We start from the raw sequence: 123,569 nt of genomic DNA on the forward strand, positions 1-123,569 counted from the left end.
TAGCTAAAAGGTCTAAGAAGTTTCTAGACGAAATGCCAGAAGCGTCCTTAAAATCTATCCAGCCGAACTGAACTAGAGCCCTCTTGATACATTCGAGCAAGGCAGTGCGGGGCAACGAGTAGTAGAGGTCTTTGATATCAATAATAACGAAGGGCTGTGTGCCATATCTATTGATATCAAAGACCTCTACTACTCGTTGCCCCGCACTGCCTTGCTCGAATGTATCAAGAGGGCTCTAGTTCAGTTCGGCTGGATAGATTTTAAGGACGCTTCTGGCATTTCGTCTAGAAACTTCTTAGACCTTTTAGCTACTTACCTGGATTCCACTTACATCCTTTGGGACGGAAAGCCTTTTATCCAGAAGCAAGGCATCTGTATAGGGTCCTGTATCGCGCCCATATTAAGCGACTTGTTTTTAGGTAGCCTCAACAGAACCCTCCAGACGCATCTCACTGGGACTAGTGTTTTTAAATGTTTTAGATACGTTGACGACTACCTGTTTTTAATGAATTGTGACAAAGGTTCATTTGAATCGGAAGTTTCTAACCTACTCACACTTGTCCGTGACTGCCTAGAGCCATTGCAGCTTACTCACGAAGTCCCGGGAGAGAACGGTTCCCTTAAGTTTTTAGATGTTCGATTGTATTTTCACGACACACACACGTGCTGGTTGTATGATCCAAGGGGAAACAAACCTTTGCTGCCGTTTTCGTCATCCCACTCGAAATTAGTCAAGAGGAGCGTCGTCAGGCACTGCCTTGACAACGCTATAAACAAATCATGCCGCCATTTAATGACAACCAGCCTTGATCGCCAAAAGGCTCGCCTCGCACAAGCAGGCTACCCTGACCACCTTCTGGTGTCAGTGGCAGAATCCCTGCTCAAAAAGCCTTCAAGTCACCAACAGAACGCCGCCGCAGGTGAGAATTCCCGCAAGAGGTTCGCTGTCATGCCATACCTTCACAAGATTTCCCACAACTTAAAAAAAGTGGGCGCTCGAGCAAACATTGGCGTCGCTTTTACGGCTCCAAACAAGCTGGGAAAGCTGTGCAGGCTCAGCAACCCAACTGCTCACAAAGCGCGCGGCTGCGTAAAAAATCACAGAGTTCGCCACGTGGAATGCAAAGAAGGGGTCGTGTACAAGCTCCCCCTTTCGTGTGGGAAATTCTACGTGGGGCAGACAGGGCGCTGCCTTAACGACAGGCTTAGAGAACACAAAAACAATGTAAAGAAGGGTGGCGATGGTTTGTTAACCGCGCATTGCAGCACGTGTGGGTGTTCGCCTGCTTTTCATGAGTGCTCTGTCGTACGCACGCACAAAGATGAGACCACGCGGTTGATAGTTGAATCAGCCACCATACACGAGTTAGGCCAAGATTGTGTCAGCGCACCTTCATTATCATTGTCCAGAAAAGAATTGTCATTTCTAGATCCTTCACATTTGCGCATGCCTGATGTCCGCAATTTTCATGTATTTATGCAGTGATCCGGCTCACAATAAACCATTGTTGAAAGTTAGCGCTTGTGTGTGTGTCACTCCCTGTCCCGTCCTCGTCGATTCAGTATTGCGCTTAACGTTATGATATTTATATATTGAAAATTTTTTTAGTGTCTTAAAAAGATGGACTGGTGGTCAGACCTTTAGAATTGGTGGTCAGACCTTTACAAAAGGGCTTTGTAAGCCATTTTATAACAAAACAGAATATCTTGAACACAGTATATTACCTTTTGCTGTCTTCCTGCAACACTTAACATTTTTGACATCTCCTCATATACACACAACCATGCCCACAAAAACATAGTATACCAGAATGTATGCCATCCCAACCAACAAAAACTAGAACAAAACATGCAGCACTTTCTCTTACTTATTTAGTGCTAATGGTGAAAGAGGAAGGAGTGCCTATTTTGAAGGACAGAAAATACATCCAAATGAAGACAAACAATAAAAAGACAATTTTATAAATACCCAGTGGAATCAAAACACCATCTTTCAGGGATTTTGTTTCTGTTGACAAGTTGTATCAAGAATAAGTAATGCTTGCCCTACATAAATTTTAAAGAGCTGCAACCCCACTGTATTGAATCACCCAAAACAACAACGTAATAGTAAAAATGGCACCCAGAGAGATAAAATACAAGTGCATAACCGAAAAAGATGAAATAATATATGTACAAAACAAATCACTTAGAGGTTCAGTTGCAAAGATGCAAGATAATTACAAGACACAGCCAACAACAAAACAGTAATGTCACATATTCAAAAAAAGGTAGACAACAGGGATTCCTGATATAATGTTCATTCGAAGCTGGCCTCAAATGCCTCTGACGTTTGGTGACTTGCCCCTAGGGTGAGAAAGAAGGGAACAATATATTACCACCAGTGTACAGAATCACACGCAATATCATCAGGCCTACATATTATTGATACATCTAGAGTTCTGAACTGTATTTGGATATTGAGCTAGCTATGTTGCCACACAACAGTTGTGTTTGGATGGTGGCCATTTCTTTTCAGAGGATTTTTTGTATTTGTTCAAACATTGTACCTCTGGCATAAGCATTTTCCAAAGCCAGATCCTCATGCTACGCTAAACATCTATGCTGAACACCTAAAACACACAGCTAGGCTCTCTGGTCACATGCTGCTGTGGAACCGTTCATTAGCATTTTCACAGTTTCAACTATGTCATTGTGAGACATTCTGCTTTGCTAAGCAAAAAATATAATATAATAATATGTGGGGTTTTACATCCCAAAACCATGATATGATTATGAGAGACGGCGTAGTGGAGGGCTCCGGAATTTCGACCATCTGGTGTTCTTTAATGTGTACTGACATCGCACAGCACACAAGCCTCTAGTATTTCGCCTCCATTGAAATGCAACTGCTGCAGCCGGGATCGAACACACGAGCTTCGGGTCAGCAGCTGAGCACCATAACTGCTATGCCACCGTGGCGGACCTAAGCACAAATGATCTTGACAATAACTTTTACAAGTACACTGATATACTAGGAGTGCAGTTGCTGCAAACTTTGACAATACCAAGTGCCGCATCACTGTTCTCCTTGTACTGCACAACAACAACGAGTAAACGTTGCCATCAAGCAGCAATGTTTTTCTTTTCGTTGTTGCACCAGATTCCACTCACCAGAACAGCCACTTGAGAACGATGATAGCTGATCCCATTGCGGCAATGCAAGGGAGACAGCGTTGTCAAGTTGGGCATTGTCAAAGGTTCAGGCAACTGCACTTTTTGAGAATGCTGTTTCAGTTTAATGGTTGAAATTAGCCTGACTTTAACCATCTGTAGAAATGAGCAGGTTTGCCCTATTGCGAATCTCAAAAGAAATAAATTCTTTGAATAAAGAACTTCCATTCTTTCATCAGTTCAATTACTCCTCTGTACTGGTTCGCAGTTTGCTTAGCCTGTTTTTGTTAATTACTGTTCGAATTCTCACCTTGACTCATTTTGAAGTGTATGCTGCTGTGACCAAAGCAATTCTGAAAAAGGTGCGCAAATATGTTTTCTGTTTATTATCAGACTTTCAAACACGACTTTAAAACAACATATAACATATAACAACGGTATAACATAAAATGAAGAAAAACAAGATGGCTCAGCTTGGTACAATTAACGTCACTGTATGTGCTCCAAAATTACGCAGAATTGCACCTAACTTTCTTGCATTACGTGCAGCACTATTCGCGGAGCGTTATCAAAAGTAACAAAAATGGACTGATGCCAACTTCACTGCTTCAGTGCCTTTTATATTGCAACCACTGAGAGTTCTAGTGATCATCACCCTGGAATGTACAATGAAAAGATACATGTATAATGGAGCAGGCATATTCCTGCAGCAATCAGATCTAAACTTGCTTTGGACAAGTGGCTCAAAATGAAAAAGACATACTGCAAAAAAAGATAGCTTTTAAAGGACCTTGACTTTATACAAATATAGTGCCCTGAATACTTTAGACAATGTAAGTAACATTGTACCATATATACTACTTTGCACAAAGACAGACTGTGTAACCATTATCTTGTTTAAGAATTTTGCTCACTCCGAGCACATAAAAATGTTCTCCCATGTCCATACTGCTCCGTCCCAGTGATGGGGGCAGATGCTTACCATGTAATACAAATGTATACAGGCTTACAATCGGAATGCTCCCATCTCCCGCTGAAAGCCGGCCTCCACTACAGTGTTGCGATTGACTATGACCGCTGGACACATGATAACGAACGATTTAATTCATACGCAGCATAGAACTTACTACAGTACACAGATAATAGAAATATGCACACAAAGAATTATGCCTGAAGGGCAAGTCTTTATCCCAATAACAATAAAAAAAGAGTACTGCAGGCTAACACTTCGAGAACCCTACCGTGAACTGAAGGACAGGAATGGAACATTCTACTATATCTCATTAAAGGGAAGCTGACGTGGTTTTAGAATTTAGTAAAACTTTGTTGTTAACAAGGACCAACATTATTGTCGACGATGGCGTAATTTTTTCCGCTGTTGTGAGAACAGGAGCTTTAAAATACGCGAAAGAAAGGTTCGTCTTGCTCCGCCCACACGAACCCGCCGAATGTGTGGGCGTGGAAACGAACTAACTGGAACTGCGTCATAGTCGGGGAGCCGCAAAGCACTGTCGTATCTCCAACCGTGACCTCCGTGATTAGTTCCGGCTGTGTGCGTTGGTGAAACTGATCGCGAAGGCCATGCTTTGATTGAATATACGAACAGCGCAACTGACAAGGACAAAGGAAGGTAACAACACACAGCGCTGTGTGTTGTTACCTTCCTTTGTCCTTGTCAGTTGCGCTGTTCGTATATTCAATTATGACCTACCAACTTGCCCAAGTTTCCACGCTCCATGCTTTGATATTGCCGATGACGCGCACATCGAAGATGACGTCACCGTGTTCGCTCAGAATCTCAAGAAGCTCTGTGTCTGAAGCCGCTGTTTTTTGCCAAGAAATGCTATTTGCGTTCACTTCTGTGAACTCTAACGTTGGTTTTCGAATTCAGCAGGGATCAAACTATGATATACTCCAAAGTCATTTTTTTTAAAAAGTGCTTCAGCTTCCCTTCAACATCTTGAACAATGAAAACAGCCTTGCATGCACCGTTCGAAATGTGAGCTTTTACACACGTGTAAAAGTACACTCGGCAAAAGTACACTCGTCACAACACACAAAACTGTGACGGAACCAATACAGGAATGAAATAAGCCAAGACAGCTGATTATCGTGTGACAACTCGATGCATTGAACATGCTCAAAAAATATTATGGCTGTTACAAAGAGGTTTGCACAAGAGCTTGCTATCCTAGAACTTGTCAAATGACAACACATGTGACTTGGCCCAGCTTTACAGCGTGAATAACAATAAGAAGGGGTTTAGTATATTTCCATGCGATTTTGCAGCAATGTGCTGAGCTTCTGGGCACACATTCACCCTTAAACCTTTCCTCAATTCGTTCCACTATAGCATGCAGGGTCTGCAAGAAAAAGGTATTGCTGCTTCCCAAGCCAAAAAACGATCATCATGTGAAACAATGGAGGCTTGTAGTTTGCAGAGAGGATACCACCCTGCAGTCCCCATGCATCATGTCTGCAAAAGAAATCTCAAGTTAGAATGTGCGCCCAAGGATCAACACCGCGATACACTGACATGCAGGCCAGGCTATTCCCTTAAAGCCTCTTGTGTCAACAATTTCATCTAAATGCTCTTTGGCTGCATAGTTCTCCAGAACCCCACAGAGAACTAATTCGCCAAAATTCATGTTGTGCTGCACCTCTCTTGATTTCTGGTTTGTGCACATGATGTGGAAGCATGGCAATGCATTTGAGTTTTGTATGTGCCACCCACATCCTCGTTTTCATTCACAATGTGGTTCAACCCTCTGCAGATGAAGCCACTGCACGGACCTCTGTTGGATTGGTACCTTTTATCACTCCCCTGCCAATGTCAACGAGGGAGCTTGCAACTGTTAGGCCTAACCTGCGGGCTGGCATGCTGTTGTGGAAGCTTGCTGTAAGCATGCGGATTGGGTGTCCAAGAGATCCCACTCATACAATGAAGCAAGAGCAGTACGCGTGCTACTAAATGTTTGCATCCGCAGCCTGGAGATTGAGCTGAAGCAATTATTCTGAAAAGCATACCAAGCTCGTAAGTTCACCTACTGTGGACAAAGGCGAAAGCTTAGGTCATTAAGCCGTGAAGCTTTCAAATTTGAGCAATACTGCGTATACTAATGGTGGAGTTGAAGTCGCACACCCAATATTGGCATTTTATGACGATGCAACTATTTATTTTGCTGAGAGCAAACTGAAGACCCAAACAGTGAATAACGCTCACTTGATGCAGGTAGAGACGCGCATTCCCGTGCGAAGCGAGTGCAGGCAACAAACGACTGGAGCCAAACCATTTCAAAGGCTGCTCCGTTGCCTTAGCAACTGCCTCACTTCCTCACTCTGCGCGATCATAACGACCTGATGCATTTTAGAATGCAGCTGCATCTATTCCTGCAATCAGTGTTGGCGTGCCTCATCCCTTGTTGTTACCTCATCATAACTGAGCATATGAGCACAGCAAAAGATGAAGGTAGTTAAAGGGTGAGCCCAGGTAAGAACAAACATGTGGTCCTGGTCACCACTCCCAATATATACGAAAAATACGTTACACACTGGTTTCAGACCCAGAGCAACGACTCTTAACTTAGCTTGTGAAAAAAGTTCTCATGCAGCTAAAAAAAAATACGATTTTCAGTCAGTAAAAACACTTGTTCGCTAATGTTGCAATTTTAAACATTGAGTGCATTTAGGAAAAAAAATGGCACACTTCTTGATCACATTTTTTTTTGCAACGCAGAATGAATTTAGTGCTACCTTAAGAATTTTTACATCACTTTGCTGTGAAAAGAATTTTGAGAAATAAAATCACTAACATAGTAAATGGCCTGAAGTACCTGTAATTCAAGAATTTATCGCCGTAGACAAGTTAAACTGAGGATAATAAAACTTGCTGGATATCGACTATGGTATTTGTGCTTCATTTTGTGGTAATTTTCGTGGCCTTGCCACACACCATTGTACTTTCAAATTGCACTGAAACTTGTGTGGTTTATTAAAGATGTCATAATTTGAGGAATAGTTTAAAAAAAAAGGCCATCTTTAATCTGTTTGAAAGTCCTCCTCATTGAAGTCAAGGACATTTTTTTACTATTATGTACGAAAAAGGCTGCATTACTTAAGTTGCTAACAAGTTATAATGAGTCAAATGCGAACATGGCCAAGTCAAATGTTAGTAGCAGTGTCACTGCTGCGACCACTGCTATTTTTCTACAAATTGGATGCAGTTTGTTCAAAATAACTGTACCCAACATAGTCACAAAGAAGCTATCAAACAAAAACAAATGCGCAGCCAGGTCGCATGGTGCAATGTCTTGTGATCCACTGCTCAGCATACTTGAGTTGACAATCTATAGCTCTGTCCACTCACATTGCATTGGTGCTGCTTCGATTGGGGGGCGAGCGCCGCTTGTATGTGAAAACGAGGTTCAAAGGGTTAGTGAGATAAGGAATGTATCTTAGTGAAAAGTGAACGCTATAAATCACCAACAAGGTTCATATGCAACCAACACTGCTGATTGCTTTTGCAGTCAGCAACTCTACAACAGAACGCAAGTGTAATAATAATACCTGTGGTTTTACATGTCAAAACCCCGACATGACGTTAGAGACACACCATAGTGAAGTGCTGCGGAAATTTTGATCATTTGGTGTTCTTTAACTCTTTCCCACCAGTTGACTAGTATAGTCGTCATCAGATTTTGTAACAAAATGACCGACGGCGACTACACCCGTCATCAACAAGAATTGGTCCCACACGAAACCAATGACGAGTATAGTCATCGTACTTGTGTTTCTTGACACTAGATGGCCACACTTGTCCATGTTGTGCCATTTGTGTCTTGACTTTTATTGTATTGCTATGCGGTGAAGCCATGTTCAAACTATCTTTTCCACGCAATTAGTGAAATGAAGGAACCCCAGTGAATTGAAATAATGGTACCATTTCATTCAGAAAACAAAAACCACTACAAATTGAGCAAAAAAAAATTTCAGGTAAATTTGGTACAATTTTCTCCTTCTTTCACAGCAGGGAAAGAGTTAATTCTTCCAGGCCCAGTGATTCTAACTGGAATCATCAATCATGTAGGTCAGTCAGGAACCATCTGGCAAAGAAAAAATGTTATTTCTCAAGCACTCCTACTTAGCATCTGCTCTACATATGCTGCAAATATGGTACACACAATAAAGTGAGGTCACGTGTGAAGGCAGAAATTACAGAACCGGTTAAGCTGTTCCCGCATTTGGCTGAGAAAGCTTCTTTCACCAGGCAGAGATAGGGCACTTGGTTTAGTTCTGTGCAAAAAATTTGAATTTTGGCTATTGGGCATTATGCTATCACATCAAAATAATTTTTAAGCAATAGATTATATAAACATGCTTGGTAATATTCATAAATAATAATTTACTAAGCTATTTTTGTCATTAATCACTCTTCACTAAAAAGTGTGAGCACAAATTTAAAAAATTTTTTTGGACTACCATGATCATGGGCATCTCAAAATGTAAAAACCAGTTGCTTACATTGAATGTAATTAATTTGGGCCAGAAAGTGTTAACGTGCACTGACATTGCACAATACATGGGCCTCTAGCATTTCGCCTACATTTAAATGCGACCGCCGCAGCAAGGATCGAACCCGCGAGTTTCGGTTCAGCAGCTAAGCATCGTAACCACTGTACCACTGCGATGACCAGCACATGCATGTTTCTTGCATGCAGTGAAATTGCTCGACGAGAAGGCATACTACTGGTGCTAATGTGTGTACACCATTCACTGCTCACTATCTCTGCATAGTGCTTAAAAAGGATAAAGCAACACTAAACAATCACACGTCAATTATAAACATAGTATTCAGTAATTTTAAGAGCACGTTAATTGTCGGGAAAAGCACACAATTCATGCCATCGGGATATATGTTGTCTGGCAAAGTGGAAAACGCAGCGCGGTACCACCACAGCAGTGGGCTTCGCAGCTCCTTGCACTGCTGTGATGGCCTAGCGAAACACTTGCACAGACCTCTTCTTTAAAAACCAGGCATTGGTGAAGCACGTCAAACTTACATCCACCCACTGACGGACCACAAGGCTTCCTTCATGACCACCAAGTACTTGGGATGGGGTGTTTCTTGAAGAAAGGGCATGTATGGAAAATAAAGAGTTGTCTGTAACTGTAAGCACGTATAGGTCTCTCTCAAATTCTTTGCCTCAATATATCGCGAGATGAAAGCATGCATAGAGCAGACCTCAAATTTTGCAATAGGGAGTATCGTAGGAACGGGTGCTTTGAATGCTTTGAATATTGGGCGCTTCGAGTGCTTTGAATATTCAAACGAATATTACAGTATTCGAATTCGCTTCGACGCGAATTTAAATTCGAAATGAATGAATACACCTTTTTTTTTTTTGAAGTTTTACATGTAACCCCCTGCAAAGGTGGTTTCACTGCAGCCAGGGGCTGCTAAGCGGTGAAACCACCTTTCCAAAAAAAATCTACACTGCCGCGAAGTGCACACTTCAAGGTTAAGCGTGCATACTACCTGCATCTCGATTATTATTTTTTTCAAGTTCAAAAGCTTGATGTATGTGCTTATATGCGCTAAGACTAGCAAATTTTAAGATGCAACATATTTTACCGCTTATAACTTGCACCCTACTGCTATTCAAATCTTGCTACTATTCAAAATTGCTTCCTCTTTGCTTCAAAACAGAAAAGTGACATTCACAAACGCCTAGTTCCATTTTTTTAAAATATTGTGCAAGCAAGTTGGGTCATGACCAAACTGCTGATTTGAACAATTCGATTCAAAATTATTCGACCAAATCACTATTCACTTCAAGTTTGCTTCAAACCTCAAGTGTACTTTTGCCCATCCCTCAGTATCGTAATCACCAGTAATTTATTTTCTTTTTCTCCCTCTGCTCCTAGTTCATTCGCTCCATGTCTCCTCCTGCTTGGTAATGCTCTCTCCCTTACCGGAGCACTTCTGCTGAGAAGCATGCTCAATAATATGCAGAATTTTTCACCAGCCACATTATAACCAATCCTTCATATCAGAGGCTGCACGGTAAGCTAAATAATCGCGGAATTTCGCATGACCTGAAGAAGACAGTTGAACGAAAGGATGTGTGTGCGGCACCACGAAAAACGACGACTCTTTAGAGTCAGTAGTGATGTCATCAAAAGACTATGTGGCTGTCAGATTAAGCATCGAAGGAGTTATGTAGAGAGTAATGACTACACTGTTTACAGAATTCCACTATCCTCTGGTAAGTGCTACGTAAACCAGGGCAGTCGATGCCTGAATGATTGCTTACACAAACATGATAGTAATGTGAAAGGGTGGCATACAGGAAACTTGGCAGTCCATTGTAAGCACAGTAGACGTGTACCGATGTTCAAAAGGTGCACGGTTTAGGGCAGAAGTGCGAACTACGCTACACGACAAGTCATCGAAGCTGAAGTGATCTTGCGATCTTGTGGCTACTCTGTCAGTGTAGCATCTGTCTCACACATCTAAAGGGTGACTGCTTAGTTCAACAAAGCATGCGTCAGTGTCCTGGAACAACGGCGGACAGTAGTAAGACGGAGAGGCGGGCTAGTTGCTTTGAATTCATTCCTGATCTAAATGTTCACACTAAACAATGACAAAACGAAGAATACGCAAGGACTAATGCAGACTACAACTGAACTTTATTCACAACACAACACATATAAATATAAACTGCGTTGGTCCATGTGTCTTCTTCGTTTTGTCACCGTTTAGTGTGTGCATTTAGATCAATTTAGATCAAGAACTAACGGTGGACATATTAAGGGTATTTGTGTTTTTCTTTCATGTTGTCCCGTAGCAATAAAATTTCAGCAAAAGTCATCGCTGTGCCTTGAGCCTTACTCATTTAGTGCATGTTTTATTTGCACTGTGGTATTAATAGTGGTGAACCAGCTAGCCCGATCTTCAGCCTTAACATGTGCACAGTTTAATTTGCACAAGTTACCACATCTGCCTGTGCTAACATTTACATTCAGTTCAGTGGCATTCCCAGTAAAAGGTAGGCCACAGTGCAACAGTAAGGTGCTGATTTCCATCTCATGTTCGTGGTACCCTGTTGGGCAAACATAAATGTCATCTTTTCAGTGCCCTTGCATGCTGGCAAATCAGAGCTTTCAAGAAGCCGCGCTGACAGTGGACGCTAGTCATGCTGTTGGACTCCTCTAGGGCGATTTGTTTTCATTACCAATGGATGTATGCTGAGTGCTGCAGAAGCGACGTTTCTTGAACCTCCTTCAATGTGGGCGTCGCATCAGGTTCCAAATGAAACACAGACTACTGTGTCCTTCGTGCAAATAACTATATTTCCCTATAAACTATGTCTATAGGGACATATGTACTATGTCCCTATAGATGTCAGACTCTGCCCAGGTGGCGCTGCGAAAAACACCGCCATGGCCGACCTCATCGCAGTCCTGGCCCTAACTGGGTAGTGCAAAGAGAGCCATCCGCAAGCGAATGTGCATTGGTCATAATTGAACCCTCTCTTTTGTTTGTGTCGAGGTGTGGTTTCCTGAAAATCAAGGACCTGGAAAGCGTCTTTTGCCAGTCCACGCCTCAGAAAAATAGAAAGCTCATCAAAGCGAACTGCAGGTGGAGTGCAAAAGAAGTTTCAGTTATTTCGGCGAGCTGGAAGTCACAAGTGCAAGCGAGCATGGCACGACATCGAGTTCGAGGCAAGCCCTCTGACGTCCGCTCTGTAGTGCCTAAGTGCGCTAAATATTGGTATATACATAATGTCAAAGCGATTAAGTACATACACAATCAATTTATTAGCTATGTATGTTACAATCAGTGGTACAAAGCTCGCTTTATCGGGGACGAATGGCCTCGGCGATTTTCGCCTTTTCAGTTGCAATCTCCCTTAGCTCTCGCCTTCTGTGCGTTGGACTGTTTTATTACGCATCTTCGAATGTTCTCTGGACGGTTGTCTTCCGTTTGTATATTCTGAATATGGAAATACGTGCGTGGCCGCTTTCGCGGGGTACAACCGAAGGCAAAACAAACCCGAAGGTGGTGACGAGCAACAGTTTGCGATTTACGTGTATGACGCACGTGTTAGCGTTTCCTAGTTAAAACCGGAACACTGGGCCTTCAAAACGTACGTGCGCGATGCTGTGCGATGATTATGGGAGATGGCGGTGTGCGTGACGGTTTATCACGCGTCTGCAGTCTTCCTCTAGCTGTTCACTACGTGACGGCGCGAACCGCGGTCAGAGACTCTTCTGGGCTTCATAGTCGTGCTTTGCCACGGTTCTCCGTCAGGGCTACGCAGAACAGCAACAGCAGAGCCACATTATGATACTTTCTCACGCGACCGGCTGTGGAGAATGCGAGTAATTCGCTTACCCAACACGTTCAACGACCCGCATCCAGCGCTCTCGCCTTTCTGCTTCGCACGACAGCTATGGAAATCTGTAAAAGCGAACGTTGTAATTCAGTCCTTTACGCCAACAGTAGCGTCGGTTGCGGCGTTTCTTCGCAGCGCACGGAGCTGTCGCATCGGCTTCCGTTTTCGTTCAGGCGAGTGATCCAACAAACACTTCGTAGTGGTTCGGTGGCGCGTCCGATTAGCGGAGAGAAGTTCATAGATTTCCATCTGAGTGTTATACGCGCAAAACACGCAATATTAAGCTAAATCGTTGTTTCGCACTCGCTAGTTGCACCCGTCGCACCTGACGCTTTGGCTTCGACTAGAGCTTAACTCGGCTAGAAAAGTAGTTGTTGCCAGAACGGTAGTTCTAATCTGGCTGTTTGGTTTCTCACCTCGAATTTGAAATGGCTCAAAAAACAAAAAAAATATATCAATGTTATTGTTTACCCCATTCAGCCTGAGCATTCTGTGTAAACAAACTGCACATCTCTCTACGGACATTCTGCTGGTGAAACAGAACTTCAGGCGGCGCCACTGCAGAATACGCCGCCGACGCCGCTGACAACAAACCAACTAGGCGCACGTGAAAATGTTTTTTGTTGTCGTTCGGTGTTGATGGTGCTGTTAATTTGTCGTACTGTCGCCGATTCTTCGAGTGCTGATATAGACTGACGCAAAGCGTCATGGCTGCGACGGTGCTGTTTGAAATCAAGAAAAAGAGTCGCAGTCCCGCTACGAAGAAGTCCCCGTTCCCGCTGGTGTTTCACTTGGGAACTGACAAGTCGAGCATCGTCACGTGGCATATTTGCCGCGGCCTCCTCAAACCCGATGGTGTCGAAGTGACGTCGCAGGAAGACATGAAAATTCTATACCACATGGTACGTGAGCCGGGCGTCGGCTCACCCATAGCCGGTGGCAAGTCAGCGTGCGCGTGGCGCACATCATTGTTGACGGCTGCTGTACAGTAGAGCTGGTGTTTATGATTTAATGTTATTTGTAGATAATGCATCTGCCTTGGCCCTTTGCAGCTTTGCCCTCTTCACACGCGCACGCACGTACACAGGCACACACACAAACACACACACACACACACAGTTTTGCTCCCATACACATCAGTACGACCAGGGCAGTGCTGTTAGGCGTCTCGCAAGCGCGGTGATGCCTCGAGGCTTACTGTCTGTTTTTTGTCTCATTTTTTCCGCAATGTGACTAGGATAGATCAAATAAACGGTCCCAGTGCATCCCAAAATATAGGAGCACTCCCACACGATCTATGGAACCGTATACGAAAGAGTATCGCGGGTCCAATGACCGAAGCAGCTGCTTGCCCGCCTTTCCTCATTCAAACAGTTAGCGTGGTCTGAAAGCGATCTGATAGCGTACTGCACTAGCACGGAGAAGGAAAGAAGGAAGGCAGACTGGAAAGAATGCACACTTCCAACTGTTGATTTCAGGAGAGCAACAAGCCAATATATAACATACACATTGTCTGTGCCACTTGTATGTGCAAGAAAACCATGCGGCTGCACTTGCAGGCGGTGCAGGCGATCCGTCTATATATTGGCTTGTTCTCATGAAATAAACGATTGGAGGTTTGCGCTCTCTCCTGTCTGTCCCTCTTCTTTCTCTCGTGATTGCACACTATGCTACTAGTTTGCTATGAACCAACTAGCCTGCAAAAGGGTCTTATTGCAACTGAAAGCGACGTTATGGCGATATCTCCAACTCAGTACTCTGCACCAGGACGAATCAGGCACGTGCTACTAGCACGGTGGCCGCATTTCTTTCGGAAGCCTGTGTGCGTCCCAGAGACACCTCGGGTACGCTTCCAACAAAGCATCCATCCCGAACTTTTAACCGATGATATGCATGGTCTTGCACACACACACTTGTTTGTATAAGAAAGGAGGCACTATTTGTGCTGCTTCCTGTACCATATTGGCTATGCACACGACAGTGTATCGTTGTCGTATAAGAAATTCACGCGTGCACCATTGAAACGCAAGGGCCACCAGTTGCTTAGTATATTTATTGGCTATGGAAACTGAAGCACGTGTACCAACCACAAAGCCAAAACGAAGAATCGTTTTACTTCAGATCTTGCTGTAGACATCAGGGCAGGAAATCATTAAAGGAGTACTGACACGAATAATAAAAATTTTCGGATTGTTGCTCTAAGTAAAAATACTGGTGTCGAGAAACCTAAAACGAGTATTGTGGTGCCTGGGAATGCATCGTATATATTTTAATTACCGCTTCCTTAAAAACGCACTTTCGGTTTCGATATCAAGGGAGCGGCTTCTCAGTGACGTTTCATAGCAGTGTGACGTCACGGGGATACAGAAACTGGCGACGTACTAGTGGCAAATCCGTCATCTGCTCGTGGCGCACATAAACAACGATGAGTGAATCGCCGTCCAGTGACCCTGACAGTGATTTCTACGATTTAGGCAGCATGCAGGACGCAGAACTCGCAAACTCGGGGGAACTGTCTTGACTCGTCGGGATAATGTCCACTGCAGTGGGGCTGGCTTGCAGATGCTCAGTGACGAAAACTTCAAAGTCAAATGAAAAAATTTTATACGTGTGCTCCGACTCCAGTGTGCGGACAGCGTTGACACTGCATACCAAGGAAACGAAAAATGTCCCTTTTGCGATGTCTCAAAATCGTGTCAGTACTCCTTTAAATGAGCTCAAGGGAATGCATGGACAGACAGATGTAGTTCTGGTTGACTACCCTGCACAGGAAGAGGAGATGCAGGGATAAAAATATAGGCATAACACAAGGAAAGAAACCAAAAAAAACATGAGCCAATCTAATGGAGTTCACTGAGCAGCAGTAATAGGAGGTGCTGTTAAAGGGACACTAAAGAGGAACAATGAATCGGTTTAGATCGATAAATTGTGCTCTCAGAACTCAGATGTCATTAATTTTGCCATCATAAATTTATTAATAGAGGAGAAAATCAAGTTCGAAGTTTAATTTTTAAATTTCGCACCGAAATTCCCCTTGTGTCACGACACGAATCTCAAAGTGTATTTATCGTATTTGAGCGCCATTGGCTCAACAAGATTACCCCAAACTTGGTATGTTAAAGGGGTCATGAAGCACCCCTTGGGCTGATTGAAAAAACACATCCTGCGGAAAGCTGACACGGCTATGAACTGCTCTGCCAAATATTACAGTCGTGCGCGCCGTGTAATGGCCACAAGCGGAGCGCGAAGTTGCCGTTTCCCCAGGCACCCTCTTTTCAAACAGAGGCCGGTTCTCACTCTCGTCGGTGGGCGGGGCGTCGGTCCGCTGTACGTCGCAAGAGACATAGCATGCTTATTGGCCGATAGCCGACGTAAATCGAGAGCGGCGTTCGGATCAGATGCGCTTCTTGCCGCCAGGTGCCGCCACTTGCCGGCGCCGCACTCCTCAGTACATGGTAGCCGCACTCGCGCAAGCGAATCACAGCGGGAGAGCGATCGCGTTTCATGACGCGCGCTGGCGTAACTTCTTTCCCCCATGCCATCCCTCCCTGTCTAGCTTCCAGTGCGCTCGTCGGCACGAGAAAAGAGAGAAAGCGCTGGGAGCGTGCGCCAAACCCCCGTAACTCCGCTGATTCTTGACGGATTCGAGAAATTTTTGCGGCAATCGATTCGGGAGGCAGTACACTCCGATACTGAGGCCATTAGATCATTACTTGGAAAAGTGGTTCATGACCCCTTTAAGTCTATGGCCCCCTCAGAGGACAATGTACTTCATTTTTACCGATTAGGGACTACGTAACCCCTAGTAGGCCCTGTCAAAACATGTGGCGTCACGGCGAATGGTGCGGAAACTTCAAGGTGACGTCGCCACCCACATTTTGTTTTTGCACGTTTTCTCGCTTACTAAGCGTTCGCAGTAAGCATGGTGTTTTCGGTATCATGAAAGAGTAGTTTACTTATATGAAAAAATTATTTTGCTTTTTAGTGTCCCTTTAAAGAATCTCATTAAAGCCCACATACTTCACAAGCCTGAGTAGTGCAGATGAAGTCTTGTGAGCGTGGCATCATTGTCAGCACTATGCACATCACCCGGCCCTGTAGCGTGTGTGTACACAGATAATGCATGCTAATACCATACCGACTGAAAAGCTGCACCGTAAAGGCTTCTGCAAGAGCACGATGGTGTTAAAGCAAGCAGGCCGTATTATGTACTGATGATTTGTCGCAGACCCTATTTGCTATGCTCGTGTTGTGTGGAAGAGTCACTGCTGTTTGTGCAAGTCATGGGATTTTGTGACCACACATTATCACCGTATTTTGCTGCAGTTACGTCTAAGCTTTTTGTTTGCCTGCCTCAAAGGCGAGAAGGAGTTTAAAGTGCAACAGGAGATGTGCTCGTGCAGTCGCCATGTGGACTTAACGGTCACACTTTCTTCATGACTTCACGAGGTGCAGTTCTTATGTGGGACCAAATGTTTTTCTCTTGTAAGTTTTTCCATACTACGAGTGTGAAATCTGCCGTAATCTGCCATGCGGGTCCACCTCCGCAAAAGTGATGCTGCCCCTTTCAAACCTTTATTCTCTCACTTATGCGCGTCACGCAGTTTGCTATTCACGTTTGCTCTCAGTGCTGCTGCTGGTTATACTTGGTTCGTAAGCAGTTTTGTAGTCCTAGTCATAGGCGTGCGCAGGGCTCCCCATCAGGGGGGGGGTGAAGGTTCATCGCAGGGCAGAGTTTGCACCCCCCCCCCCTCTTAGGTGACTTGAACGGTCAATGTACGGGGCAGATTTTGTGCCCCCCCTGTGCGCCCGCCTATGGTCCTAGCCATCTTTGGTGCCACCTGAGGTGTTAGGATTTGCTGTTGCCTTGAAACTATTCACAGCCGCTTCCAACGACACCATAGACTGATGAACGAACAAGTGGAAGTGATCCCTCTGAATTCGCCAGTGCATGCACATGGTGTTCAACACATCAGCTTTTCCTCTGCTAACTTTTTGTTTGAAATTTTGGCTCGCTAAGATGGGGGTGCGGCCTTTAAGCAGGTCTGTTCAGTAATTGCTCCACTGTGAAAGTCAGTAAAAGAGTTGTAACTTTTAACAAACATGAAGATGTGAATGAATGTGAATCGATATCTTTATTCCCGTGCAGGCCTAGCCTTTTGCCAGAACGCTGCAGTCATGGTTAAAAAGAGGGTGTTGCCTTCTTGTTACAACTGCATGACAATGCGGAGTATAGATACACATTGCTTCAATGCCTAGGCAATACATTGAAAGTGATGAAACGTTGTATTTTTCAGTAACAAGTTTAGCACGTACTGTTGCCTTTCTCAGATAGAGAGAACATACGTAGTAGTAGATTACTTAGCTAAAGCGACCGCCATCGCCTTCGAATGTCTTTCGGATTTCATTCAGCTTGCAATGATTGAGGGGTGACTGACACACACAAGAATGCACGTTTCGTTGGCATTTCGGTGTAGGTAGTAAAATGTTTGCATAGGTGATGAACCAATGTAATTGGATAGCACCAACAATTTCTAACTCATTACACTTCATTTTTACTCCTCATGTGATTGCATCAGTATTATTCCGCTTCTACACGATTCGGGCGGCTTTCTTTTCGCTGAAATTTGTGGCATAGTGTTTATTGTCAAATGTTTCCTGCTCTGTTGTCTTGTGTGCACCAGACTTTTTTGTCATCAGTTACAAAGTAGCGAAGACAGCTGCCCCACTGTGAATACCATCAGTTTATTAGAAAAGAAATTCAGTGAACTTAAAACAGCTACAGTTCTTCAAAATGTCTTCAATGTTTCTCTTATGCCTATTAATGACTTCGTTTGCTGAACTAAAACTGCTGCTCAGATGTACATGCAATTAATAGCTTTAGATGATAAAAAAATAGTAATTTGTGGAGGCTACTTTGTTCTCTTAATGACTTTGGCAGTTACATTCTGTATTCACTGCAGCATACTTTTTGAGCGGGAGGGCCTATAAGTTGGTTGCGTGAAGAGTTAATGCGAGCCAAATTATTGTGTTGGAAAGTGCAATAATTTCAGCATAGCTGCACAACTACGTGTCGTAGCGCAACTTATTTGCGTGTTTTAACTGGCAGTTCTAGACGTAATAAATTTTTATGAAATCGATAAAAAGTTTAATTAAATTCTGGAGTCTTAGTCGCCGAAACCATGGTTATGAAGCATGGCGTAGTGCGGTACTCCGGATTCAATTTGACTACGTTGTGTCCTGCATGTACGTATATCTAACTTCATTAGTATGCTTGCATTTTGCCCCCATCTAAACATGGCCACTTGAGCCGAGAATCAAACCCATGTCCTTGGCTTTGTCCAGCTGAGCAGCATGTTAGGCACTGCCCTACGATGATGGGTCTATATGAATTGTAGCACCACACTTTCTGACTAGTGATTCCAATTCTGTACTACGTTCACCATTTTCTTGCTCATCCCCATCAAGCACTAATTCTGTCTATCGAATGTTTAGGTCCAACATATTTTTTAGAATATTCAGGATCACGAGAAGTGTGTCACTATGGAAAGGATTAAAATTTTTCTGTTATTCTGTGCATTTTGTCAAGTATTCAGAGTGTCGACTCAGCGCGAGAACTCTCTACACAGGAATTGCAGATATAAACGCATCAACTATTTCATGCATAGCACTCTAGGAAAGCAGTCATCTGGCCACATTGAATATATGCCGGTTGTAAAACGTTACAAATGCAACGAAAGCTGTTAACTTGCTACATGATGGCCATACTTACACTGAAAGCAAACACCATGTCCACCTTTCAACTTGTTTTACTAAAGGAGGGACCTGAATCTGGAGCAAAATATTTCTTGCTACTGCCAGTGGAGTAGTGAAACTTAAAGGTAGTACTATACACAACTAATGAAACTGACAGAAAATTAATCCAAGGAAAGCATAGGGGACGTTATTTGTGGTTTCGTAGCTGTATTGTAATGGTTCTCACTTAAATTGAAAGAAATTAAAGTAGACGAAAATTCCAACTTTTTTGTCGGCGGGAAACCGACAGAAAGGATGGTCCCACTGTCGGGAAGGGTGAATTTTCGTCTGCTTTAATTTCTTTCAATTTAAGTAAGAACCATTACAGTACAGTTACGAAACCACAAATAACGTCCCCTATGCTTTCCTTGGATTAATTGTCTGTCGGTTTCATTTGTTGTGTATAATAAAAAAAACGAGCCCCTCAGACAATTCCCCTAATTTTGTACCTAAAGGTAGTAGTATGCAATTTAATGCACTTGCTGCAAATGTTAAAATAGCTTTTCTCTAAATAATGTAGAAACTACATTACACAATTTCCTATTAAGTTTTTCGGATGACTGGCCTAAAATATTTTAGTTCAAGAAAGCTGAAAGTTATGTGAACATATTCCTGAAGACTTGAGACGTGCATTAAGCTTTGTTTCATCGTTTTACTTCAATTTTAACAAAGTTACAGAAAATTAAAATTTTAACTTACATATATTTCTTTTTATTATTTCCTCACAATTTATAATAATAGATATAAAGTTTTATATATTTAGTACACTCCTTTGATGTCTAGAAATGAGACAAAAAGTAAATACTAACTGGAATTAGATGGTTAGCAATGTAACTACACTTCTAAAAAAATTGCAAACTACCAAAAAATGCTTTTATAGAAGAATGTAATAAATTAGTGACTGTCTACCTTGTGGAAAAAGCATTTTATTGTCCCAGATGCAGGAAAATTCACTGGCCCATGGTTTAGAAGGCTCTGGGAGAGTAATCTGGATGGGCTTTTCTCACTGCCTCCCCTTTGCAAATTTGCAAGTGGCGCTATGTTGACTGACTTGAGGGCATGTCTCGTGAGCAGTTTACACAACAAGCACAACTTTCTAGCAAAACTATTACATCTCTCAGGGCTGGATTTGTGTGAGCAGGTGTAGAGACGTGCTAAATGCAATTGTAACAGAGTTGAAAAATAATCTTTTTCGCAACGTTTTTCATCATCAAGACCCATGTCACACGTAAGACAACTTGCACATAGTTTTCAGAAGTTTTCAGAGTTGCAACACAAGTCCAATCACAGGACGTGTGACACATAATAAACATAATTTTTTTCATCCGTTCTTTTGACATTGATGTGCTGTCTTGGCATGTACGATTTTGCGCAGCAGCTGAAGGGGTGATGTGACAGGCTTTTTCGTGGTCAGTTTATGCTGTAAACATCTTGGAGCTCTAACTTGACTCGATGTTTTTCCTAAAGGTTCTTAAGAAACAAGCCTTTTACATTTCTAATTCAATCCTTTTGAGTAAATGTATCAAATTTTTGGTCTTGTTTCAAAAAGTGAACTGATTGCCCAAACTCTTATCAAACAAATCTACCTTATGTAGTAGTCCTTTTTTAAAGTGAGCTTTACTGTTCATAGTTGCAAAAACTGCTTTATTTGCATTGTGTTATAGACTCTGGATATGAGTCATCGTTGTCTAGCTCCTTGTTTATCACTTCATTTTTTCGAGCTAATTTTTTCATGCCCGCAAGAAGAAAGTCTTGAAAAGACTAAGCTCTGCCAGTCTTGTCTAATTAGCCATTACTTTTACCATTTCACTGTTATGTCCATAGAATTGTTACTAAAGTTTTGTGGGACATTGAGGAAAGCAAATTTTTTGTTCACTGATTTTAGCATTGCTGCTTGTCAGCTTGCGCATAAACATACCATTCTGTTTGTGCTAATGTGGCTAAACATAGACACTTGCTGCAGTATGAGGCTGTGCTTGTAGCACGTTTGGGAAATCTTTACTATGACCCGTTTCCAGCCTTGGCTTGAACACTGTTCCTACTGTTGCGGCAGCAGCTGTGTCGTTAAATTATAAATCAATTCTTTGAAGATGCATGCACTCCACTATAGCGTACCACAAGGGCATGTGTTTCATGTTTCAAGGAGAGAGCACTGAAAAAATTAGACTGAGTAAGCATGGTGATGGAATGTTGCTGCATTGCCGCCACTTCTCTTGAGGCCCATCTTCACGCTTTGCTGTCAGCTTGTGCTTGTGATACGTTTTTTTGTATTTGTGATGTGTGTTCCTGCTTATACAACAGTAACTACGATTTCTTTTCCTCTGGTTTTTCTTTTCCATGTTCAGGGATACTTTGGGAAAGGGACCCTCTCACGTTCTGCTCCGAGATTCAACACCGACATCAATGCGGAGGACCCTATTCAGGAAAGAGCTATGAGCTTTCACAGGTAAAAACATCTGCAGTTAATTGCAAACTAAAATAATGTGTCATGTAACAGAAAATACCTTCTTATGGAACCAATAACCCAGCATTTGTGACCTAATAATCCAACAACTGTGAATGGAGAGGTATGATGTTGATTTCTGTGAGAACTTTATTACATACATTTCGAAGTTTTCAGTTTTCAACTTAATTTTTTTTTAACGGCTTGTCAAGCAAAATCATCACCGCTGTCAAGAGGGCGCAGCTAGAAAACATTTGTATGTTGTCATGTAGCCACAGTTTTCACTTTGTCAAGTACTTTATGTTCATTGTTGCCTACGTCTATAAGTTTGTGCGGAAATGCATGTTCATATTTTCCTTTAGCTCCAGGTCTTTTGTCCGCTATATACAAAACCTACTCTAGCATGTCAAACCTACACTCGACTAACTTTTCCTGCTATTTTTGGCATTTCCTATGAAACTTCATACAGTTACTTGCTTGGTTTTTTTTCAGGTCACCTTGATCTGAAGTTTCGTCTGTACTGTTGAAAATATGACATATATGGCATTATCTAGTCGCTTCTCTTGTCTTCAATACAGTGAAGAATGGGCTGTGCGATTGGTTTACATGTCTTTCTTTGCAAACACAGCCATACTAAATGCAGTTTTGAACTCTTAGGGCCACAAATGCAGTCTTTCTGTAATGTTTAAACAATGTGAAAGTGGTGGTAACTGCGCACAATTATTTTTAAAAGTAATTTTCCAAAAAAAAAAGAAAAAGGAAAACATGGGTGTTACAAGCAGGGTCAAAAGGTTACAGGATGTGGGTTGAACAGAAAAGTCGAATACTATTAGCCTAGTTTTATTGGGCAGGCATTAATGGGTCACAGCATTACGTTGGTTGCATACTCGAGTAGAGGGGTTGGCAACCTGCAGCCTGCATGTGGCGCCCGGCACAAGTTCATAAGTAACCTCTGCCCCTAAGTAACCGATGAACACCTCCACGACTTTCTGCACCTGTCGGTGAGCAACCCTGATGTAGATAATTGCGAGTTGGCTGAGAATGTTCAGCACCAAAAGTAGCATTCAGAGCGTTTCTTTTTTCTTGCAACCTATGTTTATAAATTGCAACCCTGTGACATGTGTGCTGAAAATCCCCCCCTGTGTCGGCTTCATGCAACTCGGCCCTTTGCCTCAAAAGGTTGCCGACCCCTGCTCTGGTACAAGAACCACCATAGAAATGCATGCTATACGCTCGAAACTAGGCTGATATTTGACTTTTCTTTTGGTTGAACTTGCATCCCGTAAGCTTTTGACTCGACCTGCACATTAGTCATGTTACATGCAAATGGATAGATTTCTTGAATTGTGGTAATGAAGCGACTGAACTGTTCCCAACAGATGGAGTTTGATGTTATTTATTATGGAAGCTAATGAAAATGCTAACATTAACATTTTTTTCCCTATGATGTTCTTCTTTCTTTCAGAATCACGCATTATTATTACAAAGCAATAAATTGAGCTGTGAGATGTATTGACTGATGTATTGATTAATAAGTGAGGTGTATTGATTGCTTACAGTGCACTCTGACGAAAAAGGAACTAGAAATGAGAAAAGGCAGACATTGAGTTTCTAGGTTACAAATGCTTGCGCACACACAAATTTACACTGTCAGCACTACCAAGAGAAGGGCAATGAGGCTTGGAACTGGAACATTTAGTCTAACATACCTTGCCCGTGCGTTATTTGTACGCATCACTGGAACCCTCATGTATTGCACTTAGCTCAAACTACTGTTGAACTGAAATCATTTCTTTTTTATGTCTTTTACTGTTTACTAGGGTTGTGCGAATAGCGAAATTTCATCTCGAATCGAATTTGAATTGAATAGTGCCAAATAGTGGCCAAAAATATCGAATACAAAAGATTTTATTGAGAATTGAAAGAAAAAACAAAGCAAAGATCTGACCATGTTCTCGAGCACATAATGCAGTGAGTGACTGCTACCGAAGGACTACAAATAGTCATGCAGAAACACAAGCTGTTCCACATGAACTGTCGTCAGGCTCTCTCGCCGTGATGTTATGTTGTTTCCTACGGTTGAAAACATGCATTCACTGAGCACCTCAGTAGCAGGAATGGGAAGGCATCGCAAAGTGATTTCCACGATACGTGGATAAAGTGCAGCGCCATGCTCGGTGGTGCGGCAGTGGTGACTGCACAGCTTCAACAAATTTTCACATGTGAAGCTAATCACCGAGGGTATCGCGGGCCAAAGTCGGGACGTTTTACGGTGCATGCGCCAATACGCAGCCGAACTACGCCAGAAGTCTGTGCCTTTGTTCTGGACGCGAAGTTGGGAAGGGCTCGACAGTTTTCTCACGTGTCTTTTTTTTTTACGTGCGGAAATGACATAATTATCTTTAAAATAAACATGCGCCCGCTTTTAAACTAGGATGTCGGTGAAAGTTTCAACGAAAGGCCTACTGTAACGACGATAGCGTTTGTTTTAGCCACCCCACTCTTACCAAGTTGCAGCATTGGCCTTTGTCGTGTTTTAGATATTCGTCATTTCGAATTATTCGAAACTTCGAATACTGGCTATTCGAAAGTCGAATCGAATTATTCGATTAGGTATTCGATTCGAATTCAAACTCAAATATTCGCACACCCCTACTGTTTACTTCATCAGCTGTATTAGCTAGAAGGTAAGCTCTTTGCAATAACCTGCCACGTATGCCATGTCAGGCTCATCAGGTAAGTGCTGACATATCCTTCAATTATTTTACAGTGAGCGGCTATCAGTAGTCTGTTGGTTCATACACAAGCACTGTGGTGCACACGTAAGTGGGTGTTTGTGTCTTCAACGAATTAAAAAAAAGACGTGCTTACTTGACAGGAACTTAGCATGTCCAGTATTTCGGTACCTGCAATACCCCTTGCGTAATACGGGGTTACCAAATGATGGTAGCGACATCCCAAGGTGCTTCGTTCAGCCCCATCACCTTATACACCTGTTCTTGTATTTAATGTATGTCATTGCTGAAAAAGATTTGAATTGCAATACATTTGCAAAAACAGTGCTGTAGACAATAGCAGTAAAGCAGAATGTGCTAGGTTACTGGATTGATAGCTCTGTGTTTGCGTTATTGATCTCTGCTCTACCAGATGGCGTTACCGGTACGACTATTCACATTCACGCCTCTGGTTGCCTGGTAATCCTCAAACACCCAGTCTGCTTATGACCGTAATTATTTTGTATATTGGTCAATGTAGACAGCTTTCACTGGAGAATAAGAAAGCCTCATTAGGTGAAGCCGTGGCTTTATTTTTCCTCACGAGAACTTGGCTGTTATGTGTGACTATACAGTTCTTTATAATGAAGCTGTGTGTATTCAGTGAGGAAACCACTACAGGTTCTTGCCATGCGCAGAGGTAACCAGATCGTTTCTTGGCGAATATTTTAGCTGAAGTAGCGGTGCATAAGAACTGAGTAGATACCTGGTAAAAACGCAACATTGGAACTTTGCATTCATGGATTGTGTAGGCCCTTGTGAACATACTTGGTGGTGGTGCCCAGAAATGCGCCCGTTCAAAACTTATTTGAGAATATAAACTGCAGCTTTTAGAAGGGTGTGAGTAGTCATGTGTATATATGGATAGGCGTGCGCCATTTTTGGGTGATTGCAGTTGCTAGCAGTGCTTTCCATTATGCAATAAATGTAGACTGTTTGAACGAGTGGCTCGCTGAGTTGTTACGTCATCATTGTCTTGCAGGTACCAGCGACACAAGCGGCTTCGGGAGAAAGCCGAGGCAGAAGGAACTGTCGAATCAAACTCCAATCTAGACTCGCCAAAGATTATTTTGGTCAAACTCCCAGGCAGTGACAAGAAAGAATTGAGCAGTGATGTCACCGTCGTTTCGGAAGTGGGTCTTCGCAGACCGGTGCCAAGAATCTTGGCTAGAGGGAAGAACCGTACGCACATAGATAAGGGTGAAGGCGACTGCGCAGACACTGACGACTGCGTGCACGAAGAAGGTGGGAACGCTGGTAGTGAAAAAGCAGGGGACAGTGAAGGAAGTGAGAACAGCGGTGAGAAAATCTGCAACGTAGATGAAGGAAGCGATCCAGAGGCTGCAGACGATGAAACGAGGAATGCCAAAGGGGGTGGCGAAGATCCAGACATTTTCGAGTGTGACTCTTCGGGTGAGCAGATCACCAAGAGTGGCAACAAAGACTGCGCGCAGTCGCCCTCGCTGGAACCACAGGACATCGATGACGGCAGCAACGACATTATTGAAGTGGACAGCCAGAGTGGTGCAGAGGTTACTAGGGAAGACGACGAGTCTGCCGTAGTGGAAGAATCTCGGCACAAAAAAGGTACTGAACGAGGAAGCACGAAAAGCCTGTTTTGCTCGTCATTTTTAATTACATTACTGGGATGATGGAAGGCTTGTTTTGCATCTACAGCTTCATGGTAGTTCAGGAGCTCCTGGTAATCTACTTGTACATGGGTTCAAACAAACATTTGTTTTTGTAGTAAGTAGCAGAGCCTTTAGTGAAAACTAAACTAAACTTGGCGTAACAGGCAGGATAAGCCATATTCATTTATTTAAATGTGATGCAGTTAAACGTAAACTTTCTTTTTTTTCGCCTTTGTTTCTTCAAAATCTCTTGTTTGGTTTTTTCACTCCCATGGTACATTGTTAGTAGAGAGTTTTGCTTGTCCATATGCGAAACAGATCTGAAAAGCAGCACCAGATAATTTGGCTTTCGATTCTCGTGTTCAGTGACAACACCTATGTTTTTGCTGTGAAAAGGTCATGAATGTTAGGCCAATGCCAATGGTTTTGTGCAAGGTGATGCTACGAACACACCTCATTAGGGATTGCAATTCTGTAGGGTCTGTTGAACTCAGGGTCACAGGATGTTGCTACCAGAACCACTGTGTGTGCCTATCATGCTGCTATGCCATAGATGATCATACAGAGATTAAGACACTTGCCAAAAATCTGCAATCCAGACGCTAACGTGGCAATGCCAACATCAACAGCTGGTTTAAAACTGGCTGGATATCAGCGCACACCACTACATTTACAAAATTATTCATCTCACCTGCTGCTAGTAGCATAATGCTCTGATCACTGTTTTGGCTCTCATTAGTGTTTTTAAGCTAATTACCTTTTTGACTGTGGTCCGCCTTTAAAATGAACACTCTAATCTGTGGCAGCTCGCACGTTGCTGGCGCTCTAGGTAAAAGTGTCGGCTGATGCCATGTCAATCAGTTCCGCAGTTGTGTTGGAAGATGCCGATGTCACCAATCTCGAGTCGTCTATTGCTAACAGTGTTTTTTACTGGTTGACCTGGATCAGAATTTGATGCTCTGTAGTAGCGAATGCAATTTTCACTGGTCAATTCAGAGTGGGTTGTTGTTTCTTATTGGTCATTTTGATCAGATTGCTCTCACTTGCTCCTCCGCCAAACTTTGACCTCTGGCAAATATAAGGCGAGAAACACACGTCGCTTTGATCTTCGTGTAATATTTGTATGTACCATTGCATTTACTGTGAGACAACCACTATAGTTGCCATGGCAACCTACAGAGCACCATCCTTGAGCCAGTTTGTGTGATGTGTGCACAATTTTTTAATAGTTTCCTGCTCAGCATTATCGCCCTCTGCTAGGCAGTTTTCAATTGATGTAGTGCGAGTGCTTGCTCCAGGATTTCGACACCCACGCCAAATTCGCCAGCAAAAAGCACCATCAGCTGATCGATAGTACACCTGGTGGCGCAGAAAACCTGCATGTCTTCTACACTGACATTTTCCTTTTAGCAGTCTACTACATTGTACGTATTGCCATGTAGTTGTGACGGTGAAGAAGGCTGCAGTAAGACTGGTAAATATGGAACTCTTTATTGTGCAAACTTGTACTCATCTTCTAGCAAACTGTACAGCAGACTGGACACAAAGAAGGAATGAAAGGGACAGACGAGCGCAGACTCACAACTGATTTTATTGTAAATGTAGTCGACCTAAATAGTGTCCAGCAAAGACCACCCATCACAGTCAGAGTTTATCCGCATACCGCAAACCTTACCAACTTGCCCAGCTTTCAACGCTTCTTATACCCGTGACACACGGGCATGTTTGAAAGGCCATTGAGCCGATGGCCATCGAAACGCTACAACTCCATCGAACTCGATGGAGTTCTCGCGTTGCCACACGACGGTTTTCAACGGCCGTTGACTGATTCAGGTGTTTCTCGCAAACATTTTGCGGCGCTGCTAATCTTATTTTCGTTTTCGTGTCGTCGTAAGTGAACTAAAATAAATCCACTTGAAAGCACACATTTGTGCGTTGTCTTGTTCTGAAATATATAAAAAAAATGTTTCTACATAATTATAAGTGCATTATTAGTTATAAGCAGAGTTGGTTATAAGTTTTTTGAACAGCGAAACTGTGGCTACGTTATAACCGCTTTACCCGTCCGGCCGCTTTTCCGGGTTTGCAAAGTTTACCACGTAGTTGTGCCTGGTTTTGCGGTTGCGTGTATTCATTTCGTTTCATTGGTTTCATTACGTGCCTGTTCCGCCATCATGAGTGACCGTGAAACAGATGACAAGGCCGCTATGGTGTTCTATGCGGCTGCGATCATGCAGCTTGATGCTGGGATCGAAGCGGTGAAAGTGGAAGCCGACGCCATCGAGAATGAGCTGTTGCTCGTGAACATGCTCGTGAACAATTTGCTGACGACGATGGATGCGGTGACAGAACGAACCGTGAAATCACAAATACTTTAGTAAATAAGTTACAACGAGCATGCACACTGCTTTTAATGCATACTCGTTAAATTTTTCCTTTTCTAATCATGAGTACGAGCACACTGGGAACGAGAGGGCGCGGTGACGCTGTTTCCGCTTCCGCCGCTCGATGGCCGTCGAAGTTTCAATGGAGTTGTGGAGTGCTCCGTCGACTCGATGGGCCACTGAAGTGGCCTTCGAAACTGCCCGTGTGGCAGCGCGTGCATCCCCGTTGAGTCAATGGACCATCGGTTCAATGGCCTTCGAAACGCCCGTGCGACACGGGTATTAAAAGTACTAGCAATGCACGTTGTACACTAATAGCGGCAAGCACAGTCTTCGGCCATCTTTTATACATGAATGATAAATTCCAGTGATATCTCTGGGGCTCGCGCTGGCTCCAGAATAAGCTCAACTACTTATCATTCACGCAATGTTATCAGAATAGTCAAAAACAATAGAGAAATTTCAGGAACATTGCGGCGCATCCTATGCCGAGCAGTGGTAAATGTTTTTGTTGGTGAAACCTGATCACGTCAAAATAAAAAAGTAAGCACATGTGACAATATATGGAAGTACCGAACAATTGAAGGCACATTTTTCACGCCATGTAGTGCCAGACTCTCAGCAGTGCCTTGTTGGTCTCTTCCCTAACTGCCAGGAAGCGACGAAGCTGATGAGGCTCAAGGATCGTCCACCTCGGCACTAGAGTGTCACGAGAACGACACTGATGGCAGTTCTGAAGAAATATCAGTCACAGACCAACAAGACGAGATGGAAGAGCGGCCGCTCGAGATTGACCTGTCTGCGCCGGAGGCGGGTTTGGAAAATTCCATTAAGATGGCAATACCTGAGGAGCAGAAGGACAGTAAAGCGGGCCTGCTTGAAATAAACCTTTCGACGAGTGAAACTCCTACTGGCAGCGCCGATGAAGTGAGCCCATGCAAGCAGGAAGGTCAACATGCAAAGAGGACGCGAAGGCACGAGGATGGAGGCACTATTGGCAGTGACGGTGACGAAGTTGAATTTCTAAATGCTGACACCGGCGAGGAGTCTGAAGTTTTCTCAACTGAAGACCCATGGCCTATGACCGAGTCACTGCAGCTTTTTTTTGAAGAGGCAAGTATGGTGGCGTTTTGTTCAGTGCATGGATTTCATTGCACGCATGCATCTGTGTACGTAAACAGCGTTAGTGTGCACATGCATCGTGTGTGCCTCCGTGCATTTGCATAAGAACGTGCTATGTATGTGCAGCCACTGCTGGCATAGCATCTGGTTGTATAACAGTGAATGCCAGTAACTGGAAGATCTTTACACTAATCTTCCATATTTTTTTTTATGTTTTATAAATGAGTCACTGTAATGTCAGTTTAAGTACAATTCCTATGTAAATTCTCATTCACCTGTGCTTCTTGTAAGTGCTAATTACCATCGTTTTGAAGCTTTTTTGTCTTTTGAAAAGTGTGGCATCTGAATGTGACTGAAGTGAGATTTGGACTGCTGAGAGGCACTGTTTAATGTGACTGCTTGGTAGGCAGTAGGCAGTCGTTCGCTCTAGCTCTGGTAATTGCCATTATCAGTGAGCTCTGATTATTATGTATTTACTTTTATCTTTGCACGCAAACTAACTTGTCTCAACTGGGACAAAAACACACTTTACTAATTCAATGTTCGTCTCCTCCCTCTTTCATTGTCCCTTTACCTACAGCAGGTTAAGTTTGATGACATACTTTTCAAGAGGCTGAATGATATTGATGGCTCTTCTGCTGATCTTTACAGGCATACTTCCTTTCTTATGGCTTGGGGTGTCTCATTGTTAAGGATGGTGATACGGTAAGTCATAACCATGTTGGACATTTCGTGGGTGCATTAGCTATTGTTACCCTCCGCCTATCTTGGTGGAGGAATTGGCCACGACTTAAAAAGAAGTGGCCACAGTTTCATCGCAAGTGCGAAGCAGTGAGTGCAATATGGGAAAGTAATTCGAAGTAAAGTTAGCAGCTAACTCCTTTAGCATCCGACCTGACACAACTCAACAAAACTCTGGCATTAATATAAATGCAGCCACTGCAGTGAATGAATTGTCCTTTGTGCTGTCTATCACTTCATTGCAAACCGAGCGGTGAAAATACAGTATGTACAAAGGTATAAGCCGTCTACTGATGCCTGTCAATATAGAGTGCATGCGGCCGCACCTGGTTGCTCAAAGCACACAGCTCTTGCAGGACATCCCACAGGACTTCGATACTGAGGTTATTCAATGATTACTTGAAAAATTGTTTCGTGACTCCTTTAAGGTACTTAGTCCTTTATGGTCAGTTCGACCAGGTAGCAGTGTAATGTTCGTCAAATGTTGCACTCCATTTAATGATAGTACGGGCAGTTAGCATACAATGCATTTTGGTGACCTAGTGGTGCGTTAAAACTGCAGGATTTGGAACTCCTGAAGCTGTGGCAGAGGTTCTGTGGACTGCACGACAACTTTCCTGCCCGATATGCCGCCTACCACCACTTCCGCAGCAAGGGCTGGGTGGTCCGGTCTGGGGCAAAGTTTGCAGCAGATTACCGTACGTACACGAAAGTTCTTGTTGAATAAAGTAGTTGACTCTTCCTTGTGTGCCGATTGGGTGAAGGACCTGATGCATGACCCTCCATTCAACGCAGTAGCTGCTGTTTGTGCATTTGGCATGTTGCAGTCTCAAGTGCTGTCATTGCGCAAGTACTTTTCCAGGAGTTATCTCACGTGAGTGGAGCTAATGACAATGAAATGCTACCTCTGCCATACCTTGCTGTTTTGACACCATTGGACTGTTCTTATGTTGTGCTGCTGTAACAACACTGTTCTGTGCTTGGGAACATCAGAATCAGCATTGCTTGCATGGTGTGGCCTATAAGGCAACTTGCACAAAATTTATACCAGAGTCCTTCAATATTCTCCTGGTCATGAAGCTGCGCCGTAACTCTATGAGGGAGCTTTGTGCCATGCAAGCGGAGGCCGCGGGGCGGCGCTGCGTCCATTCTGTTGGCATCGCGCCGACGGCAGCAGAGGTGGCTGCCGGTGTCACTGCGAAATATTGTGGCGTGTTAGCGCGTCCTTTTCGGCCGTATGTTTTTTCGTGTGGCTAGTGTGTTGTGCCTGAAGGTCGGGAAGGATGCCACGTACCTGCTGCGTACTCGGATGTCGATCCGGATACAAGGGAAACGACGAAAAAGTGCCGATGTTCTCGCTTCCTCGAGACACCGAACGGCGCGAAAAGTGGAAGTGCGCCATACCGCGACAAGGAACTGGTGGTTTCACATTCGATTCCCCACATGTACGCGTTTGTGAAAAGCACTTTCACGAGAGTGACATCGTTCTCGTGGACCAGTGGATAATCGGAGGTGCTGTCATGATGTCGCAGCGCGACGTTCCGAAACTCCTGCCGGACGTTGTGCCAAAGATTTCGATGGCCTCCCGGCGTACTTGTCAAGCACGAAAACGTCCAGAGCTCGCCTGCCTAGACAGCAAACGCGTTCTAAGCGTCATCGGGAACCATCATCAGATGTGGATACCGTTGAGGCTGCACCGACACGGTGCACGAGCCCCTCTGACACAGCTACTGCGGAGAAAAACACAGCTAATGAAGGTGAGCATGTTGACCGCCTTGACGCACACTTACTCGTTGCATGCCCGTAAAACATGAGTTCGAGGAGTGCAACATTCGCCGTTTTCTTTTATACAGGCACTGAGGTCACCAAAAACGTAGAGGTAGCATGCCAAACAGACGGAGCTATATGCAGTTCCTCGCAGCTTCAAAAATTGGAAGCACACGTTCGTTGCTTGGAACGGCGACTTCAGAGCTACCAGCTGAAGCTTGCTAGGGTGACAGCGCAAGAGAGGCGCACCTTCGTCATGCGAGCGAATGATTTATGTGTTCTGCATGTGTATTAGGGCAAACGTCTGTACTAAATAAAAACATTTGGTTTTGAGTGCTGGTGATCTAATAGGGTTTGAATCTGATGGATCAATAAACAGTTCCTAACCGTCGTGCGTAATAAGCCTGGTTCCGACGTGCTAATTGTATATGTATGAACACCTAATGAAGACCGAGACGCTTACGGATGCCGGAAATGAAGACAAATAATTTAGCGGAAGTCACAACTGAAGAGCGCAATAAATACGTACTCACGAGAGATGATCATTTCTTGCGTTACGTGTTGACGCCGCCGACGTGGGACACCGACGATCAATTTTCGCATTTCATGAGGCATGTAAGGCTTTCGCCTTGACAGTAAAAACAGTAAAGAAGGATTGGGAAAACTACACTTTACTGCATGAGCAAGCGAAGTTTAAACGCGGCACGGCACCGTAGTGATAAATGAACGCGAAATAAAACATGAGAACCTGGGGAATGCCCTGTGAACTATCCCTCGATAATCGTTAATTTTCAAAGAACTAATTCATTCAAACTGGCTCTTGGTTCTTTAAATAGGAGGCTATATTGCGATATATTCGTATACAACCACGTATAGCCTGAAAGATTTGATATGCACGATAAAAAATTGCAACCACTGCGTTTCCGCGACGCGCGAAGATCCGCCACAGTCCTTGAAGGACTCCGTATCATCCACAAAGTTCCCCTAGATTCTTCAGAAAAAGAAAAAAACCTGCGTTTATAGCAGTAGTATATCGCGCACAGCGGAAGCAGCATGAGTTTGTTGCCATCGAATTTCTAGCTTTAAGGCCTCATTCGACGCTAAATTGCACTGTATTAGACAGTCCCCGAATTTCCGTGAGGGTAACATCACTCTGAAGATGTACTAAAGGTTCGTGGGTACTTTCAATTACGTTTTGCAGTTCCGACGGGCGCCGTACAACTTCAGCGCCGGTGCCTCTCCGATGCCCACGCACGGGCGAGGGCGCCCCTAGCGGCTGCTCCTGTTCCTATATCAAACTTTCGCGGGAGCTTCATGACCAGGAGAAGTATTGAAGGACTCTGTTTATACTATCAGAGCAGTGGTGTTTTTTGTCACCAAATAGTGCTGCTGCTTTATCAGTCGTGCAGTGTTGCTGTTCTTTAGCACCGCCACAAGCATTGCTTAGTCATGATTAGAGACCAGATTTTAGACAAATGCCTATTTTGTTCCTAGCGTTCCTATCGCGCCACTTTAATATATGAGCATGAATTAGAGGTTAAGAAGGGCTTTTATAGTGTTTTTATGGTGCCTATAAATGCCTATTTTTGGCATTCGTGCCTAAATGCTTAGAAATGCCTATAAATGCCTATTTTCAAAATTGGCGCTTATATGAACGCTGTTTAGCCTAAAGTTTCGCTTTGAAGTGCAGTTTGAGGCCGTTATTCATGTTGCCGAGCAACATTGACTGTTCGGAACTGTTTGTAGTTCAACCTAGTCCTCTAGTTCAGCCAACTTCTGGAAAACAACTGCTAGCAGCAGTGAAGTGGGACATGCCGGCGAGCATTCGCCGCTGCATTGACATGGCATGAGCGGTTGGCGAATGCAAGATCGTGGAGAGTCGTCAGTGGAAAGGAGAGTGAAGAGCAAAAAAAGAAAGAAAAATGGGATGTGCACGCACTTTTGTTTTGTTTGTAATTTACTTTGTAAGGTGTTCACTGCAGTAGCGTAGCCAGAAATTTTTTTCGGAGGGGGGTTCAACCATACTTTATGTACGTATGTGCGTGCATTTGTATGTGTGCGTGTATATATGCACATGCAAAAACTGATATGTTTCTGGGGAGGGGGGGAGTTGAACCCCCGAAGCCCCCTTAACTCCCTGGTTACGGTTCTTGGATGTGAGCGCGAAAAGACAAGGATGAAGGGAAGAAGACACACACACTGGCGCTCGACGAAGGGAAGAAGACACACACACTGGCGCTCGTGTGTGTGTCTTCTTCCCTTCGTCCTTGTCTTTTCGCGCTCACATCCAAGAACCATGACAGACCAACAAGCCCACATCGCTACCCTCGTCCCTGGTTACGCCAGTGGTTCACTGCCAGGCGAGAAATTGGCTCTACGCGATTTGACCCGACCAATAGGAGGAATACCTACCTTCTGGTGTTTTAGCGATCTGGCTATCTGCTCTTGCTCTGCCCTTCTCAGTCATGCCAAAAAGACACCTAGGAGTGTGTTGATGCGACAGTGGACACTTGACTCACCGTGCAGAACACGGGAAAGTCTGTGTTCTGCAAACCGTGCGGGACAAAGCACAAATGTATGGCTGTGTTCAACTGTTGGCGCCTTTGTGCCATCTTGAGCAATAACATTTTTGTTTTCCTGTCGTAGATAGAGGTCGCGCATGCAGTGATTCCACTCCTGCGCCAACTGCGCCAAAGTGCGCCAAATTGTATTTACTGCGCTATCCTGATAATATCGACGAAAATTGCGCCAAACTGCGCCAAAGTCTCGGGTTTGGGGGCGTCTATCACCGGCAATCGCACGGCCGGCGCGTCAGAACATGTGCAGCTTGATCTTGGGGCTGCCAAAGTCGCAACCATGGACCAAGAATTATTCCGCTGAATAAATAGCGCTCGCGCGTGCGTCCCGAATAAGCCACGATGCCATGCACGGTGCCGACGCAGTTTCTGTTCTGCAAGTCGGCTCGACAGCAAAACGCGCCCTCCGCAGAGGCTCGTCACGTCTAGGCCTCTCGGTAGCGAGAAAGTGCAACGGCGATTCATCGGCGGACGTCGTCTGTTCTAGAAACGTTGCTGATAGATCGTTTCAAGCGTCGCACGGCATGTAAGGAAAGCAATGTTCAGTAATAACTACATGTGTGCGGCTAAAATGTCTGTCACTTCTGTTTCCGGACATCGCAGAATGAAATCTTGGATCGCTAGCAGTATATATATGGAACAATATCGAATTTTCCTTGCGTCGCGTTTATGGAAGAGCACACGAACGGTTCAAGCGTCGCACGGCATGTAAGGAAAGCAATGTTCAGTAATAACTACATGTGTGCGGCTAAAATGTCTGTCACTTCTGTTTCCGGACATCGCAGAATGAAATCTTGGATCGCTAGCAGTATATATATGGAACAATATCGAATTTTCCTTGCGTCGCGTTTATGGAAGAGCACACGAACGGTGGAAACACGTTCACACTTTTCCTCAGATATACTTTATCCATGGATCTTCATTCGGAAGAGCTTTTTCGTAATTGCTTATACCAGCACGTCCGAGTTTATTCACTCTGCGGTAAATACCCCCTAAAAGGCCCTGCCCTTTCGAGCTGACGTTCTAGGGTTCCAATTCGAATTTTTTGCTTGCTTTTTAAAAATGTCATCTCATTAATAAAAGCATATATTCTGGTCGGAGCAGCCGCAAATACGCAGCTGTCAGTAGCGGGCCCGTCGCTGACGGCCCACAGTGAAGCAGCTACCCCACATTACACGTCCGCCCCTCGCTTTCGGTGGTCGATAGCTGACGGGTAAAAAAACTCAGTTTCGCTTAAGGGCGAAGCAATGAATGCGATACCAACAAATTGTATTGTTAAACGAAATAAGGCTAGTAGATAACTCTTTTGGATTCGATCTCGCGTAGCTCAACAAAACACTGGTTTAAGGGAATATGGCCGCTCCAGGAACTGAAGCGTTTTCTTGCTCTGAGTTTTCTAAACACGAAGTCAGCGTTGAGAGCACAGCAAGTTTACCAGCCGTCTCCTGATGCCTCGAGATGGCGCGCGCGCAAGCGACTGCGCCCTTCGAACAATGCGGTCCCCTCGCCCCCCCCCCCCCCCCGCTCCCCTGGCGTCCTTTCATGCTCCTTACGAAAGACGGGCGGGGCGTTTCCTCTGTGTTTGATGAGCAATCGACGGCAGGCCCGCACGTGGGAAGATGCTATCTCATGCACTGTCCGTGCGACGGAGACAGACGGCCGGCTAGCCTAATCTCTACTTCAGCTGCGTTCGTCGCCAGCGCTCGCGAGATTTTACCCGCGTCTAGAATGCGCGTGGTGATGTTAATAATTTGGTCTTTATACAGAAAATTACGGCAATGGCGACGGCAAAAATCCGCGGAGAGTGTCCATATAATTGTTATCACAATAAACATTTCAAAAAAGTTGAGGAGCCATTTCACTCAGTGCAGTGGATGATAAGCGAAGCTGTTTCGCGCATGGCAAGGAGGTGACATGGTGGAGGACAGTTTGGTATGTAAGGCCAGGTTGTTAACGTTCAATACGCAATATTAATGCAAAAGCATCAGATGCTTTATCAAACACGAAAATTGACCGTCCGCGGCGTCAATTGATTGATGCAAAAATAATCGTGTGATGGCGTCATCATCACGTCATAGATCGTCAAAACTTGTGACGCCATCATGGCGTCATATATCGTGATGTCACGTGATGACGCCATCACGACATCGTCGCTTCACACTGCTTCCGTAATCGGTGCGCCGATCATGGAGCTAGCGCAAAACCAGGTGAGGTGCAGATAGCTTGCAGAGAAGGAGGGGGAGGATCAACCCGTCGATCGAGAAGAAAAAGAACCTGGCTTTCGCCTTGGAGTTCTCTTAGGAGAATGCATTAGGGACAGTGTGGCTCTCTGGCATTGAGGCACTGCTGTACATCACGGCGTTTGTCTACAATGTCTGCAACCACATAGATGTATTGAGAGTGTTATTTCATAAAGTGCAATTTTATTGATCTGGTATTCTGTGTATTTGCTAGTGTCGAAAATAATCGCCGAAGAGGTTAATTCAGAACACTCAACTGCATGAGCCCTTATTTTTTCCATTAGCGAGTGAAGTATGGAGTTCTCCTGAGATGATTTTTTCCATGAGATTTGCAATGAATCGAAATATTTCTAGCCTTCATAAGAGCCCCATAATAATATTCCGGTGCTTGAATGTTATTGCAATATGCTTCTGTGGTGCACTCCAGGATGTAAAATTCGCTGCTCCAGAGTGCTCCGAGATGCAAAATTATCTGCTCCAAAGTGCTCCAAGATGAAAAGTTTGCTGCACCAAAGTGCTCCAAAACGGAAATTTTACTGCTCCGAAAATTGCTCCAAATCAGAAGTCCTCGGTAGCATCACTGCGCATGTCTTCCTTTGAAATTATCTGCATTTATGTGCAAATTTATTGTGCCTATATTTACGATTTTGGAAGCCTAAAAGGTTGTTTTGCCTGCCTATTTTTGGCGCCTAAAACAGGCTTTTTTAATGCCTAAAAATGCGGCCTCTAGTCATGATGTATGAATAAATGTATTCTATAGCCATCATGTTCATCAGTGCATCAGTGTGAGCAAGAAGAATGATGTGCATTTCAGAAAGTTAAAAGAGAGGGGCAGACAGTCATCACAGTGCAACATCAGCCTGCCTGCTGTGTGTGCAGGAGCAGTTACTTGAATCTGCTGGTTCACGAAAAGCACGTCTGACTGCTAAAAAGTTTCATGTGCCACATTCTATAAGTGTTTCCTTGCTTTTTCAAAAATAAGTATGATTGTTAGGCTTGACGATGACAGTGCATTTATTTGAGAATAAAAAAATGTGGGATTGTCATCGTCCTAAGGCAAAAAGGTGAAATCCCATTGTGACTCCTCCCTGTAACAAATTTTAGAAAGTGGAAACAAAAATAACTTTGTGATAACCGTTCCTTCACCGTAATTCTCACAGCAAACATTGTTCACAAGTTAGCAGTTGGCAATGAAGCTGGTGTGACAGTTCTCTGTGCACTACTAAAAGACTGTAAAAGATTTGAGGTGGAAAAGGAGAAGGGGGGGTTCAGTTTATTTATCCAGCTTCTGTTATGTGCTATGCGACATTGCAGCAGCCAGAAGAAGCTGCCGCACAAGCTTAGTCAAGTTCACAGGTTTGCACCCTTGCGCAATTAAAGGTGATAAATGTCACTAGACACATCGTGGCATCCAGTGACATTGGTAGTGCATGGGGGTAAGGGGGCAGCAGTAGTGTAAGGAGGTAGAGTGCGGAGCCATGCTGTTTGCCGATCTCAACGACGCAGCTGACTTGGCGTTGCATGGTTGCCAACGTCTTGCAGGAGTTTCATACATCAGCCATGTGCTAGCAGCAATGCATGTTGCCAGATTATGGCCCACCAGATGGATCAATAAATTTTACGTTCTCAACTAAAACTGATTTCATATGTAAATTCACGAGAAACTTCTGCTTTGATAACATGGCATTTTGAATGCGTGGTTGTGTGTAAAATTTGAAGGGGGAACTACAATTACTTTGTTAAATAATCATTAGTTTGTTATAGCCTCTTCCATTTTAGCAAGGTTTAACTGTTATCCATATTTTTTAAAATGACAAGTTAGGAGACAAATAATTTAGGCTGTAGGATTATAATCCACAAATATTTCTTATAACGAAAAGTCTTAGGTTTTACTGTTCTATTAAACTGAAACTGATAACTTTGCTTGCTCTCACATTAACGTGAAACGTATGTATGTATTTTGCTCATGTGCAATGATACTGATAATACTAATGAATGGCCCATCATTATGAAAGGATGGTGATGTTTTTGGCGTTACCTATTATGTTTTGATGCTGTGGTGCTTTCCCTGCCATGTAAGCTGCCTCCTGATAAGTAAAGCCTCGTTAATTCAGGACTAACAGAACAAGGAAAAAAAATGTCCAGATTAACGGAAGGTGCAAGTTATCAATGGCCTCAAAGAAACATTACTCAAATTCTTAAAACGCTTAATACATCAACACACTTCTCTCTACGGATTAAGTCTCCATATTATGATCTTATTTTGTAGAAAAGTGGTGTGGATGCTGTAATTACTGTCGTCTCGTGAATGATAAGCAGTTGCAGTAGCACAAGACATGTGTCTTCATCTAAGACACACTTTCTATATCTGTGAGCATGCCAGTTATATTTCGACCAGTCAGCTGGTTGGCAAGAAATTGCCTGTCCATGTTTGACGTAACTGGCTAGCTGTCGATGCCAGCGTACAGGGCACTGCTGTAGAAGCACACTAGTGAGGTTTTTTGTTTTTTCCGGATGTGTGATAGCACTGTTTTGCTCTTTTGCATCACATATTTGCAGCACTTTGTGCGCGGCATGCTTATCCAATTATTAGGTGGATTACGCCCAGTTTTACTTAAGTAAACGAGTTTTACCTCATTAAATAATGCATATGCTTGCTCGGACCAATGGATGCTTTCAAGTTATCAAATTTTCCAAACCAGAAAGTGTAGGTTGAATGAGCAAGCTTTTGCTGTATTATGGGGGAGGAGGAACTTTTAACCAGCCTTCCTTGGCATACCTTGTCCTTGTACTTCACCTTCTCCAGATAAGTAAATTCAAACTTACGAATTGAACTGAATTGGCTTTGTTCGCAGCAGCATAAACAATGTTGCGGGAGACTAGGGAAGAAAAGTTTTCTTTGCAATCAGTTCCCAGTATGCTTTTTTTCAGTTTGCACAACTACCCAGACGTATCAGTTTCTGTTGGAGTTCCCCATGGTTCCATTCTCAGGCCTTTCTTTGCTTTTTCCAGTTTTATATTCATGACATTCCACTCTCTCTCTCGGTAAAAATATGCCTTTACGTGGACGACTGTGTTCTTTATAATGTAATTTCCTCTCCTAATGACCATAACACTCTGCACGAATCTTTTTTAAGTTTCTGCGAGTGTTGCGAGCTCTGGCAATCGAACATTCGCTTTAAAAATTCCTGTATATTCACTATTCTGCAGCGCATCTCTGCAATAAGTACTTAGGCCTCCTTTTCACGTATCCTGGTTAAAACACATTGAAATAACATGCAACAAAGCGTTAAGAACACTAGATTACCTGTGCCGAACCCTGTGTGTTGCCCCAAAAAGAACTAAGCTGATCACATATAAAACACACATACAACCAATTCTTGAGTATGCAGCTACCGTATGGAGCCCTCATAAAATTTGTGACATTAATAAAATTCAGTCCATTCAGAAGAAGGCCAGTTCGTTTTATATACCACCGCAACGATATAAATTTTTCCTCATCATCTCATTTGACTCTGCTCGGTTTAGCTCCTCTTCTTCACCGTCGTTGCACTGACTCTCTGAAATTCTTGCACTCTCTGTTTTGCTCACCACATTACTCATCCTCTAATATATATCTATCGCATGCGAAGCCCCTAGTCATAAGGAGCAGTAATGAACTAAACTTATCGGTCTTTTTTTTTTGCTCGCACTAACATTTTCAAGTACAGTTTTTTTCCCCAGGACTATTGAACCTCGGAACGCTCTGCCCAGTACGACCCAGTCGTTTCACAAACAAAAAATTTACGATTGCTATTGAGTGTGCCCTTTAACCTTGTTCTCACTTTTCTGTTTTCGTTTTCTTTTGATTTGTACATCATATTGTATTCCCCCACTCCTGCTATAGCCCTATCAAGGGCTGAAGTATGGGCAAATGAATAAATAATAAAAGCCGGTTGAGCTGGTTGAGAGCGTCCTGACTACACTACACAGACATCAGCATAACGATGGCTGCAAAAAAAAAAAAGGAAAGGGGAAGAATGAAAGAAGAAAAACATAAGCAGTGCATTGTACATGGCTGGCTCACGTACAAGAATGAAGCATGCTTGGCTTGCACATGCCACATATAAGATTCTCTTACAACAAAAACATTTTCGATAAAAACCAAAACAATATAACCATTTCTCAGCAAGGTTTTGAAACAAAAAGTAAACGAGTTTGGGGTAATGGTATTATGTCAAGAAACACATTTTGTAGTTCTTTAAATGAAATTTGTGCGATGTTAAAGGGCTTTTCTTTATAATTGCACTTAGTAATGTTCGTAGTGTGAACCACTGCATCTTGTGTAGTGTATTGCTGCTTATCTTTGAATTGTTGCAGCTTGAGTGATAACGAGTAACACTTCTTTGCTGTGTTGCATGCCACGTACATGCCCTTTGCAGTGCTGTACAAGGATGGGCCTCCATTCTATCATGCCACTTTCTCGGTGATCGTGCGCTCCGTGTGGGCCGACACTTTGAGACAGAGCCTGATCACCGGCTGCAGAGTTGGCCCTCCCTGTCAGGTCTCATCAGGGTCAACGGAAATGCCTCCAAGGTATGAGAGATAACGTACCATCACTCGTGTATTTGTGTTCTAAGGCTTCAAGCAATTGTTTGCACTTGCTGGAAGTGGTACATTGTGCCTCAGTGAATATGTTTTGTTACACTCAGCATTGCCTTAGTTGTTACGGCATTCTCCTGCTGAGCATGAGCCTTACAGCCACGGTGGCTGCATTTCAATGGCTGCAAAGTACAAAAGCACTTAGGCATTCATATTTACATATGCCTTAGTGAACCTCACGTGGTCAGAATACTAAATCCTGAGACCTCCACTAGCAGTGTCCCTCATAACCGACTGTCAAGTTTTAGGATGTCATCAGGGTGATGTTCTCAAGGCTTTCCATGAAGTTCCTACAGAAGAGCTTGCTTGTGAGTGGTCTGAATGTGACTTTGACCACTTTTTTGCTTTTCATGTTCACTCACCGTCGTCTTCATCCTCATAATTAACATCTTTTCCTCTCTTTTTTTCATCCATTCCACCTTTTGAATTCCTACTAGCAGGTCAGAACTTTGATTCTGGTTAGCCTCAGCTTTTCTACCACAATAAATGTTTCTCCCTCACTCTCTAGTGGGTTGCATTCACTTCAGTGTCTTATAAAGTGGCAACAACTGAAGTAAGTTCATCAACACTCCCTTGCAGAAGGTCAGGAAAGGAGAGTGGAGGCTGCTTAATATTTCCTGCCTTGAAGGCTGCACGCTGTGGTTCCACTTTATAATTGTTAGATTTCTCACAGTTGGCGTGGTGGGTCACCTTGATATTAATCATCGGGGGCATTTTATTGCTTTGTCTTTTGACGTGTTCTTCAACATAATGGGCACTATTATCACCGTAATGCCAAAAATGTTATCTGTGGTACTACATTCTCCTGGATCACACATTCGTTTTTCTTGATCGCCTTAGAATCTTATCGTTAAAATTCTGCTGCGAAGCAGTATAATAAAGAAAATGTGAAGTCATAGTATGTCTGAGGTAATGTTGGTTTGTATAGGGCTGCTGCTTCTGGCCCTGGTATTACGTCCTGCTTGAAAATTATTTCAGGTGTTCGTTATTCAATTTTGTATTTTGATTTGCTGGTGATGTACTACTGTTACTGACCATTAGGTATGTTTTGTTTCTTTCTGGTGTTGATATTCTTGCAAGAACAACTAGCCACTTTCACTTAGTCTTGCCTGCTCCTCACTGGTCACAGGTCTGAGTACACAAAAGCTTAAGCTGAAGTAAGTCCCACATTTCTTATTCATGTGGGTCCTTTGATGCTCGGCACCTATGACATGCATAAGATTGGACCATGCTTGTGAGCTTTGCATGTGTCTCCCCTACTTAATGTTTGCCTGCTGTGCATCACCAGGAACAACACTGAAACCACTTCGTTCCCTCTATGCTTAAACATCTGTTGACTACTATCAAATCAAAGCATATGTGCACTTTTGAGTTATCGTATGCATTTCTGTACTACTGGTGTAAAATTAACTGCACCAGAATGGTGTCTGAAGCATTTGTGGAAATCATCCCACGTCCTGTCTGTTGTCTTGCAGTCAGTGCTGCTGTGTCACGTGATCATGCCCAGAGATGCTGACTTCACCACACCTCATGTATTGCGGTCCTTCAAGGTTCAGGTGTGTATCCTTATGAACTTCTGTGACATTAACTGGGACTGCTTCTGGTGTGTTCCTCTCCCACTTATTTTGAGGGCATTCTTGAGTGAAATTTTTGGAAACTGTTTTTTTCTGCACCGTGTATTTCCTCAGCAACTATGAAACTTTCCAAATGTGGCTCGTCTTGCCAGGAATGTTTGATCATAAACTGTTATACACTCAACCATCGATATGACGAACACGGATATAACAAAATATTGGTTATAAGTAGGGGTGTGCGAATATTCGAAATTTAGAATATTTTTCGAATAGTGTTTGCTATTCGATTCGATTCGCACTGGAATTTTACTATTCGAACTTCCCAAAAACAAATACAGTCAACGTCCAATTAAAAGTGACCCCTTCAGATTTTCAATATGCTTCACCTCATTACACTTACACTCTCGTATTGCGGCAAAGCTGCCTTTCAAGCTCCGTTACGGTCGAACTTAGCCAAGCGACAGTCAACGTCCGATTGGGAATGGTCCCTAGATTTTCAATATGCTTCACCTGATTACACTCTCGTATTGCGGCAAAGCTGTCTTTCAAGCTCCGTTACGGTTGAAGCTTGGCCAAGACACAGTCAACGTCCGATTGTAAGTGGTCCCTAGATTTTTAAAATGCTTCACCTCATCACACCTCGGTATTGCGGCAAAGCTGTCTTTCAAGCTCCGCTACGGTCGCCAATGTATTAACTCAAGAAAACGCTGGTTCCATATTGGAGATGAAAGATGTGGCAGAGGTGGGGGCTCAATTAATGCTATTTTGGACCTGAAATTTCGGCAGGAAGTCTGAAAAAATCGGAAGCTGAAGCATTTTAGCATCCAAAATTTCAGACGTTCTTATATGTCGACGTCTACGAGGCAGACTTGGAACTCCGGACTTGAAAGGAGCACACCCTTGTCCGCCACATCAGTTGGGCTTCCACAGAAGTTGAAACAGGAGGAGAGGCTGAGGAAATGGCATCTTTGCCTGTCACGTGTAAAGTATTGTCGGCAACACTTTGGTTGCACCAAATCATGTACATAAATACAATTTGGCCTCTACATTGCCTCATTCTCTAGTAAGACAACTATGAAACACCACCTCGCCAGCGCTTCATCAACCTAGCGAAAAGAAACACTTTCATGTTGCTATCTCACAAGAACATCTTAGGGATTCTGTGCAACTTTTTCTGTAATTTCACTTCGAATTATTCGAAAAATGTTTGAGAAATATTAGAAAATTATTCGATTCGATTCGCACTCAATCTTTATTATTCGAATTCGCTTCGCACCCAAAATTTTGCTATTCGCACAGCTCTAATTATTACTGTAAGATGACAGTCATAACATGCTTCTGTTTTTCCTTTTTTTTTGCACATTTTGCAGGAGATCTTGGTACGACGGTGGATTGTATCGGAAGAAAGGGAGAAGAAGGATGATTCATCCTGAGTAGCACCACCTTCTGCCAAGACCACATGGCTGTGCACTGTGTATACATTTGTTGTATGTACGACGTTGTTGTATATAAAGAGCGTGTGTTAAATTGTGTCTCAAGATTCCTAAGTAGTCTAGATGGTACAGACAACACAGTTCTCATTACATATTCGTCATAAAGTGCAGGCTTTGCTGCTCAAATGGATCTCGCTGCCACGGAAATAACTTTAGTGCCATACTACGTACTTAGTTCTAGTGCCAAATATTTAATCTTAGGGCTGTTGTGTTTACACACAACACCAACCCACTTAGTCCATGTGTGAGTGAGTTTAATCTACGTGTTAGCACCTTTAATCAAAGGGGGCAGTCAGTTGAATCTATACATGAGATTGTTATTAAAGAATAACAGTTTAAAGCTATGTACTAACGAAAAAGCAACTTGCTTTTATCTGTATCAATTATAAGGAGACAAACAAGCTGCAAATTCAGTGGACATATTCAAATAGATGACGCTGTGTTGCCAAGGCTTGTTTAATTCTAATGCACATATTTGCAGACAAGATGACACTTAAGTTGTCCATAATTTTGAGGACTGAACCAAGCATCTTTGGTTATGCACATTATTAATAAGACAAAAACTTGTTAGGCCAAAAGTGAGGACTACCTTTCGGAGACCCAGAGGAATTTTGGACGAAGAACAGTATAGTTGCTTAAAGAGGTCATGAACCACTTTTCCAAGTAATGATCTAATGACCTCAGTATCGGAGTTTACTGCCTTCCGAATCAATTGCCGCAAAAATTTCTCGAATCCGTCAAGAATCAGCGGAGTTACGGGGGTTTGGCGCACGCTCCCAGCGCTCTCTCTTTTCTCGTGCCGATGAGCGCACTGGAAGCTAGACAGGGAGGGATGGCACGGGGGAAAGAAGTTATGTCAGCGCGCGTCATGAAACGCGATCGCTCTCCCGCTGTGATTCGCTTGCACGAGTGCGGCTACCGTGTACTGAGAGTGCGGCGCCGGCAAGTGGCGGCACCCCGTGGCAAGAAGCGCATCTGATCCGAACGCCGCTCTCAATTTATGTCGGCTGTCGGCCAATAAGCATGCTATGTCTCTTGCGACGTAAACTGGCAGATCCGCGACGTCAACGTGCAGATGCCTTGCCCACTGACGAGAGTGAGAACCGGCCTCTGTTTGAAAAGAGGGCGCCTGAGGAAATGGCAACTTCACGCTCCACTTGTGGCCTTTACGCGGCGCGCACGACTGTAATATTTGGCAGAGCAGTTCATAGCCGTGTCAGCTTTCCGCAGGATGTGTTTTTTCAACAAGCTCAAGGGGTGCTTCATGACCCCTTTAACTCGACAGAGTGAAGATTGTGGACATCTAGAGGTGTAGTGACGACGTAAAGCAACTGTCAAACACTCTTGGCATAGACATCGAAACTGCCAGATGCACTGCCGCCACTTGCAGAGAAACATCCTAGTGAGGTGGTGGTTTGAGGAAGTTTGGAAATGAGATCATCAGCAGCCTAAAATGTGTTGAAGACAACCCTACAATTACATTAAGGCAAATAAAACAAGCTGTGGAGGAGAACATTGGCGTAACCAGAGAGGGAGTATTGACAGAGTAGTAGTATTTGGTGACACACTTGGTACCTAATGTTTATTAAGGATGATACAGCCTTCATCGAATCCTTGAAGCAGAAAGTGTCGGTGAGAATGTGCACGGGGACACTGGCATCAGTGAAGGCAGCATTATACTCGCTGGAAATTCCAAGCACTTACGTCACTGTAACACTAAGAACAGTCAGCAGCGCAGCCTGCATCATAGACCTGAGGCAGCTTTATGAACATGCTTGCAGAACGCACAACAAGAATTGGTAGAAACAATACAATACAGCAGTGTTTCCATTGGTGACAGTGAAAGTTATTAAAGTACTTGGCTTGAACACAGTAGTGTTTGGAATGACTTACTGTGAAGGAACTTTGCCAGATATGGCAAAGTACTTGTGAAGTCTTGGGTAGATCTTGACGAATGGCAACACATCAATAATAATAATAATAATATCTGGGGTTTAATGTCCCAAAACCACCATATGATTATGAGAGACGCTGTAGTGGAGGGCTCTGGAAATTTCGACCACCTGGGGTTCTTTAACGTGCACCTAAATCTAAGTACACGGGCCTCAAACATTTTCGCCTCCACCGAAAATGCAGCCGCCGCGCGGCCGGGATTCGATCCCGCGACCTTCGGGTCAGCAGTCGAGTGCCATAACCACTAGACCACCGTGGTGGGGGGCAACACATCAAAGAGTATGACAGTTAGCTGGTACCACTTTGTGGTCACCAATGTACAAGTTGGTCAAATTGGCTAACAGTTGAAGTGGGATGAAGTTCACCAAATAAGAGATTAAAATATTATCAATATATTTATTCACTCCTGTTCAAGCATTCTCCTGCTAGCTTGTTCAAGCCATGACAACCACTTACTTGGCAGCGTAAAAGAGCGTAGGTAATTAAATTCCCTTTCTGTATGATGGCAAGCATATTAGATCAAAATATTACTGAATAGTTATGGTACTGTTTAGGTTGAACTACAGAGTCAAAGTGACTTGTGCACCGCATCGTGAAATGAGCTTCACAGTATGAATTGTGCACACTATGCAATTTTGTATGGTCTATATACACCATAATTATTCACATGGAAATGCATGAATGCCTGTGTACTTACATTTGGATGCACGTTTTTGTACCCCACGTGGCTAAAGTTAATCTGGAGACCCCCCCCCCCCCCTACCACAACGTGCCTCACAATTGTTTATTTGGTCTCGTAAAGCCCCATAATATAATTTTTGAAGTTATGGACTTTAAAAATTATATTATAGTCACATAATATAATTGCTGGTCACAGCAGCTGTACTCCTACAGAACGCAGACACTTGCCTACAGAGCTTTCAGTGAGTGTTGAAACTGATTGGTCATAATATAGAGCCATGCACTACGTCACCTCTCATAGCTTTGTGATGCCAAGAAGCACCAGTCAACCATTTCTGAATTCACCACTCTGGTAGAGAAAATCTGTGATACAGACTTTATTTTTGGTCTTTATTTTGCTTATACAGAAAGATGAGATGCTGCGCAGATGCACACGTAACACACTTAAAAAAAAAAGTCGAGATAAACATGAGAGATGAGACAAGTGTTGATGCAAGGAACAAAAGAAAAAAAAAGCTTTATACATGTCCCACACTCTCTGATGAGCAATGAATGATGAAGGGCAGTGAGTGCATGCTACAGCTGCACGTCTTGTCCACCACTTGCGAGATCCGTTTAAAAAAACTTTGCCACTCGGCTTGCGTGACAAGTTGGCACATGCAGAACAAAAGAGTAAAGTATAGTGGCGACATACTGAACAAACGGACAAACTAAAAATACTGCACAAAACGTGTGGCTACAAGTTTGAAGAATCAAATGGACATGCACAGTGGCTATTCGCTTCTATGCGCGAACCTTTGGCAGTGTGGCTGGCTTGCGACGCCGTGCGCTCCAGGATGCACGGTATCTATGACTGACACCTTGCAGGCATCCACCCAGTACGAAACTGCTGGATGCTTGCTTTCTCTCTGCAATGCTTGCAGTCCTCACTCGAAATAAACGACGTTCATTAACAGAAGGATACACAAAAGAGCAAGTGCACAGTACTTAGTTCACGAGTCAAGACTGAGTAGTTGCCTTGCACAAAGAACAGAACAAGGACGATGAATGATCATGCAGAGACCTCACAATTTAGTATTGCTGATAATGTGCAGGCAAGGCTGTGGCGTGCAGCCGATTCAAAACCCTTTCATCCAACCCTACCAGTTTAGTTAGAGACGGATACATGGTGTGGTGGCACCTGATGCTTAGTCCTCACAACAGCGTCCTATGCCGGGCTATAGGTACAAGCCCAGTAGTGGTCTGGTGCTTTGCCATAGTAGAGACGATGCTCATAGTACACCAGCCTTTGTTAAGGTGAAAGCCAGTCCAATATTATTCTTGCTACTCAAGATGACTTTAACGTCTTCTCTTCAAGGGTGCCACCACACCATTATGCGATAGTGGTTAGGAAAGGTGTTATTTTTGCAACCCATAAAGGAGCACGGTGCATTATCGCTTGGGGAAGGGAGTGAAAGAAGAGGCCACCTTCTGGAGATAGGAGTATTCAAAACGCCGAGTGCCAGGTGGCAATGGGAATCGAACCCACCTGACCAACACTGTGGTCACCATTATGGGGTCACCTGGAAATGCCATCTTCTCCTGCTCACTCTAACCCCCCCCCCCACCATATTTCTTCATTCAAACGTCTTTCGCTTGTGTGCTGTAGGAATGCCACACAAGAAACTGACAATGGAAGCAGCCACCAGAACCACTTTCTTGAGGCTGGTTGTGCGCGTGAGATATTGAAAAAATTTCGCATGCTGTCGGGGTTCCTTGCTCAGGCAGGGCACCCTTGAAGAAAGCCATGTGTTCGACTGGTAGGTGACCAGTAGCAGCACATCTTGAGACCCTAAACTCCCTCCCTGTAGCAGAAGCAAACACAACCACGAAGCTGCGCACACATGCATATGCGAGGGTCCTGGGGACATTTGCAGTAATTTTCCGTGTGGCATCCTTACAGCACCAGATGGATGTAAGAATTTCCGTAATATACTTGTTCGATGATGAGTCGCATGCACTAGCCAATGATGGGCACTGACTTTATGCAATCAGCGGTGTCCTAAATTGCCATGATGGCATAATAACACCTCCTCCAGACAGCATAACAAGCTGCCTAAGCAATTACTTAGCAGCCATTAGCAGTTGGAAATCATTACATTAACTTACAGGAACTAGCTTGCATTCTGATAATGGCAAGCATTTTTTTTCTCCTCCGGTTCTTCACCAACTGGATTTACCAACATTATTTGTAACGCCAGTGAAGAGACCAGCCTTTTTAAGTTTTTGTCGAGCATCATCACAAATGATGGGTGAAAGAAGTTATGATGGAGACACACAGGTTGCAAGATCAGTTCTTCTTGGCATATTCTGGGAACACGCCGTACTCCTCCCAACTGGCACATGGCTCATGCTGGGATGCCCGACTGCGCACGTTGGCGCTGATGTAGTTGACGAATGGGCTCTCCTTGAGGGGTTGTGAGCCGAGAGATGGCGTGCCAGCATGCACAAAGCTGTGGAACAGCTTCTGCAGGTTGTGCTCGAACTGCAGGTCGTTGCGATGCATCTCCGACGAGCCTGCGGCAGACGACATCTTGCCAAAGATGGCTGCCACGTCCAGCCCGTGCTGCGCGAGCCTGGTTGGCTCAGCATTCGTGGAGAAGGAGAGCGAAATGTTTGGCGAGTAGTCGACGATGTAGAAGTGTGCGGGCCTTGCCCCTTCAGTGGCATTGATGAAGTCACCAGTCAGCAGCTCCAGTGGACAGGTCACGCGAACATCGGAGATCTGCGCATTGCAGACAAAAGGTGCTCATCTATCAATTACAAAAACAACTATCAAGTAATGTGACTAGGTGCATACATCTCACACACACCTTTTACACACCACTCGCATCAATGTTTGCTGTACCTAGTAAGTTCAATACAAAAGGTCCGGTATGATCCAAGAATCCAAATCACCATACCTATGAAGCATGGAAGAGGGTCTGGCAAATTTTATTATTTTGCAAGCAGCACATAGAAGCTCATATATCTCAGTTGAAATGATGATGAAGAGTTCTAAAAATATGTAGAGTACGCACAACTTTATCAGATACCAGCTTAGGAAAGCAGTTGGGTGTATTTCCTACGTATGGCATTAAATCCACGAGGGAAGGAGCTGCATGGTCAGGCTATGGTGACACTCCATCCCTTTCCCAAAGCAGGTCCAAGCGCATGCCTATGATAATCGCTCTCCTGCTCTGGAAACAGTCACTCTATGGCTTCCGACATTGCACTCGCCAAGGATACTGCCCTTACCATTGTGTGTAGCTGCTCTGCTGGCATTGTGTCGTTGTGCACGTACATCTGCAGCACCTTATCCGCCAGCTTGGGGTCAATAGTTCCCAGCCGGTCCCTGACGTAAGAGCTGAGCTCTGCGCTGTCCACTTGGTCGGCCTCGGGAAGCACCCGTCGAGAGGCAAACTCCTGCAGGTTGGAACCTACACCAAGAAAAGAGCCCTCGTTGCACGTGCAGTCTCTTTTTTTAGCACGTATAGTCAAAAACCTCAATGTAATAAATACGCAGAAATATGGCAAACTATCAAACGTAACACACGAAGCCCAAATTTGGTTGCCGTGCTTTCATGTTTGATAATTAAGGCTCACTGGCACTGACAGCTCACGGAGGTCACACAACCAAGATGGTCATGCATGGTCACCTTGGCTGAAAAGTACCCCCCCCCCCCCTTTTTTTGCTCAGTCGCTCACTCCTCAACTTTACAGCCCTGCAACTGCAGTCACAAAGTGTGTGAAACAACTAGGTGCAGAGAAACAGGATGTTAGCTTATTTTATGAGATGCAATGGCGGTGCAAGCAGACACCAAATGCACCAATCACGAGGCTGATTACACTTGAAAGTGTGAACACCGAGTCACCCTGATTAGCTGGCTTAGCAGTCAGTCCTAATCACTTGCGTGAACTCTGTTGATTGCCAGGGTGACTGAGCCCTAATTGCCAGTATGAATAAGCCAGTGGTACACCACTGTACCCCTCACACAATTTAAAAAATGCACTCACCTATTACAACAGGCACTCGTGTGAAGTTCTCAGCTGCCCACAGCTCATAGACAAAGTCCTTGATGAAAACACCTGTAAAAAAAAAAAAGGTTTGCTCTTCTCATTTGTAGTGTGTAAAAAAAAAAGCAGAAACTTGGAAAGAGTAATACAGTAAAAGTTAGTTAACTAATTTGGATTGCACGGGACAGGAAAAATGTTCGAATTAACCGAATGCCGAATTATCGATAGTATCAAGAAAACAATAAAGTGGTTATTTAATCAATACATTTTCATTTTCTTGATGAACACTCATATCCAGTACTTATTTTGCATAAAAAGCCACAATTTTCATCATTCGTGACTTCGTTCACAATGTGACTGCGGCTGTTCACAATGTGACTACAACGTAACGAACAGGTTTTATGCCAGCGCGCGGACCACGGCTGAAGCTTTTCATCTTCAGCAGCATCCACCATGTTTGAGTTTTAGGACATTGCGCGAGCATTACCCGAAGTCAAACCTAAGTTACTGAGGGCCGCATCCGCTATGGATGAAACCGTGGTCGCTAAAGGCACGATCACAGCGTCCATGGAGTTCTGAAGGCATGCGCACGGCCTACGTTCAGAGTAGGAACTGCTGGCATCTGCGGCTGAATAAACCAGGCTTGCTGATGCAAATCATGGACGGCGACTACGCAGTACTGAAGGCACGCGGTGAAAACGAAACTACTGCTTGTGGCAGCTTTCACCGCAGTCTCTATTGACGCGATCCGAGTTCGCGTGCGCCGAGTAAAATCTAAAACGAAACAAGCTTACTGCAGCCACTGAAGCCTTCGTTGCCAGTAACGTGATTGTAGTAAGATTGTGGATGGCGACCACGCCTTTCTGAAGGCCCATAGAAGTTTCGGTTGTTCATGAACGCCATTTTCGCTCCTTTGCATCGCACATTTGCGGCTCTTCGCGCTTGGCGTGCTCCAAGGATTGTCAGAATTGACCAGGTTATGGCCAAATATAACCGAATTAACGAGAGTTTGATGGCGTTAAAGAATACATTGCTTGCTGGGACCACAGAGTACATCTGAATTATCGGATTTTCCTAAATAACAGTGGTTGAATTAGTGAGTTTTCACTGTAATAATAAAATACCCTATTTGCATAATGGTCGCGTACCTGAATTCTATAACCAGAGAACGATTTTTTTTTCTTCTTCTAGAGCAATAATTGCACCCTGAATTTACCATCGCGGTGATGGCAGTTACGGCGCCACACGTTTCCTGTTTTGTGAGGTGGCCAGCATTAAACACCGTGGTATCACATTGCTTCGTACCGTTTAGCCATGAATGCGGTACAGTAGAACCCCGCTGATACGTTTTTTGAAGGGACCGTAGGAAATAAACGTAAGAGGCGGGAAACGTAAGAGCCGAAAAACAGGAAAAACGGCAAAATATTTAGTGGTACAGAATTTTATTTCAATTCTTACGAGCAGCATGAAAATTGGCGCACTCAGCCGCGATCTAGTCGATGGATAGAAACGCGGAGCTTAGGACGGCCTTACCCACAGAAATGTAATCAACGTATGTGATTTTTTTAACACCAACAGCTGTAGGCATGAAAGAACTAAGCACACGCAATCACAACCGGCGCGGCGAGTCCGACCGCGAACCGCACGCACGACCATGCGAGCTCCAACCAGCTCGAACTCCTCCCGTTCTCCGATAAATAACGATGATGATGAGTCTACGCCAACGCGATGGCAGAAGTGAATGCCAATCTCGAAGGCCTTGCTTTCGCAAGCAATTACGTCATACACGCCATGTTTGTGCAATGCAAATCTCGGAGGCTATGCTTTCATCAATAGTAAATGCCAATCTCGAATGCCTTGCTTTCGCGAGCAGTTACGTCTTAGACGCCATCTTTGCAATTTGAATCTCGAAGGCCATGCTTTTGTTTGCATCAATTGAAAGATTCTGTTGCTTGCGCCTTTCATGCGGCTAATATTACGGTAAAACGAGGCCAAGCTGCGTGAAAATGCACCATGGCCGCTCTCTTTCGTAGTCACTCGGTCGGCTCCGGGCACACTTCGCGACGTATCATACGGGAACGGTCCGACAGTTACAACGTAACAGCGGGGTTCCCAATACATTGTATCCTATGGGAGCTATGCCGGGACCGGCGGAAAACGACGTAACAGCCGGGAAAACGCAGCAGTGAGGAACGTAACAGCGGGGTTCTACTGTATACAAGTTACACGGGTGCCATTAAAGGCTACTGAACATGTGCTCGATCACCGCACTATGATGCATTGTTTCTTTAATGGTGACCACAATGGATGTGCGCCACACCTCGAAACAGTCAAAAAGAACCTGTGGCCGCAAGGAGAGGTGCGGGAACAAGTGTGGTTGCATCACCAGAGCTCTCACGCATGCGACCTTTGCGTCGCCATGTGTAGTAGTGCATGACTTGACGCATGGTTTCGCTTGGCTATCGCTAAATTGTCAACGCGGTATGGGACTGGGCAACGCATACGGCGACCTTTTTAAAAAAGTCCAGTGTGATCACTGGCACGTTTCAGCCTTGCAATAAGTGCCAACCTGTATGAAAAAATAAAGTATGCGCTTGACACCATGCATGCCTTTGTCATCGATGCAATCAGATAAGAGTCTGACATTGCCATGCTGATACTGTGATAGATGAAAATTAAATGGTGCAGTGCTGCATGTGGTCAAGAAGAAGGCAAATGCCAAAAGAAGCGTCAGTGTGAATTCAAGTGTGCATTATGTAAATGATGAAAAAGTACCTATAACATACAAAGCTGTCAGCATGAATTCTCAATACTTTGAATGGTCTCAGGCAGATGTTCTAAAACTGGGTGTTGCAAAACCAAGGGGTTCTGTGAAGGGCATTATGGGTTTCTGCAAGTGGTCAGAACAAATGCAATCTGCTCCTGAGAGGTGGAAGATGATATTGGCTGTCTAAACGGCTAACAGGCGCTTGGGGAGAGTTACTTGTGGCTAATGGTGTGTTATCGCTCATGTGGCAGTTTTAATACCCGCTGATTTGCCACTGCACTACACCAGCTTTGTAATCGAAACGTGCAGCGAGTGCTTTGATACATGCAAGAGGCAGTGGCTATGAGCTACACAAGCATTGGCTTAGCCTCGCGACCGGTGTATTGACGGCCATTTTGCAGAGTGACTGGCATGCATATTGTGTGTGTATGTGTGTGAGAGAAATAAAACAGGCTTTTGTAAGTCCAGCACTTCGTTTGCCTGAACACACTGTTTGCAGCACTGTGCTTAAAGCATGCACTGTATTAGGGATGGGCAAATATTTGGCTGCTTCGAATATTACAGTATTCAAATTTGCCTCAACACAAATTAATGTTATTCGCAATAAACGAATGTATGTACATTTGAGTGCATATAACCACTCTGTAAAGGTGGTTTCTCTGCAGTGTGGTGGTGCTATGCCGTGAAACCCCCCCTTCAAGGGAAATCCACACTGCCGTGAAGCCACATTTCAAGGTTAAACGTACATATTACCTTCACCTCAATTTTTTTTAAAGTTTAAAAGCGTGTTATATGTGCTTATATGCACTAAGTATAGTAATTTTTTAAACATAACTTATTGTACCACTTATAACTTGCACCCTGCTCCTATATAAATCTTGCTACTATTCAAAGTTGCTTCCACTTCACTTCAAACCAAAAAAGTGACATTCACACTTGCGTAGTGGCAATTCTTAAAAATATTGGGCAAGTTAATAGGGTCATGACACAAATGCTCATTTCTCTTAATAATATGTGATATACACTATTCGAACTATTCAATGAAAAATTATTCGACCAAATCACTATTTTCTTCAAACCTCAAACTTACTACTATTCACCCATCTTAACATAGTGCCACGTGCGTTTATGTTGGTGCCAACTTCTTCGCGCAGCACCGCCCTCAGCTTATCTACAGTGTGGCGTCGGTAGCGCGTCGTTCCGTCGCTCGCGCGCTGGGCATGCTTTTGATAAGCAGTGGGACCACGTGAGACACTGATGGGTACCGGCGAAGAGAGGGCGGGCATTCCTTCCGCCGACGCTGAACCGCACAGGCCGTTTCGAGGCCACCGACAGTTTTTTCACGCAGTTCTTTTATGGGCACAAGTTCGCTCAAATAAAGTTTATTTCTTTTCAAGTCGCCTCGTCTCCGTGCTTACGGGTCAAGACCGCCACGTAAGTGTGACATTTGGTGGAGGTGCTTATGGTTGGCACACCCCCTTCAAGCCGTGAAGCTAGCCCCTTACCAAAGACGACCGCACCGAAGCCGCGAAGGTAGAGAACCCGGGAGAAATCCGAACCAGTCGAAGGCGCCAGGGACTGCCGCCGGAGTACGGACTGTTGCAAGACCCTGAACGACACGTGAAAGCGCATCCTTCAACAACGATGACAAACACCGCTGCTCCCGCTACGTTCACGTTCCAACAACCGAAGGAACCACCGAAGTTTCATGGCTCCGCCTGCGAGGACTCGCAAGAGTGGCTGGACAGGTTCGAGAGAGTCGCATCGTATAACAAGTGGTCGGAAGAAGACAAGCTGCGCAACGTCTTTTTCTCTCTCGAAGACTCCGCCCGAACTTGGTATGAAAACCAGGAGACTTCCCTGACGACTTGGGACATTTTTAAAAGACGGCTGGCATCTACATTCCCACATGCCCACCGAAAAGAACAGGCTGAGGCGATGCTCCAGACCCGTCAGCAGCACCCCAATGAGCCTGTAACTGTGTTTGTCGAGGAAATGCAGAAGATCTTCCGACACGTGGACGACGATATGACTGAGGAAAAGAAACTCCAGTACCTGATGCGAGCCGTGAAGGAACAGTTGTTCGTCGGCCTCATTCGCAACCCGCCGAAGACAGTTGCAGAATTTCTCACAGAGGCGGCAACCATTGAAAAAACACTTGACCTGCGAGCCAGACAATACAACCGCGGCTTGCCAGCTGTTTCTTCGGGCAACGTGGACTTTGATACACCAGACGCTCATAGTCTTCGTGCGACCATACGGACCATAATCCGCGAAGAACTTCAGAAATTGCTCCCTGCGGCTAGCCCACACGTCGCACCTCTGACAAGCGTCATTCGCGACGAGCTGCATCAGGCGCTCGGAACAGCATTTCCGACCCAGACGGTGTTGCAACCAGTGCCGCAGCCCGCAGTGATGACTTATGCCGATGCTATCCGTAGCCAGATGCCTCTAGTCACGCGCACTGATACGTACACACCGTCACCGCCTCCCCAGCCCTACACGCCGTTATCACGACCGCTGCTGCAAAGCCGACCTATGGCGGACACCAAACCGACGCCCGTTATGCTTCCACTGTGGCGAAGCCGGCCACGTGCTCCGAACATGCCCTTACCGCCGGATGGGCCTGCGAGGTTTCAGCGTCAACGCCCCCCGCCCCCTTCCAGGCCAGCGGCCGCATGAAATCGAGGCATATCTGAGAGACATGGAAGGACAAGCGCAGTCCCGCCCCAGGTCGCCTTCACCGCAATCACGCCGCACCCAGTCGCCGCACCCAGCGCGCTTCTACGGAACAGGAGAGCGATCTCCAAGCCCTCATCAGGGAAACTAACGACAGCGACGTATGGAGGTGACGCCACTTCCCAGCGAACCAAGCAAGACCCTCCAACAGCAACGCCACGAACCGTTGCCGCGGCGCGACAACCCGACGACGTGACGCCACGATCCGACACTGGGTCACTACGACTTAACACCGCGACAACGCCCAAGTTCGAAACTTGCATTCGACGCAGCCGTGACCGGTCCAAGCGACACACCGCACAATCGATCACTACTCGACCCCGAAGCCGTACGCCAAGTGCCGACTTACAGGTCATGATCGACGGACGTCAAGTAACCGCGCTCGTTGACACTGGCGCCGATTACTCAGTGATGAGCGGACCGTTTGCAGCGCATCTGAGGAAAGTAAGAACTGCGTGGGACGGACCACAGATTCGCACGGCAGGAGGGCATCTCGTAACGCCAATCGGACGTTGCACCGCGCGAGTGATTTTTCACGGTAATACGTACCCAGTGAACTTTGTCGTTTTGCAACAGTGCTCACGTGACATCATCCTTGGGATGGATTTCCTGACCGAAAATGGTGCAGTGATCGACCTCAAAACGGGATCTTTTACGCTTACCAGTGAACGATCCTTGTCACCGGAAAGCACCGGCTACCAAAGTGCCCCCCTCGCAATCCTTGAAGATGAAGTGACAATCCCACCTCGTACAAGCGTCTTCGCATCCGTCGAAACGAAAAAAAAAATCAGCCGGAGTCGTGATCGTCGAAACGAATGCGCAGTTGCTTTTAGATCGACAAATATGTGTCGCACGTGGCGTGGTGCAATTACATCGAGGTCGAGCAGACATTCTCGTAACTAACTTCAGTTCCGAGCACAAGCACTTGAATAAAGGCACGACGATCGCATTTGTAGAACAGATTGACGAAGTAGGAAGCGCATGTACGCTGTCACAATCATCCGCCGACGTATCATCGGTGATGAAAGATGACCCGACCTTTGACGTCAACCCTGCCCTTCCAGAGCACAAGCAAGAAAAGTTACGCAGCCTTCTTCTGGGTTATGCCGAATGCTTCTCAAAGTCATCGAAAATCGGACACACGCCAATTGCGCAGCACCGTATAATCACCGACGAATCTGCCCGACCCATCCGCCGGAGCCCATATCGCGTTTCACCACGAGAGCGCGACGCAAGCAGAGCACAAGTCGAGGAAATGCTTCGCGAAAACATCATTAAACCATCGAATAGCCCGTGGTCTTCACCCGTTGTACTCGTGAAGAAGAAAGATGGTACACTGAGGTTTTGCGTCGATTACCGCCGACTCAACAGCATCACGAGAAAAGATGTGTACCCACTACCGAGAATCGATGACGCTCTTGACCGACTCTGCAGTGCCAAGTACTTTTCCTCGATGGACTTGAAGAGCGGTTATTGGCAGATTCAAGTCGATGAAAGAGACCGCTAGAAGACCGCATTCATTACACCGGACGGCCTATTTGAATTTCAAGTCATGCCATTTGGACTTTGTTCTGCACCCGCCACATTTCAACGAGTTATGGACACAGTTTTGGCAGGACTCAAGTGGCAAACCTGCCTCGTTTATCTCGACGACGTCGTTGTTTTTGCAGCAAACTTTGAAGAACACCTCCAAAGGCTACAGGCAGTACTCGAGGCAATCAAATCGTCGGGTCTAACGTTAAAGTCAGAGAAGTGCCGCTTCGCCTACGAAGAACTTCTGTTTTTAGGCCATGTAGTTAATCGTGATGGCGTACGCCCTGACCCAGAGAAAACAGCCGCCATCGCAAACTTTCCACCACCAGCTGACAAGAAGGCGGTGCAGAGGTTTCTGGGACTTTGCGCCTATTACAGGCGTTTCGTCCGGAACTTCTCACAAATCGCCGAGCCCCTTACTCGCCTCACGAAATCCAACGTGAATTATGAGTGGCAGAAGCCACAAGAAGACTCCTTCCGGGAACTTCAGCGACGGCTACAGTCGCCGCCACTACTTGGTCATTTCGATGAGGACGCCGACACCGAGGTTCACACAGACGCAAGTGGCTTAGGGCTTGGCGCTGTACTGGTTCAAACAAAGGACGGACAGGAACAGGTCATCGCGTACGCCAGCAGATCTCTTTCGAAGGCTGAACGCAATTACTCGACAACTGAAAAGGAGTGTCTGGCCGTCATCTGGGCAGTCACAAAATTTCGACCGTACTTGTACGGCAGGCCGTTCAAAGTGGTCAGCGACCACCATGCATTGTGCTGGCTCGCCAACCTGAAGGACCCGTCCGGTCGCTTAGCTCGTTGGAGCTTACGGCTACAGGAGTTTGACGTAACAGTGGTCTACAAGTCGGGAAGAAAACATTCAGACGCAGACTGCCTGTCCAGAGCACCCGTTGAACCAGCTCCACCTAACGACGATGACGACGACGGTTTTCTCGGGATAATCAGTGCTAGTGACTTCGCAGACAACCAACGCGCAGATCCCGACCTACGCAGCGTCATTGACTTCCTGGAGAGCAACACCGATTCACCACCAAGGATGTACAGGCGTGTCATCTCGTCACTGTGCCTCCGCAATGGCATACTCTTGAAGAAGAACTTTGCACCGAATAGGTCGACGTACCTTTTAGTCGTGCCACACAATCTGCGGCAAGAGATTTTGCAGGCGTCTCACGACGAGCCGACCGCCGGACATCTTGGATTCGCTCGTACTTTATCAAGAATCCGGCAAAAATACTACTGGCCGCGTCTCAACGCCGACGTTGCTCACTATGTAAGAACCTGTTGCGACTGTCAACGGCGCAAAACCCCACCTGTTAGGCCGGCTGGACTCCTGCAGCCAATTGACCCCCCAACGAAGCCCTTTCAGCAAATCGGTATGGACCTGCTTGGTCCGTTCCCGACGTCGTCCAATGCGAACAAATGGGTAGTGGTGGCTACGGACTACCTGACGCGCTACGTCGAAACGAAAGCGTTACCGTCAGGGAGTGCACTAGAGGTCGCAAGATTCTTTGTGAGGAACATCGTTCTCCGTCATGGCGCACCTGAGGTCCTTATTACCGACAGGGGAACGGCGTTCACTGCAGAGCTCACACAACAGATATTGCGTTTCAGCCACACCTGTCATCGCCGTACGACAGCCTACCACCCCCAGACAAACGGCCTCACGAAACGTTTCAACAAGACGCTTGCCGATATGCTCGCTATGTACGTGGACGTCGAGCACAAGACGTGGGACGAAGTTCTCCCCAACGTGACGTTCGCGTATAATACGGCGCAGCAGGAGACAACTCATATGACTCCTTTCAAACTTGTTCATGGCCGAGACGCTACGACTACGCTGGACGCCATGCTACCACACGTCGATGATGAGAACATCGACGAAGATGTTGCCGGATTTCTACAACGTGCAGAGGAAGCCCGCCAGCTTGCCCGAACACTCATAAAGAAGCAGCAACACGCCGATGCCCGGCACTACAACTTGCGACGCCGCGAGCAGGATTTCGCACCTGGTGATCGTGTAATGGTATGGACACCAATTCGCCGTCGCGGTCTCAGCGAGAAGCTCCTCCGTCGCTACTTTGGACCTTACAAGATCACACGGCGTCTGGGGCCGCTCACGTATGAAGTTGTTCCTGATGGGGTTGCGCAATCTCAACGACGCCGGGCGCGCCCTGAAGTCGTGCATGTCGTGCGCATGAAAAAGTTTTTCCAGCGTTAGCGGACTCACGGACAATCTTTTGTGATGTGTATATTTTTTTTCCTACACTATTTGTTAGAAAGCTTCCACTTTCATTTGTATTGATTACTTCGTAGCATCGGGACGATGCTCTTTCGTGGGGGAGCACTGCCACGTGCGTTTATGTTGGTGCCAACTTCTTCGCGCAGCACCGCCCTCAGCTTATCTACAGTGTGGCGTCGGTAGCGCGTCGTTCCGTCGCTCGCGCGCTGGGCATGCTTTTGATAAGCAGTGGGACCACGTGAGACACTGATGGGTATCGGCGAAGAGAGGGCGGGCATTCCTTCCGCCGACGCTGAACCGCACAGGCCGTTTCGAGGCCACCGACAGTTTTTTCACGCAGTTCTTTTATGGGCACAAGTTCGCTCAAATAAAGTTTATTTCTTTTCAAGTCGCCTCGTCTCCATGCTTACGGGTCAAGACCGCCACGTAAGTGTGACAATAGTATGGTCAGTGGGCGCTTTGTCAGTTGCGGACCAGCACGATGGGGGTGGTGGGGGGAATCGCAAATCTGTCTATGTATTACTGCAAGTTCCACATCAACAGTGATGGCCTTTGAGATTAAAGATAAGAGGCCAATGCGGCAGCATTATTACTTTGATTGCACCCTCCCCACCACCACCCCCAAATTTCTTTCATGCTAAAGGTAAAGAGAAAAATTAGGGGTTCCATGGTACTCTGGGGAAGCTGTTGGGGTTCCCCAAGGATAGAAAGTTTGAGAACCCCTGGTCCATATACCTCCACCAGATTCCTGGTAAGTTTGACTGATAGTACATTCTGACTGACTGCTTTTGAGCACTCTGATGACATGCTTTGCACTCGGACGGTTGAAATCAGGCCCTTGGCACACATTCACCTTACTTCTTGAAAGCACAGTGCAATCCCACCTCACATTAGAACTGGAAGTGCAAATGTGATTTAAGAAAATTCTGGCTTTCTGTCCACCCCAGTTGCTTTAGGAGCAATTGAATGTTTGGTTCAGGCGCACTTCCTCTGGCTCCAACCTCGAGAGAGCTCTGTATCATTGCAAACTGAGTCAAGGCATGGTAACAACCAGTTGAATGTGCCATGACTTCCATTACGGTGGTAAACTTCTGCTGACATTTTCCCAAAGTCCCTCCGTGTTTGACTTAAGGGGGAGCCTACAGTAATGTGCAATAATTCTCACCATCAACGACAACCAGACTTGGTGCTGTCATTTCATGCTTGCGTGGCAACTGTGCAGAAACGTCATCGTACCACGACATCGGCACAGCTGCTATCACCTCGTCGGCTGTCTTCTGGTGAAGGCAGGCGAGGCTGGTGCAGTTGATGTTCCTGCATTAAAGTGGACGTGTAAAGAGTGATAAATTACAAGGAAACAATTTTACATAGAAAAAAAAAAACAAGGTGAGAGAAGTGTTTTCGTGCACTGGCTCCAACAGAAAACACCACCAGTGGCATCAGTTACATGGGAGCAGGAGCACACTAGCCCTGCCCATTACTGTCACAAACAAGCGCGTTCTTAAAGCGTGCACGGCCGCTTTCAAACGGCGCGAGCCGCTCGCCCAAGAAGCGCGAACGACGAAAAAACAAGCATCAAAAGGCGCCGACGTGCCGCATCCTCCTCGCCCACTAGCAGTCTCAGATCAAACGCCCAGCAGAGCCTGGAGGTTTCTAGAGGAAAGGGGTGACGCATCGCCGAGTGACGCCGCCGCGATTCGAACCTACGAGAAAGCTCTCGCCCTTTCCCTAAGTTTGGCTCTGCTACACGACAGAGAACGCTCCTGACGCTTCTAGAACCCTGGGGAGAGGAGATAAAAGTGTGCGACGACGAGCAGTAGTCAGTGAAGGAGTGAATGAGTGAGTCAGGTGATGGTGAGGTTATGCTGAGTGTGGCCCCGTCAGCCAAAGAAGACGTGTTTATGATGGTGTGCGGTCAGTCGATCGTCGATCTGGAAGAATTGGAGGACGACGCCGTGTGCGCCGTGACAAGTTACGTCGACGGAAGAGACAACGACAGACACCACTGGAGTTGGCGTGAGTGTTTCCTAGAAGAGAAGCATTCAATTACCGTCCAAGAATTGTGGACTGGATACGCCGTTGAATATTCAGGACTTTAACTGTCCTTGAATAGTTGTAATGCATGAGATTGCATTTGTAGCGTGTGATCTGTTTGTTTAGTTCCCGTTGTGCAAACACCATCTGAGTTATATTGTGAAGTTGTAACTGGTAACAGCCAAGTGGGCATGTGTTTGTGATATTTGTACTGCCTTAATAGAGAATATATTTCATTTTCGTTTGTGTTATCAACTCTCGGCTCTGACTCGGTCTTTGGACCACAACCGGCGTTCGCTGGCGAACCAAAAGGACCAACTCTAAATTGTGCGCCCTTTCGTGGTGCGTTTTCGGAGGGCCGTGACGCCAGCCCTTGGAATCCGCCCGACGATTGCCAACCCGATTAACGGGACAAGTGACAGTTTCCCTCCCCACTTCCAGAATTTTTTCCATGGACAAATCATGGAGGCAAATTCTGCAGGAATGAGACTCCGGAATTTGTCTATGAAAATGATGGGGGGGGGGGTGCAATGTCACCCCCCCCCTCCCGAGGGCTGCAAGCATTAGAAACCCTACCAAATAGTTGCATTTTGTTACTACAGTAGAACCTCGTTGATACGTTCCCGCTTGATACGATTTCCCGGCTCCTACGCTCGAAATCGCGAAAATTAAAAATAACTCAATACAGCTGTGTGTAATATGTTCTGGTTAATACGTTCCCGGAAAATACGATTATTCGGCAGCAACGTTCAGCACCGCGGAAAACTGGGGTCGTATGATACGTTTTCTACTCGGAAACTCTCATTCAGGTGTGCAAAAAAAGGCCCTCTCAGCGACGGCAGCTTCTCCGCAGTGCCTTTCCCCCCTCCGTGCTTTCTCTGATTTGCTCAATTGTCCCCTCCGCGTCTCTTCCGAATTGCTCGATCGCCGCTCTCTGTCAACCACGCGGCGACGCGGGCCGTCACAATCTTCGAACGGCTTGCCGCGGAAACGCACATGCCGCTGCCGCATCGCCACCGCTGCACAACACGCCGCGACCCGTAACCATAGCAACGCCGCCATTGTGCCTAGTCAATATGGCCGATAATTTCCCGCACACTTTTCTCCCGGAGCGCAATCGTTTTTGGGTTGCTCCGCCCGGCGCAATTCCAGTCGGCGTTCGTATTTCTCTGGCTGGGCAGTTCTGCCTACCAGCGGGTCGTCAGAAGCTGACAGAAAAGATTTGTTCTGGAAGATATCTAGGAGGTTTCTGGTTATCAGACGCCAAAAACGAGACGATGTGCGCTCGCCGCCATCTTTGTGAGGACTCGACAGATCGCAGTGCGGGCGCTTGAGGACTTCACCTTCGGTTGCCATTACGCCGGGCGTTATCTTTTAAAGCCCGTTTCGCCGTGCGAGATGGTGCGATAACGAGTGGCGGCGAACATACCAGCGCATGTCTCAAGTTAAGACAGAACGCAAACAGATCAGCGCGAGTGTGCGACGTAGTATGCGATAGCCGCGAACAGCTGTCGCTTTCGGGGACGCTTATCACTCTCGCGAGATATCGCATATCGTGTTGTACCGCGATTGTTACGTGCACTGCGAAGAGTTGAGCTTGTTAAGCCTTTAGAGGGGCGGCAGTTTTCTTCACGGACGGGGCGAGTCACGCGTGATCTTTCGAACGTACGTGATCGTATCCCAAATGCGTATGTTCGAGAATATCACTTCTGCTCTTCGGCAAACCTAGCCCCATATTTCCAAGCGACAATGCAGAAAGAACCGACGCTCATGCGGCGCAAAGTTTCGTCTGCTGACATGGCGGTAGCGTTTCTTTACGTTTACGCTGGTTGTCTCAGAGTTCGATTTTGCAATATTCGGGTTGTCTCGGGATTTCAATAAACGTGACCACGACGTTATTTTCGGCCAGGGCCGGAACTAGCTGGCTGACCTCTGGCTGCCAGCGTGATGCCAGGACTTCGAAAATCGAAGAGTCCCTCCATGTTTTTTGAGAAATAAATGTTTTTTGCCCTTGCACCTCAATATGGGCTTGTCAGCCTCAATTTTTACTGGATTCGGATCGTACGTTTTCCCGGATCGTACGTTTATTTTCCGCGTTTTTTTCGGAAACGTATCAACGAGGTTCTACTGTAGATGTGCAGTACATTACTGCTGTATTGAACCTTGCATAAAAATATTTCAAAATTTTTATCACAGTGATGACTAATTCATTTTGTGTGCCCTCCTCAATGCACAATTAGTTCAGGTTCCAAACACCATGGGACAGTTACACCTCTGGGAACCGCTGTTCGTTAGAGGTGCTGCTCACAAGGTTTGGACATTAAAGTAACTGGGGTTTCACGTCTCAAAACCAGAATATGATTATGAAAGACGCCACAGTGGAAGGCTCCAGAAATTTCGACCACCGGTGGTTCTTTAATGTGCACCTAAATCTAAGCACGCGGGCCTTTAGCACTTCACCTCCATCGAAAAAGGTTTGGACATTGTAAACAGTAGTCCACCGTGTAGAATGCACAATGAGTTGTCACCTGTTCAAAATGTCATGCCTCTGAATGCCAAGAAAGCAGCACAAATATCAAAACTCAGTGTCGCACACACTTGCTCTCAATGTGGCCAATCTCTTCGTCAGCTCAGTAATGTTGTGTGTGCGTTCTGTGGTTACTGGCTAAATACGGCAATGACTCAAGAATTCAATACCACATGCTCACAAAACTGCACAGCTTTCTGGTGCATCAGCGTTACAAAACAGTTTCCAAGAAACACCGATATACAGAAAGGTCTGTAGCCCACGACATTGTGCAAATAAGCAAATGCAATAGGCCAGCGCATCCATACAACTTCTCTACGAGTAGAAAGGATTGTCCCGTAATGAAGAACTGCACCGTTGCTCGTTCCCATTTTAAAGCCAATGTGACACAGAGAAAATGCAAGCGATGGCATCAAGATTTGGGGGGGTCTTCCACAGGGTAACAGGACAAACAATCTGCCTCCTGGTGCAAGCGTCACCTCTTATATATGATGGAGAATGTATATTCTGACACGGGCAAAGCTTAGCGTGCGAGTCGTCCAATGGAGTCCTTGATTAAGGAGGTGACGACCGGCGATGACACAGAATTGGCATCCATATAAGTATGGATGAAACTTTGCGAATGCTCACACAAGAGCGAGGCACCTGTGCTCTGTGAGTGAATAATTACACTTAGTGGGTGGCAGAAGTTGGCTGGTGTAGGCTATAACTTGATCATGTTTACGCTGGTTTTGTACTAACACTGCTCCTATGCTGTGACCTATGTTGAGGCAGGTGGGTCAAAGCGGGCCAGAACTGGCAGCATAGTAAGGAGAGTCGTGAGCTGAGAAAAAGATGCAGCACAATCAGGACCCCAGGAAAACGGCACATCTGCTCTTTAAGAGGTCGGTAAGGGGAAGTGTATTGGTCACGAAATCCATTACGAAGCACTGGAAATAGGATACAGTCCCATAGCTTATGTGAAGCTCAAGCACAAGTCTACTTAAATACATACATTTACACTTAAGCAAAGGCAGCCGAGATGGCAACTGTCTGGCAATCAAAACCACGTTATCTTCCGTCCACTTTCCAGTGCAACCACCCTGTGGCGGCTGTTATCTATATCTTGAAAACGATTGCAACACGACAGTAGGTGTGCTGTGCAACAGCTACCACGAAGTGAGGCTTCCAGTATATCTCTACAAGAGGTGCAATGGTGATTGGAAGCAATCGGTGACATTACTGGAGGAATAAAATGCGAAAGGGAACCTTTTTTCTCATCCTTTGCTGGTGTTTTGAACTTTGAAGACTAGTAACTTCAGGTTCCGTGCACCAATTTTGATAATTCCTTTGCATTCATCTCGGTATTCAATATCACACACACTACAGTGCTACAGAAGGCAGTTAAAGAAATGGTGCAAGGCCCCTTTAAAAACAAGCATATGGTGAAGACCTTGCATGCATCCACTTACGCCAAAAACTCGAGGTTGTTGCGTGCAGCTTCCTCAACTGTCTGGTTGGGGAAGTTCACAGATGCGCCTGTGGCCCAGACCCTACTGAGGAGGCCCTTGGTTTCTGTCGATGTTGCCAGAAGCAGGGCTGATGTGGCTCCCGCACCATGGCCAAACACAACGACCTGCGCAGAAAGGCAACAGCTGTCAGAAACTTCCAGAATCCAACACACACTTTTTTCGCCACCTTACAAAGTGTCTTACTTAAACCATACGTTTTGTACCAGAGCACATCGGTGTCAGCTCTGTGCCAGCGTGAAAGAAGACGTTGATGCAACAAGCGTGTTCTCCCACAAACTCTTGTTACCATACCTGCCAAGTTTGGAGAAACGGAATCCGGGAGATCTACTAAACGGGGTGGGGTGTATAAAGTATGCCGACCGCGAAGGGGGGGGGGGGGGTACAGCGATAGCAATTATATGGACACTGTCAGCGGGATTTTGCGGTCGCCGCTGATCTGTACAGAGTCCAAACCGATAACATCGCCTACGCATCGTCTGTTTCACGTGCGAGTGAAAGCGTGCTAGCGATAGGTGCGAACGCGGTTGAAGCAGAGATATAACGACCCGGCCGTCACTGTCGCACAAAGGGCACATGCGATAACATCGCTCCGCGTGCGAGGCCTGTCGTCGCTTGCTTACCAGTTATTTCGTCGGGCAAGATTTAAACAAGATTTTTTAAACCATGGGACATTTTATGAATGTACGGAATCACTGGGTTTCGACGTGCGCAGCTTTCCATTTTCTTTTTCTCGTGCCTCCCAAGCTGATTTCACGCATTTTAATAGCTTCTGGGTCACTTTGCGTGTGACTGTCTGCGGGAAACCAGCTTCTTTTAGCCTTTGTAGTTGGTGGCCGAAACTTGTCGTTATCTTGTCGGGACACGTTTTGGTTAGTGCTGCTCGCAAGCAAGACGCTGCAATTCCCATTTTCACAATTTTCGCACGTCGAAACCCACAGTGATTCCGTACATTCATAAAATGTCCCATGGTTTAAAAAACGTGGCCAATCGTTTCGATGTACAAGTTGTTTTTTCGGCTCCAAACAAACTCAATAAAGTATGCGGTAAAATAGACAGAAGGATAGCAGCAAAAGCGAAGTGCATAGAAAGTGAGAAGTGCCAGGTTAAACACACCTCGGCTTTTGTTCAATGCGCAACATGTGTCGTGTACCTGATACCACTGTCATGTGGCTGTGTATACGTTGGCCAAACTGGCCGTTGCTTAAATATTCGCCTCCAGGAGCACAACAGAGCCGTGGTGTCAAGGGAGGGTGCCCACTTGTCCCAGCACTGCACCACGTGCGGATGCTCACCTTTTCTCGTTGACGCGATGGTTCTATCTAGGCATCGAGATAAAACGATGCGCGAACTAATTGAAGCTTTTCACATAAAGAGATGCGGGGATAGATGCGTTAGCCACCCTTCTATCGCCATAACAGAAATAGAGTATTCATATTTGATCAACACACTGCATTAAACTTGTCTGTCCCCCCCCCTCTCCTCCACCCCCCGCCCCACGCAGTTTGAATTTTCTTTTTTCTTTTGTCAGATTTTCTTCGAACTTCCTTTTTGTATAGACGCATGCGCTTTCATGATCTGTTAAGGGGATATCCATCTCGTTTTGTTTTGTTTCGGCGAGGTAAATTGCACACCACGTGCCTTTTTTGTAACGTATTTATGTGTGCTCTTTCAATAAACCTTCAGTTGCGAGTGTGCGCTTTGTGTCGTCGGTTCCCCCCTTCTTATGTCCTTGTTCCTGCAGTGCGCCTTTTTACTTTAAGATATGAACCGTTACCAACTAGCCCAAATGGCTGTTTTGCTTCAATCTCCTGTCTGGACCAGTATGCATTCAAGGGGCAATAGCAGACCTTAAAATTGCTCGCGAGAAAGGTTACACACTTTTTGAACTTTCATGGTAATTTCATCACTCACCTAAGCTACCTGAGAAAAGATAAAGGCTGCATCACAAGATAACGACAGCGGATACTAAAAGAAGCATTTACTGACCTATCGCCAGTCTAAATGCAAAACGCTAACAACGTGGGCACCATGCGTCTAAAGTGTTGGTGTGCATATCAAGTAAGTGAAAGAACTGCGGGCACACTGCAACAGCAACTCTTGTGGCACACCATAGCAGGCACTTTTGAACTAATACGACTGTACAGTGAATATTTCAAATAATTGATCTTTCCAGCCTAGCTGGAAACTTTCAACCATTCCTCTCACTTCACTTTCTCACAATTCTTCTGCACAAAGCACTCCCAGTGAAAACATGTTTGTGCGACATCCAAACATGGCCCTAATTTCATGCACCTTTCCAACAAATACATAGCATATCAACCGGATGTTTAGTTTCAGATATTATGTCAAGGAGTTCCCATGGATGATGCATTCATACTTTTTCCAGTCCACACGGGATAAACTTTTCCCAGAATCATTACCTTTTCCTTTTCTCTTGACAGAATCACATTTTATGACACAAGTTTAAATTACAAGCCGAGGCTGTAATATCTGCATCTCATAACTGCATTGTGCCTTGGATTTCTTGTGGTGTGATTTATCTTAAAAACTTCAGCTAAATGAATAAGCCACGTAGTTCTGTGTTGAAGGAAAACACAAAGGCATGCTGCACTTCCGTATATGCTGCATGCTTGCATGCATGTTACACGTGACGTATCCAATATCCAACCTTGCTATTTGAGTGTTATGGCCCTCTGCATGTGTGGCAACATAATACCCATTATAGGAAGTAATGTGCAAGAGACACTGAGATATGCGCGCAATGTACGCACTATGTTCCCGTGATGTCCCACAAATACACGCGAAAGACATCTACAGTATGTGAAAAGTGTTACAAAACAATCATGCAAGGAACGCACTGTGGATGAATTTGGCACATTCTGGGGATGTCCATATCGAAGCAGGGAATGTCCAAGAACATCCTTGTGAGTGCAACATCTTGTTCCTGACTTACAAGCTGCCCGGATATTCACTTAATTATTATAGTACACTTGTATCAGAGAATATAAGTGCACTTTAATTTACCCTACAGCTTCCATCCAACTTATTTTTCTCAGTTATTCAGAAACAAACATACAGAAATACAGTAAAACCTCGGTGATACGAATCTCGCGGGGTCACTAAAAATATTCGTATCATCCGAAATTCGTATCACCAGAAAACATGAAAAATTATTATGGAACAAAAGAAAACTGGCGTACATTTTCATTAATTGTGTCTCAGGGCCGCAGCATGTCGATTCCATGACAGGAAGTAAAGTTTTTGGAGGTCAATGATCATAATTGTACTCGTAAATATAGGTGCGTGCGCGCGTGTATAATTGATGAACAAGTAGCCCCTCCCAAATATTAGTACGCTTTTCTGCATGACGCTAGAGCAGGGGCGTAGCCAGAAATTTTTTTCGGGGGGGGGGGGGGGGGGGGTTCAACCATACTTTAAGTATGTTCGTGCGTGCGTTTGTATGTGTGCGTGCCTATATACGCAAGCAAAACTGAAAAATTTCGGGGGGGGGGGGGTTTGAACCCCCCAACCCCCCCCTTGGCTACGCCCCTGCGCTAGAGTACTGCAGCGAAAGCGACTTAAGGAGCGCTTTTCACACGATTGATGAAGGCCAGAAAATTTTACAACCGCTGTCCTCAGTTTTTTTATTTTCTTATCGCTGTGGTGTTGAGGATGTTTTTCGGGAGATTTACGGCCGCTCCTGCACAGATGGAAGGTTTCCTCAAAAATCGGGAGTCTCCCGTGCAAATAGGAGAGTTGGCAGGTGTCCGTGTCCCGAACAATCGTGCGTGTTGACGCTGCTTGCATCTACGTGGCAGGCATGTGTAAGCAAAGTACAACAACGCTACCTCGAGAACAGCAGCATGCGTCTACGCGATGAAGCAGAAGAAAAACAAACGCGGCGCCAACGTTATCTGTAATCAAAACGCGAACGCACACGAAGGCGCATTAAGGCCTCCGAGATTTGTGCGCACAATCTCGGAGGCTATGACGTGCCGCTGATGGTCTACTAGCGGCGCGGCGCGCATGCCCGCACTAGCAGACGCTTGGGTTGCCGCGCCCGCGCGATTGCTGCATGTTCTGCGACATCGCGGGCAGCACCTGTTCGTACCTGTGCGGTAGCGTACGTTCGTATCAAACGTCGTGGGGTGAAAATGGGTTCGCAGAAACCGTACTCCATTACATTGCAGGCTAATGGGCCTTGGCCGGGGCCACAGAAAAATTCGTATCACCCCGAAATTCGTACGAGCCGTGTTCGTATCACCGAGGTTTTACTGTACTAAAAGAATCATCACTGCTAAGGTTTTACAGGCCCACAGCCAGGCTACATGCTTACGTCATGCTTAAACTGAGTGGAATTCAATTTGATGGAAAAAAAAAGCAAATGTATTCAGCAGCTCAAGAATGCACACGCATTGAGGTTCTACACACGTACACCTTTCATTTTGCTGGACAGGGAAACATTGTTCATGCACTGCACGAGTCTGTCAAAAAGAGGCAGAACTGTCAACCACCAGTGGTCTTGTGCAAATCTAAGCCATTATGTTTTTGCAGGAGAGCGAAAACCAAACATGCCCTACACGCATGTGTTCCCTTTAACAGTGGACCCGTCTGTACATGGCTTTGAAGGCCCCCTGACAGCGAAATTTTTGTTTATGACTTTTTTACTCTAATTTGTAGTGTCTGGTAACGACAAAATTGAATCGTAAATGCTCTAACGTATCGTATAATTAATGCTAGCATCGTAAATTGTGACCAATTTAAGAAAGACCCACCTAAATTGGAAAAACACTAGTGACCCACAGCGAGGGAGCGCCTGAGACCATGTGCGCTCAAGCTTTGGCGACGCTTACAGTGCAGTATTTGCAAATCGGGGCCCCGCGCACAGTAAAGGATGAAACGATGTGAGTGCTTCGGTATGAGTTAAGCCTTTCAAGAGCGTGTCCCCTCACGGAAAAGAAAAGCATTCCTAGGGTAAGCAGCCAAAACCAGCTTGGGAGCAGCCTGACAACAGACCGAGAGGGGTGAGGGACAATAGCCCTCGTCGGGTGCCCGTCGTGGTTTTGTGTGCACTCCGCAAATGTTCTGCGACGTCGACAATACTCGCTTTTCTTATGGAATGCCACACGGGGCCTTCGTCTACGTCATACCAGTGGTGATGTTGCAAGGTGTTGTCAACTCAGCTGAGCACTCATGCTAACTTTAAAACCAAATTAAAATGCTTTAGAGCAAAGTCCGCCACTAATAATCGGCCAGAAGAGCCCACGTATACAGGACAATCAAACAACACAAACATCTCAAGGTTTCGATTTTTGTGTTAGGGGCCCTTTAAGTCCTGTGTTGTGCTTATGTCATACTCTGAGACTAAATCGATCTGATTCATCCGGGTGATCCATGTTTCCAAATGAATGAGTCTGCAAAGAGGCAGGTTGAAACTGGTGCTGCTTCTTTACAGCCTTTGTCTTTCTGGCACTTTGGTTCTTGAAGTGAAGAGAGAAAGCAGAAAGAAAAAAAAAAAGCCACGAAAGCAAGAGTGCTTAACCAGGTTAATAGTATAGGGTGATGGAATAAAGGCAGGAAAGATTTTCCGTCCGAACGCCATAGTTTTTAATGAATGTCTACCATTTAGGGCAGGTGTTCATGTCCAAAACAGCACTACTATCAAATTTAGCAAAAGACAAGTTATCCAGATGGACATCATACCTTGCTGGGATCCCCGTTGAACTGCCGGATGTTGCGCTGCACCCACTTGAGTACGGCCACTTGGTCCAGGAAGCCGTAGTTCCCGGATGTTGGAGGCCTCACCCCCTTTGAGAGGAGTTCCAACGTCAAGAAGCCAAATGCGTTGCGCCGGTACTCGAACGTTACCACCACGGCATCGTGGGTGCGCGCAAGTCCGGGACTCGGCTCCAGAAAGATGTCCTCTTCTCCCATCCCCATAAACGATCCGCCGGGCAGCACGACCAGGACTGGCCGCAGGGCCCGCTTGGACATGGACGGCGTGTAGACGTTCAGGTAGAGGCAGTCCTCGCTCGTGTTGAAACGCACTCCGGGCGCCTTCTTCTGGGGGCATCGGGGTGCAAACTTGTGCACCTGCTTCGTTCCAGACCAGCACTCGCTGATGCTCTGGAAGGCCCTCGGAGGTTTCCAGCGGTGCTCGCCGACGGGCGGAAGAGCGTACGGAATGCCACGGAAAACGAACGCACCCTCTTCTATGTGGCCCTCGACTAGACCGCAGTCCGTGGCGGCGACGGGAATGCTCCAGTCGTCGTCGTCGTAGCCAAAGCCCCCGCCAGAGAGGGCCGTCACCACCAGGATTACGGTAACGAGGAATAGGACCCCAATGGCTGCTCCGACAAGGAGGTAGCGCTTTCGTCGGTACAAAGCAAATCGCTCGCGCAGCGGCAGCTTTTCGGGCACACTCTCGTCGGCCTGTTTCTCGTCTGACTTGGTGGCTGTGTCGGCGTCCCCGATGGGGATGGTGACGTCTGTTGAACTGGAGGATGATTTCACGTTTTGTCCCTCGCCTTCATTCTTGCCTTGTTCGCCTATGCCATCGCCGTTTGGTGGGGAATCCTTGCTGTCTTTGTGATTCTCGTCGCCTGTGTGGTTCTCATCTTTCTTGCCCTGATTTTCGTCCTGTGTCTCTTTCTCACACATCTCTGTATCCTCTGTGCGCTGCTTGCCAAAGTTGGGTGTGAAGCTACCCTTCTTGAACCACCTAGGGAGAAAAAAATGGAATGGTCTCTCCACTTAGAAGACAATATGACATTTTTCACTAACATTACTACAAACGTGTAAACTTGTGCAAGACGTATCAACACACTGTCACATTCAGTACAAGCTCAGCATGTGAGCCACAGTAAAGAATCCTCTGGATCAAACTGCTGGCACTGATCTTTGCAATGTGAGTGAACAAAACTTTACTGGTTCTAGATTGAATGCTTGTTAACCACGCTGTTTGCACACTTTGTCTTCCACATCCTTCAGATGTGATGTGCTTACACCACGAAACAGTAAGAAGAACTTGCCAGCCTATGCTCTTGTGCATCTATGCTTGCAGTCTCAGGGTACAGAATGTGAAAGTATTCCCAGAAGTTATCTTTGAGAGCTTGAACCAGGCCCTGCTTCTTTGCTGTCAAGAGTAAAGCTTGAGTTTTTATTACTCAATTAAAAAAACATACTAGTGTCTACACTGAAAAACAAAACAGGGCGATACATATACTTTTTGGCATGGTAAAATATTGGCAAAATGTTCACAAGCTTTAATTCTTAACAATTATGCTTACTATATGCCATAAAATCCTGACCAAGTGCACCCCTAAGTTCAAGGATAATTCAGCCAATGTTGTGGAGGGATGGCCCTAGCTCAGTTGTGGTTAAAGATGGTGGTGGAACAGTCATAAAAAAAAGCCTTTTTTTACTTGAAAGCTTTATCGAACATGCATCTGCAATAGAAGCTCATTACATGCAAAATTGCATGATATTGCCACGCGCGCTTATTTTTGTCATTTTTATGTTAACTAGTCCGTTGCATGCGTAGCCGCCGCCTTGCACAAGCCGCGCCCTAATATCTGCGTACCTTCCAGATTATCTTAGAATTTTCTTATAGGTTTGAGCACGCAAATGCTAACAGTTGAGATTATTCTCGAACTAATGCGGCCACCAGCAATAAGGCTCGAATGTTCGATGCTGCATGTATAAATGCAGACGCGCCTTATCACAGAGCAGTTTATTGACAGCCGACGCTCTGTTCGCGGCTATCAGTGTACAGTGTGTATTGCTGTAGTTTGACTTTCCGTTTCCTGGCCACAAGTTCGGCCAAATAAAGAGTTTCATCTTGAACACGCCGATTGCTACCTTCGTCGACGTCACGACCTCATGACAATATGGACTTGTCATGTGGTCCCGGCAAATGTGTGCATTATTTACTGGTGAGAAACTCCATTAAACTACATGCTTATGATCTAACTCGTGTTGAATACCTGAGTGCACTGAGTACAAGGAGCCACAAATATGCGACACAAATGAGCAAAAGTCTTGTTAGTGTCTAACCGAGACGAACCGGTGGAGTGCGTGTGAAACACACATATTCTTGCATTTACTGTCACATGTGATACCACATACACTTCTCGCTTCCATAGTTCACAACCCATGATTGTGTCGATAGCATCATCTCTAGCAACACCATTCCATTTATTTGCAGGTGCCATCATATCCGGGCACCTCCCGCGTGCCAGTGCACTCACTCGCAGTAAATGCTCCCGCAAAGCAAAGGTGTCAGGCCCATGATTACGAGGCTCCAGGTTTCATGTAAATGAAACTTTTCACGGCGAAAGCTGTTAACAGATCACAACGGCAGTGGGGTAACGCCGCTGTCGGTATTCGTAACCACCATTGTGCGAAATAAGAAAAAATGAAACAAATATCCAGGATCGGATGGGATTTGAACCCCGGCGCTCTGCGTGGCAGTCGATTATTCTACCACAGAGCCACCCTGGTGCTTGAAAATCCTTTGCAAAAAGGCCCTATACAGGTGTCATGTCAGGCAAGGAATCGTGTTAAAATGTGTAATATAATGTGGCGGAAGAGTAAAATAGCAACCAGGCATCACACGATGCTAATTGCACAACGAATGTGTGGTTTAAAGCTTCGCACCCACTACAAAGTGGTCAACCATAATTCTTGATCGTCATCAGCCACATGCCGCATCAAAAAAGTGCATATACTAATGCCTTAGAGATGTGCAGCAGGTACCTTACTTATCTGCAAAAAGGCGAATGATGGCATAGTCGGTGCTTCCCTACTTCACAAAAATTATGATTTGTGGCTTAGTGGACACCTAGCATGTGTACTTGTATTAGTTTCCCCATGAGAGTTTAGAACGGGCTCTAGAAAGGCCGCTCTTCCAGCTTTCGCTGTGACTGTGCTGCGCACTCTGCGCAGGCCTGGCATTTTTTTGATGCCCACAGTGTGCGCAGCAAGCAGTAGTTTGGCTTGTGGCAGAATACCAGTGTGCATTTAATCTCTATCGTGGTCAACCATGATTGGTGCTGTTGGATGTGGTTTTATCAGCAGTTGCAGTGGTAAACTTCTCTTTTGACATGGCGCACGGTGTTGCAAGTGCTTTCAGAACCACACAGTCACAACAAATGATTGCATTAGTAGCAGTTGTGGCAAGTGGTCTATACCGTATTTACTCGAATCTAGGACGACCCCCGAAATTCGCCCAAGGCCAGAAAAAAACAACAAAAAACTCAATCACGGTACTCGAATCTAAGCCGACCCAACCCCCCCCCCACTTTCGCACATAGTTTTTTTCACAAAAAATTCGGCTTAGATTTGCGTAAATGCAGTAGTTTTGTTTTGACTCGGTGCGTAAAGTGTCACAGATATGACAGAAGTTTTTATAGGGGGAAGAGGCGCTTTCTTGGTAGCTGGTGCTAATTTCAAACAGCTGGTGAAGTAGTGGGGGTCACTTTCATAGCTAAATGCACTTGCTTGAAATTTTATGGCAGCAGTCAAGTTTCAAAGCAACTATTTTCGACCACAAGTCAAATCAACAGATATACAGACAAAACGGCATTCAACGGAGCTATGTAGTTGGTCCGTAACTACTGAAAACAAGGGACAAGGAGCAGACGTCAGACAGGGACATCGCTGCAAGTCTGGCAGAGATTCAACAGCGACATCCTTGTCCGTCTTCCCTTTGTCCCTCAATGTCAGTTTCGCTGCTCAAACCAATGCTAGATAAGAAGTTCATGTATTCTACACTCAATATTCGTATCTGTTGTTTCAGATGAACTATGCAAAGTCTCGGTACCCACCTGGCCCAGAAGCGGGTTGTGGGCGTCTTTGGCAAGTCTGGCAGTGATTCAACCTTGACCACATCCTCCTCTTCCACAGCTTCCAGTTCTTCCTTACCCTGCTGCTTCTGTAGGGCGGCAGAGTCTGCATCGCCAGCCTTCGTCTCGGTGATGGGCACACCATCGATGGGTTTGAGCTCATCGGCCGAGCTGAGCCCGACCACGAGTTCGTCCAGGCTTTTGCCCTTCTGACCCGTGACAGATGCCTCGGCCGGAGACTCGGCCGCAGTCTCTGGGTGTACTGCTCCTTCCGCTTCAATCGTCATCCTGCATGTACAGAACACACCACGTTATGAATATGTTTCGAAAATATCAAGCTTTCTACTTTGAAGTGAATTTGAACACTTTTTTAATATGGGTACAGTGATGGAAGTGACATTTTGCTTTTTGGAGCAAGAGAACTGCTGCTTTGGAGCAGCCATAGGTGTTTTTGGAGCAGAAAAAACGCTAGATATGGAGCAGCAATTGAAATTTCTGGAGCAGATGGCAAAATATCCCGAGCGTCTCCTGGAGTTTAAAGCATCATTTAAGCACCTCAGAGATATTAATATTTAACATTAAACATATTGCACACACAATAATCACTGCAAATTGCAAGAAACATAATTAAGCAGATGGATGGTCATTGAACACTAAGTAAGATGATCTTTATATTTAAAATACCAGTACTTGTGGCACAAATTATATAAAAACGATAAAGTTGAACACCAAATTATAAAAGTAACTAAAATCACATATAACTGTCGCCAAAGAAGCTGATTATAAATTGTATGAAATCAAAGCAATCTTTCATTTTCATAAGAAAGGGAAATTGACAACAACCCGTTTGCAGCACAGAGCCACAAGGATATCCATACGAGTCTCTCAGAAGGAAAGTTTCTTAGTTGCCGAAAATTTTTTGGGATAGGTATCCTAATTTCTAAGCATTTTTTTATTTCACGATGTTAGCATAATCCAAGGCCAGCTATTCTTTTCGGTGGTTTCCTTCAGGATAACTTTGGCACTCGGTCGCAGTGACATACTTGCGCCATGCACGGAATGCTATGCAAGAACATTGGTACAGCCTTTGACAAAAATTAACTAGGTGATCAGGTATAGCATCTTTCAAGAAGCAGTGTAATTCCTCTGAGACACTGCAGGTAAAACACAGTCTGAATAGATTTGGAAACATATGGGGGGGGGGGGGGTGGGTTGAATGTTCTGAATGGTGAACATGTCTTCATCTTTTGAATGGTACTCCTCCGAACACTTTCACCGAGAGACTGTGAGCACTATATAAATTGAAAAGTGCCGTGCTTCGTAGAAGACCAAGGCGTGAGTGTTGCAGCATTGCAGCCACGACTTAAGTGCGCGAAGTTTTCGTATACGTCAGAACACTGTCCTTCGCACCTGTGGACACGGTGAGCGAGTTTTCACTGATGCTGCTTGTTTTCAAAAGTAAACGAGGGAAGCTGACCAAAAAGATTTTGAAAAGCAGTTTAGTGAATACAAAGCGTGAGGTGCTGCAGGGCATGCAGTGCAACAGTCAGGAAAGCCTGATGTATTTACTGTGTTAGTACGATGTCAAAGGGGCCCGACAACTCCTTTCCAAGAAACGATCGAATGCCCTCACTAGTGGGAGTGTTTATTGCTTCACAAATCGACTGCCGCAATTTTTTTTTAGAATCCATCACGTACGAGCGGAGTTACAGGAATTGTTTGCACACTCTCACTCTCTTTTCGTCCCAGCGAACATGCTGACAGCTACACAGCGGGGATGACAAGGGGGCAAAAAGCTACGTCCGTACGTCAGCGCACATTATGACCTTGAGCTCTTTTTTTTCTTTTAATGTGCGGCTCGCTTTAAGTGCGATCACGAGTGCGCTGGTGTAATTCTAGCACTGTACAGCATGGTGCGGGCATGCTGTGGCACCCCACAGAGGCTGCAGCAACTGTGCAGCTCACAATGCTCAAATCAGCCAATGGCCGGCCGTAAGCCAAATTGAGCTTATGGCAGCATTTGTCGAGAGAAGAGCGAGCATTTTCTAGCTGACCTTGAAACTTAATCGTAAATAATATGCTGTGTGTTGCGCTATAATGTCTGGCTCACGTGCTCGCAGGATCCCCCGACTACGAATAGGCAGCGTTTAGTAACCACGTTCAAACAGTGTTGCGGGCCCCTTTAATAAAAGCTGGGAGGAAAGCATGATCAATTACATTTAATTAACATTCCTCAATTATTTTCCTGGGGCTCCGAGGAAATTGTAACTGGTAACCTTGTTCTTGTAATGTCTGCAGGTCTGGTCATGTGTAAAGGGAAACTAAAGAGAAGAATGATATTTTTTTCATATTAGTAAATTAACCTTTCACAATTACAGAAGAACAACTCTTGCTGTGAGGAAAACTTGAAAAAAGAAAATTTAGGTGGCGACATCATCTTAAAGTCCCAGCACACACTCACTGTGAGGTTATCAATTGTTCACGCTGTCTACAAAGGCCTACATATTCTTCATTGGTAAAAATAAAGTACACTGTCCTATAAAGGGACAAGAGATGTAACGTACCAAGTTTGAGGAGATTTTGTTTAGCCAATGTGACCAAAATATGAAAAAAAAAACCCCCACCTTGAACAAGGTCTGAGTTTGTCTTTATCAATGGGATATGATTGTGGGTGCTCTTCTTGATTTTCAAGGGCCTCGCACGTGCATTGTGATTGTGTGCAGTTGTTTCATTGCTGGTGTTACGCGTTGAAACATGTTCTTTTTATATAATGACACTGGCTTTGTGATGACGTGTATTCATTCCACACTAATAAGAATGTCTTTTATTGCGAGAGCAATTATATGGACATTCTCGGCGGGCTTTTGCCGTTGCCGCCAAGTCCCGTATATGTATATGTATGAGTATATATCAATAAAAGCCACAAAGAAAAATAAAACAGAAAAAAATTTCTGAAGCGCGCCACCGGGATTCGAATCTGCGACCTTTGGCTCTGCAGCGTGCCGCGTTAGAAAACTGGGCCATGCTCCATTCATTGTTTTGAATGCTAACGGCGAGCTATTTATATACACCATTTACTGCTGGTGGTGCGCAGAGCTCGGAGGTGCTTCAGCATGTACAGTATTACCCGCGAGCTTGCCCGCAGGGTGCACTTTAAAGCAACACTCCTAGATTTTGCTTTAGTTTGAAAACTGCCCTTGAGACACGCACTAAAAAGGTGGCCCATTCCTGTACCACAATGCGTTGAACGCCACCGCACGACAGGAGCCACAGAGGGGTCACTCTACACGCCGCTGTTTTCAAGAAGATAAAGCATCTAAGAATGCTGGGTTGTAGCACGCTGCTCAAACACAAAGGAGCAACAACTGTGACAGTTAGTTCGCATTTGTCCTGTGTGTACCTATGCGTTCTTTTCGAGTGTCTTTTCTTGAGTTTGAGCAGCGCGCTGCAAGTGTCGAGCTGTGACCGTTGTTAGCTCGTGCTCGTCCTATGTGTGTTCGTTTCGTGCGTCATTTGCGCTGGAGTGGTGTGCTGCAAGTATCGAGCTGTTTGCCGTTCTTCGTGTGACATTCAAATTGGTTGCTATCGCGTTCATTGCTTCGCCCTTGCGGCAAAAGTAAGTTTTTGTTCAATAAAAACTTGCACCAACATGCTCAAATAGGAGTCACTCTAGATATTGATGATGTCATGCTGACATCCATGTGCGAAGATTTCGGCGAGAAATTTAAAATGGTACTTTTTTTTCTTGTCTATTAATGCACCTATGCTAGTGAAATAGCTTATCAGTCTAAGCTGATTTACTGAGATCTTACACTTTAGTGTCCCTTTAAGAAACTTCTGTAACGTAAATTACCGTTGTGTGTTCACTAACAGCACCTGCTAGATTGTGCTTTATTTCGATGCCGCTTCTTTTTTTTTCCTGCATACGAATTTCTTGCTACTGTATCATCACCACATCGGCCACCAAACCCAGAACAGCAATTTCATCTCTCCAAGAATTTCGCTACCAGCTGCAGCGCATCGTCGGTGCAACGGTGAATTTTGCACCCGCGTTATGGAAGAACGTATGGGCTTGGAAAACATCCCAGGAAGGGCGAACCGAAAACGAAACAAAAGCCGCGGCGAGAGCGGTTCAAAACGCCCGTTTCTCCGCACGACCGGCTGCCAGTTCACGCTCCGTGACACGCACGCGCGTACACTTTCGCACCAGTCGCGCGAAGCTCACGACCTCACTTCGCAGTCGACCGTTGCACGTGTGTCGCGTTTCGTGACTGCGTTCGTGACCGCGCCGCTGCCTTGTGTGAACGCCTTCCCTCTCCTCGTGCCCGCACCGGGGAGCTCCCGTTTCCGCCCGGCTCACGACTTGTGCCCGTTTTCCGCGATAAGATCCGAGTCGCGCTGATTGCCACGGTGCCGTTTCCGTTCACTCGCGCAGCGAAAGGCCACTGGACGTATTAGCTCCATTAAGTGAATACAAAACAGCATCAATCAATCGGTTTTTAAACTGGTCGAAAACTTTTCATCTTCATTCACATGAGGTGATAATAATAATATCTGGGGTTTAACGTCCCAAAACCACGATATGATTATGAGAGACGCCGTAGTGGAAGGCTCCGGAAATTTCGACCACCTGGGGTTCTAACGCGCACCTAAATCTAAGTGCACGGGCCTCAAACATTTTCGTCTCCGTCGAAAATGCCGCTGCCGCGGCCGGGATTCGATCCCGCAACTTTCGGGTCAGCAGTCGAGCGCCATAACTACTAGAGCACCGTGGCGGGACTCACACGAGGTGAAAGAAAGTTGGAAATGAAAGTCGAACATTCTTGAATTTCGCGCCAAAACCTCCGCACCGGCAGATACGTCATCCTGACGTCATGATTTTCAAAACGCGTTTTTCGTTTGTTTCCGGTCCGTTTCGGTGCATTGAGAAAGCCATCGAAAATTGCGAATTTACGTGTTTTCCCAGCTTCGGAACGAATTATTCAACCACATTTTGTTAACAAACGATTGTCGTAAGCGGTGACGTCACAGCCAGCTGGCGCGGGAAATTCGGTGAAGGTGTCGTTTCTTTTTGCGTCTCGTGAGCATCTTTTACGTCTTGCCGACGGAGCCTCCCATCAAACATTGCGCAAATGTAATTCACTCGTACGAGAGCTCACCTAAGTATTCATCTTGACCGGTGGTTAATGAAGAATCATCCGGCAGAAAAGAAAGGTATATTGCGCATTTGTTGGCACGATCTTCGGCTGTTTACGGTTGCGTCGATGACACTTTTAACCCTGAATAGCTAGCGAGACAAAACACGAATGTCACGTTTGTGAAACATTACAGGTAAATTTGTTTCCTGATCAATTAGGAGAATATCGTAACACAAACGGCTTACAGCGAAATTCCGGGCAAATGATTTACGCATTAACTCTATCGACAGTTGGCTAGTGATGCTCAACGAATTGCAGAAAGAAATACGTAAATAGAAGAATTGATAGAAGAAATAGAAGAATATGATATAAATAGCCTCGCTTGCATGAAAAAAATTCTCCCCTGCGCAGGTGAGAACTTTTCGATGGTGACGGCTAGCGCTGACTGTCCATTCTTTATTAAAATACTTTTGTCCACGTCTGCTGCGCCGAGAAACTCGACAGAAATGAATGTGAAACAAGAAAGATGATCTCACGCACAATCTTGGTTTGAGCTAGTTGGTAGTGAGCACCGTTCGAAGCGCTCAAATTAACGAATAAACAAACTGCGTCAACGCCCTTCAGTGGCGGGCCAGCCGACGCTCAAGCGTTGCGGTTGTTTCCTTTCTGTCTAGCGTATTATTATTATTATTATTATTATTATTATTATTATTATTATTATTATTATTATTATTCACGAATAAACAGAGTGCGTCAACAAACAGGATGCCGGAGTTGCGGACATTTTTGTTACAAATCTTCCCGTCTGCAGGCCAATGAACGACACGCGCGGTGCGCCAATGCCTTTTCTTCGGTATGAGACAGATGCTTGAGGTTTGGAAAGAAAAGAAGATGAAAAAGGCGCTGAGTTCTGCAACCCATCTCTTTTATAATTGTCAGTGTGGCCAATCCCCCTCGTGGGTATGAGCCAGTCTCCTTTAGGTGACAAACAAACAAACCATACGGGAGCACGGCGCAGCTAGCGTCAGTAATAATTTGTGACGTCGCACCACTCCCTCCCCTTCGGCCTGATGAACGCAACGAAGGGGAATAAAGAGGGAAGCAGCAGCCCCAGTTGGTCGGAACAAAAGGCACACATCCCGCGGGCGCGATCGGAATTCGGGGCCAGCGTCCTTGCGAGGGAGGACCGTGAGAACGAACCCGCGTCGGGTGGTGTTTCTAGCGCGCACGCTTCGAGCCGCCTCCCCCGCCGCCCGCACTTCCTCCTCTCCTACTGCGGGGGCAACAAAGGCGACGGCGGCGGGGTTCGACCGCGCCCTTTATTCCCGCCTCCGAGCTCCTCTTTTCACCCGCTTGCTCGCTGTAGCGCAGACTTCTGGGCAACAACGAAGACTTCCCTTTTTCTTGTGTCCAAAAAAAGAAATCGGGAGGCTGGCGTACGACAGAGGCGACAGACCGCGGTGTTTTATCTCCAGTACTCGATCACGTAAACGGTGCGACCGCACAGGCCACCCGCCAGGCAGGCACAAAAACACTCCATGCAGTGCGCTCCGGATGCTCCGCGGACTGCCTCGCGCACGACCGCTAGCTGCCGCAATCGGAGGTTGAGGGCGTGTCCGCGTGGCCATTTCTCTTGGACGCTTTTACTTCGATCTCTTACGCATCTTAAAACACACACACACGCAGCGTTGAAACGTTACGTTACTGCCACGCTTCCGTACACCGTAACCCTGTGCCAGTGGTGGTACAGCCAGTTTACGATTTGGAGCAATTTCTTGGAGCAGACAAGATGGAGCTTCGGCATCACTTGGAGCCACTGGCGTAACCAGGGGGTTGAAACCCACCCAAGAATTTTGTATTTTGCATGCGCATATATGCACGCACACTACAAACACACGCAGGAACATACACGAACTATTGTTGAACCAACCCCCCCCCCCTCCTCCTCCCGAAAAAAAAAATATTTGGCCACGCCCCTGCTTGATGGAGCAGTAATAAAGTATGTGATGTCCCAATTGGTGCATTTTCCAATCAATGCGCGAATAGGAAGTGCTACTCAACAAGGAGAGAAGACAAGTCGGACGTGTCTTCAATCAGGCTCCCCACGTGGAAGAAAGTAACATTGCTGGCTTCACCGCAATGTGTACAAGACGTGCTGTACGGTGAAGCATTAGTGACAGGGCGAGCATAACACACACGGTTTCTGTGAGCGAGAGCTGTCAAAACGTTATTACAAACGAGTAAACGCATCCAGAACATCGTCAGCATATCAAAAACGAAACAGAAAAAGTCGCTGCGAATAAGAACCGTTTGCGATCACTTGCGTACACACAGTAGATCTTATCATCGGCCCAAGCTGATGACCCATCGTACCCAACATTAGAAGCGCAACCCACACAAGCGCGCGTACAGCAAGCTCGAAAGCCTGCGCGCTTGTAATGAACGCCGACTTTTGATAATCTTCCGTGACCTTGCTTATTCAAACTTGGTGCACGAAAACTTTACAGTTGACAACTTTATTTGCCGTTAATGTATATGAATACCAGTGGCATTTTCTCTACGTCACTGAGTCCGCCGCGGTGGTACAGCGGTTACGGTACTGACCCGAAGATAGCGGATTCGATCCCGGCCGCGGCGATCGCATTTCGATGACCGTGTACTGTGCGATGATCGCGGAAGGTCGAAATTTCCGGAGCCCTCCACTACGGCGTCATATCGTGGTTTTGGGACGTTGAACCCCAGATATTATATTATGTCACAGACGTTTCCCCTGTGGCATGAGTTAGAACATATTCAAATCGATATGTCCCCCCCCCCCCCTCGAACAGTCGATCAGAACTTTCCCTATCCGAAGGACACATTTGATTTCCAGCATAGTGTATTACCACGGTAAACGATAACACCCTGAAAGAAGTACTCGCGTTATCGCCGCGTGAAAACTAAACTTTCAGGTCACGAACGGCGTGCGCGCTACCAGCGTGACGTGAAGGAAACCCAGGCAAGCCAAATGATTATTTTTGTTGGACAAAATGACTCCCCGAAAAAGGTGCAAGCTGTTTTTTAGGCTTTACGAATGCGGGCTCGGCGCCTTGAACTGCAGAACAGGTTATAAGTTCCCTGTCCAAATCCGATTCATGGTCCTTTGAAGGAAACAAAAAAAGGAAAAGAAGCGAAAATCTGTATTGATAACAACACTCTTCCCATAAAATAGAAAATGAACTGTTATTAGCGAATAAAGGGAATGCCCAAGAAGTTCCAGACTTCAAGGAGTGCACAATTATAAGTCTCGCTGTCTGGGACGTCAGCGTGACGTCACAGATTCAATCGAACTGTCTGATAAGCTGACTATTTCAGACGACCAGTCTGGCTAATTAGATACAGCATGGAAAACACGGACGACTAAACGACTGCAAACGGTTTCTTTCGATCACTATGTTTCGTAGCGCATTTCGAGTTAACGGCACATCTCTTGGGCATCTTAAGCGGAAACACGGCATCCCATCTTACGGAACGAGCCAAATAATGTATCCACAGTTGTAATAGCGTGCACGGACGCTGAAGCATACTAATAAAAACAAAAATCGCGGCGCTAACTAAAGCCAGCTGTCGTGCGCGCGCCATCAGAGCTCCCGTGCTCGAGGGAAGGAAGTCGTGCTCGTTAGCGCATGCACTTGTCTGCAAATAGCTCTTCGCACCTGCCTCAGCTTCCTACCATTCTCGTTTTTTTTTTTCCCCGTCTTTTTACCCGCAAAACATAGCGCGCGAAGGAGCGACGCATTCCTTGTCGAGGGAGGGATATCAGAGAAGACGCGCGGAAAGTTCCTCCTCCCACCAAACTTCCTCGCCTCGTTACGTCCAATTTTCTTTATTTATTTCCTTTCCGTCCCAAACCATCGTCAGCCCACTCTCACATCGGGTCCCTCTCAACACCGCCCCCCCTCGACCAAAACGCAAGCGCGCCCTCGGGGGGGAGATGCGGGGACAAATGACACGGAGCTTGTAACCGCGGCCCGCTGTTTATGGAAGAGCTTTCTTTCTCTCAGATGCGCGCAGAGTCTTTTTTCTCCCGATTATTTCACTCCCAGCACGGACAGTGATAGTTGGCAGATATTGGGCGTGTTCGCGGAGAAAAAAGGCACGCAAACGACCGAGATTTCCTGTAGACAAGACTGACAGTCGCGTCAAAAAGTGGCGCTTCTTTACTTTATTTCGCGCCTTCTATTTGCCCATAGCATTTAGTAAACGAAACCGCGTCCTTCGATCGCGAAGTTCGGAGATAACACAGCTGTTTTCCTAGATTTTCATTTTACAGCAGCGCGAGGTGACGGCATGACCTAGCTAAGATTAAACGCGGGCCAATTCCTCCGTCGATCATGTAAAAATTAATAATAATAATAAAAAATTTCAAATTCGTTGTTACGTTTACAAATGTCCTTTCCCCACACATAGAGCGAGGTAAAAATCCAATGCAGGACGGTATACATCCCAAACTGCTAAAAATAACTCGCGCCAGTCAGACACGTGATGCCTGAAATTGGGGAATAAAGAAAAATTTTCGTGAATGTTCTCATCGTTACTCAGGGCTCCATGGTCAACTTTACTGTTCGAAATTATAACAATCCGTGCGTTTAAACGAGGACGATCTTGAGTGACGAAACGCGCCGCGGATTATAACGCCTCCGAAAGAATAATAATAAGAAGAAAAAAAAAAAGAAAAACCAGTTAGTCCGCTGACAAGTCGTGAAGGTTCACTGACACGCCAGCTAACGGTTCTTTTCCCGACGACCCGTTATATTTACGTGCCATGGTTCGTCTTTCAACAAACCGCGCGTACGTCAGCGAATATAGTTTTAGTTCAAACACCGTAAGACCAACACATGGGGATGGGCATCAGTCTCTAGAATGACCAGTAACACCCAAAACGCGTTGTAGCATCGTTCTTTGTCACTGCACACATTTGCGACTACTCGGCACATTGGACCGCTGGCACTGCCTTTGCAAGTATGATGCAGTGACTGCATGTACTGAATATCTCCAGCCGAATGCGCATCGCAACGGTATACAGTGACAATGACGCAAGCAATCAAACAAATGTTCCGGACCCCAATGCGACAACACTGCCTATCGCGGTGCAAAAGCGGCCGGCAAGCCTAAAATGGCCTCTTCCGAGACATTTTTGTGGTCCCGCAGGCCAGACATTTCACCGAAACCCACAGTCACGTCGTAACAGTTATTTCATGTTCAGAAGGAATTCCGCGCTGTCTCAGTGTACCCGGAGATGAGTTCGATCCGACATAAGACAATCTCTGAAAACGCGAACCCATCCCAAGCTGAAGAGAGATGACGCCGGGAGCCGCGAGATGCGGCGGTCCGTTTCAACGAACGCGCTTTCACCACTGCCTTGTCATCCGCACTGCAGCGGTAGGAAAGAAATCTTTATTGAAGATGAAAGCTTACCTGGCCTAAGGCGTAGGATGGCGTTGCCAGTTGAGGCGATCGGGCAAACCAGCAAGCACTCGCGGGTGAACAATAACCAAAAATTGTTCGAACGAAGACGGAGCCAATCCTCGCACTGATGAACCGCCGCAGAAAAGCGAAACGTCGTCGTCGCACAGAGATGCGGCGTCTCTCCTCCACCGACTCCAAACAACTCGCGTTTAAAAGGACAAACACGTCCCAAAAGCAGCGGCTCCTCCGGCAGTCGTGCGGGCGGGTGTCGGGATTTTCAAACGCAGTCCGTCCTACCGGGTTTCCGTAACGTCATTTTTGCGTCGGGGGGTCTTCTCCCAAATATCCGAAACGTCGCGCACATCCTTCGCGCCCCCTCGCCCACCCCGGCTTTCTTCTCGCTGACTCCTCTCTCTCTTCTCAGACACTTTCTCTCATCGGCTTCTTTCATTCTATTGCTCTCTCACTCCTTTTCCGTGCTTCTCCTCTTCATGCTTTTGTTACGTTCGTTGCAATTTCTTTCACACTTTCTTTGTGCTCAGGTAGCGCGGCTGTACTAATAAAATTATGTTTTGTCAATGTGTGGTTAGACAGAGTTTTATGTAATAAGTGGCGTTTGACACTTACATTGAAGTTAGCATATTTGTTCCTCCTAAAATTAAGAATTGACAAATAAAACTTGCAGTGTACACAAGCACAGCCTTTGAGATTTGTAACTGAGACTCAGGGAAAACCATTGGTTATTATTGTAGGCACTGACGCGCTATTTTACCTCAACTACATTAACATACAAAAATAATAAAAATATATTAAGTAAACACTTAAACTAATTTTGTTCATTCCGTTCACAAGCACAAATGTTATCATCATCACCGCTTTTTAACACGTGACAACGCGGCTTTTTGATAAAATGGCGGCGTAGCTAGTCGGAAACTGCCGAATGCGTGGCCGAATGTGATGTTCTGACGCGTTAGTGATGCCTAGAGTTAAGCAAGCATCGTTGGAAACGCATCCGACTGCTGCTGGATAGACTGAGCAACTAAAGGTAAGGCACGAACGTCAGACGTCACGCCTTTAACTAGAGAAAGACGACGAGGCATGCTCGGTTTTCGTTAGCGCACGCGGTCGTGCAGAGCGCGTTCACCGCTGCATCACGGCGCGTTCCGTTGGCGTCTCGCTGGCCGAAGCAGGGGGTACGTGATTATCTTTCGATGTCATTTGGTCAACTTGCAACGTCGTTCAGGATTCGTGTATCCAGTGGCTCGCGCCTTCGAGCTTTTTTTTTTCCCTGGGCGCATAGGTCGAGCGCCGTTGATACCGGCGTTCGTGTTGTCGCACGAAGCGTATTAGGGCACTGTCGAGTAATTCGGGCGCATGCCAAGCTACTCGTCGGTCGGTTTTGGCTGTGTGTGCGTGCATTAGATGCCGTCGGCGAATGTTGAACATTCACCGCCGCACTTGGGCGCGAGTTTTGAATTCTGGCGCGTCTCCGCAGTCTCTGACGTAGTGCGCCTCGCTCGCGTCTCGAACAGTACGCTGTGCTCACGTGGAGTTAAACACTCGCTACGAATACCGTCAAAATGTAGCTGCCCGGCGTATGTTAGCAAAGTAAATTTGCGATGCCCCTTGCAAAGCTCTCGCAGGAGCGTAGTTTTGGGAAAGAGGGGAGGCAAGGTTAGAGTAGGCTACATCTCTCTGCTGATCGAAGTCGAGGATCCACGGGTTCCGCACTTGACAGCGTCAGAAATAATATTCACTAGGTATACCAGTATCGTGAGCGACGTGATCCAAACCTAAACTGCTTGCGAATATGAGCGTAGTTTAATTCACCGACGTGCCTGAGGAATACAAGGCCGACGCGTTTGTCAGTGCTAGGAACATACAAATGTCGCTTTTCAGTCTCTTGTCGATTCACAGGGGCCAGGTACGACGAGAGCGGGGGGGGGGGGGGGGGTAGCTCTCACCAGCCCTAATTATAGACGTCAATTTGTTCTAGAAATGTGTACTGCTGGAGTGAACTTTGCGTAAACAAACTTCCAGATTTTGAGCACGAAAACGATAGATTTACATTGTGTACCCGGGGCGTAGCCAGAAAGTTTTTTGGGGATGGGAGGGGCGGACGACGCCAGCTGAGTCACCCCGAGCTGATGGGAAACATATAATTCTAGTCGGTTTACCTTGGTTAGCTGGGTGTGTAATTAAGAATTCCTCTCTGCTGTTATTCCATTAGTTTCGGTCGCACATTTGGCAGCATAAAAATTAGGTCAAAACTTTCCATTGGTGCCATAACATACAAATACGTGTTGGGAAATGGGAAAACATTGTATGTGTGTTAAAGGGGTACCGACACCAATTTTTTAAAGCTGAGTTTGCTCTGCCATACAAGCTTCCTGTGTACAGAGACGACTCTGAGTGAGGGGAAGCTCGGGAAATGCTGATAAGATGCTTTGCTTTGACATTAAAGTCTGTTTTCTTGCGGCACACCTACTGACATCGACATTAATGTGACATGATGCTACAGTATCAATTTTGGTGGCTTTACGCACCAGTATGGCTGGTTATGACCAAGAAAGGGAAATTGACAACCAGCCATTTGTAACACAAAGCCACAAGGAAATCTGTACGGATTTCTCGGAAAGAAAGCTTTGTAGTCGCCGAAAGCCCTGGTCCGGTGATCAAACCCTGGACCAGTGCCTTTCCAGGGCGATTGCTCTACCGATTGAGCTAACCAGGAAATTAGCATTTGGCAGCGCGAGGACGAATTCATCAACTCAAAGCACACGGACACATACATTGCAAGTCAGTTCTGCAGGAATTCCACAGCTCTGTGATGTGCACATTTATTTAATTTATCAGCAGAATGGTGGTTAGTGACATTCTAAGAAATGTTTTTTTCCTTTTTATAGAAATAAACATCCAGCCTTCCTAAATTTTGAGTGTCCCCAAAAATTGTGGTTTATGGCAGAAACGGTGGAGAATGAGCTATTGGAAAAACATAACTAAGCGTAATGGACAGGTTTAAAAATGTGTATTGTTCTTGCTGTGCAGTATGGTAGCGAGTTCAAGATCAATCCAACTGCTTCGAATACAGACATTTTTTTTTTTCCACTTAAACCGTGTACGTTGATTGAGTAGGCACGAGTTTTCATGCATGTCAAAGCAGCCCTTCTATTGCTATCAAAGCAGGTTACATTTTGAATTGACCATGTTTGAAATTCTTTGAAAATCATAATTGTAAATGTTTGTCCAATTTTGCAGGACATTAAAGAGGCCTGAAGCACAATCACCTGCTATCTCTTTTTGAATTCTCTCGAAATCAGCAGTTCCATGGAACCTGTCCCCATTCATGATTCAGTGTTTTCTGTATGTTGGTTCCATGTATTTCCAGGCTGCGTGAAGTTCATCTGAGGCAAATGAAACGGCCGCAGGGAAAAAGGTTATTTGCACACCGCACAGGCTATTATCTTGCCTGTTTAAGACTGGATTTAAACGTTCTTGTGTTTGAGCCATATCCCCTGGTGTGATACTGCAATGTGCATCGCCGTGACCGTTCCTTGTTTGCAGCAACATGCCGCTGTCGGTGGTGCCTGCCGAAGAGGTGTCTGGCCTAGTGCCCTTTCAGCCGGAGCTCGTTAACAGTGCAGCGCAGGGGCACTTGGAGAACGCTGTCAAAGGATGCATCAAGCAATGTAAGATGAGCAGTACTCTTTTCTTTTCTTTTCTGTGTACTACCTGAACACAAGTGAAATAAAAATGATGGGTATTTGTGGATGTTGCTAAGGCGGCCGAGTGTGCACTCGTGGTATTGCTGTACGTATGTACGATTACGTGTTTTTCACCCGAGCTGAGCCAATGTTTCCATTTTATCATCAGTCGGCAGCTCTCCCATAGGCCCAAAAAAGCATGTTAAATGTTGAACATGGGTCTCTGCACCTTTGCCATCAAAAGCCAGGCATGTTCTTGTTTGAAGTGAACAGCAGCACGTAAAACAAGGACGAAGAGAGAATAAACGACACCAGTGCTTCCACTGTTCTTGATATTTGAAGCGTCAACCATTAAGGTGCATTTTTGAAAATCTTATAATGTTGCAATAGAGCCACATTGTCATGAAATATTGAAGTGCATTTACAATCGCAACAGTGCAATGAAAGGTTAGACGGTGTTCTCCACTCGACAAAACAACCTGTGTGGTTTACATAGAAGCCACTGGAGCCACAAGTAACTTTATGCACACTGTGCTCGTACACAGGACTTAAATGCCTTCCTTTACTAAAGAAGGGGCCCACTTCTGTTTGAGCCCTTCTCCTCCCCTCTAAACTTCATGGGCTGCTTGTATGTAAATGTGTGTTTATGAGATGGGGGTTACATATGCGTGCATATAATGTTGGTCACCAGGCAAGGAGCCTGGCTTCCCCCCTTGACTTCAAGCACTTAAAAGCAACAATGTTTGAACATGGTCAGAAAATGCTGCCAATAGGCAGTTGAGGCTCTCGTTAACATGCAAGCCAAACGTTATAGTACTGTTGGTGTGCAGGGAATTTTACAATTAACAATTCAAAGACTGCTAGAAATTGCTCGCTCTTCTCTCGGCAAATCACCTCATAGACAGGCCCAACCATGTAAATGGAGAAAAGGACACTGCCATTGGCTGATTTGACGATCACGAAAATATGCTTAGTAACACCGCATTATTCATTTAGATCTCAATCACTAAACAACTGTCTCTCGTCATAAACACCAAAATAATATCTTATGTTCTCATGCAAACTTCTGGTCTCGATCAACTGTCGTCTGCTTAATGTTTGGTTCTCTCCTGTGTTCATGCGAGGCAACACCGGTCGTACTGCACCCATGCTATTTCAAACACTATGCGTCTCAGTCGGTCATTTATCCTGTACTGAGCCCGCTACACCAGTAGTGACTTAGGTGCATCGTAGTATCCAAAAACACGGGTACATTTGCCAGCGCACGCTTGCTCTCTCCAACTTGCCTTGTGAGTTGGACACCTTGGTAGATGTCGCTTGGTGTTTAGTCAGTCCAATTTAAAATGCGCTATCTGAATTTTGTGGCGATTTGTTGGGTCAAGCTGACGCAGGACAAAGCCGGTGTGCGCCAGGTCCTTTTGGAGGTCTGACAGTCTTGCTAAAATGTTCCTCGATTGCTGTCTTTTCATGTCCGAGGTGCTTAAACGGCCAGCAAATAGGCTCGTACTTTTTTTTTTACACCTCCCAAACAAGCTCGCTAATTTGTACAGAAGGCAGCAGTGATCACATTTTGCAGATATCGCAGCACTGCACAGACACTCCGTTTCGAAAAACAATTCCCACACCCCTCTCCTACGCCGGACCAGTCCTTTTTGCCCATGCAGTGGCATAATCCTGCCCATGGGCAACATTACGTAGCACTGACTTCATCGATTGGTCTTTTGCACTGCGAAACAGCACCTTGGCCCTGTGGTGATGCAGTTTGGGCCGCGCAGCCCACATTTTAATTTTTTCTGTGCTGCCCTCTCCCATTTTGATAGAGCCAAGATTGCAGGGACAAGCGGTATAGCTAGAATGAAAGCCTTCGGAGATCAAGAGGCATCTTGCGACCTTACCGCTAGGGGAAGGGCGCACGTGCCGTGGCATATTTGTTTACCGTGCCAGTGTTTGCCCCCCTCGCACCATGCTTCCTCACCGTATATGGCTCCTTTTTGCCTAAAGGTAGGATATACAGTAACTATGACACGAGCGACATGTAGAGGAGCCTTGCTTGGTTGTTGGCTGCGTGCCGATAACGTAATCACTGACATTGTGTTATGTTGCGAAAGAGGGCGTAGTCGTGAAGGCAGAGCGAAAAACCGAAACCAGCCAAAGCGGGTTGTTCTACACCCTGTAACTTCCTTATGACATCACTTATTTAGAAAGTCTTTGTGGCAGCATGTTCACATCTTAAAAGAGCGCCACAAATTTTGGCCCGCGAGGTTGTTTACTGGCCCTTTAAAGGTAAAATAATTGATTTGCGCTTAACTTGCACTTTTACTTGCATTGGTACGTGGCTTGTGCATTGTGTGCAATTTATTCCACTGCATTGGTGCTTGTCTCTGTGTGCTTATACAGGTGGCAGAGAGGCGATGCTGAGTTGTGGCTCGCTGCTGCGTGGCTACGACACTCAGACGGGCCGACCGTACATGGAGCTCCAAGTGGGGCGGCAGGAGCGACCACTGGTGGGGCCGTTTGTGGAGCTCGTGCGGGGCCGTTCCACTTACCTAGTGGTGGCCGTGAGCGGAGGTTCGGGCGGACCCCTTCTGTGCGTGTGTCAGCCGGTCAGCGGGCGTGTAGTGCGTGCCATTCGTCTGGCTGCACCGGTGAGTGTTCTTAAAGATTTAGTGTGCTGCATCCGTGCGAGCAGCTGCTGTACCGTCCATAGTGACTGCTTGTGTGGCAAGCTTTTTTCAATGGAGTGCACTGTATTTTTCTCTTCCAAGTATTCTGCTTGTGCCATGTTGGCACGAGTTCCTGTGTTATGACTCGATGGCATTGGTGTTGTAGAATGTGGCATTTACTCCCGCAATGGACATGAAATAGACTTGCGATAACGCAGTAAACTTATTTCACCACTTTTGATGTGCACGTCAAGCAGCCATGTTGGTGCCATAATTACTGCAGCACTTGGCACTCTCCCTTTCTATTTGGCTTCAAAGCAGTTTTGCAGGGAATCTCAAAGACGACACCTTTCAGATTTCTTTTTAAGTGACTTTTGCTTGTATTTTAGAATGTATTCTGTTTTGGCCTTCCCACCACTGTACAGTGGAACCTCGTTAATGCGTACCTGCCGGGAAATCGTCTCCTGGCTAGTTGCGTGCAGCGCGTCGCCTTCTCGGCTCATGCCGTCACTGCCGAGCCGCTTGCTGTACCGCATGCGCGCATTTGTCGTGAGAGTGTTCTTCGTACCCACTTCGCTCCAGACCGTTCACAGAAGCGGCGAGTAGCTCGTTTGGTTAATGCGGCGATGACGAACTTACTGCAAGCGATGCGCACTTCGCGGCGCTCTAGCAGTCCTGCCAGTGGACGGAAGCGCGTTTGGGTGGTCGCCCAATAAAAGCGTGCAGTATGGTTTCAACAGCGCTACGCTTGCTGTGCTGTACGCTTGCGTTTAGCGTGATAGTGTCAATGCAAAGAGGTTTCTCGTCGCCCGCGACCAGCAACGCTCAACTCCGCAACAGCGAGCTGCTTTCGTTTTACAAAGCGGCGCGCTTGAACACGGCCCCGCACAACGACGCGGCAGGGATCGGCGGCCCAGCGCGTGCAGGTTGTCGCCTATTAAAGGCATGCAGTAGGCTTAAAGTAGTGCTGCGCCGCACGCGTGCCCGAGCAGATATCTGAAGATACCTATTGTGATAAGGTTGCCGGCAATAAGTCATGCTGGCGTGTTCATCGGTGGCCGCCACCTCACCTTCGTTCTTTCCCGATGCTTAGCCGCAAAGGCGTTGCCGCAATCGCGCGGAAGTCGGAATCAGTGATCGACCAATCTACGCACTTCTCGAAAAGACGGAAAACATTTGGCGGCACATTATGACGTCCGGAAGTTCAGCGGCGCTGCAAAATTTTATGCCACAAAACGTTATCGCGGTACGCAGGGTACGCACTAACCGGTAGGCGTAGGACAAAGCACTACGGCTTAAGCGGTCAGCGAATGCATTAGGCTCTATGAGACTCGGTCAAGGATTCGTTGCATTTACATTTTAACCGTTAGTACGCTTAAAGCGGGTACGTATTAATGAGGTTTGACTGTAACTCGAGGGCAGCAAGCATTCTTGCCTAAACCCAGCATACTTAATACTGTTGTTTTACCCTGTAGCCACTGTTAAGACATACCAGCATGCCTTGTGGCAGTGGTGTTGCAGTAGGTAATCAAATTTGTGATCTTCATCTCCCCAGGTCACCCACCTGTGTCTGGTGAGCGCGCAGAAACTGGGCGTCCTGGGTGGTGGCTGTGTGGCCCTGGCCACTGAAGATCGCTGCCTGCTGCTCGTGGACCTGTGCTTGGACAGTGCCCGCCACTACTCGGATGAATTGAGGCCCGCCAACCTGGTGCAGCTGGAGGGAGTCTTCGCCGACGAGCTGCCAAACATCTCTCCCACCCATGGGGCTCCCGTGCACTGCTTTGTGCCCCTCTGCGGTGAGGACGGGGAGACCCGGTTACTAATTCGTACATGCCAGGAACGTGGCATGGGTATTACACTGACTGCCAATTACAATCTTCCAATGAAGACCATTGCTACTAGCAATGCAGTAAATATGATTAAATAGTGCAGTAGACTCTCGTTAAACAAAACTGAAGGGAGCAGGAAAATATGTTCCGTTCAACAGGAGTTCCATTTACTGAGAGATGAACAGGGGTGCAGAATTCAAGTATGAGACCAATCATACTTGGGGCAATTGTTCCACTTAAAGGCCAACTCCGGCGATTTTTCGAGGTCGATGGATCTCAGTGAAATTCGCTGGGTACGTTCCTTTGCACGTTTCCGTCATTTATGCCAAATTACAGGCTTGAGACATGCGCAGATTGTTTGCAAATGAATTTTAAAGATTGTCTGCAAACGCCCTCCTGGCTTCCCACAATTATTGGCAACATTGCGTCTGTGACGTCTGTGTTGGCAAGGCGGCGGAAGTGACGCAGCCGAGGGCACCGCTAGCTTCGGCGCTTAGGCCGCTACAGCGAGCGTCTGCTGTGCACAAGGCGACAGACAGCGTTGGTTTGGCCGGCACTTCGCTGGTCGTCCCGGCTGTCACAGTTTTCATACTCTGCGCCGGCGTGACCGGCATGCCTTGCACGACTTCCGGTTCGTTCGTAACAACGTCTACGTCATACGTAGACAGTACACTTGGTTGGGTTTCGGTTTCGGTGTTGCGCTTTTTTGCTTATTTAAAATTATTCTCCAATTTGCCGAGTATTTCTGCTATCGGGCCCTTAACAGGAGCGTCTGAGGAACATAAAGGCACCATTACTTTGACATGGCCAAAAAATCGCCGGAGTTGGCCTTTAAGCAGCATTTCCGTTCAAGCAGACCTCCGTTTACTGAGAGTCTGCTGTAAACGTTGCTTAGAGCACCCATGCCAAGGCTTCTCTTTTTTTCGACGCGCAGAAAAAGTTGCAGCTCTCTGTTCAAACGTTTGGTGTAGCACACGATGGCAATGAAATTTATGATCAGACACAGACCTACTCATTAACTCTTTCATGCACAGAACTGCATTTTTGGCAGCAAACAGTTTCATGCAAAAAACTGTGAAGTCTTTTTGGGAAAATGATTTTCTCGCAAGCAAAAAAAAAATTGGAACCTTTAGTTCGAGATATGAGGTGGTCACCTCAGGTGACCACCATGCAGTAAGGGTCTACCGGTCAGTTTCGCTGGAAGGCTGCAAAACAGTGCTTTTTTTCCCTGCAGGAGCACGGGGACATTGTATATACCACACATCCATCTCAATCTTAAAGGCTAATTAAGGGGGGACGTGGCAATGGGAATGGTAAATTTGGTCAAAATGTTCAAGTTTTCAATTAATTTTTTTTCTGCAATCCTGAGACCATGTTTTACAACATGGTGAAATATTAGACCAAAATAAGCAGTAGAAGATGAAAGAAAAAAATTTTACTAGTGCGCTGTCATCAAAAACTATGAGAAAATTGGGCTTAGAAATTTTACTAGTGTGCTGTCATCAAAAACTATGAGAAAATTGGGCTTAGAAAATGCAAATCTGCAATTTTCTCTTGACACAGTGCCATCATATTGGCGTTATCATAAAGAGGACAGATAGAGCTCTAGATAGCCGCAAAGCTGCATTTTTCCAATGAAAAATAAAACCAGCTTCCTTCAGAGTTCCATTTTCTGAGCTTTTAGCTCCATTTTCTTTGAGCTCCATTTTCTCAGCTTTCATTTTTGAACAGTTGCTGTCAGTCATTCCTGTGCCATTTCACAACAAATAAAGATATAACCATTCCGTTTTCTGCGCTTAGATCCTGAGGCATTGGTGAGTGCCGTAAAGCTGTCCATATTTGTATGCACGTCATATAGATTTTTATAATTGACTTGTAAAAGTTGTTCATAAGACAATATGTACAAGAAATTTCAAAAATTTTTGTGTGGGCTTATGTGAATATTAAAAAACCAATAGCTTTACGGCACAGAATGGGCCCTTGCGAATATCCTTATGCAAAAATCTTGATGAACTTATGTTAATTCATTAATTAATTTTGGGATGACAATGAGAGTCTATCAAGTGTTGTAACTCAAAAACCACGAAAGATAGCTCAAAACCGATTTCAGTTATGATATCAGCACACCATATCACATCTGAATGCCAAATTTCATCACTTTATCTCCATAAATAACAAAAATAGTTTTCATTGTCACGTCCCCCCTTAAAGTATTTCGCAAAACTTATCCTCCAAGCATCAATAAAAAAAATAATATACAGTCGAACCCACTTATAACGATCCCACATATAACGATCTATCAGTTATAACGACCACATTTCGGTGCACTTACGATTTTCCTATGCTAACCATTGATGCTGTGTCCACATATAGCGAACATTTTTCAGAGCCTTCTACTTTTTACAACGAACACTTCAGACACAGCCGCGGTAAAAATATGGCGCATACGAAGCGAAAAAAAGTTAAAACATTCCTTCTAAAGTGTGACAGGGGAGCGTGCTCGCGCGTGCCCCGCTCCAGTGAACTCGCGACCACGGTGCTCACGACTAAGACATCCCAGATCGGCGAGCACCGCACGCAGATTTCGGACGCTGCGAGCGAGGTCGCTCACTTTCCAGGCGTTTCTTCAGTGGCAGAATGGCAGTGAGGAAGAAAAAAAATAGTAGGCAGCATGAAGCCTTGCGGTCAGCTTTCGCACGGTAACCTATCCTGACGCCGTTCTCTGCAGCTACGACCGCCTGCGATGAACCAAACAATGCCTTGGAACGCAAGAAGGCGTAGATGCAAGAAGTGATAACCGCAATAACTTTCCATCACAAAAAGGTTCACTGCTTCCCTAAACTTGTCGACGCCACAATGTGCCGCAAAAGGTCTGCCGTCTTTTCGGTAACGGCAGAGACCGGTAGATCGGTGATTACGACTTCAGCGCGATTGCGGCGATGCTTTCGCGGATAAGCATCAGAAAAGAGCGAAGGCGAGGTGGCGGCCGCCGATGAACGTGCCATTATGACTTATAGCCGACAACCTTATCACAGTCATCTGTAGATATCCGCTCGGCTGCGCGTGTGGCGTACGCCGTACACTGCGGATTGACGGCGGTACGAGCGCGCCATGCTGCCGTTCGCAAGTTCGACGCCGCCGCGTCGTGCGAGACCGCTTTAAAGTGCGCGTCGCTTTGTAGAAACGAAAGTAGCTCGCTGTTGTTGAGCGGCGCGGGCACCGAGAAACGTCGATGCAGTCCATATACAACGAACTACTGATATAACGACCACTTTTCGCGACACTTTCGAGTTCATTATAAACGGGTTCAACTGTATTACCAGCCTTCAAAGACCCTTCATGCACGGTGGTCACTCTAGGTGACCACCAACTTCAGTGACACAGTGCTCTGTGCCGACTACGTGACAACTCAAGTGCGCTGCGCATCGTCGTGCAGGGCCGCGAGAGCATCGCGGAGTCGTCGAGTGCGCGTTGCTTGCAAAATGCTTGTTTTCGCCACGTTGAACGAAGAGGCTAGTCGCCACACCCGTGCACGGTCCGGAGTGAAGCAAGCACGAAGAACGTACAAACGCGCGCATACGGCATACAGCAAGCGGCCCGGCAGTGACTCCGCGAGCCGAGTAGGCAACGCGCTGCGCGCAACTAGCCAGGGATGATCGGCTCCACGTCGCGGTACCGCGCTTCGGTGAAATGGTGTCAGCTCATTGCAAAGGCGGTTAATTCACTCGTGAGCACGCAGCGGGCGTCGCTTCACGACGCGAAAAGGCTTAGCTTGTCACCGAAGGGGTTGTTAGCACTTTAATAAAAGTGCAAAGAAAAAAAAGGCTTGGCCGCTAAGCGCACGTTTATAAGGGCGAGTCCATATACAATGAACTACTGATATAACGACCACTTTTCGCGACACTTTCGAGTTCATTATAAACGGGTTCAACTGTATTACCAGCCTTCAAAGACCCTTCATGCACGGTGGTCACTCTAGGTGACCACCAACTTCAGTGACACAGTGCTCTGTGCCGACTGAGTACAGCTCCTAATTTCTGGATTCCTTGGTATTAGCTACTTACACAACGTGTTGTCCCAAGCTATCAACTTAATAAGAACCGGACATACTTTCACTTCTGTAAAAATATCTCGGGTCCATCGTGTAGCGAACCTTGAAGACGACGGCAGCTGGATGAAAACAGATGTAACCCTGTAACAATGAAGCCCAAACGAAGTGGCATCATCTCTGTCACCATGTTGAAAGCTTTAAAAACGTGCCGTATAAAATCTGACGCGAGGGGCTCGTGTGCTTCAAGAGAAAAAAAAATGAAGAAAAGGTGGTTACCCTGGGTGACCACCGTGCCGGAAAGAGTTAAAGCATAAAAGCCGCAGATAAAAATTTGGCTGTCGGGGTCCCTTCACTCTTACCTTACCATGCCACTACGCATCGATCAGCAGGGAATGATGTCCTTGAGGACCTGTTTTTAAAAAACCACCACGTTCCTTGACTTGCAGCACGTTCTCGGTAATTGTATACAAACTAGCGTTGTGTTTCTGCATGGTTCACATTTTTCATCGCATGGCAGGGATTCTTAAAGAGTGCGTGAGCTCAAAGATTGAAGCACACATGAGCAGTGACATAGGAAAGCATGTGCGCTCTCAAGAGAAAGCAATTCACCCTTGATCCTGGCGCTGCTAAAAGCTATTTCTCGGACTCATCAAGCAGTGGTGACTCCACTGTCAATGTGCCACAGTCAGAGTTTAGCTTGAATAATTAAACTAGTAAATTTTCTTCATTAATGGAATGTTTATGCATAGCAATAAATACTATTAAAAAAAGTAAATGGTCAGATTTTGGTATACAACATTGTGCTGTAAATATATTTGTTTCTAAAAAAAGTTTTGTTGGACAAAGCAAAGATTTAAATATTTCACAATGTGTTGTGAAAGTACTTGAGTACTTGATATGTGGTTATAATTCTTTAAACAAAAGTTGCCTAGTACCAGTGATTCCACTCCTGCGCCAAAGTGCGCCAAATTGTATTTACTGCGCCATCCTGATAATATCCACGAAATTTGCGCCAAAGTCTCGGGTTTGGGGGCGTCTATCACCAGCAATCGCACCACCGGCGCGTCAGAACATGTGCAGCTCGATCTTGGGGCTGCCAATAAAGTCGCAATGATGGACCAAGAATTATTCCGCTGAATAAATAGCGCTCGCGCGTGCATTCCAAGTAAGCCACGATGCCATGCATGGTGCCGACGGAGCTTCTGTTCTGCAAGTCGGCTCGACAGCAAAACGCGCTCTCCGCAGAGGCTTGTGACGTCTAGGCCTATCGGTAGCGAGAAAGTGCGACGGCGATTCATCGGCGGACGTCGTCTGTTCCAGAAACGCTGCTGATAGCTCGTTTCAAGCATCGCATGGCACGCAAGGAAAGCAATGTTCAGTAATAACTACATGCAGTGGCGGATCCAGAGGGGGGGCGGTAGGGGCGATTGCCCCCCCAAAGACTGTGTGACACCCCCCCCCCCCCCGAATGGCTAGAGCACCCGTTTCCAATGCGGAAGCTACCGCGTTCGATTCTCAGTGCCGCCGGACACCCGCTGGTTTTTCTAATGAGTTGCCCCAGCCTGGCAGTTTGTGTTCTGGGCACTCTAGATGGTGCCCTCGTCTTTCCTCGAACTTCTTTCACCCCCTTTTCATGTTTTCCAACGACGAGGAGCCTCTGTTCTGCTATTTTAATCCCCCTCTCCTGGACAGGAGGGTTGATATGTTCTTCTCGACTAGAGACGGTTACTATCCTGTGCTTTTCTCTTCTTCTTTATCCAAGAATTTCATCTTCTCAACCCCCTTGCTTCCTCAGCAAAAGGGGGTGGCAGCTTAAAAGAGCATTGACACAAAAAGTTTGGATCTTGTTCTTTCTACGACTCACTTATTACGGATGGAATGCTCGTTTCCTGGAGCGCGTGACGGTTAATTATTTGTAGATGTTTTTATAGCGCCCAGCCGCAGTTTCGGTTTCAGAGAGCGCGGAGTGAACACAGAATAGTTATCATGTAAATAGTTATTTGTATGGAGAGGGCAGCCACCGTACCGCAAAGGGACAGCGAGAGACACACTAAGGGGCCCTCCTTCCCTCCCTGGCCACCCCACCGGCTACAATGGAATCGAAGAAGCCGGCCCAGCGCGTCGTCATTCCATATGTGCCGGGCATCAGTGAACAGCTCTCCAGGGTTTTCGGAAAAGCGGGGGTCACAGTAATTCACAAAACGGAATCGACGCTCACCCGCTTGCTACCGAGGCCGAAAGACCGACCATTACCAAGGCGTAGTCTACAAGGTGTCGTGTTCTGAGTGTCCGGCCAGCTACGTACGTGGGAGCAAGTGTTTTCCGGAGAGAATACGCCAACACAAGAACGACGTCAGGAAGATGGAAGCGCAGCGCAGCGCTCTTGCAGAGCACTGTGAGAAGCACGACCATAAAATCGACTTTCACGGCGCTTCTGTTCTAGAAACAGAAAGGAATCTGCGAAGGAGGCTCTTGATAGAGTCTCCGCACATTCAGCACACACCTGCAAATGTGAACCGCTCGCTAGGAACAATGCCTCCGAAACGTGAGGGAAAGGGAAAGCCGGAGCCGTGGTGGGAGAACAAGAGCAGCCATGCTTCCATGACCAACGCAGTCACCACCTGAGGAAGGGACCGAATCGATCCCGAAACGTTGGGCTCTCTTCAAACTGTGGCTGGAGCCATTTCAACTTCCTAAAACATAGTTGACTACGTGAGTACACAAAACCGCGTGCACATGCGCACCGTGTCGTCAACTCTTTTCAACGAAGGCTTTCTGGGTGCTGCTATAATCCCCTCTCAGGCGTTGTAAGTATGCGTGACCCCCCCAAAATTCACTGCCGAGGCAAGGACATCAGCATTTGCACTCCCGTGCAAGTGTGCCCCCTCTTCCCGTTCAAAAAGTCTGCTAGGAGAGAGCGCTCGCAAGAATCGTGACCAGGCAGTGGAATTACAATAGGTATGATGTTGTGAGAGGGATCTGGAAAGGGGTCATGGTTCCTGGTCTGACGTTCGGCAATGCGGTCTTGTGTATGAGATCAGAGGTTCAAGCAAGATAGGTAGGCTGGCTTTGGGAGCACACGGGAATACGGCAAATCAGGGGGTACAAGGTGACATGGGATGGACATCATTTGAGGGCAGGGAGGCTAGCAGCAAGATAAAATTTGAGGAACAATTGAGAGAAATGGGGGAGGAGCGTTGGGCTTCTTCTTCTTCTTCTTCTTTAGTGGTTATTCAGGAAAGGAAAAAGGCACCTAATTTCTGTCTGCCTATAGGCGACACGGCGCAGTGCCTTGTAGGGGTGGGGGTAAGGAGGGAATAAAAGAATAGTAGGAAAATAGAGAGAAAAGTGATAGGAGCACATCCATCCAACGAAGAGAAAAGAGGACAGGAAAGATGGGGAAACGGTCACGGGAGTTCAGGGACGGGTCCGCGAAACACAGCTAGAGGCACGGTGCAAAACATCGGCGAAGCAGCGAAGGCCCCGTCGATGAGCGGCGCACGGCATAGCGGGCGAGGAGTCCGTCACGGGGCGCCGGTCAGCGAGAGGTACGAGGAGTAATCCAGGACATCGCGGTCGGCACGTCCGTCTTGCTTGAAATCCAGCGAGCGAAAAATTTTCAGCTACTTGTACGTACATGAGGAATGTCGATACAAAATGGAGGAAGTGGACCAGAAAATTGACAAGTAAATACTTAGAAAACGGCAGGAGACCGAACCAAAGGGTTCGGTCCCCCCCCTCCCCCCTTGCCTACGTGCCTGTCCACGGCAGCTGCAGGTTTTTCGGATGGCAGTCCTAATGCTGTAGGTTTGACGTTGCACTGCGCTTCTTACAGCGTATGAGTGAAAGGAAAGTGGCTGCATCGCCTTTGTTTACGACAAGAATTTCCACTCTCAAATTTGGCGGGAAGCAGCGGTACGCATTTACAAGGGACAGGCAGCTGGCGACTGTCCCACCGTCCTGCGAGTGTCTAGATGCGCGCGTTGCTACCCGAGTCGTATGAATCTGGAGACTGGTACTGTGGTTGCCACTTGACCCGTCCCGGCGACATGAGGTAAGCGTAGGTCACGCACAAATATATAGCTTGCGTTTAGAACTTTCGGTTTGATATCGTCACGCCTTGATTCTTTTGTTTCTGAGTTCAAGAAGACTTGAAACGTGCCTATCATTGCTAGCTGCAGTATTGGAGATACCAGTCACGCCAGTACTCAGCCAAGTATATCATGCAATTTGTTGTCATTAACCTGTTCAGAGCAGCCAAGAAATCCGCAAACTGACTATAGTGTATCTTTCTGCAGCCCTTCTAGTGCAGTTACGAGGAATGTACGAATATCCTACAAAATCCGCTATAACACTATGATTGAATTAAGTACTTTTTTCTTCAGTATATTTTTTCCACATGTTAAAAAACTTCAAGGTATGTCTTCCAAGTTCCAAGACATGTGAAATAATATGTACATGAATTGTTTTCTTTTGCATGAAATAAACACTGCCCACGATTTTGTGTTCGGAAGTTTCAAAGGTACTGAAGCAATGACACACTGACTGAGATAAATTGTCTAAAGTACAAGTGATATGTCGCACGCTCATATATTCAGCATCTCTTGCTCATGCTCAGCCCGACATAATGTTATTACGCACATTGCGATTTATTCTTTCGGTTACAAAGTGCGCAGATATTTTTTTAAGGTATTATGCAGAAAGTCACTTGCAAGGCTTACGTAAATATGCGTAAGCACTGTGCCACTTGCTAATTTTCGTCGTCTGTGAAGCTGCTGCCGTTCTGCTTTGTCGTTGCTGTCTTCGTTTTATTTGTTAAAGCGATGCGACGTACGCGTGGAGATGCATGTGCAAGTGGAGCAGTGCTTACGCATATTTCTAAAAAGCACTCTCTAAAATAAATAGTTTCATTTGCAAACGGCACATGCGCAGCTCCGAAACCACCTCCCTACACTCGCGTGCCTCCCCTGGTCCGGCTGTCAGAAACGCTATTTCTTTATCGGTTAAAACCAGTGACGGTTCACGCACGCATTTCTCTCCTTGTTTCTTTATCAAGAAGGCTTCTAAGAGGAGCCACTCGTGCCTTGTCGCCTTGAAAGGTTTGACCTCGCTTCTCAGCGACTGAAAACGAACTGGAGTGGTTGAGGGAAAGCAACAACGGTACTACGGTACCGCTCTTTCTTTCTCGCTCGCTGTGCTTTCGCCACTGTTAATTTCGGTAAAGGCACCCCAACACCCCAAAAGCTTTTGTCGAAATTTACTGTGTGGTGTCACGCCTCATTATTGCATGCCAGCCCATGCATTCTTAACGATCCACCTGTCGTTCGGGAGACGCACTAGTGCTTCACTGGAACTGAGAGCGGACAAGCGAGAGAGGAGGAGCGCTACCGTAATCCCGTACCCTATTTGTGTACCGTGTTTCCGCAACTTGATAAAAGACTCTAATAGCGCACCGTGCACCTGCCTTGTCGTCTCTGCCATCTGTTCGGCGCCACGGATGACTTCTGTCCAAACGAATAATCCGAGTACAAGTGCCGACAACGCGAGGTCAACGAGCCTCCTAATCCCCGGAAGGATCGTGAGAGATGGCGGTCCTCAACCTCTGAAGTCTTGCGCGGTCAACGGGACATTGAATTTTGAAGTGCAGGTGTGTGCTCATCATTATGACCCTACAAAGGTTCCAGGATTGGTGGAATCCTGGTGTGGTGACAACGTGGAGAGAGGGAAAATGGGGTGGACCTCAATCTGCTAATTTAATCCGGTGCTGGAGCACCATGCCTGTTCCCTGTGATCTGGATAATGTAATTTACTTGCATAGTTTTCTTCCTTCCATCAACTTATCCTGATGACTGCCCAGCAAGACACGAACCCGTGTTCGCACCGGCCACGCAATCAGATTTCTAACAAAGGCTTAGCGCAGCAAAATGGGCATATATCTGAAGTGTGGTAGCCCGTATTTTGTAGTAATTCTTCCAATTTATTAAGATTAGAAAACTGATTAGTATTTATGCTGTGATGGGGCTCTTTTAATAATAGTAACACTAAAAACAAAAGTGAGCCGCACCCCCCCTCTCCAGTTTTCTTCAAGCGACCGCCCCCCCTAAAATGAGTGGCTGGATCCGCCCCTGACTACATGAGTGCAGCTAAAATGTCTGTCACTTCTGTTTCTGGACATCGCGGAATGAAATCTGGGATCGCTCGCAGTAGATATATGGGACAATATCGAATTTTCCTTGCTTCACGTTTATGGAAGAGCACGCGAACGGTGGAAACGCGTTGACACTTTTCCTCAGATATACTTTATCCATGGATCTTCATCCAGAACAGCTTTTTCGTAATTCCTTCCGCCAGCACGTCCGAGTTTGTAATCACTCTGCGGTAAATACCCCCTAAAAGGCCCTGCCCTTTCGAGCTCACGTGCTAGGTTTGCAATTCGATTTTTTTGCTTGCTTTTTTAAAAATGTCATCTCATTAGTAAAATATCTCCTGGTCGGAGCAGCCGCAAATGCGCAGCTGTCAGTAGTGGGCCCGTCGCTGACGGCCCACAGTGAAGCGGCTACGCCATGTTACACGTCCGCCCCTCGCTTTCGGGGGTCAATAGCTGACGGTTAAAAAAACTCAGTTTCGCTTATGAGCGAAGCAATGAATGCGATACCAAAAAATTGTATTGTGAAACGAAGTAAGACTAGCCGCTAACTCGTTTGGATCCGATCTCGCGTAACTGAACAAAACGCTGGTTTAAGCGAATATGGCCCCTCCAGGAACTGAAGCGTTTTCTTGCTCTGAGTTCTCTAAATGCGAAGTAAGCGTTGAGAGCACAGCAAGTTTACGAGCAGTCTCCTGATGCCTCGAGATAGCGCGCGCGCAAGCGACTGCGCCCTTCGAACGATGCGGTACCTCCCCCCCCCCTACCGCTCCCCTGGCGTCCCTTCATGCTCCTTACGAAAGACGGGCGGGGCATTTCCCCTCTGTTTGATGAGCAATCGACGGCAGGCCCGCACGCGGGAAGATGTTATCTCATGCGCTGTCCGTGCGGTGGGGACAGACAGCCGGCTAGTTTAATCTTTGCTTCAGCCGCGTTCGTCGCCAGCGCTCGCGAGCTTTTACCCGCGGCTAGAATGCACGTGGTGATGTTAAATTTGGACTTTATACGGAAAATTATGGCAACGGCGACGGCAAAAATCCGCCGAGAGTGTCCATATAATTGCTATCGCAAGGGTCAATGTACAGGGTAGATTTTGTGCCCCCCCCCCCTCTTAGGGGATTAGGGGAGGGGGCGGCCGCCCCCCCGCCCCCCCTGTGCGCACGCCTATGCTCCTGAGATGATTTTTTTCCTTGAGATTTGCAATGAATCGAAATATTTCTAGCCTTCATAAGAGCCCCATAATAATACTCAGGTTCTTAAATGTTAATGCAATATGCTTCTGTATTGCCCTGCAGGATGTAAAATTCGCTGCTCCAAAGTGCTCCAAAACGGAAATTTTGCTGCTCCAAAAATTGCTCCAAATCGGGAAGTCCTCGGTAGCATCACTGCTAGTATTAATCGTGCACTGATTTGTATGCAGTCAGTCTGATTTTTCGGACTCCCGGGGACCACAAAATTGTTCAAAAAATCGAGCAGTCTGTAAAACCGAATTCAGGGATCTTTTACTTAGCTCAAGCAGTGAAAACACCTCAGCAACGTCAGAAATAGCTCTCAAGGCCTGCCAGCTCACTTATTGATCATTACGCTGCTCCCGCAGGCTCTGTTGAATAAGTTGGGTACCTGCTGGGAATCCAACTTAATTATGTGCTAACAGTTTCGGAACAAGCGCCGCCAGTACCAGCAATGCACGCAAAAAATTAACAACTCTCTCGTGCGGTGTTTCGAAACGATGACGTGGAACACAGACTGGCGAGAGAAAGGAAGATTTGTCCGCTGTCCCCGATGCGCATGTAAACTACACATAGGGGACAGCAAGACAAGTCATCCCGCTAATGTGTGGAGCCGATCGTTCCTAGTTGTGTGCAGCACGTCGCCTACTAAGCTGACGCAGTTTACTGCCAGGGCACTTGTGTACCGTATGCCGCCAATTGCCATCAGTGTTAGTTGTGCCCACTCCATTCCTGACCGTACACGGACGCGGCGATCGCAAGCTGCTATTGTTCCTGAAAACAATGCTTCTCTGTGGTGCATTTAGCAGTCTTGCACACAGAGGCAGCGGTGAACAGTGGCTGTCGCCTATTTGGTTGTTGCCCATTAAAGCACTAGCAGTTGGCTGAAAATGCTTATCATAATAGGGTTGTTAGGGAATAAAACGTACTGGCGAGTTTTCCGCCTGCCACCACCATGCCTGCGTGCATTTTTGCTTCTTGTCTGTAATGGAATCTCCACACTTGCGCCGTGACAGTGGCCTTTTCAGATTCTCGCTATGCTTCACCCCACAACACCTTGGCATTGTGACAAGGCTTGCTTTTAGAATCCGCTACGATTGCAAACGGATTGACTCACGAAAACGCTGGTTCGAGCCTGCAATATTATCGATGCCACAGCTGTGGCGGCTTCAGTTAATGCTGCTCTGGACCTGAAATCTGAGGAAGTCTGAAAACTAGGCGTCGGAGAGCATAGACATCTGAAATATCGAACATTCCTATACATCGACTCTGAGGCCTGTGGCGGTGTTGTTTTAAAGCATATCCGAAAAATCTGCAGTTTACTGTTTTTCTGATTTTCTCTGAAAAATTTTTTGCCGGAGATGTTGCTTCTTCCTCAAAACCATTAGAAAGTTTTGTTTTGGTTGACGAATGTTTTGAGCCAGCAAGTTTTCTTACTTTTAAAAATAAGCTCAATTTAAAGGCATGTTCTTTTGCCTTCATTTTGATGTGCTGAATCGCATTGTAAACCAAATAGCTGTGCCAACCTAATGACAAGCTCTCTGGCATTGCACTGGTTCGACTCCTGCTGAAATTCCAGAATTTCTTGCTTTGAAATGTGATACAAACCCTGTTATCCTCGCCTTGCCGTTTTTGCAAATTTTTGTCATGACTCTTTCACATGTGAAATGTGTTCTGTTGCAGACTTGGATGACCTTGCCGACTTGGATGAAATGGCAGTGTCAAATGGTGAGTGTCTTCTCTGCTTGTTTCTTACCCCCCCGCAGTCGATTTTTTTCTCGGAAGCGCAGGTTACTTTGGCAGCTTAATATCTGACCAACTGGCAGCTCAAAGATCACTTAGGCTTGCTTCATGTGAATTATTCAGAGTGAAGGAGTCGTGAAAGCCATTACAGCATGACATTTCCTAACAAATTGCAGTGGATCACTCTGGATGCCTTTGCGTCACCGTATGCTTCATAGAGACGGTACATGAGGATGTCTGAAATTCTGCATGCTGAAGCTTCGTGCTCTCTAAATTTTCGAATTTTCTGCTGTCATTGCTGCCCTGAAATGCTATTAATGAGTTGTAGTGCTGCGTAAATCGTGTAGTAATCATGTTGCGTATATAAGAACACCATGTTTCGCATATAGCACCACGCTGAAGTCCTGCTTATGCACACTATGTGAAAGCGGTGTTTTTACATATGCACTGCTGTTACGTTCCCAACGTATTCTGTACTAAAACTTGCTATTGATTGCAACTACCACCACCGCCATGTTGGTCAGCATCGTGCTGCTTTGAACTGAAGCTCTCGAGTTTCGATCTACTTGCAGTCGTAGTGGTTCCCGAATGTTAGCTTCACATCAGTGCTGGTGTGTTACACAGTCGGGCACACTAAATGAGCTTATGTGAAGCATACCAAGAATGAAAAGCCACTAGTTACTGGATATAGATGTTTGTCTAAAGGGCCCCTAAACCACTTGGAGGTCGAAATTTAATTGTGGTGTTGCAGTTGTGCACAAGTCTTCAACTCTCCATGTGAGGATGAAGAGCTGCGAGCATGCGTACCTGTGAGCTGAGAAATTTTTGTGGATGACATGACCAGACTCAAATGTTGACGTCACGGCTAGAGTGTACTAGAATATTTTGAGTGGCGCAACCGGCTGCCGTGGAGCGGCCCATTTTGTGCAGAAAATAGCGGCGGCGCTGCAGTCGAGTACTCTTGAAAGCGTCCCCGGCATCGCAGGCGGCTGCTTGGCGGTGCGTTTCAGAGGCGGTGAGATAGAACAAAAAGAACGCTCCATCCCAATTGAGCTACATTAACGGGCCGGCTACAACTAACATGCGCTGTGCTAGCCTCCTGTAGACTCGAGTTTCTCTGCAACATAGATGCGGCGCCGGCGCAGAAAGACAATGAAATGCTAAGCGCGACGGAAAAAAAATAAAAAAAAAGGCGCGCGCGGCGTTCGGCGCGCATTGCACAAAAAACAGGGCGTGCGGCGGAGATAAACAGTTTCAAAACGTACATGGTCGTTTGCGTTCTATTTCTAAGGAGCTTCGCTCATTGGTTGTGTTCGTGCAGATACACTGCTTATTTTTTTAAATGTTTTTTTTTTGTTTATGACGCGCAGACTGATTGTACCTTGTCGTGCTGTGGTGAAGCGCGGCAATAATGTAGTTCTAGGAAACGCTGTTATGAACCTGCCGTTTCTTAAAATTTGCTCTAAGCTTTGCTTCAACTTGCACGCAACGTATACACCGTTAAGCTCAGGGAATTCAAGCACTGCCCACGACTTGAATGGAACGGCGAAATTGTGCAGCTCATCAACGGAGGTGGCTTGCTCAAAAGCAAAGCCCACGACCGCACCCGCCGTTTCATTTTACGCTTCATTGCCTTCGTTCGCAGTAGCGACTGTTGAACATTCGTCAGGCGACGACGCATTGCCCTGCTCGATGCGACGTCGTTTCCTTTCACTATGATCGTCAGACACAAGCTGACGCCGTTTTGTCGGAGGCCGCGGCGCCGGTGTTTCCTTGGAGAGATATGACGGTGCATTCGGTAAAATTGTCGGCACCGCGTCAGGTCGAATAGGCGGCTTTTCTCTCGGCACTCGAACTTCCGCTCCGTTAATTAATTACATGCATGTAGTCTCTCTCGATGAAGAGAGGCTCAAAGTGAAATTCACACACAGCGCAATCGGCATCGAGGGGCTTGTCAAGTCGGCACAAATTTCTTTACCACACAAGTTGCCGCTCTGTATCATTGGGAGTAGGTTACCTTGATGCGCGCTTTCTCCGCGCATCGACACATAAAATTGGAGCTTTAAAAAGCGATATCTTGTGGCCTTGATTCATGCGGGCGTGCACAGTATTGCACCCGGGCGCGTAGCAGTGATTTAAACGCTGTTCTTTTTTTTTTTTCATTGAATTTAGGTCACTGATGCGCGGCGCAACTCGCAGACGCGAACGCAAGCGAGTCTGAACATGCCAACTTTTCTCGGCGCGACCGGGGAAGGCGGGCAAGGCGCGCGTTCCTTCATTTGCGCGTGTCGCGTCCCCGGCCGTGTTCAAGGTTATGCGATGCCAGCGCCGCCGCTACTTTCGTCAAAAGAGTGGACACCGGTTTGCAAGGGGCCCCGCCTTCGGTTGCGCCACTCAAAATATTCTAGTACACTCTATCACGGCAAATGCTGGGGATTACTCAAAAAGGCCTGGGGAGAAGGGATTCTTTCTTGCAATTGGCGGGTGTGCCCGTGGCTCGTAGCGTTGCCACGTTTGGCATTGCTCATCACGATGACATTCTGACTTCGATGCATGCATTTGCTTGAAATCTTAAAAAAATTATCAGAGCTGGTATAGGGGCCCTTGACTCTTTCCTTATGCTAAGGAAAGAGTTAAAAGGGGCCCTGCATTCCAACTTATGCATGTTCAGCTTATTGTATATTTGTTTACTATGGGACTTGACAGTGACCGTAGCACCAGTGGAAGTGGCAAAATCAACGCGATTGATCTTTAATTTGCTCTAGAAATAGTTTCCTGTGGCCACTGCAGCATTGCACATCAATTTTTGACGATAGATGCAAAACAAAGGCACATACACAAGTAGACCATAAAAAAATTATGGCCCCTTAGTGCAAACAAATAACAAGAGAAGGGGTCAAGGGGAAAGCAAACTTTCAACTGTTTCGAAACAGTCGAAAGTTTGCGCACCCCCCTTGGCCCTTTCGCTCATTATTTGTTCTCTAAATGGTCATAATTTTTATGGTCTACTGTGTAAAATAAACAGACTATATCTCGGAAACGTGTTCTCTTAAAAAGGCACATACCGTATTTACTAGAATCTCGAATCTACTGTATTTATTCGAAAATTTTTCGAAAAAACAATGTGCTAAAGTGGGGGCGGGGGTCGGCTTAGGTTTGAGTACTACCATGATTTGACCGCAGCTGCCACCTACCATGCCGCTAGCGCTGCCACCGGCCGCGCTGGTGAATGCCATGCACTTTGACACCCTCTCTCCTCCTGTCGCGTGACGCGGAGGTGGCAGAGGCGCGAGCAGCGAGAGTGTGGAGTTGGTAAATTTTCTGGAAGCGATCGTACAGTGTAGTCATGCCTGCATTCGGCCTGCATCTGGCCTGCATTTGAGGCGAGTTTTTTTTTTTTCTGGCCTTGCGAATTTTGGCGGTCGGCCTGCAATCGAGGGTGGCCTAGATTAGAGTAAATACGGTACTTTGGGCTGTGGGAATTGATTGGATGGGAATAAGGAAGTTAAGGGGAGACGTGGCCCTTTAAAACTTTTTTTGTAATTCTTGATCGATTTTGATAGAACTTACAGAGTTTAATGTTCGTGCCCTGATTTCAAGTATGCAATTGGTTTTTTCCTATGATAAGTAGTTTCTAGGATATCACAAGCACCTACTTCTTTGTTTAAGGCCTAATTAGCTAATTAACCACAACCTGCACACCAATGTACAATCCACAGAATACATTGAGAATCTTTGTAGTGTGTTGTAAAGCATAAATCATTGCTTTAGGACATTTCCAAGCAGAGTTGTGGGTTGTTGCACCCAATGTAAAAAAACTCCCCAATTAATACTCAAAACAAAACCTTGATTTAAAACACTTTCCTAAGTACTATAACAAAATTTGCCTTACGACACATCGCATCTATTTATCTTAGAAGCGAGAAAGAAATCGTAATGATAACCCAGATGGAACAAAAGATATTGCTCCTCCATCACAGGAAGAGCATGAAAAATTGTTTGCCATTTGCCCTCAACATAAAGGGCAGGATGCCTGGTTTTGCTTTTTTAAAGTAAGATGTGGATAGAAGATGACGGTATGCAGCAATGAAAATTTGTAATTAGGTGCACAATGATGTCAGGAACGTGCAGAGATGGCCAGCGAAAAGTAGATTTTTTGGTAGATTTTCATTCCCTAGGTGGGCCACGTCCCCCCTTTTTTGAATAACTATGGTACAGTGGAACCTCGTTAATATGTACCTGCCGGGAACGCGGCATAACTACGCACTAAACGGTAGTACGCATTAAACACAAAGTACAAATTTGCATTTCCTAGTGTACGCCATCGCCGCCAGCAAATACATAGTGCCACAGAAAATATTGCCTAACGTACACACCGCAAAGCCCTTTCTTTCTTTTCGCCAAAGTGGAGAAAAGATCCTGGCACTCTTGCACGACCGCCCGATAGTGCACAGTGGCGACGCCAAAGCACATTTTGAAACTGTTACAGGGTCCGGGATACGCAGTCAGCGCAGTGACCGACATAGCGACAGAACGGACAGTGTCCGCTTTCCACGATGTGTGCGTCTGACCGCGACCTGTTACTAAACGAAAACTGACACAGTTCTAGTGAAACGCGGTATGGTCACGTGGAGCTAATCTTCTCCCAGCTGGTTGCGTGCAGTGCGTCGCCTACTCGGCTCACAACGTCACTGCCGGGCCGCTTCTGTGTCGCACGCGCGCATTTGTCGTGGGGATGCTGTTCATACCCACTTCGCTCCAGATTGTGCACAAATGCAGCGAGTAGCTTGTTCGGTTAACGCAGCGATGACGAGCTTCATGCAAGAGATGTGCACACCGCGACGCTCTAGCGGTCCTGGCAGTGGACGGAGGCGCGTTGGGTGGTCGCGTAATAAAAGTGTGCAGTATGATTACAACCGCGCTACGCTTGCTGTACCGTACAAGTGCGTTTAGTGTAATAGTGTCAATGCATCGAGGTTTCTCGGCGCCCGCGACCCGCAACGTTAACTACGCAACAGCGATCTGCTTTCGTTTCTACAAAGCGGTGCGTGCTTTATGCTTAGTGCGTGCTTTGCTGTCGGGCTAGTTGGTACATGGCTGAAGTTCTTCGTCCCTGTCCGAGCATTTGCGCCATCAATTCAACTTCAGCCTTGAAGACTGCCCCGTCTAACGAGGCGGCAGCGATCGGCGGCCCAGTCCGTTCAGGTTGTCGCCTAATAAAAGCATGCAGTAGGCTTAAAAAGTAGCGCTGCGCCGCACGCGTGCCCGAGCAGATAGCTGAAGATATTTATTGTGATAAGGTTGTCGGCGATAAGTCATGCCAGCGCGTTTGTCGGTGGCCGCCACCTCGCCTTCGTTTTCCCGATGCTTGCCCGCAAAGGCGTCGCCGCAATCGCACGGAAGTCGGAATCGGTGATCGACCGATCTCCGCGCTTCTCAAAAAGACGGAAGACCTTTGGCGGCACATTCTGGCGCCGGGAAGTTGAGCGGCGCTGTAAAATTTCATGGCACAAAAAGTTATCGCGGTACGCAGGGTACGCACTAACCGGTAGGCATAGGGCTAACCACTACGGCTTAAGCGGTCAGCGAATGCATTGGGCTCTATTGGAATCGGTCGGGGATTCGTCGCAGCTACGTTTTAACCTTTAGTACGTTTAAAGCGGGTACGTATTGACAAGGTTTGACTGTAGCACAAGGTAATGGGACACAAGAACACAGACACACACAGCGCGCTCGCTACACTTCCAACAAACGGTTTAATTTTGGGCACCTCGTGGTTCTTGGACACTTTTTTGCACACAGCTTTTTCATATCGCACACGGAAACAAAATTCATTTATCGCACTTTTCAGCTCATGCGCAGGTACTGTAGCTCCTTTCTTGAGAGCGCAATCGACGGACTGCTGACACATGCACTACCAGCCCTATCTATCTATTCGGCCTCTACAATTAAGCGTGTTACTTCACACCCACTCCTACCTGAGATGGCGGTATCTTGAAAGCATAGATAACGTTTGCATTTCTTGCAGTGCAGGGACAGGAATCCATCTGGCGGTGTCTTGTTCACTTTATTGCTATGCTCGCGCAGCCTGTTCTTAACACATCTGCCCGTCTGCCCTATGTAACCCTTTCCACAACCTAACAGAATCCAGTATACAACGCCCGTACAACAATCCACGTATCTGTTAGTGTGCTGTTTTGCACATTTAGGTTTTGTCACTCTAGTTTGATTAGTTTTGTGGCACAGGCTACCTAGTTTGTTCGGCATCGAAAAAACCACATTGATGTCTGCTTGCTGTGCTATTTTCTTTAAGTTGCAAGAGAAGCAATGAATGTATGGAACTACAGTGATTTTCCTGCGGTTAAGGGTGGACTCTGCTTCGGAGACGTATTTCTTTGTTTTGAGTACATTTTTATGAAACTTTCGCAGCTTATGTATTTTTATGTCCCGATTTCAAATATGCAATTATTTTTCTAGTAAACTATGCTGTTTTCAAAATATCAAATATTTCATGTATATTGTTGGGAGCAAGATTTATTTATAAATTGGGAGAGTTTTTATTTATTTATTTTATTTATTTTATTTACAGAATACTGTCAACCCTCCTTGAGGGTTATTACAGGAGTGGAAAAGATACAAACATTATACAAACATACAAACATTATGCAAGCAAAGTAATGCATTGACCAATGCAAGAGTACAATAGAATAAAAACGCATACAAGAGTACAAGAGTAATGACATCATCACTACAAGTGTCGCGATCATGGGGATCACTAATGTACACAACATAAAGCATAGCAATACATTGCCTACAATCAAAAGATGAAGCTAAAAATAAAACGTTCGAGTGTAAATGCTTTCACCCGTACGCGAGTAGGTTAGCACATAGAACTCGGGAGCACGGACATGTGATTTTCAACACTTTCTAGAAATTTATTAATTGTTGGCTGAGCTACAGTAGCGGAATCAAGCGCATTCCATTTTCTTATTACGCGAGGGAAAAATGAAAAACGGAAGGTATTGTTATGGCAGAAATATTCTTTGAAGATCAGGTCGTGATTCTGGCGCACTTTCCCTTTTTCTTTCATAACAGTGAAGGCTGAGGCATTAGTTTTAAAGTGGCCATTCAACAATTGGTAAAAAAAACTTCAACCGGTGAATTTTTGCTCTATCGCGGAGCGTAGGTAGCTCTGCTCGGTGCAGAAGCTCGGAAGGGGAATCCGTTCGCTTATAGCGGTTAAAGATGAATCTTACGGCCTTGCGCTGTACGCTCTCGAGCATAGCTGTATCAGCATTTGTTGAAGGAAACCACACTATATTCGCATATTCAAGCATCGGTCTTATAAAAGTAATGTAAGATAAACGCTTCGTATCTGTGGTAGCGTAACGTAGTGTCCGTTTTAGAAAAAATAACTTGTTCATTGCCTTTTTCGTCACCTGTTGTACATGTGCAGTCCACTTGAGGTCAGATGATATTAAAAGCCCTAAATATTTATACTGAGTCGCTGTCCGAAGGGTGACACCATTAAGCGAGTATGGAAATAATAGTTTGCTTTTCTTTCTGCTTATGTTCATCACGACAGTTTTTTCAGAATTAATAACCATCTGCCAGTCTTGGCACCACTGGGCTACGTTGTTTAGGGAATTGTTAAGGGTAACCTGATCGCCAATGTCTTTGATTTCACTGTAAATCATGCAGTCATCTGCAAAGAGTCTAATTTTAACGTTTACTGTGTCAACAATGTCATCTATGAATAACAGGAACAAGAGCGGAGCAAGAACAGATCCCTGTGGAACGTCCGAAAGGACTTTAACCGTGTCAGATTTCTGTCCATTATAGTGCACAAACTGGTAACGATCTGAAAGGTAATCACTAATCCATTCAACTATTGGACCATTGCCTAGTTTTTCTATGAGTTTAGTGACGAGTTTAGAGTGGGACACGCGGTCGAAGGCCTTAGAGAAGTCTAAAAAAATTACATCGATTTGCGATTGTTCGTTTATTGCCAGCCCAAAGTCATGTATAGCCTCTACGAGCTGAGTGACAGTAGATAGCCCACTTCTGAACCCATGCTGAGAAAGAGAGATGAGGTTGTTTTCTTCTACATACTTAGTTATTAACTTTAAGATAATGTGCTCGAGAATTTTGCTACTAGTGCAAGTTAAAGAAATTGGCCGGAAGTTGGATGGGACAGAAGTATCACCAGATTTGTGCACTGGCACGACTTTCGCAATTTTCCAGTCTGCCGGAAGACGGCGATCGCTAATTGACTTTGTAAATATGAGATGAAGGTACCTGCTAATGGGTTCCGCATAGCGTTTAAGGAAGGTGTTTGGAATTTTGTCTGGGCCACTACATTTCTTTTCATCAAGTTCTAAGAGCAGTGAAAAAATGCCGGGTGCTGTCATATTCAACGATGGAAGTGATCTGCCTTGGCCAACGTGACGGGAACCCGGTGTAATATTTCGGAGGTTATCAGTGCTAAAAACTGAGTGAAAATACGAATTGAAATTATTCGCCTTTATTTTGCCCTCTTCAGGTGGGAGCACTGATAATGTCGTTCGTTTTACGCTTATGTAGCGCCAGAATTTATCGGGTGCGCTTTTGATAAACTTTTGCAGGGTGTGTCCATAAAATTGCCGTTTTGCGTCTCGTAACTTTCCTTTTAACTCTTTCGTTACCACGCCTGTTCAAATCGATCACCGGTGATCGACGAAAAAGGCTGCCGATTTCGACGCGTTAAAAATTTTTCCCGTGCATGCTGCAGCATCTCGCGTTTAGTTCTGGGACTGCTCTTCTACAATCCGTTTAAATTTTCCCGCTCTGACGACGTTGCGACTTTTGACGGAGTTTTTCGCGAACGAATGCGCATGTGTTACTGGAAAAGGGGGCGTGGCTGCCACACTCGGGAAAGAAAATGTGCAGCTCATGTTTGTGCTCCGTTATTATCAACATTTTGGTATCAAACGATTCCTAAGAAGTCAATTATCAAATTGTGTCGTCAGTTTTGCGAGGTAATAAATTTTGGCTGTGATAATAACATGAAAACGACACCTGCTACTCACTAGCGAGCTTTGCTTCCGAGTTTGCGCAATATTATTCAAATACAGCTCGTTTCTGAAGGTCCGTCGCGTCTCTAACTTGTTGATCTGGCCTTTTTAGCCAGTTTGCAGCAGTTTTGGTTTCGTTTCTCTTTATCTACGCGAGAGGGCCGCATCGGGCGTTAGCGTCGGCGCGCGCGGCAATCTCTCAGCCGCTCCCACGGTGTCGTCAACCCGCGGGGCTGCGTCGCGGGAAAAACGTTCCGCTCGAAAGCGTGCTCAACCCGCTCACGAATTTAGTGAAGCTGAGTCGAGCTATGAGTCCGAAGACGACACCAGCTCATCTTCAAGCGCTGACAACGACGATGCTTCGAGCCAGCCCGGGCCATCCTCAGCTGTGTACCGATAAGTTTCGTTTTCGGCCTTGAGCGGTCTCGTCCGTCGGAAGTGCTTATCTGCCGATCTCGGTGCAAGACCTTTGAGATGTCCTGGTTATCTGCAGGATACGCACAGCGCTTGGACAGGATGTGCTGCCGCCGGCAGCCAGAAAGCTTCAATTTTCACCAAGAAGGCCGCCCGGCGCGCATCTCGGCCCGGCAAACCGGAGCAGCGCAAAACGTTTCACAACGGCGCGCGATTTTTTTTTCCTGTTTTTCACAGCAGAGGTCATCAGGACCACCTGCGAAAATACCAACAAATATGCTTGGATGCATATCTTGGGCCTTCTGACGTATGCCGAAAAAGATGCCGACGTATGCCAACAAAAATGCAGCACCACCCCAAAAAGATGCCGAAAAGGAAAAACTGCCGCCAGTGCTATGAGGAACGCAAAGTTCGAAAAAAAAAAAAAAAAACGAACGTTCTTCGTGAAACCTGTGGCGTCTACCTGTGCTTCACGAAAACCAGAAACTGCTTCACCGCATGGCACGAGCGGTGAAGCAGTTTTCGGTCTTCAATATTTTTGATCTGTGTGAAAAATGGCTTTATGCAGATTGTTTATTTTTCTTTTAAAATATTCCTAGATCATTTCCCTTCAAAATGTATATTTTGAATTTTGTTTGTTCGTAATATTTTTGTAGATGTTGTGTTTTGTTTGTACTGTTTTTCTCAAGTTCCTGCAAAAGGGGCAGATTTCAGATTTTTTATAAGTTTTGTAACATCTTTTTTGTTTTGAAACTTGTGTTATCTATAAAGAGCAATTCATTATGCACAATTTGGTGTGCTGCAATGTTACCTAGAGCATTATTTATACTAGCAATAAATTTCTTCGTCAGACCTATAAAAAATGGCTATTTTCATGCGGTAACGAAAGAGTTAAGGTCGACGTTAGCGTTGCTATTTGAGAGCTTGCGCTTCCTAGCGTTTTTTTAGTCTTCCTTACACGCTCGATTTTGCGCTTAAGGTGAATTATGACGCGGGTAACCCATGGGTTGTGCTTTCTTGTAACCTGTTTTCGTTTGGGAATAAAGTTAGATATACAATGCATGATATGATGCTTAAACTGTGCCCACACATCATCTTGCTCGCGTTATTATCTGCACATAGCTCAGAAAACTCGGGATACTCGTGGGACAGGTAGGTCATTATTGCTGCATCATTAGCTTTATTAAAGGAGAGCACATATTTTACTGAGCCAGTTTGCCGTATTGGAGTCGCTAAAGACAAAGTACACAGAACTATTTTATGATCCGATATGCCGTCAACTGTTTCAACAGTTGCGCTGTTGGTGGAAAAGTGATCACTTACAAATACAAGGTCTAACACTGAGTGCGCCTTTCCCTGCATTCGTGTATTTTCAACAACAAGCTGAGTTAGATTGAAAGCAAATAAGAAGTCGATGACTACATTGTTCGACAGAGGACCTGGACTTAATGATGACCAATTTACATCAGGTAGGTTGAAGTCACCCGCCATGATAATCCTGCCACCGAGCGTATGCAAATTCATGTAATCCAGGAGGGGATTTAGGTACGTCGCATCGGCATTCGGGGGCCTGTAAACGGCGCCAACGTACACGGAGCCGTCGTTCAGGAGAAGCTTACACCAAACTGCTTCGACGCCATTCACCTCCGGCATGACCGTGTAAGTGATTCCCTGCCGCAAAGCAATTGCTACTCCTCTGCCTCTAGTGTCCCTATCTTTGCGGACAATTGTGTAACTCGGTGGCACGATTTCATGGTCACATATATTTGAATGTAGCCACGTTTCACTCACAGTTACAATATCAGGTTTTAGAGCCAATAAAACAGCTTCAAATTGTTCTACCTTATTCGCAAGACTTTGCGCGTTAACATTTAGAAGGGTTATGGGCGTTGTCGTCGGGTAGACTGCGCCGTTGATAGTTGCTCTTCGTTTTTTTTTTACTTCTTCGATATTTTTATTGCCTTCATCCCAAGTAAAAAGACGACCGTTTATCTGAACTTTGTCAAAAATTATAAAGCAAATCAGCATATCACAATAAGCTGGAATGAATACTGTATGCAATAAAACAAGAATGGATGTTCTAGATCCATTTGAACAAAAGTGATGGTACGTTGAACACTTGGCAAGTGAGTTATGTCAGGCTCGGTCAAACTGGGATCAAGCTGGGAATGTTCAACATACCACAACTTTTGTTCAAATGGGCCTAGAACATCCATTCTTGTTTTATTGCATACAATATTCATTCCAGGTTATTGTGATAGGCTGATTTGCTTGATAACTCTCACAGGTAGGAATAAAGCCTGCTCCTAACTATACAAAAACTATTTAATAGTTTCAAAACTACATATTGTATTAGAACAATAATTGCATGTTTGAAATCAGCACATAAAAATACATAAGCTGTGAAAGTTTCATAATGATGTGCTCAAAAACAAGAAACATGTTTCAGAAGCAAGGTCTCCCCTTAACTTAAGCTGTGTCTCTGTGTTCTTCTTGTGTCCTGTTACCTTGTGCTGCCATAGTTATTCAAAAATGCTGTACCAACAAGCATGTTTTATGCTTGTTCTGTTGCACACAAAATTTCCTTTTGTGTGCAACACAAGAGAAGTTGCACACAAAGGTTTCTTGTGTGCAACTGATGCATGGAGCACTGTGTCTGCACGAAGTGGAGTCATCAATATATTGCATTGCACTTTGCGTTTGTGCACCATGGCAAAACTCCAGATTTCACTGTACTCTCAGCGTAGCCATGTTATATGCTGAAGTCACTGATTTTGAGGTTTCATTGTAATGGCCCACATGTGTATTATAATCCGTTGTAACAACGCTGTCAAGAAGTGCGCTGGCTTGTGGGAGCAAGGCTACAATCTGCAGAAAAGTTGCGGTACCACATTCTGATCAAAATTAGCGAACCACCTCACTGGGTGAATGAAACATAAAGTGTGTACCGATGACCGTCATCTGATTTCATTTTGAATTTGTACATTCAATAACTTCGGTTCGCTGCGTCAATTTTCAAGTTTATTTTTCCATTCTGCTCAGGGATGATACAAAGAACACGCTGTAATGCAAAGCTCTGTAGGTAAAATATGGGTGCAGTGTTGGGGGTGTTGAACGCCCAACATTGGATTGTTAAATTGAAGTAAAATAGGTCGACCTACAATCAAGTAAGCATGAGTATATGCTTCATTTTGTGTTGTGCTGAGTGAAGCTTCGTGCGAACTTCGCAGTGCGATTGCATGGGGAGGGGCTCTGGTGATCCCCGACACTCTGTGAATGCTAGTGGGATTCTCGAAGCCCAGAAACCTTGAGGTCCGTTGCCTTTATATCTTACTAGCATTGCAATTCATTTTCATCTTGTGCCCTTGCAGGCGACATGGAGGTGACATGCCTGCAGTGGCTGCCCCAGCTGTTCTGTCTTGGCATTGGCTTGGGCTGCGGCACGGTCCATCTCTGGGATGTCCACAAGTCATCTTCCATGTGCGTCTGCCTTTTCCTCCCTGTCTAGCCTTAATGCTGTCATTTTCAGTGGCATCACTTGAGCACCCATTCCTATGCTTGTATCATTGTTCACGGCATCTTCGGATGGTCACTGGGATTCTACAAATAAACAGCTCGCCGCCGGTGGGGATGAGCTTCTTACTCGTCCACATAAATTCCCAAGCTATTCTCGGAGTGTTGTCGTCCGCCGCAGTGGTTTAGCGGTTACGGCACTCGGCTGCTGACCCGAAGGTCACGGGTTCGATCCTGGCCGCGGCAGTCGCATTTCGATGGAGGCGAAATGCTAGAGGCTCGTGTACTGCGCGATGTCAGTGCACGTTAAAGAACACCAGATGATTAAAATTTCCGGAGCCCTCCACTACGGCGTCCCTCATAATCATGTCATGGTTTTGGGATATTAAACCCCAGATATTATTATATTACCCTGAGGGTTGTTGAAAATTGGAACAGTTTACCCGAGTTCTGTTCGAAATTGGCACTGTCAGAGTTTATAGGAAGCACTGCTGTTGTAATATTGCTTTTTTTTGTTTTGCTTTTATGTCATCCTTGTGAACTGCCTATTTGCTTGTTCGTTATGAAAATGTACTCCACTCCTGCAATAGCCTTGCATAGGGATTCAGTATTTGAAAAAAAAAAAATTCATTTTCCTACTAGTATTTTTATACTTACAGTAGTATATCGTTGAACAGAACCTGAGGGGATTGGAGAATTATGTTCCATTTAGCAGGAGTTCCATTTACTGAGAGATGAACGGGGGTGCAGAATTTAAGCACGAAGCCAACCATATTACAGGCAATTGTCCCATTCTGTTTAAGGGATTCTGTATAAGTGATTTCAATCTACCTAGAGTCCACTGTACTTCAGTTAAAAACTACAAATAACATTTCATATGCTTCCTTTGGCATCATTATCGGCTAGCTTCATTTCCTACAATGGGTAAATTATAGTGGTGTGGAAGTATTCAAAGCTTTGAATGAGCTCAGTGTGAAGAGCATAAATTTACGTTTGCTCTGTTGAGTTGCTGGCAGCATCACAACGCGCAGTGTTCAGTTTCATGGGAGTTTCACTTTTGCCGAGGTCGGATGATAACGTCAGATCGTAAGTTTAATGCCACCTTGGATGTTTTTACAGCTCACTTTGTCAGCATAATGCGTGCAAGAAAACTTGATGCCCATTTCAAGCATGCATGTTTCCTGCAGTGGATGCTTTCATATCTCATACGCTGAAACCTCGATATAATGAACACGGATATAACGAAATACATATCTGTTATAACGAAGTAAGTCTTGCAATACATACAGTGTTGGGAATATACGTTTATAACGAATTTTCGGATATAACGAAGTTATTTTTGTGCAATATCTAACTTCGTTATAATGAGGTTTGAGTGTAGTCGACGCCTGATCATGCACAGTGTGCGCCGATTTGAATGTCGCTTTGGTTGTTTTGACAGCTCGCTTGGTCAGCATCATACCATACAATACCCACTGGGATCGCGCATGTTCATGATTACGCCGAGATTTGTCACTGATGATAACCGCGTCTATGATTTTGCGAAACCATCCAAAATTTTAATGCAGCTTTGGCTCTTTTTACAGCTCGCTTCCAAAGTGGCAGCTGTATATCGCTCGCGGCTCCACGCACATGCAAGGCTATAATATATTTTACTAGCCAAAACTACGATATTGCCGCAAGTCTTATATTTCATGAGTTGAAGCTTCACCCACAAAGACTGTGGGCAACGCGCCGCGCAGGCCTCGCCGTGATGTGTAGGAAGCTTCGCGATTGTTTTGGAACAATCCGTTAAGATTGCGCGCCGCACGAGAATGTTCCAGCTTTGTCGAGAGATAACGCCGCCAACAGCGATATCGCTGGAAAGTTCGATAGCACCTGTATAAAAGCCGACGCACTTCGCCGCTTGTTAGTTGATCGACGCACGACGCCCTGTTCGCCGCTATCATTGTACAGCGTGTATTGCTGTAGTTCTAGTTTCATTTTTCCCGGCCACAAGTTCGGCCAAATAAACAGTTTCATTCTGCA

The 123,569-nt window shown here is 45.8% G+C and overlaps 3 protein-coding genes across 3 annotated transcripts; 2 read left to right on the top strand and 1 right to left on the bottom strand.

The window, feature by feature from the left end:
* The first annotated feature begins 13,126 nt into the window (after positions 1–13,126).
* LOC119383766 (tRNA-splicing endonuclease subunit Sen2-like) lies at positions 13,127–44,713 on the top strand. Its single transcript, XM_037652067.2, is given in 10 exon segments — positions 13,127–13,453; positions 21,692–21,792; positions 25,546–26,150; positions 29,234–29,691; positions 30,352–30,405; positions 31,004–31,139; positions 41,446–41,529; positions 41,532–41,599; positions 43,141–43,221; positions 44,610–44,713. Coding segments are annotated over 10 exon segments (1,845 nt in total). The 5' UTR covers positions 13,127–13,258; the 3' UTR covers positions 44,673–44,713.
* Positions 44,714–47,728: 3,015 nt separating this feature from the next.
* Positions 47,729–87,508, bottom strand: LOC119383765 (neurotactin). Its single transcript, XM_037652066.2, has 8 exons — positions 87,207–87,508; positions 76,594–76,899; positions 72,470–73,487; positions 66,707–66,870; positions 61,860–62,008; positions 51,402–51,473; positions 50,643–50,824; positions 47,729–50,130 (listed from the first exon to the last, which is right to left on the bottom strand). Exons 2-8 carry the CDS (start codon positions 76,896–76,898, stop codon positions 49,696–49,698), a joined length of 2,325 nt encoding a protein of 774 aa, XP_037507994.1. The 5' UTR covers position 76,899; positions 87,207–87,508; the 3' UTR covers positions 47,729–49,695.
* Positions 87,509–88,091: 583 nt separating this feature from the next.
* LOC119383767 (protein ELYS) lies at positions 88,092–121,508 on the top strand (the record flags this gene model as incomplete). The annotated part of the gene is given in 6 exon segments (XM_037652068.1): positions 88,092–88,242; positions 90,762–90,886; positions 93,299–93,546; positions 95,120–95,360; positions 108,502–108,546; positions 121,400–121,508. Coding segments are annotated over 5 exon segments (764 nt in total), but the record flags the coding sequence as incomplete, so codon positions are not given.
* Positions 121,509–123,569: the final 2,061 nt, after the last annotated feature.

Source organism: Rhipicephalus sanguineus, chromosome 2 (genome assembly GCF_013339695.2).
Source record: "Rhipicephalus sanguineus isolate Rsan-2018 chromosome 2, BIME_Rsan_1.4, whole genome shotgun sequence".
Classification (NCBI taxonomy): Eukaryota; Metazoa; Arthropoda; class Arachnida; order Ixodida; family Ixodidae; genus Rhipicephalus; species Rhipicephalus sanguineus.

Bases quoted from the DNA above. Each gene is read 5' to 3' on its own strand.
- LOC119383765 (XM_037652066.2), bottom strand. From the start codon at position 76,898: ATGACGATTGAAGCGGAAGGAGCAGTACACCCAGAGACTGCGGCCGAG. The intron at 66,871-72,469 runs GTATGATGTCCA...CTTTCTGCGCAG, and splicing joins TCAACGGGGATCCCAGCAAG to GTCGTTGTGTTTGGCCATGG. The intron at 50,825-51,401 runs GTGAGTGCATTT...TTCTTGGTGTAG, and splicing joins ACGAGTGCCTGTTGTAATAG to GTTCCAACCTGCAGGAGTTT.